Genomic DNA, 144,179 nt, shown 5'->3' with positions numbered 1-144,179 from the left:
TCCTGGATGGCTTCACGAGAAAGGCCCCAGCTTACTAGATCAATGCCTGCCCCCTCATTGCCCAACTACTTAGAAATCTTGGATCCACTCCTGTTCTTGTATTTTGAGTCAAAATGTGCTTAGTTTAAAACAAGGTGAATATGCCAGTGTTAATCTACATACTGAATATATGGCAGGCCATGGAAATATAACTTTTGAGAAATCTGCCAGGACCTTATCCTTCTCCTTTTCTCAACCATCTGTGGTCTCTTCTCCTCTCTAAATATTCTATATCCCTCCAAGTGCTTCTCTTCTCTCTCTGCTATGACACTCCCTAACTAAATATGAGCAAAACTAGGAGAAAAATTTATGCATCAACAAAAATATTGCGAAGGCTAACCACTTTGGGCACTCTGGTCCGCAAAATGAGCAATAACAATTTCAGAAAACTAGAGAGGAAACACACTGCCCGCTCTTTAGTAAAGAAATAACAGACTCAGAGTGTGAACTAGAGTTATTTTTACACGAAAATGTCAGGAATTGGTTTTGCTGATGATAAACGTTTGTCACAGTGGTTCTGTTTTGGAAGCTTCTGGCCTTGGTGGGAAGAGGTGGTTGAGAGGGAGAGAAAGCAGACATAAAAGGAGAGGAAATTTAAAAAAATCAATATCTGCCTTTCTCTTCTCCCTGCCTTTAGCATTCTTGTTTTTCTCTACCTTTTTCTCCTCATCTTTAGCCATGACGTTGTACAAAGGGTCCTTGGTTAGCTTAATATCTCCCTTCCAACTCTTCAATTCTGAGATTGGATGAAAGCACCTCAAGTTTCCTCCAATTCACTTTCCTCAAGTATTTGAATGTGAGCAATAAATATACCCAGGGCTATCATCTCCCTGTAAGAGCTCTGAATTCTACCCCAGGAATAGTACCTGTCTCTGGTATTTTCTAAAATGAGCATGTTTCAAAGTATTCTACTACTCTGTCATAATGGGGTCAGGGAAGCTGGATATAAGGAAAAGATCCGAGCTTCCTATAGGAATATGTTGGGATTCTGTGGATCACATTTTCCCATATGGTAAAGGTTACAGCAGAGCATGGTGACAGTCACATAGCAGACACTTAACAAATGCTTCTTCATTGACAGACTTTGATACCTAATAGGAAGAAAATTAAATACTTGAAAGAAGAAAGGTGAAAAAGTAAATAGCAACTATGAGAATTTCAGAATTCAAATCCTTTGATGATTCTTCAGTCCCATCTTCCCCAGGTAACCATCAATTCTATCACTTTCTCCCGTACACAACATTCTCTGCCTTCTGTTTTCTCAATGTTGTCTTTCAATGTCTATGAGATAGGGTTTTGGTGATAGCCAGGCACATAGCTAGGCATAGATAGGTGGCACCAAGGATAGAACAATTGGGCTTAGAATCTGAAAGATTTGTGTTCAAATCTGATCTAAAACACTTACTACCTGATTGACCCTGGACAAGTCACTTAACCTCTGTTACTCTCACTTTCCTCATATGTAAAATGCAGATGATAATAATAGTGCCTGCCTCCCAGGGAGGTTGAGAGGATCAAGTGAGATAATGCAAAGCACTTAGTATAGTGCCTGGGATGGAGTAAATACTATATAAATGTCACTTGTTTTATTATTATCATCATCATCATATGTGTACCTGGAGCTTTGTGAATTTCACAGTGAAGTATATTTTTCTGTTCATTCTTTTTTACACTGAGTTATTTGTTTAACTGTGAGTCACACGCATATAAAGTTGGGATGTTATAGACTCTGTATAGGTAGGGAGGTTGTTTTCATCACTGAATAATGAAGATCTGTATATGTTTCTGTGTTGATATATGAGCTTGAATATGGGACAAAGAATTCAATATTAACTCAAACAGACTAAATGTAAACATTGCCTAGACATCTCAAATTCTATTTCTCCTGAGGATCATAAGCTAGACTAGAAGAAAGGATTCAAAAATCAACCTCTCAGTTCCAATTTCATGTAATAATTGTGATGGTTAATTCATTCATTTCTATTTTTCTTCTCTTTTTCATTTCCCTCTTACATGCAGAAACATGCACATATATACAAATATAACACTCATCCATTTGTTCATCTATCAAAAAATTACATCTAGTAAGAGTACTATATGTGAGGTATATGAAAAAGGATGCAATGATGAAAGGGAAATGAACACTAGTAAAAAGGTATATATAGGTTAATGTACATACACATACATGTATACATGTATACATACATATGTGTGTGTGTGTATACATACACTGCATGAACAAGCACATATATTTAAGGAAACAGAAGGGTGGGGCTCCTCATTGATTAGCTTAGGCCCTTTCAGAGTCATTATCTATCAATCACTTTGTATTAGAATAAATCAAGGAGAACTGAATGTGAACAGGGCCTGTATACCTTATTTAATTAATCAAAGTCATAGTGTGAGAGAATGTCATGTCCTATGTGATGTGATCATTCCTTAGGAAACTTGTACTATAACTGTGCAAAAGGAGAAAGTTCTCTCAAAACCAGATATTTTAGGGCTCTAGAACTTGAGAAGTAGGAGGGTGTCACACAGAGCTGACCCTAAAGGGAACCGGGAAAAGGAGATGGAGAAGGTAGGACTGAGCTGTGTCAGAGAAGGGTGATTTTGAAAAAAGCTGCTGGATGAGTCTGAATTACAGCTATAGCAGGGTGGAAATTTAAAGGAAGTTCCCTGGTGCATCAATGCTGAACTAGTTTGCCTTTTAAGCTCAGAACAGTCTCTACTCCTATGATTCCTGGGGGCTTGCTTTCATGACCTTCTACAAATTGCAGGGTCATAGCTATCTCCAAACTCCTTCACCTAAAAACTGGGAAAAGGGACAGACCAGAGAAAGAAGTCACAGCAGGACTATTTACTTTCAGTTTCATGCAAAATCAGAGTGATGGAGGCCACAGGAACTCTTCTACCCCTGGGGCCCTCTGCAGCTCATCCTCCTCTGATGCTAAAAACAATCTGGAAGGAGTCTTTACCAAAAGACTGTCTTTGGTAATCTGTGCTTTTCAAAATAGGCACTAGTTCTGATTACTCAGTCATTCAAAAATCTTGCTCTTCACCACACAGTGAGCAGACTGAACCAGTTATGGAATGGCTGCATAAATACCAAATCTCAGCAAGGTACTTACTTCCATAACCCATCATCACGCTTTCCAGTACCAGAATCTCAACCACTTCAATATTGAGCATTACATCCACTCCCACTGATTTGTGTTCTAGAGTCTCAAAAGATGGACCAGACTCTCAAAATCAGTGATAATAAAAAGCCTCAGCCTGTCAGCTGAGAAAGAAGCTAAAGTAAGCTTATCACCTAGCTCCAATTGAAATAAAGAAATGATGGTATGTATGATACTTGAGTTTGTTAAGACCTTCATCAATGATAACATTCTACTACAAAATCTTGGTGTTCTTTGACACACAACAGATTCATTGGAAAACCATCCCATACTTACTTACACCACTTTTCATCTGCAGGTCTGCTTGATTTCAATTCCTTGGAATAAAATGCTTACACACCAGGTACCTTCTGGTGTCACCTTCCCTCCTCCCCTTTCCAACTTCTTTGTGTGTATTAGCTCCTCTCATTAGATTGTAAACTCCTTCAGGACAGGGATTGTCTTTTTTTTCTTATTTGTATACTCAGGCCCTGGCACATAGAAGGTACTTCGTGTTTATTAAATTGAATTGAAGTAGGGAAGAGATTAGTCAACTCATCTAGTTACAAAATTGTCCCAGAGGACGGTGGGAGCTCTGCAAAGATGATCCACTATAAGGATTCCTTGCAAATAGACGAAGTATTTAGGTTCTCTGATAAGAAGTTGAGGTTGATGGACAGTCACTGTGGTAGAGTCTAAGCCAACTAAACAGCCTACTCATCATACACATTTTGCCTGAGACAGCAATTCATAAAAGCCTATTTTAAATGAAGAAGACCTTGCACAATATACCTCAAGAACTGATAACTTGTGAGGTGGCCCAGACCCTAGACAAGTTCAAGTCAAGGAAGAAAGGACTGAAGTTTTGAGGAGGATTAGAATCAACCAGCACTTGTATAGGGGCAAGTGGGTGAGCAGGTCACAGAGGAAAAAGGGATTTCTGACCAAAAACCAGACTGGCTTACAACATCACAAATAGAAGTTGGGAAAACAGTGACACAGGCAGCCCTAAGACAATACACATGCTTACTCACTTCTATTGTCATTGGAGATATGACTCTCACCCTTACCCTGGGGGTGAATCTGAGATAACTGAATGGGACTTAATTCACCAAGACCAGTGTGGAGTCTCAAGTTCATGGCTCAGACAAGGGTTTAGAAAGGAAGCTTCAAACCATGTTGTAGGTTATTTAAGTTGTGGTTGTGAATCTTAATATCTTCCACAGAATGAACCACTATCCCTAGCCAATAATTCAGTCTGTCCATAAACCACAATACCTCTCTATCACCTCCAGGATCCATTATAAATCATCTTTTGTTATTAAAGCTGTTTGAAATCTTCCTCAAAAAGCACATTTCAACCTCTGTTAACCTTCACCCCTCAAATACTCTGTGACTTACTGACACTTGCGTTCTTCCTATTGGTCCCACAAGATCCTCCATCTCCTGCACTTTCACTGGCTGAAATTCTCTCCCTCCTCGTCTCTGGCTTCTGGATTCTCTCAATTCCTTCAAGTTCAAATTAAATCTTTTACTTACCAAGAAGCCTTTCTTCATTCTCTTTTAATCTAGTGCTTCCCTCCTGTCCACTTTTTATAATTTCCATTTGATCTCCCTTCCCCCACCCCAACTTATACACTGTAAGATCTTTGAGGGTAGAGGCTGATTTTCTTTTCTTTGCATCAGCAATGCTTGGCACATTGCCTGGCCCACAGTAGGTGGTTCATAAAGGTTTACTGATTCACTGACATTTAACAAGCAGAGCTCCACCTAGAAAAGGCCATTAGATAAACATCTCTCCCAGGCCACAAGAGGGACACTGATTGCACTGACGTTCCATGTGTCCACATTCTCAGTGGTTCCTTTAGAATATGAGAAGGAAATGCACAGGAATGTCATGAATTCTTTTCATTTCTGTTCAGTTACTTAGGCTCTGAAGGAGACTTATCTTCCAAGACACTAAGAACATGAGTGCACTTGAAATCATACTCGGTATGTCTTCTGCTCTCAGACTGCAGTTGGGATTGTGGGAAATTCCTTCCTAGTGTTTCTTTTCACACTCATGTTCCTTTCCACACGCACAAACAGAGGCCCATAGATACAATATTCATGCAGCTGGCTTGGGCCAACTCCTTACTGCTGCTCCTCAAGGGAACTCCTCAGACAATGGCAGCTTTGGGCCAGAAGAACTTCCTGGATGATGTTGGCTGTAAAATTGTCTTCTACCTTCACAGAGTGGCCCGAGCTCTTTCCCTCAACATGACCTGCCTCCTGAGTGGCTTCCAGGCCATCACTATCAGTCCCAACACAGCCAGGTGGACAAGGCTTAAAACCAGGACCTCAAAGTACATTGTCCACTGCAGTTTTCTCTGCTGGGTATTCCATCTGATAATAAATATCCATGTTCTTGTGAAAACTAAAGGAACAAGGATCTCCAAAAATATCTCAAACCTACTGGATTTTGGGTATTGTCATACTTCAGTGGTTTCTACAATTAAGGCTGCACTGTTTGCAGTTGTGGACTCCTTCCCTGATGCTGCCTGTGTTGGGTTCATCATCTTTGCCAGTGGCTACATGATGTTCTTTCTGAAAAGGCACCAAAAAAGGACCCAGCACATCCATGTGTCTAGGCCTTCTCCAAGAGTCTCCCCAGAGACCAGAGCCACCCAATCCATCCTACTGCTGGTGAATACCTTTGTGGGCTTTTCCTTACTCAATTCCATTTTGGTAATATATATGCATTTTAGCAACCCAAGACCTTGGTTGTTACACACCTCAAACTTCCTGGCTGCCTGTTTCCCAATTATAAGTCCATTTGTGCTGATCACCACTGACTCTCAAGTTCTAAAATACTGCTATGCTGTCTGGGGAACCCTACAACTTTTGCCTTTCTTGCCATCCCCAGTACTTAGCAAAGAACCTAGCCCATCATAAGCACATATTAAATGCTTATTAGTTGCATGAGTAAGAACAGATCTTTATCCCCAGTTCTACCTGGTTCCAATAATTTCCCCTGTATTACTCTGTAATGGCTCCTACTTAAGGATATCATCCCATAACCCATTTCCCCAGAACCAAGGATAACTAGAGATCCCTTGAGATCTTTGTTAAGAAGGGCTTGGCTCAGTCTCACCAGCTGCTGTGCAAGTCTAGAGATAGACATCAGAAGAGGCTTGGCTGAGGGCAGGGAAAACTACCAGCAATAATTTTCAGAATTGAAATTGTATGGAGGCTGCTACCTTCATCTGGTAACTATGACAGGGAAGTTTGTTTCATTTCTTTTTATGTTTAAATGTTCTTCACTTGATTCTAGGATTGATGGGAATCTATTGAATTTTTAACATGTAAACAAAAATTTTGACCCTGCTTAAGAAAGCCAAATGTAGCTTTAGGCCACAGTACAAGGTCCATAGAAAATGATCTTGAGGCTGCACACACTTGATGAGAAGGATGACTGTCCTCAATGGGACCTTTAGACTCCGTTTTGACATCTCTTTCATTGTCCCTCTCCTCCATAGACCACTGACTGCCAGACACCTTATACTAAATCAATCTCATCTGAAGGCATATGCAACCAACCTCTCTGATTTTAGACTGCATTGAGAATGCTTTGGAGGCCAGCACAAGGCAGACAATCATGTGACTGCACTCCCTTCTGCTCAGGCCACATCTGCAGGAGTGTGTTCAGTAACAGGTGCCACATATTAACCAGTACATTGGCAGGCCAGAGGGACTTAACAGGGAACTGGCTAAGACAATGAAGTGCATCTACAGCACAGCCTAAGAGGAAACATTAAGAGAAAAATGCAGGTGGCAGAATCGTTCATTCTCAGAGTTGGGGATGTCCGCAGTGGCCAGCCAGTTCAGCCCAAACCTAAGCATGAATGCCTCCTACAACATTCCAAGAAATTCCTCCTCACTCTAATTTCAAAAGTACCACTGAGTGTCAGGCCCTTTAGGGTAACTCTAATTTTAGGAGGTTGTATCTCATATCATTTTCTCTCTGAAATGACCAAAATAGTCTGAAACCACACCTCAAGATACTTGAAGACACACATCATGTCTTTCTGACTCACCTCTTCTTCAGAATGAACACATGACCGGTTCTTTCATCTAACTGAAAGGACATAGGACAAGACCTTGAGACTCATATGGGCATGGGTCACACTGCACTGGAAACTTTCATCTACAATACTTGTAAGGGTGATTGATCAATTGCTGTCTGAAGCCATTTAAAGTGATTATCTTGGTTAATCAAGAATAGTTCTTCCTTGAATAAAGCAGTCAGAATGATTGTGACTGGGCCTCTGTAACTCTGCCAATCAAACAGAGTCTTCTTAGGAGAGGCTTGCTGCCCCCTACACCCCCAACCCCCAAAGACTGGCATCATAAGGATCTGGGGGCATAGAGTAAGTAGTCATAGAAAGTTGGAAATCCTCAGCAGCCTAGGGTCAACCAGGAGAAGAAGAAAGAGAAAACAAGCCTGGGCTGCAGCAGAGAAGGGAGATATTTATGAGGCCTAATAGCCTCCAGCTGTCTCAGCATGGAACTCTCAAGTTGATACTTCAGGTTGTATTCACCTACTTAAATACTAGGGAGACTACCATGCCTCCTGCCAAAAAAGAAGGACTTTTCTTGCTTCAGTAGGCTTTCTTGCTGCCTGTCTATCCACAGGCCCCATATAATCATCTGAGGCTTCATAACACAAACTCGTCTAGCAACTCAATCTTTCCTCATATAGAAAGACTACTGATAAACTTGTAATTGGCTCAGATCAACAGATGAGGAAATAATGCCCTTAAGTAATTCTATCACTGAAAAAGAAACTGAACCAGCCACAAATGACCTCCCTAAGAAAAAACCCAGGATCAGATGGATTTACAGGTGAATTCTGGCCTACACTGGAAGAACAATGAATTCCAATACTATTTAAACTATTTGAAAACATAGGTAAAGAAGAAGCCCTACAAAATTTGTTCTATGACACAAATATGGTTTTCATACCTAAACCAGGGGGAACAAAAACACAAAAAGAAAATTACAAATGAAATTTCCTAATAAATATCAATGCAAACATTTTATATAAATTAAAGCAATGTACCACAAATGTTATACACTACAACCAGTTGAGATTTATAACAGGAATAGAGGGTTGGTTCAATATTAGGAAAACTATCAGCATAATTGACCATATCAATAACAAAAACAATGAAAAAATCCTACGATTATATCAATAGATGGAAAAATAAAACCTTTTGACAAAACTTAGCTATTCGTATTTTAAAAAACACCAGAAAGCACAGGAAATAAATGGAGACTTGCTCAAAATGATAAATAGTATCTCTTGAGTGAGGGAGGGCTGTACAAAGTCACCAGCCTCACTTTCTCCTCCAGAGCCATCTGGGTCCAGTGGCCAGAGATAGATCAGAATGACTACAGATGGCCCAGAATGTAGTGGGAGACCTTGGCCTTTTAAAGTAAGGTCTTTCCCAAGTTCTCACTTTGAGTGAGGCCACATTCATTCAGTGAATGGGTCCCCTTAAAAAAAAAGGAAAAAATCCAACTAGAAGGGGAAGACCTTCAGCTTGCCATCAAAAAGAGAAACAATTACTATTTACATTCATTCTGAGCCAGGAAGGCCTAAGAAATAACCATGAAGTGGTGCCTGGCCAAGGAGTGTCATCATCTTGCTGATGTCATGGTCCTCTTCAAGAATGGACAAACCACAAGCTGTTAGTAGTCCGAGCTAACCCAGTGGGGACCCAGCTGGCCAGTTCCAGTTGGACAATTCAGCTCATCCTCTCTTCCCTTTTCCTTACCTACCCCCCTTTCCTCTCCTTTACTGTCCTCTCCTCTCTTCTTGCGGCATGTGGTACCATGCCCTTACCTGAGGGTGTTCTGCCCAAAGGAAGGTAAATTTTGATGGCTGAAACCTTCCTACTTATCTTGGGGTTTGCTGGCTAGATTTGTTTCTTAAAGACCATGCCTTAAACCCAATTCAGTCTGGCTCTCATTGATTGAATAACAATAGGTCCCTGCCCAAACACCACTTCATGGTTTTTTGGGCAACCTTTCTGACTCAGAGTGAATGTAAATCAAAAGTACATGTTGGGGAGTAACGTGAGAGGAGAAATCCCATTAAGGGCATAAAAGGCCCAGTCTATGGCTAGCTGGTGTTGGACATTTTAACAGAGTTCCTATTCCCATGTGGGAATCATGTTCCTAATCCAGCATAGCTGGCTGATCTTTTGAATATGGAGTTGAGAGTGTGTCTTACATGTTATCAATTCAACCTTATGAATGTTACCTTCTTTATCTTTTTCACTAGTTAGTTTTGTACTGGCCATTTTCTAAATTAGTATCTACTTACCTATAAGAATTGTATAAATTTTACCTTTTCTCCAGCAAAGTTGATATGATTACATTTTATGATCCTTGAGTGATTCATATTATAACCCTGAGTCAAAATCACTGGATTGGACTGACTCAGAACAACAGAGAAAGTTTACAGAGAAAAAAGTGGAGTTATCGGGAATGAGCCTTGAAATACCCTCATGATTAGCAGTATAAAAATCCACTGAGGAAGACTGAGTAGGGATCTAGGTAGAAAGACAAAAGGAGAGCATTGTCAGGAAGTTCACAGTGCAGAGAATCTCCAAGGAGGAGAATTTGGTTCTTATCTTAAAAAAAAATAAACCCAAAACCTACTAATAGGATGAAGATGGAGAACAGGCCATTAGATTTGGAAATTAAAGAGCAGTTTCAGTTGAATAATGAGGTGGGAAGTTTTGTCAAAATACAAAGAATATAGGGCAGCTAGGTGAAACAGTGGATAGAGCACCAACCCAGGAGTCAACAGCATCTGAGTTCAAATGTGCCCTCAGACACTTACTATCTGCACGACCATGGGCAAGTCACTTAGCCCCAGTTGCCTCTAACAAATTGAAAAAAAAATACAGAGAACAGAATAAATGAAGGCACTGTGTAGAGATGATTTTTCAAGGGTTTAGGAGGAGGCATGTTAAGAGACACAGGATACAAGCTAGAGGGGAAGATATGATCACATGAGAGTTATTTAATGAAGGAGGAGATTTGGGCGTGTTTGGGTAGTAGCAGTATGGAAGGAACTAATAGAAGGTCTATACATCTGAGCTGAAGAAAGGACAATGGGGTTGGATTATGCCAAGCCTTGGAGGCTGGATCCAGGCAGAGTATCAAAATGGAGGACCTGCACTGATGAAGGCAGGAGATCAGAAGGGCCCAGGTCTCCTTGAGACCACTGGCCAAAGTTATACGGGGCTGCATATGTGCCTAAGAATAAGAAGAGATACTTCCCTTTCTCATTTATATTGTATTTGACAGATTACAAAGTTATTTTCACAAACAAATGTCTAGGAGCAGTCCTACAAATATTAACCATTCTTCCACACTGAAGTTCTCACAGTCGCTATGTTGCAAAACTGCAGCTGGAAACAATGTCTCCTAACTCAAAGTATTTTTCCAACATATAGTGTTATCAAAGGAGAGAGTGGAGGAAGAAAACAGAAGAGGACCAGGGCTGAGCTTGGAGGGACATCTACACTTAGGGAGCAGCAGAAGGGAAGGGGGAGATTAGAAAAGGGAAGGAAAGAAGCATTTATTAAGCACTGACTATATACCAAGCCCTGTGCTAAGTACTTTACTGATATTAACTTATTTGATCCTTACAACAACCCTGGGAAGAAGGTCCTATTATGATCTACATTTTATAATTGAGGAAACTGATACAGACAGCAGTAAAGTGACTTGCCCAGGTCACACAGCTAGTAAATGGCTTTGATTACATTTGAACCAGGTCTTCCTAAGTCCAATCCAAGTCACTCTATCCACTGAGCTACTTAGAGGAAGAAAGATGAACCAGCAAAGAAGAATGGAAAGAATTAAAGAGAGTATAAAGAGATCATGCTGGAACAGGATTCCAGATAATAACGAGACTTGATTAGGTTGAAACAGTGCTTTTCAGAAAACAGAGATCCAACTAGGCTTCTGAAATGGGCATGGGAGAGGCCCGAGGGCTGTAAGTGCGAGGATAGGCAACAAGAAGGCTCAGCTTGGATGTCTGTATCCTCAGGGTAGTAGTAGTGTGGTTTCTGATGTAGGCAGGGGTGGGGAGGTGAAGGAAGAAAATTAGAGCTAAATGAGATGGGGATGTCCAGAAGTGTGGAAGGAAGTTTTCCATGCACTAGTGAGGGTTCAGAACCATAAATATATAGGACATGTAATCATCATTATTCTGGGAATTTTGAGACCCTGAGTGGCTTTGTAAGAGGATAACAAGAATCAGATGGTGACAGATGAGAATAGATGATGGGTGAAGAATTAGTGACGTTAATGAACCATTCCGAAAGACATCTGGTCAAGGCTGGCATAAAAGTATGTGAAATCAGTCTGAAGTAAGTGGAATGTGAGATGACCCCTATCATGGGAAAGGAAACAATCATGAGAACATGAAAATGTTAAGGATGAATGAGGGAGTAGAGAGGTAGAAGGATAAGGGACATAGAGAGAGGGGGTAGGAGTTCAGGATCTCTGAGATGTTCATATCACTTCTTGTGTTGTTTTCTGGGTACCTCCATTTGGGAAGGACATGGATAAACTGAAGCAAATCTAGAGCACCACCAAGAAGATGAAATGCCTTGAGCATGCCTTGTGAGTGCTGGCTGAAGGAAGAGAGGATGACTAGTCTGGAGGACAGAATGGCTAGGTGGCATATAGCAGCTATTTTCAAGTACATCAAGAACTGAGATACAGACGCAAGGCTGTACTAGTTCTATTTGGGTTCAGAGGACAGAACCAGGCAGTGAATGGAAGTTGTAAAGAAGTAAACTCAGACTTTATGTCAGGAGGACAAAAAACCAAAAAGCTTCCTTACAGGTTTTTAGAAGGACAACAGGCTGCCATGGGAAGCAGCTGATTCTCCTTCACTGACGCGCTGCACACAGGGGCTGAGAACCACTTGTCCTACATGGTACAGTGGACATTCTTTTGGAGCATGGGTTGGGTATTTGCTCATAGTTCAATATCTCCATGAATAGAGGTCACTAATGGAATAATCTAAATATATTTACATGGACATGTGTCCATTAACATTTTATCATTTACATTTACAGAGCATGTATAAGCTCTGAGGATCATTATCCTAACTTCTACTCTCACTGGCATGCTGGGTTTCCAGAGATTAGCTTACTACATCTCCTTTAGTGTTCTGGGGGACCCTAAAAGTATGGCCACGTCTTTTATCATACTGTTGTTTTAAGGGCCCAATTATGGTGTATTCCTCCAAATATCAATCAACCAGTTATCTCTTCAATGTGATCTACCCAACGAGCAGGGCCACAATATCATTATGACCACTTGATACATTCTTGAAATTCATAAGAAACAAATAAATTAATTTTCATAAAGGAATATTTACTGAAAAGGTAGATCAAGAACCAAAACACCAAACATCCCTCCCCAACCCATACAGGGGGGAGAGGCAAAAACACACACACACACACACACACACACACACACACATGCATATCTCATCCTTGCTTGCACGCTATGGTATCTCAGCAAGCAAGATGATTCTCTGCTGAACTTAGTCAAGAGGGTTTATCTTCAGAACTTCTTCCTCATTGGAATCAGTGGATGGTAAACTCTGCTATGGACTCCAGTTCCTGCACCTTTTATGGGTCCCCATAGCTTTCATTGGTGCCAAAGTCACAGCATTATCTGTTCTGTCTCCTACACTTGTTCACCTAAGAGAAGGAAATAGTGAAAACACAAGAGGAATGGAAAAATAGGAGCACAGTGACATGGGTTTATGGAGGCCAAGTGGGGAAATAAGTGTACTCAAAGAAATACATACTATCTCCCTCCAGCTGAGAAGTTTACAGCAACTCTTCCTCCTTCCAATCAGGGGAGTTAGAACAAATTTGCATATGAGTCTTTTCTTATATGCACACTCAGTTCTGGCTTAGCAGCCAATTCAAAAGCTTTCTATCACCATGAGAAATAGTCCCTGGATCCCTGGGAAGGAGGTAAAGAGAGGACAGAGAAAGCATCAAAACAAGATTCTGGAAGCAGGCTCCTCAGGCTTCCATTCCCACCAAGAGTCACTTCAGAAGCTCCAGGGATTGAAACTCCATGCAACAATCCCATCACATTTACTGACATGCATATGAAATTAAATGACATTTCCAGGCTCTCCAGATTCCTCCACAAACAGACAGAAATCACCATGAAATGCAATGTAGAGCAGCAAAAATAAAATGGTCAAGCAGTAACTTGAGAGCACCTCAGAGAGAACGCTGGCGTCTGAACTTGGTCTGAGTAGACACCTCCAGTCCCACTCCACTGAGCCAGCAAACAGTTGGCCCAGAGGGAAGCAAACTAGGATTCCAGGAATTTTACCTCAGGAACTCTTAACTCACAAACTTTCAGCAAAAGAACAGCAGAGGCAGAGTGAGGAAAGATTGAAGGACCCCTGCTGTTGCCAGGAGCCCACCTAGACATACTGAGCAGATGTGATCTCAAGCTGTGACCGTGGGGGAGGAGGAGGGACCACACGCCTGCTAAGTGTGCAACTGCAGGGAACAAGAACATTTTCAGGACACTGTGCTGGGGCTTAGCAGAGGAAGATGGGAGTCCCCGAGATTGAGCCCCGAGACAGAATTCAGAAAACAACAGTAAGAAGAACCTGAGGGAGGTCTAGGACAGCCTTATCCACAAGCTGGGATTAAGCTAGATTATAATATTAAACTGCTAAAAATTTAAAAAGAAAAAAAAAGGTATCAAATATGTCCAGGGCAGCTCTAACTAGTTAAAAATGTAATTGAAAAATGTTAACAAAATAAATAAAAATACAGTGCAACATAGATTTAAAAAAAATCTTAGCCAGATTAGATGACTTCTATATTCTCTTCCAACCAGCAACCCAGGGAACTATTTCCAGGTTTTTATTTTATTTTTTGTCTTTGTTGTTATTATTGTTATGGCTAAATACAAATTAAAAACAAAACAAATGAAAGTTAAGAATTTAAAAAGACAAATTAAAAATAAAAATGAGTAAGCAAAGCAAAAAGAACCAGACCATAGATAGCTACTTTTGTATAAAAGAAGATCTGGGTTCCTATTCAGAGGAAGATAGTGAAGTTTTAAAAAAAAAAGCCATTCCTGCCCTAAAGAGTAAAGACAAAAGGTCACAAGCCCAAAAAGAAATCTTGGAACAACTTAAAAAGGAATTCAAAAATCAAGTAAGAGAGAGCAAGGAAAAATGAGGGGGAAATAAGCAATTCAAGAAAATTATGAAAAGAAAGTTAGCCAATTAGAAAAGGAGATACAATGTCTTAAGGAAGAAAATTACTCCTTGAAAACTAGAATTGGGCAAGTGGAATTGAATGACACTATAAGACACTAAGAAATAATAAAACTATAAAAAACAGAAGAGAATCTGAAACATCTCATTAGAAATACAAGTGGGGGCAGGGAGGTGGTGCAGTGGATAGAGCACCAGCCCTGAAGTCAGGGGGACCTGAGTTCAAATCCTGCCTCAGACCAAATACTTTTTTTTTGCATATTTTATTAATTTATTTTGATTTATCAACAATCACTTCCATATGCTTTTGAGTTTAAAATTTTTCTCCCCCTTTCTCCCCACCTCCCTCCCCAAAACGGTGCACAATCTCATATAGGCTATACATTTACATTCCTATTAAACATATTTTCACATTAGTGAAGTTGTAAGTAAAAACTAAACCAATAGGAGGAACCATCAGAAAGAGGAAACAAAACTCAACAGAAGATAAAAACAAAATAGTGATTCAACTTTCACAGTTATGATTACTATCTGTGTCTTTTTCTCCATCCTTTTTTCTGCCGTTTAAGCTTTCCTTTCTCCTCTCTTCCTTCCCCCCCTCACTAGTACTTTGCTTTTGACCACCACCTCCTTCAGTCTCTCCTCCCTTCTGTTTTCCCCCTCTCCCCTCTTCCCCTTCACTCCCACTGCTTCTTCTCTCCCTTCCATCCCTCCTCCCTTTTCTTTCCCCTTTTCCCTCCTACTGCCCATAGGGCAAGTTGGATTTCCATACCTGACTATGTTATTCCCTTCTTGAGCCAAATCTGATGAGAGTAAGGTTCAAACAATGCTCACCCCCCTCTCCCTTCTTTCCCTCTGCTGTAATAGGATTTTCTGTCTTTTCCTGTAATGTAATTTACCCTTGTCTGCCTCCTCCTTTCTCAGTACATTTTCTAAGATGACACTAATCCACTTACTTGGATACACTTAACCCACTTGATTAGATTTTTTTTTATCATTACATCAAAGTCAACTAATATCCACCCCTTTAAGTATACTTCTTTAACATGGTGTAATAACAATACAGTTCTCAAGAGTTGCAAGTGTCATCTTCCCTTGTAGGGATGGAAACAGTCCACCCTTATTAACAACATTTTGTATCTTTCTGTCCCATTTACCTTTTTATGTCTTTCTTGAATCTTGTACTTGAAGATCAAATTTTTTGTTGAGCTCTGGTCTTTTTATGAGGAAGGTTTGGAAGTCCCCTATTTTTGAATATCCATCTCCTCCCTTGAAAAATCATGCTCATTTTTGCAGGGTAGTTGATCCTTGGCTGCAATCCAAGCTCCTTTGCCTTAAGATATCATGTTCCATGCCCTTGGTCTTTTAATGTAGAAGCTGTAAGGTCCTGTATAATCCTGACTGTGGTTCCATGATATTTAAATTGTTTCTTTCTGGCTGCTTGCAGCACCTTCTCTTTCATCTGGTAATTTTGGAATTTTGCTATTATATTCCTTGGTGTTGTCAATTTGGGATCTCTTTCAGGTGGTGAGTGGTGTATTCTTTCTATGGTTATTTTACCTTCCGGTTCTAGGACTTCAGGGCAGTTTTCCTTTATGATTTCCTGAAAGATACTGTCCAGGCTCTTTTTTCCATCATGATTTTCAGGTAGTCCAATGAATTTTAAATTGTCTTTCCTGGATCGATTTTCCAGGTCGGTTGTTTTAATGATGAGGTATTTTATTTTCATCTATTTTTTCATTTTTTGTTTTGTTTGACTGATTCTTGCTCTCTCATAGAGTCATTAGTTTCCATTTGTCCAATTCTAGTTTTCAACAGATTGTTTTCTTCTGTTAGTTTTTGCACTTCCTTCTTCAATTGGCCAATTGTATTTTTAAGAGATTTCTTTGTTTTTTAGGGACTTGTTTTCTTCATTGTACTTTTTTTCCAATTGGCCAATTGTATTTTTTAAGGACTCTTCCACCTCTCTTATTAGACTTTTAAAATCCTTCTTGAGCTCTTCTAGGAAGGCTTTTTGGGCTTCAGACCAGTTCATATTCCCTTTTGATGTTGCAGATGTGGGTTTGTTGACAATGCTGTCCTCTTCAGAATTTCTGTCTTGATCTCCACTCTTCTCATAATATGAATTATGGTATGTTTCTTTTTACTCATGGTTTCTTTATTCCCTGGCCTTTAAAGGAATTGAGCTCTCCTGCTGGGGAACAGAGGGCACTGACCCAAGCTTCTTGTGTTGGGAGCCTAAGTCTTGGTCACTGGCTTTGTGTGCTGGGGCCTCTTATGTTGGCAACTGGAGGCTGTAGGGTTTTGGCAGCTTACCTGGTGTTGGGCTGGAATCAGCAAGGCTGGAATTTTCAGGCAATTCTAGGTTGCCTGCTTTTCCTTTCCTTTAGCTTTCTTCAGCTCCTTTTAGATGGGTGATGCAGGGTGTTTATCTGCCTGGGCCCCTTGCAATGCTGCCTCCCTTCTTTCTGCTAATGCACTGGAAGATTCCCTTGCAGTAGAGTGCCGAGATGTTTTCCACTGCTCCTCCCCCTCCCCCCCCCCCCCCGCCTTTACTGAGGCAGATGTTGGTGTTTGCCTGCTCTACCACCTGGGCTTCAGGTTCTATTCCTGGTTGACAGTTGGAGGTTCTGACAGCTTACCTGGTGTTGGGCTGGAATCAGCAAGGCTCAGACTTTAGGAAGGCTTTAGGTTGCTTTCTTCAGCTCTTTTCAGATGAATGCTGTAGGGTACTTATCTGCCTGGGGCCTTTTGTAGCGCTGCTTCCCTTATTTTTGCTGAGGCACTGGGAGACCCGTTTGCTGGGCTGCTGCACTGCTGCTCCCCGTCTTCCTTCTAGTTCAGTTGTTCCAGGGTTTTTTTCCTGGGGTGATGTTTTCTGGGTTTTCAGAGGTTGATCTCAGACCAAATACTTGACACTTACTAGCTGTGTGACCCTGGGCAAGTCACTTAACCCCAATTGCCTAAACGGAGAGAGAGAGAGAGAGAGAGAGAGAGAGAGAGAGAGAGAGAGAGAGAGAGAGAGAGAGAGAGAGAGAGAGAGAGATAAGTGTTCTGGAGAACAGATAGAAGAGACACTATATAAAAATTGTCAGACTACCTGAAAGTGATGATCAAAAAAAGAATCCCTATATATTAGAAGAAATTATTAAGGGAAATTGCCTTGAACTTCTAAAACAAGAAGGTAAAGTAGAAATTAGAAGAATCCACTGATCACCACCTGAAAGAGATTCTAGGAAGAAAACTGTCTGGAATGTCACAGCCAAGTTTCAAAATTCCCAGGTTAAAGAGAAAATTCTGTAAGCAACAAGGAAAAAAAAACAATTTAAATACTTCAGAAAAAGTCAAGATTTTGCAAGATCTAGCAGCTTCTACACTAAAAGACAGCAGCTTTTGAAACATTATATTTTGAAGAGCAAAGGAGCTGAGGTTGCATCCCAGAATAATTTATCCAGCAAAGTGGAATATAATCCTGAATGGAAAAAAACAGACATTTGATAAACTGAAAGACTTTCAGGTATTGTAACAAAAAGACCAGAACTCAATGGAAAATTCGATACAAAAGATCCAGAAGAAATATAAGGAAATCATTAAAAACTAATTTTAAGGCACTGTTAAAGGTTAAACTATCTACTACTATACAGGTATAGTATTCTTAAAGCTGTTATCATTACTAAGGTAGTTTGAAAAAAAGATTGTGGCAGAATTGTGTATGATGGAATGATTCTAAAAAAATTGGGTAGGAAATGGTAAAAAAAAAAGACTAATTATCTCATAAAAACAAGGCAAGAAAGGACGAACTAAAACATAGGAAACAAGTGAGGGTGGGGGGCTGGTAATGTTGGATCCTTATACTCATCTGGGTTGAAGAGGAAATAAAGTGTGCATCTGAAGAGGTTTAGAAGTCTTCTGAGAACCTCTAGAGAGGTGAGAAAACTGGGAGATACAGTGGGGGAGGGACTTTTAAAAGGGTGTATAGAATAAGATTAGGAGGGTGGAGAAGAAGTTGAAAGGTGGTCAAAATAAGGGATAAGAAGATAAGGGGAAAAGATAAGGTAACTGGGGTAGGGTAAAAAGGCTGAGAAGGAAAATAGTGAAGATGGAAGGAAATTCACAAATAGTAATTAGAACTTTGTCAAATCTATAAAATATGAGCCATTCCCCAATTGATAAATGGTCAAAGGATATGAACAGGCCGTTCACCAATGAAGAAATCAAAACAATTCAGTAATATAAAAAAAGTGTCCTAAATCATTATTGATTAGAGAAATGCAGATTAAAATAACCTTGAAATATCATTTCACACCTACCAGATTGGCTAAAGTGATAGAAGGGGAAAGTGACAAATGTTGGAGAAGATGTGGAAAAACTGGGACTCTAATTCATCGTTGGCGGAATTGTAAAATGATCCAAGCCATTCTGGAGAGCAATTTGGAATTACGCCCAAAGAGTTATTAAACTTTCTATACCTTGGACCCAGCAATATCACTACTTGATCTATTTCTGCAGACAATTAAGGGAAACGGAAAAGAGTCTCTATGTTCTAAAATGTTTATAGCAGCTCTCTTTGTGGTGGCAAAGACCTGGAAATTTCAGGGATAAACATCATTGGGGAATGGCTGAACAAGTTGTGGTATATGGTTGTGATGGAATACTACCATGCAATAAAAAATGATGAGCTCAATGGTTTTAGAAAAAACATGGAAAGACTTGCATGAAACAATGAAGAGTCAAATGAGCTGAACCAAGATAACACTGTATACAGTAACAGCAATATCGTTTTAAGAAAGAGTTTGAGCAAATAAGTTATTTTGTCTGTTATAAATACCCAAATTAACCATAAAAGACATATGAAGAAAGCAATATCTGTATCCTGAGAAAGAACTGATAAATAGAAGTATGCATAGAATAATTTTACATATATACCTATTTGTGTCTATTGGTGTCCATCTCTAGGGCAGGGGATGGGGGTGAGGGAAGAAAAAAAAATTCACTATAACTTTGTTGTGTATTCAAAAGGAATAGCAAGTTGTGCATGCTAGATTTGCAGTTTCATGTACGATCCTCTTTTTATTGTATTGTGTTGTGGAAATGCTTGTTTTATTCCATAAAATAAAAATAACATTTAAAAACTAAATAAATGTATAGATACTACTCTCATCAAATTTGTAAATTTGGTCTCCTTGATAAGGAATTTCCTTCTGCTAATTATACACATGCAGAGACAAAATAGATGGAGGAATATAAGCCCATTTTCCCCCAATAACTGGGGATCAAACAATAACACTGGAGAAGGCAGAAAAAGCAAGTTGAGCTAAGATTGTAGGAAAAGCGCCTTTTAAGAAAGAAGAAAGCTCTGAAACACCCTAAAATGTTATTCACCTGTATAATCTCTCCACATTAGAACGTTAGCAGTTTATTTTTGTTTAGTTCTTTATTATTGTTTGTGATAACCTTTTTACTTTTCTTTGAACTCCCATATTTTAAATTCAAAATTGTCACAAAGCTCTGTTCTTTGTATGAGAAATCCTTGGAAGTTCTCTATTTCATAAAAAGCCCATTGTTCCCCCGAAGTACTTTGTTGTTTTTCCTGTGTGAGTCATTCTTGGCTATAAGCCTATAAACTTTACCTTCTGGAATATTATGTTACAAGGTATCCACTCCTTTATAGTGGTGGTTGCTAAATCATGTGTGATCCTGACACTGGCGCCTTGGTATTTGAATAATTTCTTTCTGCCTGCTTACAGAATGTTTTCTTTGACCTGGAAGCTTTGGATTTTGACTATATTATTCCCGGGCATTTTCATTTGGGAGTTTCAAGAGGTAAGCAATAGATTCTTTCTATTTCCACTCTACCCTCTGGTCCTAAGCATCTGGGCAGTGATCTTTTAAGATTTCTTAAAATGACATCATTATGCTCTTTCCAAATTTGTGGTTATGCTTTCCAAGAAGTTCAATGACTTCATTTTTTTCCTCCTCACTCTGTTTTCCAAGTCAGTTGTTGTTGTTTTATACGAGATACCTTACATGTTTTCCTATTGTTTTCAACATTTTGATTTTGTTTTAATATTTCATGTTGTCTCATTGAGTCAAGGGCTTCTATCTGATTCATTCTGATTTTCAAGAAGTTTGTTGCCAGAGCAAGATTTTTTTTGCTTTTTGTGCCAAGCTGTTAATTCCCTTTCCAATTCTTTTTTTACATAGCTTTATTTCCCATTTTTACTTGAATGCTCTCGTATTTATAAAAAGTATTTTTAATATTTAAAAAGTATTGCTTCATGTCTTCAAAGAATTCTAATTGAATTTGTGCCCAAGCTGTTTCATTCTTTGAGGCTTTACTCGTAGATATTTTAGAGTCATTCCCTTCTCAGGGTTTGTGTCCTGAGCACCTACAATTTTTTTTCAATGGTGTAATTTTTTTTTTGTTTGCTAATTTTTCCAGCCTACATTCTTACTTCATACTTAATGTTAGGGCCGTATCTGTACATTTCTATAGGGAAGGTCTAAGCTGGTCCTGCTGCTGCTTTCTTGGCAATACTGAGTGTTGTGTTATTCCAGGATTTCAGGGCAGCTCAGGCTAGAAAATTGGAAGCTTTCCATACTCCCAAAGTGATTTGAGCCAGTTCAAATTTTTGTTACTCTCCACCAACCCCATCTGAGTGTTAGCAGGTCCTGATCTGGGTTTGGATCTGAACAAAAGTAGATTCAGGTGCTATCAGTCAACTGGGAAGCTCTGTTAGTTTAGGATGACAGAACTGCAGACTTCTCTTTGGTCTTGGGTTCTTGCTCTGGTTATTTCTCTTCAGGTTTTAGACTGAGATAGAAGCTGAAACTGAGACCCTGCTCTTCTCCTGGCAAACTACTCCAATATCTTTGCCAAGAAAACCCCAAATGGGGTCATGAAGAGACATGACTTAAATGACCAAACAAAAACAATTGTTAAGACAAAAGAGTGTAAAAATCAGTACATCTGACCAATATAGTGTAAAGACCTGAAAATATGTACAATGTGCATTTGTGGAACTCCCACCTTTGAAAAGGCATGGGGTGGGAGTGTCTCCTCACATCTGTTCTTTCACACCACGCTTATCTTCCATAAATTTGCAATCTTTTCTTTGATTTTTTTTCTGTATGTCATTGTTTTTTGCATTTACATTGTTGTAATTATTGTCAGTATTGTTGTCTTGGCTCTCCTTAACTCACTTTGCATTAGTTCATGTAAGTCTTTCCATGATTTTCTTAAATTTATTACATTGGTCATGTCCTACAGCACAATAATATTCTCCTGCATTCACATACTACAATTTATTTAGCCATTCTTAAATAAATCAGCATCTATTTGTTTCCAATTCTTTCTCATCAAAAAAGTACTTCTATAAATATTTTGGGGTATGTGGGTCTGTCTTCTTATCAATGTCCTTCTTGTAGTATAAGCTCAGTGATGAAATCTCTGGGTGAAAGAATGTGGACATGTTAGTCACTTAATTTGTATAATTCCAAATTGCTTTCTAAGGTATTTGTACTGACTCACAGCTTCACCAACACTACATGGGCATGCCTATTCTTCCAAAATCTCTCAACCACTGACTATTGCCAATCTTTCATCTATAATCTTCGCTGGTTTGTAAGACGAGAGATAGATGAAACCTCAGAGGTGTTTTAATTCCCATTTATTTTACCATTAGTAACTTGTACATTCTTTCACATAGTTGTTAATATTTTGCAATTCTTCTTTTGAAAACCATTTGTTCATGCCTTTTCATCACTTGTCTATTCAGTAGTGGTTATTGGACACACATATATGTACATATACATATATGTATATTATTAATTAGTCACATACCTTGAATACCAAACACATCAGAAAAAATTGATATATTTCCCCATTTAAGCACTTCCTTTCTTATCCTAGGTAAATTAATTACACCCATGCAGAAGTTTTCAGTTATCTATTTTATCTTTTGTAATTGCTTCTCTCCCTTCTTTGGTTAAGAATACATCTCCTATCCATAGCTGTGAGAGGTATACAATCTGCTTCTCTTCTAAATATTTTATCTTTAATATTAAGGCCATGTATCTACATATTGAAAAACTGTGGTAAAAGGTGTTAATGTACATTTGATTCAAGACAGCTTTCCAGTTTTCCTGTTAGTTCATATCAAACATGCAGCTCTTTCCTAAGTAACTAGTGTTTTCCACAGTGTTTATCAAACACTGAGTTACTGAATTCCACTGTTTCTGATTGTCCCTTATGTTGTCTGTTCCATTGATCTGTCTTTATATTTTTAACCAATACCATATGGTTTTCATAAATATTGTTTTTCAATATCACCTGAAACCTAGGAGTATTTTACCTCTTTCATCACTTCCTCTTTTGATCATTTCCCATTATATTCTAGATATTTTGTTTTTTAAATGAATTTTATTATCAAATTCTGTAAATAATCTCTTTGATAATTTGATTGATACAGTACTAAAAGTATAAATTGCACTTCATTAGCCCAGCCATGAACACTAAATATTCCTCCAGCTATTTAACTTGTTCATTATTTCTTTTAGGAGGACTTTGCAATTGAAATTATGCAAGTCTTGGAGGCGGAGCCAAAATGGCAGAGTGAAAGCAGTGACTTGCTTGAGCTCTCCTCCAAACCCCCCCAAATACTCATAAAAAATGGCTCTAAACAAATTCTGAAGCAGCAGAACCCACAAAAAGACAGAGTGAAACAAATTTCCAGCCCAAGACAACCTGGATGATTGATCAGAAAGGTGTATCGCACCGGGCAGGGAGCGCAGCACAGCTCGGCGTGGGCGGGCAGGCCACAGCAAACCTGGAGCAGGCCTCAGAGGACTGAATCTCGGGCAGCTGTGGAGGTTTCCAGACTCCTCAATCCACCAATGCCAAAGACAAATTAGAAGGTCAGTGGGAAAAGTCTGTTTCTGTCGGTGCCTGAGAAAGGAAGGCGGGGTTTCAGCTCCATTCCCCAAGAGCGTGGCCCTGTGGGGGGCAGCTGCTTCCCGAGCTTCCAGCCCACAGACTGAGGGGGAATCCAGTGGCTGATCAGAGAGGGATTGCAGGGATCTCTTTGCCAGTGCTGAGGCAGGAATCTCTTGCTTTGCCTGTGTTTGGATCTGGCTCACAGTTCTGGGCAGCGGTGCTGGGGTGAGGAGGAGCGCTGGCTTGGTGGAGCTTGTAGTGGTTGTGGAGAGGAGCCCCTCCTCACAGTTACAGGACAGAAAGGAGTACTTGTAGTGGCAGGCCAGGAAAGGAGTAAACACCTTGCCCCTTATCATACCACCTTGGAAGAACTGAAAATTTACAGGTCCCTACAAGTATCTCTGAAAACAGCTGTACAAACCCCGAAGCTTGGGACAGTACATTCTCCACATTGGAAGCAGACTCTTATCTTAACAAAGAGTTTAAAACTCAAGTAATTGGCCGGGATCATGAGCAAGCAGGCAAAAAGAGTCAGACTATATTATCTTACTTTGGTGAAAAAGAAGACCAAAATATACAACCAGAAGAAGACAACAAAGTCAAAGCCCTACATCCAAAGCCTCCAAGAAAAATATGAATTGGTCCCAGGCCATGGAAGAGCTCAAAAATGATTTTGAGAAGCAAGTTAGAGAAGTAGAGGAAAAACTGAGAGTGATGCTAAAGGAGACCCAAAAAAATACTGAAGAAAATAACACCTTAAAAAATAGCCTAACCCAAATGGCAAAAGAGGTCCAAAAAGCCAATGAGGAGAAAAATGCCCTAAAAAGCAAAATTGGCCAGATGGAAAAGGAAGTCCAAAAGCTTACTGAAGAAAATACTTCCTTAAAAATTAGAATAGAGCAATTGGAAGATAGTGACTTTATGAGAAATCACGACACAGTAGAACAAATCCAAAAGAATGAAAAATTAGAAAACAATGTGAAATATCTCATTGGAAAAACAACTGACCTGGAAAATAGATCCAGGAGACAGAATTTAAAAATTATTGGACTATCTGAAAGCCATGATCAAAAAAGAGCCTAGACATCATCTTTCAAGAAATTATCAAGGAAAACTGCCCTGATATATTAGAACCAGAGGGCAAAATAGAAATTGAAAGAATCCACAGATCTCCTCCTGAAAGAGATCCCCAAAGGAAAACTCCTAGGAATATTGTAGCCAAATTCCAGAGTTCCCAGGTCAAGGAGAAAATATTACAAGCTGCCAGAAGGAAACATTCAAGTACTGTGGAAACACAATCAGGATAACACAAGATTTAGCAGCTTCTACATTAAAGGACGCAGGGCATGGAATATAATATTCCAGAGGGCAAAGGAGATAGGATTACAACCAAGAATCACCTACCCAGCAAAACTGAGTATAATCCTTCAGGGGAAAAAATGGTCATTCAGTGAAATAGAGGACTTCCAAGCGTTGTTGGTGAAAAGACCAGAGCTGAATAGAAAATTTGACTTTCAAATACAGGACTCAAGTGGAACATGAAGAGGTAAACAGGAAAGAGAAATCATAAGAGACTTATTAAGATTGAACTGTTTACATTCCTGCATGGAAAGATGATATTTATAACTCATGAGACCTTTGTCAGTATCAGGGTAGTTGGAGGAAAAAAATTATATGTATGTATATGTAGATAGATAGATAGAGGGCACAGGGTGAGCTGAAGATTAAGCTGGAGAATAAAATTAAGGGATGAGAGAGGATTATACTCGGAGAAGAAGAAAGGGAGAGGTAGAATGGGGTAAATTATCTCAAAAAAAAACAGAAAAGTCTCTTACAGTGGAAGGGGAAACAGGGGAAGGTGAGAGGGAATGAGTGAATCTTATTCTCATAGGATTTGGCTTAAGGAGGGAATAACATACACATTCAATTGGGTATGGAAATCTGTCTTACCCTACAGGAAAATAGGGAGGAAAGGGGAAAAGAGAGCAGGGGGATGATAGAGAGGAGGGCAGATTGGGAAAGGGGTTAATCAGAAGTAAATACTTCTGAGGAGGAACAGGGTCAAAAGAAAGAATAGAATAAATGGGAGGGCAGGATAGGATTAAGGGAAATAGAGTTAGTTTTTCACAACATGTCTACTATGGACGTGTTTTGCATAACTACACATGTACAACTTATATTGAGTTGCTTGCCTTTTCAATGAGTGTGGGTGGGGAGGGAGGAAGAGAGAAAATTTGAAACCTAAAGTTTTAAAAACATATGTTTAAAAAAATGTTTTCACATGCTACTGGGAAATAAATATAGGAAATGGGGTACAGAAGTCTATCCTGCCCCACAGGAAAATAGAAGGGGAAGGGGATAAGAGAAGGGGAGAGAGATAGAAGAGAGGACAGAGTAGGGGAAGGGATATTCAGAATGCATGACATCTTGAGGTGGGGGAAGGGGGGAGATGGGGTGAAAATTTGGAACTCAAAAACTTGTGGAAGGGAATGTTGAAAACTAAAAATAAATAAATTTATATTCAAAAAAAATTATGCAAGTCTTATGTCAGCTTTGGTAAATTGATCCCCAGATATTTTATACATTTTGTAATTATGTCAAATGAGATTTCCCTTTCTCCTATAGCCTCTTGGATCTTATTATTATTATACAGAAATGCAGTTGATTTTTGAGGGTTTATTTTGTAACCTGCAATTTAGTTGAAATAATTGTCTCAGTATCTTGGGTGATTTTCTGAAATTTTCCAAGTCTGCCATCATATCATCCACAAAGAGGGATAGTTAAACTCCATTTACCTGTCTTTGCTACTTTAAATTCTATCTCTTGCTTTAATACTGTTATTAGCATTTCCAAGAATTAGATCCAGTAACAGTGAGAATGGGCACCCTTGCTTTAATAAAACATTTATTAAAAATGTTTGTGTATCCTTATTGCATATTATTTTTTCTTTTGGTTATTCTCTTTATAATATTTAAAAGGTAATAATATTTCATAATATTAAAAGGTCTGTGATTATACTTGTAGGAATTTTTTTAGCATAAATGAGTTTTATATTTTGTCAAAGATATTTTCTGCCTCTATTGAGATAATCATGTTAATTTTGATGTTTTTGTTTTTAATAGACTTAGTTACATTGATTGTCTTCATAACGTTGAACCATCCTTGCATCACTTGTATAAATAAACCCAGTTTGGTCTAATGAATGATTTCTTGTCTAAGTATCTGCAGTCTGTTGAACAGAATTTCAACTAAACTTTTTTAATAAATATTCATTGAAAATTCATTAATTATATTGGTTTATGACTCTTTTTCCAGATTTCATCCTTCTCCGGTTTTGTACTAGTACTATATTTGTCTCATGAAATGATTCTGTAGGATGCTATCCCCCTTTTAAACAATACCTTATGTATTATGGGTATTAATTCTAGTAGTCTCTGTCTCTCTCTCTCTCTGGTTTTTTTTGTTTGTTTGTTTTTGGTGAGGCAATGGGGTTAAGTGACTTGCCCAAGGTCATACAGCTATTAAGTGTCAAGTATCTGAAGGCAGATTTTAACTCAGGTCCTCCTGACTCCAGGGCCAGTGCTCTATCCACTGCGCCCCTAGTTGTTAAAAGTCTGATAAAATTCTACTGTGAATCCAGTAAGATCAGGGGATATTTTCCATTAGTAGCACCTTTACAGCTAGTTCTAATTCTTTTTCTAAGACTAAATTAATGTATCTAGGAAGAGTTGTCAGTTGGGATATTTTATATATTTGAAGTTATTTCTCTTTTTTTATTCTCAGTTTTGTTAGCACACAATTGTGTTTAATAGATTATGGTTATTTTTATTATTTTGATTGTATTGTGATTTCACTTGGCTCATTTGCTATTTTCTTGACTTGATTTTTTGCCTTCCTTTTTTTAATCAGATTGGATAAAGCTTTATCAATTTTATTAGTCTTTTCAAAAAACCAGGTTTTAATTTTAGTTACATTTATTTTCAATTTTATCTATCTCTTCTTTGATTTTTAATACCTCCTCCTTTGTGCTCATTTTAAGTTTGTTTATTTGTTGGCTTTCTAATTGTTAAATGTATATTCAGTTTACTAAGTCTTTTTTTTTCTTTTTGCAGGAGTGGAAATTCTTTTTTTTTTTATTAAGTATTTTCCCCAGTTACATGTAAAAACAATTCTTAACATTTGTTTTTAAAACTCTGAGTTCCAAATTCTCTCCCTTCCTCCCTCCCCAACCCCCCTCTTAGAGAATTCAAGCAATTCAATATAGGTTATACGTGTAGTCATACAAAAATATATCTATAATAGTCATGTTGTGAAAGAAAACAAAGACCAAATAAAAAACCTCAAGAAAAATAAAGTAAAAAAAAAGTCTGCTTCAATCTGTATTCAGACACCATCAGTTCTTTCTCTGGGGATGGATAGCATTTTTCATTATAAGTCCTTCAGAGCTGTCTTGGATCCTTGTATTACTGAGAAGAGCTAAGTCATTCACAGCTGATCATCTTAAAATATTGCTGTTACTTTATACACAAATACATTTCCATGCAAGTCTTTCTAGGTATTTCTGAGAGCATCCTGCTCATCATTTCTTACAGTACAATAGTATTCCATCATAATCATTTACCACAACTTGTTCAGCCATTCCCCACACATCTTTTTTTTTCTATTTGGCTAATTTATTTTTGTATAGATATGTTTTTCTGCTGAGGACATCTTCAGCTACATGCCAGAAATCTTGGTGAACTGTTTCATTATAATTTTCTTTCACATTATAATTTTTTCTATGATTTGTTCTTTGACCTACTTGTTATTCAGCATTTCATTGTTAAGTCTCCATTTGGTTCTATGTCTTTAGTTTGTTAACCCTACACAATTGATCTTTTTATTTTTCTATGTTTTAAAGGGTGTATTTATTGAGGTTTTTTTTTTACATATTTCTTTGGAATATCTGTTCCCTAAAACATGATACATTTTTTGTCAAAGTTCAATGTGCAGCCAAGACATATGTATATTTTAGCAGTTTCATTTAGATGTCTTAAGTTTTAGATCTAATTTATCTCATAATTATTTCTATTTTATATTTTCTGTTTGTTATACTTAATCTAAATTGAGAAAGGGATACTGAAATCTCCTATCTCTTATCTCATTATCTATAACTACTTGTTGAACAATTAATGTTCCTATTATGAATTTAGGTGTTAAACATTTAGAACATGTGTGTTTAATATCCAGATTAGCTTGTCCATGGTTCTCAGTATAATGTGGTTTTCTTGTTTATCACTTCTTTATGTTTTCTTTGATACCACTATCGATGACTTCTCATTCTTCCTAAATCTCCCCTAAATTGGGGAAGAGGTGAGGAGAAGCTTCTAGTAGGGAAATAAATGTAAGCAAAGGAAATCTATGATGATGTTGGCTTGGTTTATTCCTGAGCAAATGATGTCCTTAATTATTTAGGTCTGCCTTCATCTGTGTAAAGAGTGTCTTGTTCATATCTTGGCATGTAAACTTCCAAGCATTTTCTACCATGCATAGTTATTTTAAATTGAATTTCCATTTCTATCTTTCCCTACTGAATTGTGTTGGTAATATATAGAAATGCTAGCAATTTGTGTGGGTTTATTTTTGAACCAGCTACTTTGCTGCACTTGTTAATTGCAACATTCACTTGTAATTTTGGCATATGTGACTGTTTTTCTCATGTACATCGCTGTAGTCATTTTTTGGGGGGGAAGCTTGACTTATTTCACTCTGCATCAGTTCATGTATTTCTTCTCATGCTTCTTTATATTAATCACATTGCTAATTTCTTACAACATAGTAACATTCTATTCCTGCTCATAACTCTACACATCCCAGTGATTCTGAACTTCTGTAGAGCAGCATCCAAAGCCCATTTTCCTTCCCCCACCACTCAATTTCTTATTGCAACTTCCCTCTTTCCTACAGAAAGCCTCAGCCAAACACCACAAACTCTTCCACTCTGCCTGTTGCATAGGCACTTTCCTTCATACAAAATGTTTCCCTCTTACTCCTTGCATCTTCTAGCAATCACCAAACCTTGACTCCCACAAAGACTCCTTGGGCATTGTTTCCAATACTGGTTGCACCTTTAGTCATTCTGCTTGGTTTACTGGACAAGTTGAGGAGGATGGAGTGCTCCTTGCTCCCTATTGCCACTTCCAGGACTGTATCCTATCCCCACCACTCAATAAGCTCTCTTCCTTGAGCCTTTGGAAAACAGCCTCCCTTAAGTCTGTACCCCCCACCCACCCAAAAAAAAAATAAAAAGCAGCAAGGAACTTTTTAATCATCTGAATCTCTCTAGTTAGAGCTCTGAGGTTCAGCCTTCAAATGTTTTGGGGGAATTCAGTCTTCTTTTTATCAACAGAAGCTCCAGGATACTGAGTGACTTGGAGAAGGATTTTGAAGAAGCCAAGGAACTTTTTTGTCAGGAGGTAAGGACCTAATTCATGTCCCATTAGAAGGAAACCAGGGTGATCTAGTCAGCCCTGCATTGAATCAGGCAATTAATCTCCCCTGAATACTGAAGACCCACTCCTTTCAGGCAATTGTCCAGGCAGGCAGATTCCAGGGCATCCACTTTGTGACCTCCTCAGAAACAAACCTTGGACACACCCAAGACACAGCATAAACCAATGATAATTCAAATATTTTCAAATCAACAATAAGCTCTCTGAGGCAGGCAAGAAAAGACAAAAATACAACTGGATAGAAACAATTAGTCTGCCAAATAGGGAGAGGGATTTACAATATATCTTAATGGAGAGAGAAACCTGCCTGGCAGAAAGGCCATCAGAATTACTAAAGATATCACTGGAAGGGGCCAAGACCCCTGACATCAACCAATCCTTTCATTTAGACTCCAGAGATCAGGACAGAGCATTTCCGTAAGATGGCTGTTATCTTCAGACCCAATTAATGGCAGAGTAGATGTGGAGCTTTTGGCAGGGCAGTTCAGGAAACAGAGGTAGGTTGGGATTTCATGAGGACAGGCTGCTTACTGTTAACTGTCTCACCTGCGTCCCTTTAGAGACCCTTTATTGACTGGAAATGGAGGATTGTGGGAGAATACTGCACAGTGCATTACTTCAGAATTTTGATGTCTGAAAATGTTGGAGAAAAAGCAAAGGCCCAGCACGGACAGAATATCCCAGCATATACCTAACCTCCACATGCCTCAATTTCCTTATCTGTAAAATGAGGATGATACCCAGCAGCAAGAGATATAAAGAGAAAATCCATCTAAAATAACCACAAAAAATATAAAATACTTGGGAATCTACCAGCCAAGACAAACATAGGAACTATATGAACACAATTACAAAACACTTTTCACACAAATAAAGTGAGATCTAAACAACTAGAAAGAAGTCAATTGCTCATGGGTAGGATGAGTTAATATAATAAAAATGACAATTCTACCTAATTTACTTATTCAATGTCATACCAATCAAACTGCTAAAAAATTATTTTACAGAGCTAGAAAAAAATAAAATTCATCTGGAAAAACAAAAGGGCAAGAATATCAAGAGAATTTATTTAGAAAAAATGCAAAGGAAGGTGGCCTAGCTGTACCAAATTTAAACTATATCATAACATGGCAATCATCAAAATTATTTGGTACTGGTTAATACAGTGGTAGATCAGTGGAACAGATTAGGTACACAAGATACAGTAGGCAATGACTATAGTTATCTATTGTTTGATAAACTCAAAGGCTCCAGCTTCTGGGGTAAGAACTCACTATCTGACCAAAACTGTTAAGAAAACTGGAAAAGAGTACGGCAGAAAACTAGGTGTAGACCAACATCTCACACTGTGTACCAAGATAAGGTCAAAATGGGTATATGATTTAGACATAAAAGGTTATACCGTAAGCAAATTAGGAAAGCAAAGAATAGTTTACCTGTCAGATCTATGGAGAAAGGAAGAATTTATAACCGGAGATAGCATTATGAACTGCAAAATGGATACTTTTGATTATATTAAATTTAAAAGGTTTTGCAAGAACATAAACCAATGAGACCAAGATTAAAAGGAAAGCAGAAAGCTGGGAAACTTTTTTCCAGCAAGTGTATCTAATAAAGTTCTCAAATACACAGGGAACTGATTCAAATTTGTAAGAACGAGTCATTCTTCAATTGATAAATTGTCAAAGGATATGAACAGGCATTTTTCAGATGAAGACATCAAAGCTATTTATGAAAAAATACTCTAAATCACTATTTATTAGAGAAATGCAAATTAAAACAACCCTGAGGTACCACCTCACACCTATCAGATTGGCTAATATGACAGAAAAGGAAAAGGATAAATGTTGGAGATGTGGAAAACTGGAACACTAATGCACTGTTGGTGGAGTTGTGAACTGATCCAACCATTCTGGAAAGCAATTTGGAACTATGCCCAAAGGGCAACCAAACTGTGCATACCCTCTGATCTAATACCATTACTAGGTCTGTAGCCCAAAGAGATCATAAAAAAAGGGGAAAGGACCTACAGGTACAAAAATATTCATAGCAGCTCTTTTTGTGGTGGCAAAGAATTGGAAATTGAGGGGATGCTCATCAGTTGGGGAATGGCTGAGCAAGTTGTGGTATATGCACATAATGGAATACTACTGTGCTATAAAAAAAATGATGAGCAGGCAGATTTCAGAAAAAATCTGGACTCACAGGAACTGATGCTGAGTGAAGTGAGAAGAACCAGAGAACACTGTACACACTAACAGCAGCAGTATGTGATGATCAACTATGATTGAGTTAGTTCTTCTCAGCAATACAGTAATCCAAGACAATTCCAAAAGACTCATGACGGAAAATGCTATCCATATCCAAAGTACCAATGGAGTTTGAATGCATATTGAAGCATATTATTTTCACTTTTTTTCATAGTTTTTTTTTCCTTTTGTTCTTTTTACAACATGACTAATGCAGAAATGTTTTACGTGATTGCATATAAATAGCCTATATCAAATTGCTTGCTGTCTTGGGAAGGGGGAGGAGAAAAATTTGGAACTCAAAGTCTTTTAAAAAATGAATGGTGAAAATTGTCTTTACACATAATTGGAAAAAATATATTTTTTTAAAATGAGGATAAAAGCACCCCCTTAGCACCCCTAGGGTTGTTAAGAGAATCAAATGAGATCATGATGATAAAACACCTACCACAGTGCCTGGCATATAGTAAGCACAACATAAAGACTGGCTATTATTGTTACTACTTACTACTACTACTACTACTACTACTACTACTGCCACCACTACAACTACCTTAAACACATGACAAGAATAAGAGCCTAGTCTTCCAGAAATCATTTTTTAAAAATTGCCCAGATCCTCTTCAGAATACAAAATGAAAGTAGAAATGGAAGAAACCCCAAAACGAAAACTCAAAGGACCATATTGCCCAAATACTATAAGCATCTAGAAATAATTTAAACAATGAGGAGCCACAGTCAAGATCACACATGATTTAGCAGCCATCACTACAAAGGACAAGAGAACTTGGAACATTCTAGAAGACAAAGGATATTGGCTTACAACCAAGAATAACTTACCCACCAAAAATAAGTATAATCCCACAAAAGGTAAACGTGCCCCTTTAATAACTAGAGGGCTTCCAACCATTGCTGATGAAAAGACCAGGGCAGCAGAGAAACTTTGAAATTCAAAAATAAGAGTCAAAGCAAACAAAAGAAGGAAAATTTTTTTTAAAAATCATTAAAGACTTAAACATAGATAAATTGCTTCCTTTTCATATGGGGGAATGACACATGTGTCCCCTCTGAAATATCATCGGGGATGGCAAGAATACTTAGAAGGTCTGGGAGTGGGTCCACTGAGGCTTGATGATCTTAAAAGAATGGAAAGTGAAGAGGCAGAGTAGACAGGGGAGGAGAGAGGAAGGTTACAGGTTATCTCCAAAAGTGAGATGTGTAGGTCTATACAACAAAGGAGGATCAGGTAGGAGAAACAAATGACATTTGAATCTCTCACCTAAACTGATCAAAGGAGGAGAGAGCACACACATTCACAGAGAATAAGATTCAGGCATATAATTACACGTCATTAACACAGAAACATAAGGAAAAGGAAGAAGGGGGAATGAGAGGAAGGAATTAATCTTAATTATAATAAATTAAATTATGTTCAAAAACATTTATGTCTCTTTTCACAGAGATGAAGAACTAGAAATTGAGGGGATTTTCATCAATTGAGGAATGGCTAGACAAGTGAAGGTGTATTAATTTGATGGAATATAACTTTTAAGAAAACATTAAGGGAACAGTTTCACTGAAGCTAGGGAAGTGTTAACTGATAAAGTATAGTGAGCAGAACCAGCAGAATGTATATAACAAAAATATTGTTTAAAAAACAAAAAAAGAAAAAAACTCTTGACTTAAGAACCTTGATTAACATAATGGTAACCACAACTCCAGAGGATAAGTGAATATGCTACCCACCACCTGATAAGAGATGACAAACTCAGAGTGCAGAGCAAGATATTTTTGGAACACAGACAATGCAGGAATATTGTCCTTGATTATTCATGTTTGTAATGGGGGTTTTGTTTTGCTTTCTTTTTCAATTTCAGGTGGGTGGGAGGGAGAGGGGGAATTTTTGCTTATTAAATTAAAACAGAAGGAAACACTCAACTAGTTTTCACAGCTGTGGCTAGGAGAACTTTTGGTCTGAGATATCTTAAAAAAATAGATCATTCTAAATAAAATTTAAATGTTTGCATAAAATAAATGAAGATCAAATTACAAGAGAATTTGAAGTGTACAGAATGTATTAAGTATTACGTGAAAAATGACCAAGAAAGATCATTTACATCCAAGATATAGAGAGAACCGACACCAATACGTTGCCAATTGCCATTGCCAACAGATGATTGCTGAAAGGACAGGAAACTTTCCAAAGTTCTAACAATAAAATGGTGCATGAAAACATGCTCCAAAGCACTGATAATAAGAGAAAGTCATATTAAGGTAGCTTCGCCATTTTTTGGCATGCCTTCAAAATTGGTGAAAATGACAAAAATGAAACCATCAATATTTGATCTTTTTAATCTTGAAATTCACAAACATGAAATTAAAATGAACACTTTATAAATAGAGAATTGCACATGAAACAGTTTCTAATATGGATAATTTGATTTGCCAATTGAGTCATTTAAAAATTCAACATGATACTTTCAAAGCTGTCCTCATTCCTTCCGGTCTTCTTTTAGTTCTATTCCATATTATTAACATCCACATCTATTTTCTGCCAGACTACTTTCCAGTGTTTCCAGCACTTTGAAGTGGTTGGTAAGCACTAGCCCACAGTGGAGCTCTTTGATCGAACACAAAGTTACTATACTCATCTTCTTTTGTATATTACACACCTGATAAGTTTCTCAAGATCCTTATTTTTAAGTAAGAAAAAATAGTTTGGATGACTACTGCTCTCTTGGATATTTTCAGATTTGTTCCTGCTAGGCTCCTTTCCTAGATTATAGGAGAGGCTGTGGGAAAGAGACATAGGAATGCATTTTTAATGAGAACACATAGAGTTGGAAGAGCCCATCAAAACCACTGAGCTTAACTTGCTCATTTTAGAGATGAGCAAAGGGACAGAGGGGCAGTTCCTTGCCCAGAGTTCTAAACCCAGTTCTCCATGCATTAAAATTCATGCTTTCCTCTGCTCCATTCTGAATTTCAATTTGCATTAAAGGAAAAGTGACTAAACTGTCCACGTTTTAGCCTACTGACTTTACTATGAGACTTATGACCCAAGTATTACTAATCATTGAAAAGTGGGCATTTGTCTTGCAACACATTTTACAAAAAGCATCTCATTTAATCCTTATGAGGCAGGTGCTCTTGTTATCGTCATTCTACAGATGGGGAAATTCAGGAAGGAATAGCTTGAGTGAGTTGCCCACACAGCTGCTAAGTCCCAGAGAATAAATTTGGAATCAGGACTAGTGGCTCAGTACTCTGTCCACTGTGCCGCCCAGCTGCTTAAAGAAAGCATTACAGAAATAAATGTCCAACTGTCACCCAAATATTTATGAGGACTTTTTGTGCCATCAAACACTAGGAAACATAGTGAGTACCAATTAATATGGAAATGGCTGAAAAAATTAAAAGTATATGAACGCTATGAACTATTAAGAAAACATCAGGATTTCAGAGAAAAATTCATTACATTTATAAGACTTTATTCACATTATGAAATTTGGGATGCTTAATGAGGTCTCAATTTGGGAAGTCTGATGAAGTCTGTGCTGCAGCAAGAAATCTTCTTGTATCAATTAGATACCTAAGTTTTATCTCTAGCATTATTTTTCCAAAGCACAATCAAGTATGAACTCTAGGTGAAGAAAGCCCTTTCCATAATCATTACTTTTATATACCTTCATTCCCGTATGAATATTCTGTTGTCTACTGATATCTGTCCTCCAGAGAAAAGCCTGCCCCCTTTGACAACATCCATAAGTCATCTCTCTGATGTACTCAATTAAGAATCCTCTGATGTAAAGCAAGAGATGATCTCTGGTCTGAGTCCATATAGAGCTATTTCTCTCAGAATGATTTTTCTCATGCTGAACAAGCTCCGTATTTCATTTCAATGCCTTTCCTCATTCATTACAGTGATTTCTATCTAATATGAATTCGCTAATGGGAAATATGGGATGTCTGAAGGCTTTACAACATTGATTATATTCCTAAAATTTCTCTTCAGTGTGGATTCTCTGATGGGCCGAAAGACCAGAGCGATATCTGAAAGCTTTTCCACACTGATTACATTTATAAGGTTTCTCTCCTGTGTGGATTCTCAGATGGGCAGCAAGATTGGAGTTACACTGGAAAGCCTTTCCACACTGATTACATTCATAAGGTTTCTCTCCCGTATGGATTCTCTGATGTATAGTAAGACTGGAACTGCTTTGGAAAGCCTTTCCACAATGATTACATTCATAAGGTTTCTCTCCTGTGTGGGTTCTCTGATGGGCAGCAAGATGGGAGCTGTATTTAAAAGATTTCCCACATTGATTACATTCATAAGGTTTCTCTCCAGTGTGGATTCTCTGATGGACAGCAAGCTTGGAACTCTTTTTGAAAGCCTTGCCACATTGATTACATTCATAAGGTTTTGCTATAGTGTGGATTCTCTGATGTGCAGCAAGACTGGAGCTGCATCTGAAAGCCTTTCCACACTGATTACATTTATAAGGTCTCTCTCCAGTGTGAACTCTCAGGTGTTTAGCAAGACTGGAGCTGCACTGGAAAGCCTTTCCACATTGATTACATTTATAAGGTTTCTCTCCAGTATGCATTCTCTGATGTGTAGCAAGACCAGAGCGGAATCTGAAAGCCTTTCCACACTGATTGCATTCGTAAGGTTTCTCTCCACTGTGGATTCTCTGATGTGTACCAAGATGGGAACTCTGTGTAAAAGCCTTTCCACATTGATGACATTCATAAGGTTTCTCTCCAGTGTGAATTCTCTGATGGGAAACAAGACGGGAGTTGTTCTGGAAAGCTTTTCCACACAGATTACACTCAAAAGGTTTCTCTCCAGTATGGATTCTCTGATGGGAAGCAAGACCAGAGCGGAATCTGAAAGTCTTTCTACACTGAGTACATTCATAAGGTTTCTCTCCAGTGTGGATTCTCTGATGTGCACCAAGATGAGAGCTCTGTGTGAATGCCTTTCCACATTGATTACATTCATATGGTTTCTCTCCAGTGTGGATTCTCTGATGGGAAGAAAGACGGGAACTGCTTTGGAAAGCTTTTCCACAATGAACACATTTATAGGGTCTCTCTCCACTGTGAATTCTCAGATGGCCAATAAGGAGTGATCTGTAGCAGAAGGCCTTCCCACACTGATTACATTCATAAGGTTTCTCTCCAGTATGAACTCTCTGATGGCCAATAAGAAGTGACCTGTAGCAGAAGCTCTTCCCACACACATTACATTTATAAGGCTTCACTTCGGTATGAATTTTCTGATGTCTAACAAGATCTGGGTTCCAATAAAAGGTCTTAGTACACTGATTACAAGCGTATGTTTTCATCCTAGGATGAAATGTAGGATGGTAAGGGAGAGATGAGAAGGTTGCTGCATCTTCATTACATCATAAGGTTTCTTTCGGATATGAATTTTCTGATGGCTAATGATCTTGGAGGTATGGCTGAAGGCCTTTCTTCCTTCATTATTCATATGAAGCTTTTTGCCAGTGTAACTTTTCTGATGTCTAATGACATCTGAACTCAAGCTGAAGGCCTTTTTCAATTGACTACCTTGATATATTTGCATTTCAGGAAGATTCTCATGAGACTGATTAAGCTCTACCTGGTCAGTAAGGCATTCTGTATATAGACTATACTGAAAACAGTCATTTTTGGGGGTCATTGCCTTACAGTGATTTAGGACTGAATATGGTGTCAAGATCTTTCCAACTTCATCAAATTCACTGGGATTCTTGGGATTTTTATCTACCTTGATGTCAGAGTCACAGATTTCTATAAAATCGAAATCACAAGGACCAATACTCAGGAATCTCTGCTGGCAAGACTCTTCCACAGAAATGCTTGGGTTTTCAGGAGTGTCATCCCCTTCAAGGCTGGTCACTGAATCTGAAGAAAAAAGAAGAAAAAAAACAAATAAATATACATACAGACACCCACAAATATAATTATATCTCCTCTCCTCAGACAGCAGAAAGGAAAGTAATTTTTCTTCTTTTTCCCCAGTCAAAAAAAGAAGAGTGTTAAAACTTGCATAAATAGAAATCATTTGAAAACATCATCAGTTCTCAACTGCAGTATGATTTAACTCACAAAGAGCTTCACATACAATAACAACGGATCTCTACAAGAGACCTACCGTTCAGGCAGGACAGAATTCCCATTATACTTCACAACTCAGGCTATGAACTAAGGATGTCTGAGCGACAGGCCAAGATCATTCAAACAAAGGAACAAGAAAGTCCTTACCTTCTTTGCAGCAATCACCAGATCCCCTGGAAAGCCTCTAGTGTCATGACCTGCACATCACAGGCCCTGAGCTGAGAATGGCTGAGTGGCCTGACCCAAATCCTTGCAGCCAAGACTAGAACTCAAACCCTGTGAGTGGGGGTGTTCCTTCCACAGCACTAGATGACCTTTCTCCACTGCACTTCCAACACTTTCTTCAAAAGACTTAAAATTTAGTTTTTATTTTGTCAATCTTAAGTGATCTTTCCGCTTTTTTGTACTGATCAGTTCTGACACGTTATCACAGCCATTCTTTATGAATTTTATACCAACTTTTCTTATACTCTATTAAGACCAATTGATATTTTGCATTTGCTGCATGTATGCTAAATGTTCACCTTACTCCATTATCTATTAAATCATTAAGCATAATAATTTACCTGGTAAACCCTTTCAATCTAATTTTTTCTGTTTCCATGTCTGGTACCACAATATGACTGCCAACCGTTTTTTCCTACTCTCCTGAGGTATATTAGATTCTGTTTTAGCCCGTCACTTCTTTAGGATAGCCATTTTCCTTTTTTTTTTTTCCTTCAAATTCCAAAATGTCATGTTTAGGCATACAATGATTTTGGTGTTCATGCAGTGACATCAAACTCTGTCTACTTCTGACCAAGTACAACAAATCCTTTCCATTTCTCACCCTGACATCAAATTGTTTCCAAACTGCCAGAAAGCTCTGACATACAAGTGCAAACCACTTCTTAATGGATGCTCACAGGCAGGCACATACTTCATTTGCTTTCTGTGAACTGCACTACAGTATGGCCCTGATTCCAAGGTCACCTTGTAATCTCATCTCATTAGCTCTATAATTACCACATCAAGATGTCACCAATGTTTGTGTTCTTCCAGTGATTACGGCAGGATCTTTGAAAAACACGATCACTAAGAAAGCACATTACAAACCATCCTGAAACCACCACGGACCATCACACTCTACAAAAACAGACCATAGTCTGCCACTCAGCGTGATGTTAAGGCTACTTTCTGACTTGAACTTACTTTCTCTTCATGTTGCTATTCTCCTCTCTAGAGGATTTTCAAGGGAACTGCTGGCAACAGGTCAGTCATTCCAGTTTCTGAGAGAGGGAGGCCAGTGTGCCAATGGTAGAAAGAAGAAAGTTAAGACTGAAGAGATCTTTCCTTACAAAGGTTGTTTTATCCATTTAATACTTTGCTTATCATCAGCCAATAGGAAAACGCATCTTTTATACAGGGTCTTCCTTATACACACGTCGTTGGTCTCTGCTTTCTAACACATTCTGTGACCCTCGTCTGCTTTTATAGATGAATTCATCCCATTCACATTTTATTATGAGAAATAATTATGTTTTCTCTGTGATATTTCCATGTGTCTGCCTCCATCCTTAGAAATAAAAACAAGATGGGGGAAGGTAATGGGATCAACACCAGTAATTGATCATTGAAATGGCCTGATCTCCAGTCCTCACACCACCCTGTCTTCCATCCATCCCAGTCCCAGAAGATGGTATCTTAAAAGTTTCTTATCCTTTTATCTCCCCTATCACAAGCTTCCTCTTTGGTGCAAAGTTATTTTCCACCATGAGACAACTAGGCAGCACAATGGTAGCACTATGCCTGGAGTCAAGGGAACTGAGCTCAAACCCAGACTCAGACACTTTCCAACCGTGTGACACTGGGCAAATCCCAGCGTTTGCCTCTGTTTGCCTCCGTCTTCTTATCTCTAAAAGGAGTGTAATAGCCCCTCCCTCCCAGGCTGGATGTCAGAATCAAATGAGATATCTGTAAACTGCTTGGCACTTAGCAGGCCCTATACAAATGGGAGCTATTATCATCATTATCGCGTTTTTGACTATTTCCTCACCAACTCAACTCTCCTTCTTAAACAGCTGTTCTCCACTTGCTTTGTATTCAAGGATTTCCCTCTTGAACTTAATTTATTTCTATAACACCCTCTTTTTTTCTGGTTTAGCTAAGAGTGAGGTTCACAATCTGTTGTTGCTTCTTCTCCAACCATTTCCATGTCTGTATATTGGAGGGTGAGCTCTTGAACTATCTTTTCCCTTTCTATCACCGGGGTTAAAACAGTCCCCAGAACATAGTAGGTACTTCATCAATGTTTACTAACTACGCCCAGGCTGCTACCAGACTCCAAACAGTACCTCATTCCCTGCATTCTGGTTTCTTTCCTAGCCTTCAAATGCAGGTTCTGAACTCAGACCTGTTTCTGTCTGTTTCTTATACCTTATCACCTACAAGCAATTTCATTTGTCCACTTCTAACCTAGACAGAACCTGACCAGACCAAATACTGGAGATCACAACGGCTTCCAGGCTTACAGGGTCTGGTTCTCTGGGATGCCTGGGAGCCTCTACCTCCCAACTCCCTAGCCTGAGAGTGGTCACCTGCAAGAATTGGGCCCTTTACTTTCTGAGAATAGAGACAAAGACTGGAACAGGAAAGGGACCTTAAATTGAAGACTTTTGCAAGCCTTAATCTTTTATTACTACTTCCAAATAAGCCAGTGACCTTCACACCTACCCACATGGTGCTAAACGGAAACAGAAAAAAGTCACGAAACTGGACTGTATGGGTCAACTACAAATTTAGGCTACAAAATCTCAGTTAGGCCTGAAATTCATGTGCCAAGGGAATCCATTTATATGCCACTGACTCCCTATCCCAGAAACCACAGCAGGCTTTCCAGGTCTTTTTACTCCTCCCAAACTCTCTCCTTAAAGGGGCAGCTAGGTGGCGCAGTGGATAGAGCACCGGCCCTTAAGTCAGGAGGACCTGAGTTTAAATTCGGCCTCAGACCAAACACTTGACACTTACTAGCTGTGTGGCCTTGGGGAAGTCACTTAGCCCCAACTGCCTAAGAGGAACAAAAAGGAACAAAACCAAACTCTCTCCTTTGGTCTCATTCCCCCCCACCCACTCAGCTAAACCCTTGGCCTTCTATTTTGTTAAAAAACTGGACACTTACTAAGAGTCCTCTCCCTTCCTCCTCATCTCACAGAAAGCACATGCCTTCTTTTCCTCCATTGCCTGGTCTCACATGAAGGAGGTGGACCTTCTGCCCACGGCAAACACTTTCACATGCATAAATGGTCCCAGTCTGGTCCAGCTTCTCCCCAGCTTATACCTCCTGTATCATCCCCATTTTTTCTCTAATTTTCAATCTCTCTTTGTTTACTGGGTCCTTCCCTACTGCCATAAATAAAACCATGCCTCTTGATTCTCAAAAGGGCTTCACTCAGTCCAGTTGTCTTCACTACATACTTACCTTTATCTTTCCTTTCACTCATGGCTACATGCCTACAGCGGGTCATCTACCAGTGGTGTTTCCAATCCCTTCCTCTTACTCTCTACAAAACTCTCTGCACTCCAGCTTCCAGCTTCATTGATCAACTGAAACTGCTCTCTGCAAAGGTACCAATGATGTCCTAACTTCTTCATCCGATTGTTATATTCTCTACTCTCATCCTTTCTGGGCTCTCGGCAGCTTTGGACACAATCACCCCCTTTTTCTTCACACTCTCCTCTCTAGGTTTTGTTGACCACACACTTTATTCTGGTTCTCCTCTTACAATGTCCAAAGCTAAACTCATTATTTTTCCCCCAACCTTCCCCTTTTCTTGCTTTCCTATTACTATCCAGGGCACCACCCTCCCCATCATCCAGGCTCATAACCTAGACACCATCATCTGTCACACTCACATCCCCCTCCCCCACATTCAACCCCCGGAAAGTACTGCTGGAAGATTCTTACCCTTGTAAGAATCTCCTTCTCTCCCAACATTGCCACTTTCCTCAATCAGTCCCCAGTCACCTCATACCTGAAGCATTACTGCAGCAGCCTTCTGGCTGGCTTCACTGCATCAATTCTCTCCCCCATCCACTCAATCCTCCATGCAGATGTCAAATTCTTCTCTTCACGTCACTGCCTACTCCACACACTCCCTTGGCTCCCTAGCCCCAGGATCCAATATAAAATCCTCTGCTTGGCTCTTAAAGCTCTCCATCATCTGCCTCTCTCCTGCCTCCCCAGTCTTCTTTCACCTCACTCCCCCTCCACTCATGTGATAATCAATGGTACAGGCCTCCTCTTTGTTCCCTGACCAGGAGACTCCCCCTCCTGACTCCCTGTTCTCTCTGGCTGCTCCTCATGCTCACTCTGGCTCCCCTGAAGTCCCACCTACCACCTCGCATCCTATAGTAAGTTTTCTTCAGTCCTCCTTAGCCTTAGTGCCTCTCCTCTCTTGAGTAGCTCCAATTTACCCTGGATGCAGTGGGTTTATACATAACTGTTTGCATGTTGTCTTCCTCGCTAGACTGAACCCCTTTGAGCGCAGCTTGTCCCCTGCCTTTCTTTGTATTCCTGGTGCCTAGCATAAGGTCTGGAATACAGCAGGTGCTTAATAAATGCTTGTTGACTTGAAGAAAATCTCAGAAAGTGTTCCTATTGGACAGGCTCAGCCCTTTTGGGATGATTTCAGAAGAGCTCTCCCCCTCAAAGTTCCAAACAGTGACTCCTTATAGGACCATAGACTTATCACTGGAAGGGAACTGAAGGTCAAGGAGTACAAATGCCTTATTTTACAGATGGAGAAACTGAGGCTCAGAGGTTCGATGAAAGTATCTAGGAAGGAATTGTAAATCAGATCTTCCTGTCCCCAAAGCTAGCACTCCCTTTACCATAACACATAAATGCAACATGATAAAAGACCTCATACATCTGCTTCTGTCTCACTCACCTGAACAAAAGTTCCTTGGGCCTTTTGGCTCCAGAATCCACGGTGCCTCCCCTTTCTGGAAATAGGAGAACAAATCTTCTCTGGCAACTGGAAGCTCTAGGCACGGGGAATAAGGAAAGGATGAGGATGGGAAAAACGTATAATTTGGTCCTCTTTAAGGTAAGGGCACATGCAAGCATGGCCACAGGATGGTTCCCAGGATTCTTCAAGGATGGTGTCCATGGTATTGATGGTTGGGATCTTTGGAGAGGAGATTATGGGATCATGCAGCCAACTAGGAATCAGAAAATTCTGCTTTTGTTCACCCCTTTCATAGAAGGACTGGCACACTCCATAGCTTCCATTACTTAGAAATTAGAGGCAGCTGGTATGCAGCGGTAAGAGCCCTGGGATGAGTCAGGAAGGCTTGATTCTAAATCCAGCCTCAGACGCTTGGTAGCTGTGTGCTCTGTGTGATTCAGTTTCATCAAGAATAAAATAGAAAATAGGGATGATAGTACCAAACTAGATGTTGGAAGGATCAAATGAGAAAACATAAATTACTTAGCACAGTGCCTGACACATAGTAGGTATATATGTAAATGCTTATTCTCTTCTCTTCCTTTCTCACCATCTGGCCTGGAATTTGAGGGAAGAACAAAGATAAACTTGCTATACCAAGCAGGATTAGGAGCAAGGAGTTACCAATTTACACTTGTTAACGAGAAGATCTTTCTTAATACCACACCCCTCCCGAAGAGGAAGTGGTTGCCTTGGCAGGCACAGGGTTCCTTTCACTTCTCACCTTCAAGGAAAAGCTGCATGAATGCTTTTCAGAGATTCTGTAGACAAAACTCATGTCCAGTCAGAGGTAGATAACCTCTGAGATTAACTACAAGCCCAAGAATCTTTAACACTGGTTTGATTTTTGACCTGAAGCTATGTAAAAGAGGAAAGAGACAATTTCAGGGGTAACAAGTACATAACTCAAAGACCTTTCATTGGAAAACCAGCAGCAGGAGGAGCCTGTGGAGAGACCAGCATTTTTGCCTTTGGAGGAATTGAGAAATGCTCAAACCCTGCACTCGAGGGAGGGAATGAAGACATTCCTTGGATGGCAGGTTCAGTGTTACCAGAGGACACGGTCCTTACCCAGGGACAGCAGGTTCTGGGCATTCTCCAGCATGACCTCCTTGTATAGCTCTTTCTGAGAACGGTCCAAGAGGCCCCACTCCTCCTGGGTGAAATCCACAGCCACATCCTTAAATGTCACCAATTCCTAAACCATCAAATGTCACAAAATTTAGAGCTGAAAGAGACTTCAGAATTCATCTAGTCCAACCCTCATCAACTTAGAGGAAACTGAAGCACAGAAGGGATTTGCCCAAAACTCATATCACCTTTATGAGTGTCACAGCCAACACCTGAAACCAGTCATTAAGAGCCCAGTGGAATAGTGAGAAAAGCATTTTATATTTGAAGTGAAAATCATGTTGGAATAATAAAGGTTGGAGAAATAGCTAACTATGAAGGACTCTCCCCTGTGGATTTGGGGATAACGTATACACTCTTATCATTGAGGTAGGACAGTCTGCGGAAGAGAGAGAAGGTGATGTGAAATTCCTCCTCATCATAAGTGCTATGGGACTGTTTGTAGTCAAGTGAAGAAGGGTTATCAACCATTTCACTGAGGGCTCATGGTGACACTAGGTATGCTATATTATAGCCAAAACAACTTCCACCTCTGCATATGATTGCTTTCACTTGTTAATGGCACTTATTCCTTAATTTTCATATGGTGTTATATAGAAATGAAGAAATATGACAGGAAAGGATATTTATGAGAAATAAATTAACTAAACCCCTAGAACTCCAGAACATTGGGGACCAAGAGTCAAAAGAATGAGCTAAGAGGCAGACTGATGGCCACAGGAGAATGGCCACATCTGCAAATCCTGTGATACTTGGGAGGGGTCATCCATTTTTCTAACCTGCTACATGTAGAACACGTGTTTGGCTACTGCACTTGCTTTCTGATGCTCTTCCATTTCATTTTCTTCCCTTTCTAGTAGAATGACAGGGTTCACTTTTTCAGAGGCTCTATTACTTTGGATTGCCTCAAACTTATAACCTAGCTGTCATCCTTGACTCCTATCTCTCAACCTCCCCTTTCCCACCCTACTTTTCAGCTCTATTTTTAGCATTCTCTATTATCATGTGTATAAAATTCTTTTCACTTTTTCATCATTTGGATTTCTTCTTTAAAACATCTGATTTATGTTGTTTGTTGTTCAGTTGTTTCTGTTGCACCTAAGTCTTTGTGACCACATTTGGGGTATTCTTGGCAAAGATAATGGAATGGTTTGTCATTTCCTTCTCCAGCTCATTTTATACAGGAGGAACTAAGGCAAACCAGCGTTAATTGCTTTGCCCAGGGTCACACAGCTAGTTAAGGAAGAATAGATTTAAACTCAGATCTTCCTGACATCAGGGCAAGTGCTCTATCCACCGTGACAATTAGCTGCCCCAGTAAACATTTAAGTACCTACCATGTGCCATATTTAGCCTTTAACTTTCTTTATTACTATTACTGAATTTCTGACAATTGGAGAATTTATTGGTTTTTTCCCCACTTCTTGAGATTCAAGAAGTTATAAACCTTTCCTTTTCTTTAAGATCTCATGAGTCACGATTTTTCATGCATACTATTTATTCTTAGTGTGGGTAATCTCTATAGGAAGACAGTCCTTTTATTGACTGACAATAAATCTCTAATTGAAACTCTAACTTACTCCCAACAGAAGCTATTTCACCCCTCTTTCCTTCTCCATCTGCCCACATCCATCCTTTCCCACCAAGGGGTGATGCTATGAATTCCAAACCTCCATTTAAGCAAAGAGCTCAGCTCACTCATCTCCTCATTTGTCACCTGGCTCCACTATCTTGGAATTTCTCTGTCAGACTTCTCCATCACGCCCCAAGAAGCTCACGATCAGAATGACCTTGTCGTCACCACCATCATCAATGTCTCTTCAGCCTTGGCACTCTACCTCTTCTCCACACTCTATTTCTCTGATGAGATCGCTACTCTGGGACTTCTGACCCAATTCTCCACCAAGCCCCAGGTCTGATGTTTTCTCTCTCCCCACCCTCATACCCACCCCAGCCCCTTGGCAGCTTCTTATTCTGTGCTGTTTCCTTCATTTACAATGTACACTCCTGGAGGGCAGGGACTGTCTTTTTCTATGTTTGAATTCCCGGTTTTGGGAAACTGTCTGGCACACAGTAGGTGTTTAAATGCTTGACCACTGACTACCCATTCTCATCTAAGTGACTTGCGTCTTGTTTTGCCTTAAAAATTGAGGCGCTTCAAATTGAACTACCTCTCCTCCCAACCTCCTATCTAATAGATATCTTAAACTGAATACATCCAAAACAGAACTCATTATCTTTCCCCCAAAGCCTACCCCACTCATCTTCCCCATTTACACCATCCTCCCAGTCCCTTAAACTCTTAACTGAGGTGTCATCCTGGAATCCTATCTCTCCTCCCCCTTTCCCAATTTGTTGCCAATACTGTCCATGTCACTAACACATCCCCTTCTCTGCTGATACTGCAGGCCCTCATCACCTCACTCTTGGACTTTGCCAACAGTCTTCTGGTGGGTCAGTCTGCCGTGAGACACTCCCCACTCCAATGCATCTTCCACTTAGCCAACAGAGCAAAGTATCCAAATTGCTGGGCCTACCATGTTACTACAGTAACTCAAATAAACTGGCTCCCTATCACCTCCAGGATCAGACACAAAATCTTCCTGAATTCAACGGTCATCACGACCCAGACATCACCTGCTTTTTCAGTCTTCTTACCCTTCCTTCCCACCACTGGAGCTCTTTGATCCAATACCACTGACGTCCTCCAACGCCATCTCTAGGTTCCAGACATCTTCTCTGGATTCCCACCTGGGCTGGAATTCTCTCCCTCCTCATTTCTACCTCCTGGATGCCTTCAAGGCCCAACTAAAATCCCATCTTCTACAGGAAGCCTTCCCTACCCCCTCTTAATTCTCCTGTTTTTCTTTAGTTAAGTTTTTCCTATTTATCCTAAACATTCATTGTTTTGTACATATTTGTTTACAATGTGGTCAACGGCATAAGATTGTAAGCTCCAGGAGGGAAGGGATTGTCTTTTGCTCTTTTTTTTCCCACCTCCCCGACTTAGCACAGTGTCTAGATATAGTAGGCCCTTAATGAGTGGTGATTGATTTATCCTCAAAAAAATTTTTTTGAGCGGTGGTTCCATTATCATCACCATTCTTACAGAGAAGGAAACTGAGGCAGAGGCTAACAGTTAACTTTATAAATGTATACAATTTCAATATTTCCCTTTCAAAGATGTTTGTTTGCATATGCATTTTTCTAAAAGTCCTTTTGGTCCCTTCTAGGTATTATAAAAAAAACTTCATCCACTCTCTTTTCTTTTGGGGGCAGTAGGGATCCTCCCTCAAAGGAGGGAGCAAAATCTATACCTAGTTAGAAGAATCCAGTGACTTAGGGGATAGAAACCTGGGCCTGGAATCAGGAAGATCTGAGTTCAAAAATGGCCTCAGACATTTGCTAACTGTGTGATTCTGAGCAAGACACTTAACCACAGTTCGCCTCAGTTTCCTCAACTATGAAATAAAGTGAATAAGAGCACCTACCTCATAGGGTTGTTGGAAGTGTCCATAGTGGATTCTGGGGAAGGCAAAACTGATTCCATTTGGTCTCATGGTATTTCTAGGCCTTAAAGCCTGGTGCCCCTCAGACAGGAACTGTGTTTCCTCCAGAACCTCCCCCAGCCCCATATTGCAAAAAGAAAATTCAGAGGATTAGGAAGCGTTCCAGGCCCTCATGCTTCCTCTTTATCCAAACAAGGCAAGGAGCAGCAGCCTAACAAATGTTAATCAACCCACTGATTAATAAAGAAGATGTTGCAAATGGGTATGCAAAGGCCCTGGAAGAGTGGAAGCCCCTCTTTCCTTTCCCTTTAAAAAAAATGTCCTTTTTCCAACCCTTATCTCCCTTAAGGACCCTATCTAATGTTCCCCAAAACTCTACTGTACTTTTTCTGGGTCCATGAGCTCAGGAAGAAAGAACACACACACACACACGCATATGTGATCTCTAAAACTGCAGGAGCCGTGCCCATCACTGACGACGTGGGTCACACTCCTGAGTGGATAAAGGAGCTGCCGCGTACCTATCTGGCTGCTCCAGCCATCCCTAGCAAGGACCCAGTCCGTTCTGGCAATGGGATCAAATGAGATGATTTTTGTAAAGCCCGTGGCACACAGCAGACCCCACGTAACCAGCCCCAACCCTTTCCAGGCTTCCTACACCTTGGTCTTCTACCCTCTGACCCAGGGACACTGGCCTCCTGGCTGATCCTTGACCTAGACCTTCCATCCCCTGACCCTGTGAATGCCAGATCTCAGCTAAAATCTCACCTCCCGAAAACAAGCTCTTCCTTGTCCCTGAAACTGCCAGAGCCTTCCCTGTCAGGGTGCCTCCCATCCATGCTGCAGAGAGACTGTCTGAACATTTGCTCAGGTACATGTTCTCTCCCTGTTAGACTGTGAGCTCCTTGTGGGCAGGAACTGATTTTTCCCCCTTCCTTTGCATTCCCAGTAGGCTAGCATAGGGCTTAGCACAGACGAGCCCCATTCTATAAGTTTATTGACTTGACCTAAGAAATGAATGGCAAATGAGAGGGATTCAGAGAGACTAGAGAAGACTTGTATGGCCTAAGGCAGGAGGACATGAGCAGAACCAGGGGAACAATTCCTGCTCTGCCGACAGCACTGCAAAGGCCAACCTAGATCTAAGAGGATTAAAACCTCCTTGGCTCTCTTGGCTTCCAGGTTTGCTGAGGCTGGTCAGGTCTGTGGATGGACTGCACTCACCTGGGATGAGGGGCTCTGGGTCCCAGGGGCCATTCCCTCTGGCTCCAGGCTTTGGTCCTCTGCAGACTGAGCTGGGGAGGGACAAGACAGGGATGGCAGAGGGGGGAGACTTTGTCTTTGCCTTCTCTTCTGAGGCTGGAGGCTGACCTACCTGGAATTAGAGGGTGAGGTCTCAGAGGAATTACCTGGCCCTGCCTCAGGGGAGAGACTGCACCACCTGAGGAGGGGTGTGGGGAGGATCAGGCTTGGAAATGAACTTGGTCTGAACAGGAAGACACTCTCTAATTCTTCTCTTCCTCCAGATTTGCTTCCTTCATCCTCCAACAGAAGCCAAGAGGCAGAAGGGGCTTGGGATCCCAGGTGGGATGAGAGCACACTGAGCCTCAGTGAGTCAGAGCTCTGCCTCCTTCTGACACCATGTGTGAAAAACTGAAGCTTAGCCACTTGTGAGCCAAAGGTAAAGGCAGGGGTGGCCCCCCGGGCCTTCTGGGAGGTGATGGAGAGCCTTGAGAAGAAACAGGGGCAGGGAGAAGTCCCAGAAATCAGGCCCAGGAGGGAGACAGGCTCACAGCACACCTGGCCGACACTCACCAAGGCTGAAAGTCGAGGCCCCGTGGAAAAGGCAGCTACCAGAAGGCGGGGACGGGGGAGTTTCTTGCTCAGACCTACCTGGGTTCTGAATGTGCAGAGCTGCCTTCCAGACAGAGGTTTGAGCTCCAAGAGAAGGCAGCGCGATATTACTTCCAGTGGAAGAAGAGAGAGAGAGAGAGATCTCTGCTCCAAAGGAAGAGGGTAGAGAGATTTCAGCTGCAGATAAGGAGGGATCAGAGCTCCGAGGAAAGAAGGCAGAGTGATCTCCAAGAATTCCTGCTAGCAGCCAGCAGTCTGGGAGGGTCCCAGGAGCCCCACCCTCAGCAGCCCTTTGGCCCCCCAGGATGGGCCCTCTCCTCCAATCACACCCAGGGCCAGGACCACAGGATCCTGTCTACCTCTCCTCCCGAAGCCCTGCCCTCCATCACGTGAAGTGCCTTGGCCACTGGAGTGACCCTTCTTCCCCTCTGCCCTCCCCCCCAGGCTTCCAAACTCCACCCCAGGGCTCATATTCCAGCTGGGCCACGGCTCCTCCTCCCCAATCCCTCCACTACTTCTCCCCCTCCTTCCCTTACCCTGCTCTGGGACTCAGACCCTCCTCCTTCTCAGCAGACTCGCCTGGCCTTCTTCCAGCTCTGCCCCTGCTATACTCATCTTCTTCCTCACGAGGACATGCCCACCCTCCAACCCCTGCTGCTCCCAGGCAATCACCTTCCCCACTCAGGTGGATGTCCCTGTCCTCCCTGCAGCCTGGACCCCAGCCTTGCCCGCACCAACCTAACTCTCCTCCAACCTGGAAACATTCGCCAGCTTGGCCTGCCTCCATTCTTGACCTGCCATGTTACTGGTCAGTCGTGTCCCCGTTTGGGATTTCCTTGGCAGAAATGTTGCGGCAGTTCGCCATTTCCTTCTCCAGCTCATTTTGCAGATGAGGAAACTGAGGCAAATATGGGTAAGCGACTTGCCCAAGGTCACACAGCTAGGACCAGATCTGAACTTAGAAAGATGAGTCTTCCTGACTTCACGCCGGGCACTCTATCCAGTGAACCACCTAGCTGCCCTGAACTGCCATACCCCACCCCTAACTAGTACAAAGGGAACCTTCCCCTCTATCTTGTTATACTTCCCTAAGAGAGATTCTCTTACTGGAAGAGAGCTGGATCCTACAGGGGAGCAGAGGCAGGAAGTCAGGACACCTGGGCCCCAGAGCACATATTATAAACGTCCTCTCTCCTCCCCACTCACACAAACCTTCACAGCTCCCTCTATGAGCAGGCTCTTGGCTGCTGCCTGCTGCAGCAATAGAAGTCCCTGCCCTGGGAGGTCCCACTATTTCCTCTCCAAACCTCAAAACCTGGGTCCTAATGGGAAGGGGAGAGGTGCAGAAATCTGCAAGTGTTGGTCAGGGGGCACAAAGATGGCAGGAAGCCAGAATGGGAGCCCAGAGAAGGACTGAACGTGGGATTGCTATGGGGGGTGAAGGGAGCTCAGAACCCCAGGACAGGTTCTTTCATGATCCTTCTGGTATTTTTTTTTTTTACAAAAATAAAGACAGTCCCCACTCTCCTGGACCTTATCTTGCTGTGGGGAGGTAGGCGGGGAGGGACTCAATGGTTGGAAAAAGTTACTGGGGGGGGACCTTGGGGCACTGACTGACCCTCACACATAGGTGCAGAGTGGGATTTCACCCTGGTTCTTGTTACCTCAACTGGACAGGACAGGGAAAGGTTGGGGAAGAAAAATGGAGCCAAAACAAGCAGCACACATATATAACTACATACACACACACATCTATGTAGCTGCACATACATATGTACACACAGGCATACATATGGGTCTACACTATTTCAGTATCTTGGATGCGCCAAACCCTTTTCAGGGAAATCTTGTTCCAAAGCTTTTTTCCCCTTTGACTACTTCTTTTCTTCTTAGCTCCCTCAATGTTTGCTGCTCAGAAGCTTTTCAGTGGGAAGCAATCTTTGATCTTTCGTAACTGTCTCTGTCTTGTTTGGTTAAGATATCATCTCCTTCCCATAGCGGGGAGAACTTCAGGATCTATTTCTCTTCTAACTTTTTTGTGTAATATAATCTTTAATGTTAAGGTTGCATATCCATTTTAAATGCATTGTAGAGTGTGGTGAAAGGTGTTGGTCTCAGCCTACTTTGGAACAGACTGCTTTTCAGCTTTCCCAGCAGATTTTATCAAATCAGGAGTTTTTCCCCAGGAACTTTGTTTTTTTACCAAACACTGAATCTCCCTTCTGAATTTTCCTTGCCTAGTCTTCTCTGTCTCTCTCCCCCTCCCTCTCTGTTTTTTAACCAATTCCAGATGGTTTTGATGCTAATATTAGCAGTTCCCAGGGTTGTGAGGATCACAGGAGATAATAGTTACAAAGGTCTTAGCACTGTCCTTAACATACAGTAAGTCCTATTTAAGTGTTATTATACTATTTAAATTTTTTTTTATCCTTTCATTGCTCTGGCAACTTTTGGTCAATATTAGCCTCACCTGACCAAAACTTGTCCCATGGAATGTGAAATTTTACTGAGAGCCTTCAACATTCCTTAGAGGAGAAATCGGAGGAAGAATCTCAACTGTTCCTGACTCCTAGGCTACAAGTAAATTTTCCTCAATCAGCTTATTTGAGAGCCCTCTAAATGTAGTTTAATCTGTAATCTGACTTAGTTTACCTATAGAGTTTGTTTCCTCAAGGAATGGATGAGCTTATGACTTTGTCTTTAACCTCACCTGACCAAAACCTGTCCCATGGAATGTGAACATTTACTGAGAGCCTTAAACATTAATTAGAAGTCAGAAGAAGAATCTGTGACCCTCAAATTCCAATTTAATGTGCAATAAAAGGCACTCCAAGCAGTTTCAATTTATTATGAAGTCCTGGGAGCCCCTAATTAATTGGGTCCAAGCTCTTCCTTAACATCAGGAACCCCTCCCCTTTTATCTACTTTTATCTACTTGGCAGGACACTAAAAATAGAACAAGGCCCACAATTTCATGACTGGTTAACACTAGAAGCAGAGAAAACTCTGATTGATTGAGGGGCATGTCCACCAATCATAACCACTTTCTCAGCAGGCTTCTGAGTCATTAACTGCAGGTTTTACCCAGTAAAGGCATTCTACCTGCCACCTCATAGAGATTTCCATAGAAAATCCAATATCCAGTGTCTGGGTCAGTGGTCATTCTAGGACATAAGGAAGTTGTGGGCACAAGGAAAACTCACAAGTGAGCAGGAAGCATAAGGGTGAGGGGTACTGATGCTGCTATCAGCAAGATTCATGGTGAAATGTAATGTGCTTTTCTATGATAACAACTATACGATTTTCTCCTATAATCTACAATGATATCATGAATACATAATAGCAATATCACTAATACATAAGAGATTATTTGGTCCTAACATATATAACTACTATCCTAACATCATTAACATATATGATTAACTTTTAAAATCCTATGCTACTTAATCCACTAATATAATCACTGATAACTCATCAAATCACATGAACTGAAAGCCTTGAGGGCTTCATGGATCATTAAGACACCAGAGGACAATCCTCTATGGGTGATGCAATATACCAGAGCTGATGGTCCCCTACTAAGGCACAAAGGTGACAAAAATCCACTGCGGCCAGTTCCCTTCGGGAAGTCTTCAGGTAATACAACAATCGAGTGACTGTAGCTTAGTAGCCCACTCCCACTGGTCATTTAATGTTCAGTCAAGCTTCAGATGTCAGATGTCTCCAGCATTCCTGTGCTCACAGTTTCTCAATTGAGAGCAACTCTGAAGGTAAGTCTTCATAGAAGTACTGGCCACCTGCAGAGGTTCCTCCAGCTTTTTCCGTTATAACCCTTTTGCAAAACAGATCTTAATACAATTATGTATAACTAAGTTCATCTGGCCTTGTTATTTTCTCAACAAATCTTCCCCCCAGGTATTCACTCCAATTTAGTTGTTCACTGTAGTTGCACATACTGCGAGGGACCTAACCTTACTTTAAACACTGTTTGTCAGTAGATGACTTCTTTGCCTAAGTTTCATGGCTACACACATGAATTCCCCTTAGGGATTCTTATCTTATCTCAAACACAACAAAAGAGTCCATAAGTTACTCTCCTCTAAGATAACTGATTGTTCCAAAATTACTTTCCGTAACAAAAATATTTCTGATTTATCCTCACTGAATAATAGATTTCTACCCTGGTCCCCCAAACTGCTGAAACACAGTCTGTTTCCACAACACTCAGATATTTCAAGGACCTTATTGTATATATGACAGGCAGATAACCCCAAATACTCATTTATTTAGTAGTTTAGGATATGGAAATAACTATGATTTCAGGCTGAATAGTTTAGATCTCACATATCTGCATCTTCTCATAGTAACTAAGATGTATTAGCCTATGAAAGATTTAATCTACTGACCACCTGCCACGATTATAGAAATCTGCCATAGAAAGGAAAAGGACATTGTTGTAGTAAGGTAAAAATACTCCCCTAACTTAATGTCAATTCCAGGAAATAGTCATATAGGGAGTCAATGATACTGACAAAATGTCACAGCAGGCTTAGAATTTTAACCAGGTGGGAAAATTTGCCATTCATGAGGAAATACTACACTGAAGCACTCAGGTCAGGAGAGTCCTACCTCAGCCCATACCAAAAGTCGCTCTCCCCACCTTTCTTTGAGACAAAACTCCACCTGAAGTAGTTTGCAGATGTCTTTCCATGGGCTGCTGGCCTCAGATCACTGGCTCAATAATATTTCTCAGTGATCATACCTGGAAACAGGCTCAGTCCTTAAACCCCTTATTAAATAATAAGAATTCTACATTTTAAGGCAAAAGGCACTTCACTGTTACAATTTTTCAAAGACTATCACATTTATTTCAATAACTCAATAAGGATAATTAAGAAAAATTTCACATAGCATTAAACTTCTCAAATTTCATCTATTCACACTTCTTGGTCTGCTACAGACTCAAAAGGGAGAAAACATCAGGCCATTTTAAATGGGTTTCAAAACATAATTTACCAACCATAGTCTTAAGCCAGAACATGGAGGGTAGTATGGACAGGATGTGGAACTTAGGAGTGATACCAAGATTAGAATTCACTTGAGAGAGAACAGAATCAGTGAGATGGGCCCCTCTATCAGAGTCTACGTAGGCAAGTGGGCCACACCTGGGCACAATTTCCTTAGTGAGAGCTTTGATAACAAGGGAATCTGTGGTTTAGAACTAGTGAATGCTTCAACCATGGCCAATAATGACAGGACAATGCTTATAATGACTTGGCCTGGGCGTATTAATGATACTTTTCTGTAAGTGTTCAAAAGGATTGTAGGCCAACAGACACCCATCAGAGGAGGTGGCTCTAAACCCAAGCTGATTAAAAGTTTGGCAAGCTGGACATGCGATTGTTATGTAAATTGCTACTAGGATGGTGGCTAGAGCAACCCATCCTTCTTAATTGAGTCTATTAGTCCTTGTGAGTCACCATGGCACCATGTAATAAGGCATATGTGGTGATGGAAACTCTGGGGGAGGAGTGACTTATCTCCCTCAGTCACCCAGACCTGGTACTGCCATTTCTGCTTCTTCACCTCAACATTATTATAGGGACCAGATGCTATTATCTTAATAAGTATCAGGACTTGTATCCTGATCTACATTTATTTAACTTGTTTAACTTGTACGTTTCTCCACTTTGGCTGGGAGAAGTCCTCATTCCTCAAAGGGTAGTGCTGCAGTTTCACAATACCCTGTCAGGAGGGCTGTTAAAATCTCTTAACTTGGGGCAGCTAGGTGGCACAGTGGACAGAGCACCGGGCCTGGATTCAGAAGACGTGAATTCAAATCTGGCCTCCGATACGTAACACTTACTAGCTGTGTAACCCTGAGCAAGTCACTTAACCCCACTGCCTACCCAAAAAAAAATCATAAAAAAAAATCTCATAACTCACAGAAGATCTTGGAAAGGGACTCTGCCATTCTCTTCTCTAAATGGTGAGTTATTATTATTTTTTAATTTTTAAAACAAAATATACCATATTAGACAAGTAGCAGTTTTCAAACATATAGCGATATTATATAAGACATATTTATAATCTAACTATTCAGTTTTAAAAGAGGCAATAACGTGCCTTAACAGGTTTTCTTAGCCTTCCTAATAAATTTTTGCATTATCAGATACCATGTATTTAAAACTTATCACCAATCAGGTGATACTAATTTAGTCAAATGCATTTAAATTTATCACTTCATAGAAAGTCATTTCTCTTATTAACCCTGGCATTTTCATCCTAGTCACTTCTGTAGTTTATATAGCGCTTACCACATGCCAGGCTTTTCTAAGTCTAAAAATTGTGGTAAGGAATTCCAAAGGTCTATTTTCAGTAGTACTTCAAAATGTTTAGTCTACAATTTTTCAGTTATAATTTGAATTTCTGAGATATACTAACAAATGTGTTAACATTCCATGCCAATTAGGAAAAATATCTTTGAGTGGGAGAGCATTTTTGTCCAATGAATTCCTACAAGGTCTGAACATTAGGGAACTCGTCCTTTACACACGCCAGGCAATGTGTTAAGCACTTCACAGCATGCTTCTCTGAACAACCCTGAGAAGGAGGCACAATATTTATTATCCCCATATACACACAAAGACTGATTAAATTCTCTAACTCACTACAATTACAAAATTTTCTACCCAATCAATTCTTGGCTTATATTTACCAGTGGTAATAACTAAACCTCTTATTTCACAAGGCTCCATTGTTTTTAGTTAGCTTATATTCAAAAAACTCATGGTGACACTCCCAGCCATTACTGCTTCTTTATTTCTCTGAATCACCCAAAAAGCCAAATTCACTCCTTTAAATTTTCTAAATGACTAATTATTTAGCATAACTATTTAAACCAGAACAAAGACATAATCTTTTTTCTATTAATCAGTTAGTTAATATGCATTTGTCAAACTTCAAAGTCCAGCTAGTTTTACTAATGCATTGCTGGCGTAGGTTCCCCAAGATTCTCTCTAGGAGAATGAGATGTTGCTCCAATCCTGAGAGAGATTCTCTAATTTGTAGAAGGGATAGTTCTAAAAGAAGCAGTCCTATTTGCACTAATTTCTCTCCTAGCTGTCTGAGGGACTGCTTTGTATAAGACAAAACATATCTCCCTGTCTTTAGGGACACTCCCATATAAAGATATCAGAGCCATTTTGGAAGCTTTGGCAATCTCTGGGAACTCTCAGTGAAGACTCTCACCTTTCTTCCAATCCCTTCTAGTTTTTCTAAGGGGGAGTTAGGCAGCCCTGTTCAAAAAGTCAAGTGGTTCAACCTCTGGTCTCTGCCCTTAGGTGTAGGCCTGGTAGCCTAACAGGTTACCTTGTGGTCAGTTTCCTGAAACTCTCCAGTAGTCCTGCTAACCTTTATGGGTCACAATTGCTTCATGGCCAAGTCAGTTTCCTCCTACGTTGCAGAGATACTTCTGAAAGTGTAGTCACAGACTCTGGCTCATAAGTCTAAGGAAGACCCCAGGTGTCCTTCACAGGTGTTCCCTACCATGGACAATGATTTGGCTTATGTATAGTCAGGTGGCCCTGGCTTATGGATCTAAAGGAAACCTGTAGTCCTAACAGGTGTTTCCTCCTGATAGCTTGTGGTGTTCCAGTTAGCAGCCCTTGCTTTTGCGTTTGCAAGCACTGCTAGCTGCTCCTAACAACTTTGAAGGGGCTGACAACAACTTTTCACTCCTGAGCATCCGTTTATGGAGCTCGGTAGCCTCCTGGGGAGGACACAGGATTCCCCCGCTGGTAAGTGACACTGGCAAGTTAGGTCCTAGTCCTAGTGCCTCAGGTCTGACTAAAGGCTGAATTACTGTTTTCATATATAGAGGGAACAAAAAAAAATTTTGAATTAAGGAAGATAATACAAGACTAGAAAAAAAAAAGCTTGATATTAGGATCAATTTTTTAGTAAGCCCCTACAGTTAAAACTGTAAGAGGAAAAAAAGGAAGCCCTGCAGAAAGCTGGAGCTGGCAGGCTTCCCAGTTTGGCTGGTTTCCCAGACCTCGCTGTCAGTCAACTGAGATAGATGTTTGATTGGCGGAAAGGGGAAGTGAAGTTATTACTGCAAAACCAGTGCATGGTTTTTCTAGCCCCTCTTTTCCAAAGAGAAAAAAAGGGGAGGGGGAATCCATTAGGTGGACGTTTTAAAACTGATACAAATTCACCTGACTGCTCTAGAACTTTTCTAACTCAAAGACTTTAGCACAGTAATACCAAATTTAAGACAGAAATTATTTCTAGTCACTTTTCTCAGGCCAAATAACAGACTCCTCTCAAAACGACAGTGAAAAGACCACAAATTTAGAAGCAAAAGGTAACTCACCACCTGCAGTTCAGAAAGGCTATTTGTGGCTCAGGGAATTTGGGTAGTGAAGATCAAGGGAGAGTCTAGCCTCCGGGGCCATCCTCCTCAAGGGAGCCAGCGGTGAAAATTCATCTAGGGGAGGGGGGATCCTTCAATGGATCCATTAGGGAGGGTGGCCTAAAGGAGCTGAGGGTCCATACCTTGAGTCCCATCTGAGTTGCCAGAATGGGACCCCAAAATTCCAAACTATGTGCAACAGAAGGGCACTAAGGCATTTGAAGTGCTTCCAATTTATTAGGGAATCCAAGGGTCCCAATTGAGCCCAAGCTGTTCCTCAAGATCAGGGACCCCTCCCCTTGGGTGCTTGCTACTTCTATCTACTTGGGAGAGCACCAAAAATAGAACAAGGCCCATGATTTCATGACTGGTAGAAAACTCTGATTGGTTGAGGTGCACATCCATCAGTCATAACCACTCTCTCGGCAGGCTTTTGACTCATTAACTGCAGGTTTTACCCAGTAAAGGCATTCCACCTGCCACCTCATAGAGGTTTTCATAGGAAATCCAACATCCAGTGTCTGGGTCAGTGGTCATTCTAAGACACAAGGAAGTGGTGGGCATAAGGAAAGGTCACCATGGAGCAGGGAGCATAAGGTTGAGGGGTACTGATGCTGTAATCAGCAAACTTCAGGGTTAAATGTAATGTGCTTTTCTATAACAACAGCTACATGATTTTATCCTATAATCTACAATGATATCATGAATACATAATAGCAATATCACTAAGATAAAAGAAGTTATTTGGTCCTAACGTATATAACTCTTATCCTAACAGCATTAACATACATAACTAACTTGTTTCTTTTTTTCCCCCACTTAAGAGTACTTTATTGTTTCCAATTACACGTAAGGATAGTTTTCAGCATCACTTCTATAAGATTTTGAGTTCCAAATTTTTTCCCTCCCTTCCCTCCCCAAGACAGCAAACAATCTGATATGTTACACATGTACAATCACATTAAACATATTCCCACATTAGTCAATATATGTAACTTAAATTCAATCCTATCCTACTTAAGTCATTAATACCATCACTGATGCCCATCAAATCACAATGAACTGAGTAAATGCTGATTAATTTGAGCAAGGAGTATCAAAACTATCCTCACAAATCTCAACGTCCCTGACATCGTGGCTACATGTAAATCTTCTCAGTCAACTTATTTGGAAGCCTTCTAAATGTAGTTTAATCTGCAACCTGACTTAGTTTACCTGCAGAGTTTGTTTGACAAGGTTTATTTCCTTAGGAGGCATATGAGATTATTAACTTTATACTTTATTTACTTTATAATAAATTACTTTATTTAAATAATACTTTATAATACTTATTACTTAATACCTTAATTTTATTTACTTTATAATAAATTACTTTATCTAAATCATGTTTAATAAATAATACTTGAATAAATTACTTTATTTAACTAAGTTTGTTGTATTTTTATGATGTTGAAAGAACTATGGGATTATGAATCTGTCTTCTCTTGAAATTTTATGGCCTAAGAGAAATGTAAGATTGCCATATTGAAATGAATGATTTCTCTGTCACCATCATGTAATTTTGCTTATAAAAAGCCTGGCTGGCATCCTTGTGATGGTTTGTGTTTTCTCTGAGGCCTCAAACTCTGCTTAAGCACATTCATAAGACCTAGGTGTTTAACCACTATGATGTCTGCATTGTGGTAAATAGATATTTGGCAGCAGTGACTTTCCAACTCCTGGCTCCGTTCCCAGTACAAGACATTCCTCTAAATCTCCTCAAGAAAAGATTACTTGGCATTTCTCTATTTAAGAGTGATTTGGAGCATTTTTTCATATGACTTTAGAAAGCTCTGATTACTTCTTCTGAAAATTGTTCACAACCTTCCACCATTTACCAATTGGGGAATGATTCATATTCTCACAAATTTGACGCAGTTCTCCATATGTTTGAGAAAAGAGGCCTTTATCACAGACATTTGCTGTAAAAAAAATTTCTCTAGTTTCCTGCTTTCCTTCTAATCTTTGCTGCATTGGTTTTCTTTGTACAAAACCTTTTTATTTTAAAGTGGTCAAAATTCTCCGTTTTATAATCCTTCAATGTTCTCTCTCTCATCAGTCATAAATCCTTCCCTTATTCACAGATCTGTCAAGTAGAGTATTCTATGCTCCCCTAATTTGCTTAAGATATTAGCATTTATTTCTAAATCATGCACCCACTTTGACCTTATCTTGGTAGACAATGTGAGAGGTTGGCCTACACCTACTTTCTGCCAAATTGCTTCCAAACGCTTTTAATGGGAATGAGTGTTTTAGCTGGTCAGAAGCACTTTCCTGGTATCAATCTCACTTGGTCACAAAGTCTGGACTGATGTCACATCACTCCCTTTACATTGTTACTTGAAACTGAAAAGCTTCAGCAGATGACATTAAAGGATCGAAGAGAAGGGAAGTAGTCAAATGGGGAAAAGCTATGTAACAAAATTTCTCTGAAAAGGGTTTGGCATATCCAAGATACAGAAATAATTTACATACATACATATATGTATACACACACATGTACATACATACATATATACCTTATATACATAAATATGTTGTCACATGTACTCATTATTCTGGCTTCACTTCTATCCCCAAACTTACCTCTCCAATTCAGCTAACAAGAATCAAGCTGAAATCCCACTCACCTCACCCCAAACTGGAAGGCTGGGGGATGAGGGACAGTCTGTGCCCTGAGGCCCCACTCCCCAGCCCAGTAATCTTTTCAACCAAAGTACCCCTCCCAGCCCACCACTTCCTTTTGCAACACAAGGCATAGGAGGGTGGGTGCTGTCCTTACTCTTGTAAAAAAAAAAAAAAGCAAGTAAGATCATTAATGACCCTGTCCTGGGGTTCTGAGCTCCCTCCACCCCCCCCAGCAATCCCACATTCAGTCCTTCTCTGGCCTCCATCCTAATTTCCTGCCATCCATGTGGCCCAGGAGAAACACTTCCAGCTTTCTGCACCTCTCCACTTCCCATTAGGACCCAGGTTTTGAAGGTTGGAGAGGGAAATAGTGGGACCTCCCAGGGGATGGACTTCAATTGCTCCATCAGGTAGCAGCCAAGACCCTGCTCTTAGAGGGAGATGTGGGGGTCTGTGTAAATAAGTAGAAGAGAGAAGGTTTATAACATGTGTCCTGGGACCCAGGTGTCCTGACTTCCTGCCTCAGCTCCCCTGTAGGATCCAGCTGTCTTCCAGTAAGAGAATGTCCCTTAGGGAAGAATAATGAAAGAGAGGGAAAGGACCCCTTAGTGTGTGGCTGGGGTATGGCAGGTCAAGAATGGACACAGTCCAAGGACGTAAATGTTGTCAGGGTCTAGGAGAGTTAAGTCAGGGTGGGCAAATCTGGGCTCCAAGCTGCAGGGAGAATCTAGAAGCCTGCCTGAAGAAATGAGGGTGGCCACGGGGGAAGTGAGGATTGCCTGGCAGCACTAGGAGGGACGGAGGGTGGATATATCCTCATGAGGAAGAAGATGAGTGTAGCAGGGGCAGAGCTGGAAGGCAATTCTGCTGAGAAGGAGGAGGGTCTGAGTCCCAGAGCAGAGTAAGGGAAGGAGGGAGAGAGGAGGTGGAGGGATGGGGAAGGAGGAGCTGTCAGAGATGACCAGGCTGGTGGGAGTGGCCTAGGTGGAATACAAGCCCTGGGGTGGAGTCTGGAGGCCTGGGAGGGGGGAGAGGGGAAGGAGGCCAAAACATTCCACGTGACAGAGGGCAGGGCTTGGGGAGGAGAAGCAGGCAGGGGCCTGAGCTCCTGGGCCCGGGTGTGATTGGAGGAAAGGGCCCACCCTGGGGGCCTCAGAGGCTGGGCAGGGTGGGGCTTTGGGGACTGCCTGAAAACAGGAATTTGAGACCTGGCTCCCTCTGCCTTCTTCTCCTTTGAACTGCAATCTTTCTGTTTTCTTCCCTCAGAGCTGAGATCTCTCTGCCTTCTTGTGTTGGAACTGAGATCATTCTGACTCCCCTTGGAGCTGAGATCTCTTAGTCTTCTGTAAAACAGCTCTGTACATGTAGGTCCCAGGTAGGTCTGAGTGAGGACCTCTCCCTGCACCCACTTCTGCTGGCTGACCATTCCATTAAGCCTCCTCATCCCCATCTGACCTCGTGGAAAGTGTCCAGCAGCTCTGCCAGGGCAGACCTCCCTCACAAGCATGGCACCCGGAGCTGCTCCATGTCCAAGCTCCCTGCCATACCCTCTAGGTCCCCACCTCCCAATCTTCAAGTCTCACCCATAGTATCAGATGGAGGTAGAACTCTGGGTCAGGAGTCATTGAGGCTCTGACTGGTCTCATCCCACCTGGGATCCCAAGCTACTCCTATCTACTGGGTCTCTGCAGGAGGACAGGCGAGGGTCACGAGGCCAAAGGGAAGGAGTCAGAGAGGGTGGCAAGTCCTCTTCCTGTTCAGGCCAAGTTCATTTCCAAGCCCGACCCTCCCTGCTGCCCTCATCTGTTAGATGGGGTCTCCCCCCTGAGGGCAGGGCCAGGTAACTCCTATGAGACCTCACCTTCTATCATTTGGAGCAGGTCAGCATCCAGCCTAGGAAGAAAAGGCAAAAACAAAGTTTCCCCCTGCCATCCCTGTCTTGTCCCTCCCCAGGCCCCTAGGACCCAGAGCCCCTCATCCCAAGTGAGTGCAGTCCACCCACAGACCTGACCAGCCTCAGCAAACCTGGAAGCCAAGAGAGCCAAGGAGGCTTTATCCTCTCAGACGTAGGCTGGCCTTTGCAGTGCTGTGACCAGAGCAAAAATCGTCCTCCTGGTTCTGCTCATGTCCTCCTGCCTCAGACCACAAGTCTTCCCAGGTCTCTCTGAATCCCTCTCATTTGCCACCTCTTAGGTCAAGTCAAGAAGCATTTAGAAAGTGGCTCCTCTGTGCCACGAGCTGTGCACAGCTAACCTACCGGGAATGCAAAGGAAGATTTTTTTTTTAAAAAAAGGCAGTTTCTGTCCTCAAGGAGTTCACAGTCTAAAGTGGAGGGAATACGTGAGCAACTGTTCGAACAATCTCTCTACAGCATTGATGGAAGGCCCCAGAAATGCAAGGTTGGAGCAGTGTCAGGGACCAGGAAAAGCTTGTTTTCAGGAGGTGAGATTTTAGCTGAGAAGTGAAGGAAGTCAGGAGGCCCAGGTAAGGGGAGGGCATTCCAAGCATGAGAGACAGCCATTGGGAAGGCATAGGGCCAGGGATGGAAGGTCTGGGTCAAGGATCAGCCAGGAGGCCGGTGTCCCCCGGGTCACAGAGGAGGAGGACAGGAGTAAGGTATAAGAAGACCAGAAACAGGGTTGGGGCCATGGTCTACATGCAAAATGGAAGTGAATGTTGAAAACTAAAAATAAATAATTTTTTTTAAAAAATAGATTGACCCCTACCAAGCATCAAAGAATTTGCAGATGTGGCCATCAGTCGGCCACGTAATTTATTCTCCTGAATCTTGATCCCCAACATTCTAGAGGCCTATATAGATTATTTATTCCTCATAAATATTCCATCAATGTCATTCTTGCAAATTACCTCCATCTCCAGCCCCAGTCAATAGAATGATACATTCTATCATATCACACCACAGTTCCTCATTTCTACATAACTAAAGGTGAAAATTAAGGAACAGGTGTCACCGACAAGAGAAAGCAATCACACAGCAAAGACAGAAGCTCTTTTGGCTATGACATATCATACCTAGTGTCACCTCATGCCTTCAGTAAAATGACAGCCCTTCTTCACTTGGCTGTAAGTATCCCACAGCATTCAGCTCAGCCCAGATTGTAAGCACTGTCTCTTAAGAATCCTCTTCATGCTTTCATTTAGGTAAGACTTTATTTCAGCCTTTTAGGAAATTGGCTAGATAACTGCCTTTTCTTTGCCAGCTTCTCACAAACTCTTTATGATTTCTCTTACGACACTTCTGATGAGGAGGAACTTTGTATCACCTTCTCTCTCTCTCCTCCTCAGACTCTCACACCTCAGTGACGGAGCACATACCTTCTCCCTGATTCCACAGGGAGAAACATTCTGTAGTAAGACATTTCTCCAGCTTTTATTAATCCAACATGATTCTCACTTCAAATATAAAATGTTTTTCTTAATGATGATGCTTTCACGTGTTCTGACCCTCAGAAAGGTTTTATTTACCAGTTGTGGGCACATCCCTTCTGTGCTTCAGTTTCTTCCTCTAAATTGATGAAGGGTGGACTAGAAGAATTCTAGTCTCTTTCACTCTGAATCTTGTGACTTTTGATGATTTAGGCATTGGTGACATTCCAGAATGTGGCTGTGGACTTCACTGAGGAGAAGTGGGGCCTCCTGGACCATTCTCAGAAAGAGCTGTACAAGGAGGTCATGCTGGAGGATGCCCAGAACCTGCTGTCCCTGGGTAAGGACCATGTTCTCTGCTAGCTCTGAATCTGCCATCAAAGCCATGTCTTCATTCCCTCCCTTAGTGTGCAGGGTTTGAGCCTTGTCAATGATTCACAAGATAAAAGTGCTGGTCTCTCCACAGGGTCCTCCTGCTGCTGGTTTTCCTATGAAAGGTCTTTGAATTATGTGATGGCAATCTGGTACATTCCCTTGTTGCTCCTGAAGTTGTCTCCCTTTTATTTTATGTAGCTTCAGGTCAAAAGTCAATCCAGTACTAGAGAATCTCAGACTTAGAGCTAATCTAAGAGGTTATATCTAGTCTAACCTCTAACTGGAGCTAGTTTTGCCTGAGAAATCTCTGAAAACCACTCATGCAGCTTTTCCTTGAAGATGGGCAGAAGGAACCCCTAGCTGCAGGGCACCCTTCCTTTTTGGGAAGGGTCTAGGGTTTAGAAAGGTCTTCTTGTTAACAAGCATTATTTGGTAGCTCAGTGCTCCTAATCCTGGCTAGTGTTGGGTGTGAAATTCAACAATAAGGTGAACTGAGGCAATTTTCTGAGCAAGATTTCCTTTCTTAGCAGGGGCACACTGCCTGCTACTAAAAGGGTCCTGGCTCTGTCTCTGGCCAAAGATCCCAAGCAGACAGTCAGCTCCCCTTTTATAGGTTTTGGGAATAGAGGACAAGGAGCAGAACGGGAAGATAGTGTCATGGGAGTGAAACCAACATAACTGGGTTCAAAGCTGGCACAGGGACCAATGGGGTGGGTTGGAAGTTTGGGAGTGAAGGGCTGGCAAAAAGCCACTCCTTCCCCATGACTAAGGAATGTTTCTTGTCTTGAAGCACCTGCAAGATCTTAGAGATAACACAGCAGACATGTTGGACATCCTGGAAGGAGGGCCTCGTGCCCTAAAGAGATTAGGCCCCAAAGCCTGGTGTTCACAGGCGTCCCTCAAGGACAGTTAAATTCCTGGAGGCAAGAATGGATCTGTGATGAGCTGGAGAGCTGGATTTTAAAGTTAAGCCATTACAGACCTGCTGAATTCTGAACTAAGTTCAGAGAGAAAGAACCATGATTTAGCAATGACAGGACAAAATCAATGGATTGTAGATGGAATCAATAAATAAATGATATGGAATCAATTTAATCTTCTCACTAGTACAGCAAGTTTATCCTTATTCTACCTTCACTGTTCCCTCTAATTCCAGCACAGGTGGTGGGAAAAGAAGGGAAGGCAGTAAGCATTTGCATAAACCTACTGTGCATCAGGCACTGTGCTCAGTAATTTATAAGTATTTTCTCATTTGATCCTCACAACATCTCTGTGAGTTTGGTACTATCATCATCCCTATTTTATAGCTGAGGAAACTGAGGCACACAGAAGGCATGTAACTTGCCCGGGGACCCACAGCTACTAAGTGTCTGAAGCTGGATTTGGAATCAAGCCTTCCTGACTCATCCCAGGGCTCTCAACACTGTACTACCACCTGCCTCTAATTTCTAAATAATGGAAGCTATGGAGTGTGCCAATCCTCCTGTGAAAGGGGTGAAAAGAGATGGGACTTTCTATTTCCCACAATACCCCCTCCAAAGATGCCAACCATCAATACCATGGAAACTACCCCTGAAGAATCCTGGGAACCATGCTATGGTCCTTGCTTACCTGTCCCCTTTCCCTAAATTATAAATTTCTCTCCATCCTTCTCCTTTTTGTATTCCCCATGCCTAGGGCCTCCAGTTGCCAGAGAAGATGTGACCTCACATGTTCAGGAAGGGAAAGCACCATGGGTTCTGGAGCCAAAAGCAGATGTAGGAGGGCTGTTACCATGATGCATTTATGTGTTGTGGTAAAGAGAGTGCTAGCCTTGGGGACAGGAAGAACAGACCCACAATTCCTTTTGAGACACTTTTAAGCAACATGATCCTAGGTAGTTCACTGAACCTCTAAGCCTCAGTTTCCCCATCTGTAAAATCAAGTGTTTGGATTCCATGGCCTTCAGTTCCTTCCAGCGATAAGTCTATGATCCTATAAGGAGTCATTCTCTGGAACTTTGGGGCAGAGAACTCTCCTGAAATCATCCCACAAGGGCTGAGGCTGCCCAACAAGAACACTTTCCCAGATTCTGGTCAAGTCAACAAGCATTTATTAAGCACCAGCTACATTCCAGACCATGTGCTGAGCACCAGGGACACAAAGAAAGGCAGGGGACAAGCCCTGCACTCCCTGACTTCACAGTCTAGCGGGGAAGACAACATGCAAACAACGATGTAGCTACCCACTATGTCCAGGATAAATTAGAGCTAATCAAGAGAGAGAAGGCACCAAGGCTAAGGTGGACTGGAGAGGACTTATTGTAGAATGAGGGGTTTTAGGTGGGACTTTTTTTTTCAGGCAATTGGGGTTGAGTGACTTGCACAGGGTCACACAGCTAGTAAGTGCCACGTGTTTGGTCTGAGGCCGGATTGTACTCAGGTCCTCCTGACTTCAGAGCCAGTGCTCTATCCACTGTGCCACCTTGCTGCCCTTTTGAGGTGGGACTTCAGGGAAGCCAGAGCAAGCATGAGGAGCAGCCAGAGAAAACATGGCATCGAGAGGTGGAGCGTCCTGGTCAGGGAACAAAGAGGAGGCCTGTACCATTGATTATCACACAGGCGGAGGGGGAGTGAGGTGAAAGAAGACTGGGGAGGCAGGAGAGAGGCAGATGATGGAAGGCTTTAAGAGCCAAGCAGAGGGTTTTATATTGGGTCCTGATGATGGTCAGCCTACGGAGTTCATCAAGTAGGCAGTGACATGAAGAGAAATACATTTTAGGAAGATGAATTTGACACCTGGGTGGAGGACTGTGTGGACCGGGGAGAATGAGGTCAACCAGAAGACTCTTGCATTAATACCCCAGGTATGAGGTGATTGGGGCCTGATCCAAGAAAGCAGCAAAGTTGGGAGACAAAGAGATGTATGGGAGAGATGTTACAAAGGCAGAATTAATAGGATTTCCCATAAGGTTGAACTGGGGGTGTGGGGTGTGAGATGTGATGAGGAGTAGGTTAGTTCTAGGTTATGAGCCTGGAGAATGGGGAGGCTGGTGCCCTGGATAGTGACAGGAAAGTAAGAATACAAGAAGGCTGGGGAAAAGATAATGAGTTTAGCATTAGACATCTTGGGAAAGGAACCAGAAGACGGTATTGTCACCAAAATCTAGAGAGAAGAGAGGATCAAGAAACAGGGTGTGACTGACTTGTGTCAAAGGCTGCAGAGATGCGGAGAGGAATGAAGACTCAATCTAACAGTCAGGTCATTGGTAACTTTGTAGAAAGCAGTTTCAGCTGAACAATGAAGTTGGAACCTGGAGGGCAGAGAGTTTTGAAGAAAAGAAGAGGAAAGGAGTTAGAAACACCATTTAGAGATGACCCTCTCTAGGTCTTTGGCCATGAATTGAAGGAAAGATAAAGGACAGGGATTAATGGACCACATGAGGCTTTTTTCAGGATTGGGGACACATCATTTTATTTGGGGCGGTAATAAAGGTGCCAGTAAACAAGGAAAGATTGAAAATTAGAGAAAAGTGGGGATGACATAAGAGGAGAAACCTGGGGGAGAAGATGGGATGGCCTGGGAACATTTGTGCACATAAAAGGGTTTGCCCTGGCAACCAGAAAGGCTGCCTCTTCATGAGCGACCAGAGCAAAGGAGGAAAGAAGGCTTCTGATTTATGTGCGATGCGGAGATAAGGGAACTCCTGGTAAATGTCCAATCTCTTTTACTAAAATGTGAGGCTAACTGATCAGCTAATGGGGCAGGAGAAACCAAAGCAAATGAGAGAGTTGGGGAGGAATGAAAAGATCTGGAAAAGTTACTGTGAGTGGGACAGGGGACTAAGGAGATGTCTGAGGACCCAGAAGAGATCGCGTGACCTAAATCTGCAGCAAATGCTGACAGGCCAGCCTCATGATCTTCTCTGTGTCCATTCAGCACTGCAGGGTAGGAATGAAGGCCACCGCCCTCGCTGGAAGGAGGAATCCAAGGCTGAGCCTCACCCCAGTCGTCAGCCCAAGGTCCCTCTCCTGACCCCTCTGGCTCAATCTTTGTCTTCATTCTAAGAAAATCGTTGGCCAGACTCCTGCAGGTGACCACCTTACAGTTAGGCAGTTGGGAGGCAGAGACTCCCAGGCACCCCATAGGACCAGACCCTCTGGAAGCCTAGACACATTTGTGCCCTCCAGTCTTTAGGTGTAAGAAAGAAACATGAACAAAACTGAAGCCAGAACCTGCATCTGAAAACTAGGAGAGAGACCAGAATACAGGGAATGAGGTGGTGTTCGGCACCTGGTATCAGCCTGGGGCCCACGCAGTCAGTTAACAGACATCAACCAAGCACCTCCTATGTTCTAGGCACTGTGCCAAGCTGTGGGATACAAAGGAAGGCAAAAGAGAGCCTCTGCTGTGCAGAGCTCACCACCTGATCTACAAACATGCAGACAGCTCGAGAAGAAGCTACAGGTCCTGAGCTTCACTCTTAGCTGAGCCAGGCAAGTGAGAGTGTTCCACTGTGGAAAATATATCAAGTTCAAGAGGGAAATAAGTGAATGAAAGGAGAGAGGAGAATAGCAGCTTAAGGAGACTAAAGGTGGTGAAGAAATAGTTAAAATCACAATAATAATAGCTACCATTCATGCAGAGCCTATTATGTTCCGAGCAATTCACAAATATCTCATTTGATCCTCACAAAACCCTGAAACGTAGGTGCTATTATTATCCTTATGTTACAGATGAGGAAACTGAGGCAAACAGAGGCACTGTGACTTGCTTAGTGTCCCACAGGTAGAAAGTGTCTGAGTCTGGATTTGAATTCAAGTCTTCCTGACTCCAGGCATAGTGCTCTGACCATTGTGCCACCTAGCTACCTCATGGAGGAAAATAACTCTGCACCACAGAGAGAGTTTCAAATAGAGGAGATAAAAGGATAAGAGACTTTTAAGATAGTGTTACAATCAGTCATCTGGGATGGGGATAGATGGAAGACAAGGTGGGAGAGGAGTGGGGATCCGGACATTTCAATGGTCAATTACTGGTGTTGATCCCATTGCCTTCCCCCACCTCCTTTCCATTTCTAAGAATTGAGGCAGGGGCAAAGAGGAAAGATCAGAGGATATTATAAAGAAAACCACATTAATTTTCACAATAAAATATGCATGGGATAAATTCACCTGTAAAAACAGAGGAGATAGCAGAATGCATTAGAAAGCAGAACCATACAAGATGCATATAAGAAACACTTTTGACACAAAGATTCACACAGCGTTAAAATGAAAGGATGACATTCTGTGATACCTTTTGGAACCATCCCCCTAAACTCCCTCCACTCTCTGCCCTTTGACCCCATGAGAACCACTAGACCTATAAGCTAAAGGAATTACATAAAAAGAAAAAAGACACAAAAATACAGCTGCCATTTTTTGTTGTTGCAAAGATCTGGAAACAAAGATGATGCCCATACACTGGGAACTGCCAGAAGAATGATGGTCTGAGAACATAATGGTCTGTGTGACTTCAATTTGAGAGAAATCTGTGACTCTGATATCAAGGTGGATAAACATCCCAAAAGTCCCAGTGAGCTGGACGAAGTTGGAAAGACCTTGACACAATATTTGATCCTAAATCCCTATGAGGCAAGGACCCCAAGGAAAGACTTGTTTTCACTTCAGTGAATTTACTGAATGGGTAAGGCTTATTCAGTCTCATAAGAAGCCTCCTAAAATGAAAATATATCAGGGCAGTCAGTGGGAAAAGGCCTTCAGTTTGAGTGCAGACTTCATCAGACATCAGAAAAGTTATCCTGGCAAAAAGCTTCTTATGTGTAATAAAGTTAGAAAGCCCTTCAGCCAGAATTCTAAGATCATTAGCCATCAGAAAATTCCCATTTGAAAGAAACCTTATGAATACAATGAATTCAATATTTAGATATGAGAGGTCCCCTCAAATAAATTAAAGAGCCATGAAAAAGAAACATTTGTGAAGAGTGGAAGATTTCATCACCAAACAAGAGCCAGAGAAGATCTCAGAAAAGAAAATGGACAATTTTTAATCCCCAGCCTAGTGCCTAGCACCTATCTCTCATGACCTGCCGCCTCTAGAGTGGATCCCATCCCCAGGCTTCCCTGGACGCACAGCCCCAAACTGAGTGCTAAGGACCAGCTGAGCCCCTTCTGTGCTGGAGCTGGGACCCCTTGCTGGCTTGCTGAACAGCCTCTCCCTGAACTGGAAGGCTCAGCAATGTCCTTCCTGACCACACCCCTTCCCCAGTGTCCACACACTCCCCTCCCCTCCCCTCCTCTCTTCTTCTTCTATCTCCCTCCCTCCCTTCCTCCCTCCCTCCTTCTCTTGTCTTTCTCTATCACCTCTCTCTCTCCCTCCCTCCTTCTCTTGTCTTTCTCTATCACCTCTCTCTCTACCTCCCTCCTTCTCTTGTCTTTCTCTATCACCTCTCTACCTCCCTCCTTCTCTTCTTTCTCTCTTTCTCCATCATCTCTCTCCCTCTCTCCCTCCTTCTCTTCTCCTTCATATCTCTATCTCTCTCTCCCTCCTTCTCTTCTCTTCTTTCTCTAACCTCTCTCTGTCCCTCCCTCTCTTCTCTTCTTTCTCTCTCCCTCTCCTCTTTCTCTCTCTGTTCTCTGTCTCCCAACAATGACCTGGTCTGGAACAATGCCCCACCATGGTTTCTTGGATTTCCTGCTCATGATTCAGGCTGGGCTTATTCTCCACCTGTTTGCAGGAGGTGTGGGAGTGCCAAGCTCACAGTTCTTTTTCCAGCTCCTTTGACATCTTCCTTCTTAAAGGTTTTAATTGATGACTTTTACAGTCAGGTCCGGTCTCCATTTTGAGTTCAATGTGGACTGGAGCTGAAAGACTAAACCTGATTTCTTCCAAACTGCTTTCCCGCTTTCTCCCCAGGGCTTGTCAAAAAGGAGACTCCTTCCCCTGAACATTTATGTTTTTGAGTTTATCAATCGCTGGGCCACTATGTTCAAATGTTCTGGTTTTTCTTATCTAGTTTGTACCTCTTCACCTTGTATGAACTGATGCAGAGAGAAATGAATAGAACCACAAGAACCATATACAATATGTGTCGTACATACACAATGACTACAATAATGTAAGTGGAAAGATGAAAGGAAGGAGACCTCTCAGTAGCTATTAAAAAAAAACCAGTAGAAATCTCTGGGATCAGATAATGAAAAGATATCTCCCTCTTCACCAAGAGTCCCCGGGGACTCACTACCAGATAATTTATATGGGAGAGTATTCCCAACCAGTTTAATGGATTTGGAAAAGATTATAACCCACATGGCCAGTGTTTATTTTGGTTGTCACCATCAGACAAGTGTTATTGCAAAAGAGTCTTGTAAATGGAATCACCGTGAGAAGGCTTTAGACTTGAGCCTATTTCTGAGACTAGAAAGCCCCCACTTTGATTTGCCTTACTTATGGGATGTTGGTAGAAAAGACACCCTATGAAAGTTGGGAGAGTGCTACCGAGCCAGTCTGACGACAGGAATGTCCTGACTATGGGCTGCCTAAATCAGACAAGGTTACTGTGCATGATCTCCAAGTCACACAATCCTGCTGACATGTACTGTGAGGAGTCCTAAACAGAAACAACACCAGTCATTTACGACTGAAGCCTTGTGCATCTTATGACTTTCTCTAACCAAGACTGCCTTCCATTTACCTAAATGAAATGAAATTTCATGGATACACCTTCACAGCAAACACTGGCATTTAACAGACTGTCCTTGTAAGGAGAGGAGACAGATAGGATGTGAGAGTGATGTGTGGTACACAGTGCTGCAATGATCATAGACTTATCCTCTCCAACCTGAACATTTCCATTCCAGAATAGCGGCGGCCGCAAGGCAAGACCACTACCAGAAGACTTAGTGTCAACAGATTAAAGCACTTTTCTGAGGGTGACAGCTCTTTGCTAACTTAGAGGACAAGTTGAGCCAACACATGGTTGCCAACAATGGAGAAGAAAAGGAGTGAGCAGCTTTCAGAGGTTTGGTGTATAACACTGCATTTGCTCATCTGGGCCCAAACAATCACAAACACCAAGACTGGTTTGATAAAAATGATGCAGGAGCTTTGGCTAGGCAGTAGGGTTAAGTGACTTGCGCAGGGTCACACAGCTCGTAAGTGTCAAGTGTCTGAGGCTAGATTTGAACTCAGGTCCTCCTGACTCCAGGGCCGGTGTTCTATCCACCCTATCCTGGATCAATTAAACCATCAAACAGAAGGCCCTTTGCTCAGGGCTGGGGTACATCTGAAATATATTCTTGGCACTCTCCTCTTTTACAATGTCCCCCAACACTCCTTCATTTACAGGGTCTGCATTATTCTATTCACACAGGCCCTGCCAGGCCCCTCTTTCCTCCTGCCCCCCCCTTCCTGGAACAAAGGCTGCTTCCATGACTATCCATCCACCTGACCCTCATCTTTGTGCCTGCTGATTTCATCTCTCTGAACATTTCTCCAGAGGAATTCTCATCCCCCCACTGGGCACCGGGGCTGTGGTCCTTCCATTTCCAAACTTCCCCTGGCAAAAGATGAGCATCCCCTACGTGATGGAATCAATGCTCACCAATCGGACACAAGCTGAAGTAGATCATTCCCAAGCGTTTTGTATTCTCTTGTCCTCGGTGGATCATCTGGTCATGTATTTTCACCACAAATCAATCCATCTCAGCAGTTTAGCCTAAGTCTCCTTCATCAAGAGGGTACTTTGCATAAGAAGCTCACATCCTTCATTGCTGTTCAGTCTTTTCAGTCACGTTCCACTTTCCGTGATGCCCATTGGGGTTTTCTTGGCAAAGATACTAGAGTGGCTTGTCATTTCCTTCTCCAGCTCCTTTGACAGATGAGGTAGTGAGGCAAACAGGGCAAAGTGACTTGTCCAGGGTCACACAGCTAGTGAGTGTCTGGAGCCAGATTTGAACTCAGGAAGACTCATCTTCCTGACTCCAGGACCAGTGTTCTGTCTACTTGTGCCACCTGCCTGCCCGCTCACATCCAAAGATGATTTAATTTCCAAAGCGCTTCAAACACAATAACATTTGATCCTCACAACACACTTGAGACACAGGCAGGTCTGGCATTCTCATACTCAGGCCATGAGCTCAGAATGGCTGAAAGACCTGACCAGCCTCCCTGCAGCTGAGACTAGAACCCAAACCCTGTGCTGAGCACGCTCTGTCCACAGCACCAAACAGTCCTTCTCCACTGCACTTTCAAACCTTTCTTCAAATTCTTTTGTGGCTCTATCCTCTCCATTCTGTCAATCTCAGGTCAGCCTCCCATTGTAAAGATGGATGGCCCGGGAGATGACCCAGCAGAACATAGTCTGCAATACAAAGATGGGATCAGAAAACCTCATGTTCTTGGATCTCGTGCCTTTCAAACAAGGGTTACTTTGAATGCAGGATGGGCAGTCAGGCTGGCTGCTCCTCTCCTGCCAAAGCTGACCTTACACGAACCAAGTCAACCAACAAGCTGAGAAGAAACTATCATCCCACAGGACCCGTAAGATGGAGGATGAGATATCTTCTCTGATCCCCACAACTTTTAACCCTTTCCAAAATATGAATTAGACGAGAGAGACAGAGGAAATTCAGCTGTCTCCATGGGCTAGGATCCCTGGAAACCAAAGAAGATAAAAACTTGAACTAACCATGGAGAAGATTAATTTTTAACCCTTATCTCACTCAACAAGCTGTCTCACAGCTCTTATCACACAAACAAATATGCCTAAGTTGACCCATGCCCTTGTGACAGAATTTAGTTCTACATACCACCCTCAGCCACATCTTCCTAGTGCCCCAGAAATCCAAACAGTAGAAATGTGTTCAGGCTATAAAAGCAGTTAGAAACCCTACAACAGAGAGGAGCAGTAATGGTCTCTGAAGCAATGCATACCAACCAGAAAACTGAGGAACAGAAGGAAGTGGAGCAGGACAAAAGCGTGGGTAGGAAGAAGTAGTAGACTAAGCCTGGGGGAAGGAGCCCAGCGGAAGCCAGTTCTGTACTCCCTGAAGCTACTCTGGGGCCCAGATCTAAGCTGATCAACTGTGAATCACCAGATGGGGAGGAAGGTGAGACCACTTTGAAATCCAGTGCCCAGGCACACTGCCATCACAGGGGAGGGAACCAGAAAGAGAGCAATAGGGGAAAATCAAGTAGAAAGTCTGAGTTAGCAAAGATCTACACAAGAGGAAAACTAAAGATCTGGAGCATAAGAAAATAAAGCAACAGGAAAGGTTTAATAACAAATGAAAATAACTTCTGGAAAAGGAAAAAGAGTTCAAGCATCTCTTAATATTGCAAGACTAAGGGAACTGAATCAACACCTGATTAGTTTCATGAATTCTGAAGAAAGGACAGATTAGCAGCAGGATGTTCTTGAATGGTTTAAAGGTTAATAAGAATCATGAAAGCAAATTTATGGATTACACAGCAGAAATAACTGGCAAAACAGGAAAAAAATCCATTGTGGCAAGTCTCACCAAAAACCAGCGATAACTAACTGGAAATGCAAATGCATGGATGTGAAGACCCATCTGGAGAAGAGAGGCAAGAAATAACAGCAGTAAAAGAATATCCAATCTACATACAAGTAGAACATACTGATCTTGTAGACAGGAAGTCTTGGAGGAAGAGAAAACTAAAATCTAGTCTGCCAAAAGAATACGGTAAGTCACAATCAATAATTTCATTAAAGAGAAAGACAATAGGACAACATACTAGAATTTGCGGAATGCAGCCAAAGCAGTATTTAGGTGAAACTATACATCTCTAAATGCTTATATCAATAAAACAGACAAAAAGCAGATCAATTAATTGGGCATTCAATTAAAAATATTTTTTTCTATTCTACTATGTTATAGAAATGTTTGTTTTATTTCTTAAAGTTCAGAATAAAATAAAATTTTTAAAAAATATTAGCAAGTAGATCACAATAATGAATCAGCTATTCCATACCAGTCAAACTACCAAAAAATTATTTTGTCGAGCTAGAAAAATAACAAAATTCATCTAGAAGAACAAAAAGTCAAGAATATCAAGGGAATCAATGAAAAAATGTGAAGAAAGGTGACTGAGCAATACTAGATTTCAAACTATATTGCAAAGCAGTAATCATCAAAACAATCTGGCACTGGCTAAAAAGAAATAGAGCCGTGATCAGAGGAATTAAGTATACAATACACAGCTGTAAATGGCCACAGTCATCTAGTGTTTGATAAACCCAAAGATCCAAAAAGCTTTTGGGACAAGAACTCATCTGAAAAAAAAATTACTGGAAAAACTGGAAATCAGTTTGGCAGAAACTTGGTATATTTCAAACCATAAACCAAAAGAGGTACGTGATTTAGACATAAATGGAAGTGTCATTAGCAAATCAGAAGAGCATGGAAATTTTTACCTATTAGATCTATGGATAATAGAAGAATTTATGACCAAACAGGAGATACAGGGGATCACAGGAAGTGAAATGGATAATTCTGATTTTGTAAAAACAAAACCAATGCAGCCACGATTGGAAAGAAAGAAAGCAGGAAACTGGGGGGAAAGTTTACATCATGTTTCTCTGATAAAGGCTTCATTTCTCAAATATATAGGGAACTTCTTCAAAATATGAGTCAATTCTTCAATTGATAAATGGTCAGAGGACATGAACAGTCAGTTTTCTGATGAAGAAATCAAAATTATCTATAGTCATATGAAAAAAATTGCTCTAAAAACCACTATTGATTGGAGAAATGCAAATTAAAACAACTCTGAGGTACCACCTCATACCCATCAGATTGGCTATATGACAGAAAAGGAAAACAACAAATGTTGGAGGGGATGTGAAAAAAATGGAACACTAATGCACTGTTGGTGGAATTCTGAACTGATCTCACCATTTTGGAGAGCAATTTGGAAGTATGCCCAAAGGGCTATCAAACTGTGCATACCCTTTTATTCAGCAATAAAATTACTAGGCCTGTATGTACAAATATTTATAGCAGCTGTTTTTGGGGTGGCTAACAATTGGAAATTGAGGGGATGCCAATCAATTGGGGAACGGCTGAAAAAGTTGCAGTTTATGATTGTGATGGAATACTACTGCACTATAAAAAATGATGAGTATGGGGCAGCTAGGTTGCACAGAGCACTGGCTCTGGAATCAGGAGGACCTGAGTTCAAATCTGGCCTCAGACACATGATACTCACTAGCTATGTGACCCTGGGCAAGTCACTTAACCCAACTGCCTCACCAAAAAAAAAAAAAAAGAAAGAAAGAAAACGAGCAGGTCGGTTTCAGAAAAACCTGAGAAGACTGACATGAAGTGAAGCAAAGTAAAGTAAGCAAAACCAGAAGAACATTGTACACAGCAACCACAATAATGAATGATGTTCAACTGCAAAGGACTGAGCAATTTTCATCAATATAATGATCCAAGATAATTCTAAAGAACTTATGATGAAAAATGCTAGCCACCTCCAGAGAGAGAACCGATAGAAGATAAGTACAGATTAAAGTATAATTTTTTCACTTTCTTTCTCTTCCCTGCTTTGGTTTTTTTTTTGCAACATGACTAATATAGAAATATATTTTGCATGATTTCACATTTATAACAGACATCATTTCTTGCCTTATCAATGGGTGGGGGCAAGATGGCAGGGAGGAAGAGAATTCAGATCTCAAAATTCTTAGGGAAAAATGCATAGACTGTAACCTCAAAACACATATTGGTTTAATATAACAATTCCACTGACAAGAAACAAATTCTGCAAGTGACCAGAACAAATATCATTAAATATAAAGGAAAAGAAACTCAAAAAACACAAGCTTATTCTGCACCTAACAGAAACCACAAGAGGGAATAAAATAATGTGTTCTAAAGAGAAAAGAAGCAGTTCAAGGCATTTGTAATGGAAGACCCACTCTCCACTTTCTAGCTAGATGGGATGGCCATTGACCAGGGCTCCATCACCCTATAAATATTTGAGATCTATCCTTTACTAGCTGGATGTGCACAGTGAAAAAAGGTTACTGATCCATCACATATCACACCTGGCACCATATATTCAATGTGAGTCAGACAACGTTTACCTTGACAGGAGGACTGAAGAAATATTTTACTGACCTGGAAGCCTTTCCTATGACTGTGGCTTCCTTTCTGCCATGATACTGATCACAAAGGCACCAAGAATCAGATGCAATAGGCACCTCCCTCACCTTCCCACCGTGGAGTTCAATAACTCTGCTGCATGATGAGAGTTTAAATATTTTCCACCATCTAAATAAGCACCCATTTGAGACTGTTATTTATTTATTTGAAGTGGCAATAATAGCAACTGACCTGGTTTTATATTAAAAAAAACCACATTTCAGAAGATTATTGACGCTTGTAAAAAAAAAAATGGAAACTGAAGAGGAAGTCCTTGAGCGTACGTTCACTGATTCAACCAAAAAAGAGGTTATCACGGCAGGGTACGACCTCTCTGCTATAACTAAGCCTTGAAAAATTCAAAGCCAGGTAGCCTTCATGGCTGCAAATGAATTTTGGGAACAAGAAGACCTAGAGAGATCAGAATTGCAACAACAGCCAGTTTCTATGATGGACAGACAAGGAGATGAATGACCCAAGCTCTGCGTTGGCTTCATCGATTTTGTGTGTACAAGGAATTCTCCTGGTCTCACAAATAAATTACATCAGTGTTGGATGGTTTTCAAAACAACAGGGTGGAGGAGAAATCCCCATCCGATGAATATGATGCAAGGATGAAGCTGATGGAAGAAGCAAAACAAGCAAGAAGGCAACACAGCTCAAAGGGGAAAAGGGTCAAAAATAACCTGTTAACGTGGTGATCCACAGCTTTCAAATCTGAAGGTTTAGGAGGCACTGATAATGGAAAAAGGCCAGAACATGCCATACTTTATAAAATAATCCAATGCAACTAAGTCACAAAGATTGTCTACTGCTGAAGAAAACCTGAAAAGGACTAAAAAGTTTCCATAGAGTTTAACTAACTACAGAATGAAGCAAAAGAATCATCAAAAACAGCAAAAGTATAAAATACAAAGAATGGGTACAATCTCTTGGTCTCAAATTTTAGGTTTTAAACTTAAAACATGCATAATCTATAAAACTTTTAATAAACTTCCCGTTAGAAATCAGTTTTCTTTTAATACCTAAAACCAACTTCCAGAGTCAAAATCCTTCAAGTCAACAAAAGTTTGGGTATGAAAAAGAAGGAATAAAAGATGAAGAGAGCTACTACTCAACATTGTCTCCATCTGGAATAAACATCATCGTTCCTCCATATCTGTCACTTGATATTTTAATTGTCTGGAGTACATCACTTCCAGCCATTCATAACAAGTCTGGCACAAAGACAACAGAGGCTCAAAGCATACCTTTCCTGTTGCCTGAACCTTTATGCCAGTAATTTATTAGGTTTAAAAAAAAATCATTCCTCAAGGAGAATTATAATCTCTTCAGCTTCCCACACACATATGCACATGTGTATGTATGTAAAAATTTTTATAATTCTGGAATTATCTGCCAGGAATTTTAAAAGCATTATTCTGACAAACAAGACTAGGGAAAACATTACTTCGAATATATGGCAAATTTCTGGACTCCATAGTAAGTTAAAAATAAAAATAAAAAAGAAATAATCTACTTCAGACTAAAACAGAAAAAAACACTTAAGAATGTCAAAAGACAGCAATTCAAGATACCTGAAGGACTCTCTTTTATTCTTAGGAATGAACTATATTCTACTCTGCACAGAGACAGCTTCATTTTAAGCAGCAAGATAAAGTTTTATCAACAAATTTCCATCTTGACAATCTTTAATACAGGAATCATTAAGGACATGGATGACTGGATAGGGGTGCAGGCCATGTACACAGTAGGGAATAGACTCAGTTCACTAATATCCATGAACTATTAAAAGATGTCTCCTTCAAACTGGGTAGATTCTCTGTGGAGGATTTTTTTTTCAAAGACTTGAATAAAAAATTCACAGGATGAAAAGAGGTGGCAAAATGCACTGGTAGAATAGGATATACCAATACCAATAAGACCAGGGCTCCTTAAAATACTAAAGTGCAAGTAATTAATACCCTGAAGTAGTTTTTCCCCCCCTTTACTCAATGGCACATCAAAAGAATAAACAAAATCTAAATATTAAAAAAGAGAGAGACAAGAAGATCCCGATGAATCCCAAGATGACCTACCCTATAGACGTCAGCCTAATTACAAATAAAGAAGAGGTACATTCAATAAGAAGGAGGCATTCGGAAACATTTCTAAAAAGAAAACCAGACTGGGAAAAATTATTTGCTTCTCAAACCAGTGAGGCAACAGAGTTACACAACACAAAGCAGCCAAGAACAACAAAAGCAACAAAGTAACAACAAAGTAATGAGCAGAGGGCAACTAGGTGGTGCCATAGTGCATAGAGTGCCAGGCCTGGAGTCAGGAAGACCTGAGTTCAAATCTAGCAGCAGATGCTTAACTAGCTGTGTGACCCTGGGCAAGTCACTCAAATCTGTTTGCCTCCATTTCCTCATCTATAAATGAGCTACAGAAGGAAATGGCAAAAGAGTCCAGTATCTCTGCCAAGAAAACCCCAAATGGGGTCACGAAGAGTTGGACACAATTAAGCATGATGGGACAACTGTACATATGGAGATAAAGGTGAAAGCAAAAGTCAAAAAGGAGTGACAGTGGGAACAACAGACTTGAAAGATCATGGACTAAACCTCACACCATCCTCCAGATGAACTGATGTTTTTTGTGGGACTAAATTACAGAATGAGAGGAGGCTTAAAAAGAAGGGAAAGAAATTCAAGAATGTGTGATGTACCTTAATCAAGTCAAAGGCTAATGATAAAAGGAAATTTACTCCTGCAGTCCCCCAGGAATAAGAGAGCCTACAGGAGAATGACTGAAGAGGAAATGGGCAGAGATTGGAAATGGGAGAAAGAAAAGGGGAAAATCCTGTTCCAGTGTTTGGAGGGAGTTCCAATGATAAATGCACCTATGGGACAGGCAATATCTTCCAGAGGGAGACTGAGAACTTACAATAGCTACTCTCCTCAGGCATTTACTGCTTAGAGAGGTCACTCATCTTATCTAAGGGGAAGGGAAATCAGAGCTTCTGAGAGCAACTGACACCCAGAAGAGAGGAAGGGCATGGACCCAGGGCAGAGATGTCAAGGCAAAAGGGAAAGATGACCACGAGGAGGGAAAGTCAATGATGAACCAAATAATCAAGCCATGGGAAGAGCCTACAACTGGGAAGTGTCTTCTCATCAAGAATTTTTATTTCCAAGGGCAGCTAGGTGGCGCAGTGGATAGAGTACTGTCCCTGGGAGTCAGAAGGACCTGAGTTCAAAACTGGCCTCACACACATAACACTCACTAGCTCAGTGACTCTGGGCAAGTCACTTAACCCCAAATGCCACACACATACATACACACACACACACACACACACACACACACACACACACACACACACACAAGAATTATTATTTCTAAGAGTGAGACATAATTGAAAAAAAGGAGGCCAAAGAAAATATCTCCAAGGCAATAGCAGAATCTCTTTAGAAGAGGAAACCCAAAATAGATACTTCAAAATTATTAGTGCCATAAGGAATAAAAAAAAAAAAAGAAGGGGACCAACTCAGTGTAAGTGTCATGAATCCAAAAACAAAAGGGTAGAAATAGTCAGAAAAATAAGACTGAGGGGGAATCCAGTGGCTGATCAGAGAGGGATTGCAGGATCTCTTTGCCAGTGCTGAGGCAGGAATCTCTTCCTTTGCCCATGTTTGGATCTGGGCCACAGTTCTGGGCAGCGGTGCTGGGGTGAGAAGGAACACTGGCTTGGTGGAGCTTGTAGTGATTGCGGAGAGAAGCCCCTCCTCACAGTTATAGGACAGAAAGGAGTACTTGTAGTCGCAGGCCAGAAAAGGAGTAAACACCTTGCCCCTTATCATACCACCTTGGAAGAACTGAAAATTTACAGGTACCTACAAGTATCTCTGAAAACAGCTGTACAAACCCCCAAAGCTTGGGACAGTACATTCTCCACATTGGAAGCAGACTCTTATCTTAACAAAGAGTTTAAAACTCAAATAATTGGCCAGGATCATGAGCAAGCAGTGCAAAAAGAGTCAGCCTATATTCTCTTACTTTGGTGAAAAAGAAGATCAAAATATACAACCAGAAGAAGACAACGAAGTCAAAGCTCCTACATCCGAAGCCTCCAAGAAAAATATGAATTGGTCCCAGGCCATGGAAGGGCTCACAAATGATTTTGAGAAGCAAGTTAGAGAAGTAGAGGAAAAACTGAGAGTGATGCTAAAGGAGACCCAAAAAAAATACTGAAGAAAAAGCACAGAAAATGAAAATAATTTTTAAAAACAAATAAAATAATTTGAAGGAGAGATTCTACCTGACAATGAACTGAGAACAAAAGGGGAAGAAAGAAATACCTATATAAGAACTGAATCTAAGGAAAGGCTTAACATGTGGGAATGAGAGGGAGATTAAAAACCTAACTCATAGCTTTAAATGTAAGTAAAATGAAAAAACAGTGATAAATCAAATGAGAAGACAAAGCCCTATAGTCTGTTGCTATATGAAACATATTTTTTAAAAGCACACAGAATAAAAATGATGGTCTAGAGAGTGGAAGAGACAGACATGCTACTAGTAAGGTGAATATAAAAAAGCAAGAGTTTCAATCATGCTACCAGACTAAACAGAAACAATCATTAAAAACATCAATGAGATAAGCAAGAAAACAATATCATACTGAAAGTCACCATAGATGGCGACCAATAGCACTACTAAAGTGTCTTTTAACATTTCATTTTATAATGGAAACATTAACTGTGCTATAATAAGACTTAGTAACCAAATGACACTATCTCAATGTCCCTATCTCAATTTTAGAGAAGTGTCACTGAAAGATAAGCAAAAAGAAAACTAGACCTGAACAATATGCCAGCGAGACTAGAGCAAAAGGACTTAGGGCACCTTCTAAACGGGAACTGGTCAAGAATATACACATTTCTCAATACCACACAGAAATTTCACACATATGTATGTGTGTTTGTGTGTGTGTATATATATACACACATATATATATGTGTGTGTGTGTGTGTGTATATACACACACACACGTATATCTGTATATATTTGGGGGGAGAGGAAAATGCAAGAATGTTATTCTTGATTATACATATTTGTAATGGGAGTTGTGGGTGGGAGGGGCACATGGAATTTTTCCTGATGAAAAAAAATTTTCCTTTAAAAGAAAACATTCAAGTACTTTTAACAACTGGCTAGAAGAGTTCCTGATCCAAGATACAGATTTTCTAAAAAATAGATAATTCTAACTATATAAAATTAAATGTTTGAATAAAATTAATGAAGGTCAAATTAGAAAATTATAGAGTGGAGAATACACAAAATATTACATGAAAAAATGATCAATTAGTCATTTATATTCAAGCTACAGAAAAAACTGATACTCAAGTGTACCAGGAGCCACTGGCGATAAATGAGCGCTGGAAGTTTTCCAAAGTCTCGATAACAATAAATGACACATGTTCCAAAGCACTGATTAAAAATAAGCCATATAAAAATAATTTTGCCATTTTGCGTCATGCCTTCAAATATCTGATTTCAAACTATCAATATCTGATTTTTTTAAATTCTAAAATTCACAAACATGAAATAAAACAAACATCTTATATACACCATAAAATAGAAAAAAAAAAGAAGAGGATTGTATGTGAAACAAGTTCTGATAGGCATAGCCTGACTTCATTTTTGAGTGATAAAAAGCTGAACACAGCACTTTCCACTCTGTTCTCATCCCTGCCGGCTTTCCTTCCGTTTTGTTGTGTGCATTCCTTCTTTGTTATTTTGGTGTGTGGAAGGACAATTCTATTCCTAGTCTCCCTCACACTGCTATCCTCCCTTATCCAAAACCAAAAAAAAAAAATTAAAATATTTCTAATGAAATTGCACAGAGAAGGAAAACAAATTCCCACACTGTCTATTTCCCAAAATATTTTATTCTTTAAACTTTTTATTCTCCATCTTGTATCGATCCCCTCTTGGTGAGGAGGCAGGCTGCACACATCCCAACAAATCCCTGGGACAGCATACAATGAGAGGAGTGACATCTTGCCAAGTTGCTGGCCTTCAGAATCGTTTTTATTGTGATCAATCACCCCTGGTAGTCCACCTTAATCCATACCAATCTTCCCAGCTGCCACAGAAACTGCCTGTCTTATGGCATATTATTGCTCCATAACATTTACGTACTAAAATTTGTTCGGCCGTTGCCCTATCATAGGATGTCACGTCTTACTTCCCTGTCCTTTGCCATCACACAAGGAGCTGGTATCAACCTTTTTGAGTCCTTTTCCTTTTTTTAAGGGAATACACCACCTAGTGGTACCAATAAGTCGAAGAGTATACTCAATTTCATAATGAGGGGGTGGATTTCACAGCTTTAGTAAGGGTAAATTAATTAATGTGTTTATTTTCCCACAGCCTTTCAACATTTCTAATTTTTTCCCCCTTGTCATCTTAGTCAGCTGCACATAGGTGAGGTAGAACCTCAGAGCTGATTTAATTTGCATTCATCAAATTACTGATTTGGAGATTTTTCTTACTCTTTTTTTAAAATTACATTTGTTTTCTCTCCCACTGATCTGCCCTCTCCCAGGTGAAAAAGGAAAAAAAAACCTCTTGTACCAAACACATAAATTGAGGGAAACAATCTGAAATTTTTTTCTAGAAGCAATTGGGGTTAAGCGATTTGCCCAGGATTGAGGTGGGAAATCTGCATGTGGTCCTGTAGGGCCTCAAGTGCAGCCCTTTGACTGAATCTAAACTTCACAAAACAAATCCCCTTGATAAAAGGATTGTTCTATTAAACTTGGATTCAATCAAAAGGCCGCACCCAAGGACCTAGAAAGCCACATGTGGCCTCAAGGCCCGCAGGTTCTCTATCCCTGGCCAGGGTCACACAGCTACTAAGTGTCTGAGGCCGCATTTGAACTCAGGTCCTCCTGACTCTAGGGCCAGTGCTCTATCCACTGAATCACCTAGCTGCCCCTAAATCTTTCTACGTATTAGTGATTTGGATGAGTGATTACAGCTCATAATTTTTTTTCTTATAGTGGTTGATAATTTGCATTTCCTCCTTTGAAAAATGTCTGTTTATAGCCTTTGACCATACGTTTACTATGAAGAGCTATGGAATCGGTTGTGTGACATGAGAGACAATGGCACAGGCCAACCCAGCAAAGTGTGCCCACATCAGAGAAGGTGTGCACTCCAGGAATGAAGCAGAACGGAAATAGTCCAAAAGAAGCATGAGATGCACAAATTTAAAGAGATCTCCACCCCAGTGTTCACATGGACTATCTGTGCCTGACTGTGGTGGAGTGTTTCAAGCTCCCACTGCTCTCATCAGCAACAGTCGGACACACTGGGAGTTGACTCTAGCACTATGGTGTCAGTTTGGTCCTTTTTGAGAATAAAGGACAACAACTGACCAATGTTGATCATATCCATTCTTTATATGCCTGTATATAATCAATACCTTGGAAATGAGGCCTTGAAGAGGGAAATTTGCTACAAATCTGTTTCACAGATACTTGCTTCCCTTTAAATTTTTTATGCATTTTTTTTAACGTGATGAAAACTGCCCATCTTATTTTCGGTCATCCTCTCTGTCCCTTGTTGGGAAAGGAACTCTTCTACTATCCATATCTTCTTCACAGTTCCTCTAATTTGTTTGAGGGGACTTTTTATATCTAAGTTGGGCATTCATTAGGAGCTAACCTTGGTCTAGTATGAGATGCTGGCCCATATTTATTTTCTGCCAGATTACTTTCCAGTGTTTTCAGCATTTTGTAGCGGTTAGTAAGCCCTGGCCCCATAGTGGAGGTCTTTGGATTGAATGAACACAAGGTAACTCTACTCATTTTCTTTTGTATATTACACACCTGATCTCTTCAGTTTCTCAAGATCACTAACTGTTAAGGAGGACAAAACACTCTTGATGCTCTGGTATAGTTTCAGATTTGATTCTGCTAGATCTCCTTCCTGGAATATTGGAGGAGGTTGTGGGAAAGGGATACATATTCATGTGTACTTTGACATATTTAGATTTGTAAGGGACCATGGAAGCCACTGGGTCCAACGTCCTCATTTTAGAGATGAGCAAAGTGAAGCAGAGAGGTTCCTTCTTCCTTGCCCACAGTTAGAGAGCTAGGAAGCATGGGAGTCAGGATTTGAAACCATTTTCCCAAGTTCTAAACCAAATGCTCTATCCATTATAATTTACACCTTCTTCTACTCTGTTCTGAATGTCAATTTGAATGAAAAGAAAAGCAACTAAACTGTCCATATGTTTTAGCCAACTAACTTTACTATGAGACTTATAATTTAAGGAATGATAACCATAAAAATAGTATTTCCATAATGATTTAATACTTGCAAAACGTTTAGAAATAGTGTCTCACTTAATTTTCACCTCAACCCTGGGAGGTAGATGCTCTTATTAACCCTATTCTACAGATGGCGAAACTCAGGCAGGAAAAGGTTACTTGACTTGCACAAAGACATACCACTAGTAAGTGCCCGAGACCAAAATGGAATTCAGGTCTTGTGGCTTGAAGCATAGCACTTCATGCACTGGTCCACCTAGTTGCTTAACGAAAGCATGAGAGAAAGAATGCCCAACAGTCACTAAAACATATATACAAGGACTTTTCATGCCAGCAAACAATAGGAAACAAAGTGAGTACCGATTAATTGGGTGATGGCTAAAGAAGTTATAGAATATAAGTGCCAGGAAATATTGAGGAGAGATGACAAATATTAGTATTTCAGAGAAAAATTCATTACGTTTTTAGAGTTTTATGCACAGTACAAAATTTGTTATGTTTAATGTTTCTGCTGAGAAGTCTAATTAAGTCTGTTCCACAGCAAGAGGCCTTTCCTTATTAATTAGATCCATAAGTTTTATGTCTAGCATGACTCATCCAAAGTACACTCAAGTATGACCTCCAGGTGAAGTCCTTCCTGTAACCAATGCTGTTATACACTGTCATTCCACTGTGAATATTGTTGTCTATTTGATCACCCTCTTCCAGAGAAATGTACATTCCCCTGAGCACATTAAGGCTTCTCTCCACAATCCTATGATATAAATAGAGATGTTCTCTAGCTGAAAGTCTTCCCACACAGAATCCACACATAGCTGCTCATCACAATGAATTTAATGTTGAACAAGCTTTGAATACCATTTGAATGCCATTCCTCATTCGTGACAGTGATAAGATTTCTATTCAATATAAATTCTCAAATGGGAAATGAGATGACTGTTGCCTGAAGACATTACCACATTAATTGTATTCCTAAGGTTTCTGTCCAGAGTGGATTTTTTGATGTGCAGCAAGACTGGAGTTCTTTGCAAAAGCCTTTCCACACAGACTGCATCGATAGGGTTTCTCTCCAGTGTGGATTATTTGATGTATAGCAAGACTGGAGCTCTTTGTGAAAGCCTTTCCACACTGATTACATTCATAAGGTTTCTCTCCAGTATGGATTCTCTGATGTTTAGCAAAATTGGCCCTCTGTGTGAAAGCCTTTCCACATTGATCACATTCATAAGGTTTCTCTCCAGTGTGGATTCTCTGATGTTTAGCAAGACTGCAGCTGATTCTGAAAGCCTTTCCACACTGATTACACTCATAAGGTTTTTCTCCAGTGTGGATTCTCTGATGTACAGAAAGATGGTTCCTCTGTGTGAAAGCCTTTCCACACTGATTACATTCATAAGGTTTCTCTCCAGTGTGGATTCTCTGATGTACAGCAAGACTGGAGCTCTTTGTGAAAGGCTTTCCACATTGATTACATTCAAAAAGTTTGTCCCTATTATGGATTTTTTGATGATCAGTAAGACTGGAGTTAGACCTGAAAGCCTTTCCACATAGTTTACATTCATAAGGTTTCTCTCCAGTGTGAATTCTCTGATGTGCAGCAAGATGTGAATTCTGTGTGAAAGCCTTTCTACATTGACTACATTCATAAACTTTCTCTCCAGTATGGATTCTCTGATGCTTAGCAAGACTGGAACCGATTCTGAAAGCCTTTCCACAATGATTACATTCATAAGGTTTCTCTCCAGTGTGGATTCTCTGATGGGTAGCAAGACTGGAGCTGATTCTGAAAGCCTTTCCACACTGATGACATTCATGAGGTTTCTCTCCAGTGTGGATTCCCTGATGTTTAGCAAGACTGGAGCTGTATCTGAAAGCCTTTCCACATTGTTTACATTCAAAAGGTTTCTCTCCAGTGTGGATTCTCTGATGTACAGCAAGATTGGAGCTCTGTGTAAAAGCCTTTCCACACTGATTACATTCATAAGGTTTCTCTCCAGTGTGGGTCTTCTCATGGTCAGTAAGACGGGAGCGGCACCTGAAAGTCTTTGTACATTGTTTACATTCATAAAGTTTCTCTCCAGTGTGGTTTCTTGTATGTAAAGCAAGGTGGGCCCTCGGTGTCAAAATCTTTTCAAGTTGATTACATTCATAACGCTTCTCTCCCATGTGGATTCTCTGATGCAAAGTAAGATGGCCCTTATGTGTAAAAGCATTTCCACACTGATTACATTTAAAAGGTTTCTCTCCAGACTGGGTTCTCTGATGTTTAGCAAAATTGGCCCTCTCTGTTAAAGTCTTTCCAGGCTGATTACATTCAAAAGATTTCTCTCCATTATGGATGATCTCATGTAAAACAAGACTGGAGCTGTATCTGAAAGCCTTTTCACAATGATTACATTTATGGGTTTCCTCTCTAGTGTGGATTTCCTGATGTACAGCTGAATCAGAATCCTTTCCACATTCATTACATTCAAAAGGTTTCTCTGCATGGCCAGTAAGGAGTGATCTGTAGCAGACAGCCTTCCCACATTCTTCACATTTATAAAACCTCTCTCCAGTATGAATCTTCCGGTGTATAAGATCTGAGTTCCAACCAAAGACCTTCCCACACTGAGGACATGCATATCTTTTCATTCCAGGGTGAACTCCAGGATGGTAAGGAAGAGATGAGTGATGGGATGAGGTTGCTTCACATTTATTATTTTCATAAGGCACCTTCATAATATTAACTTTCTGATGATTAATGAGCTCAGAGTTCAGCTTGAAGGCCTTGCCACCTTCATTACTTACAGAAAGCATCTCTCCAGTAAAACTTTTTTGATATCTAATGAGGTCTGAATTCCAGCTAATGGCCATCTCCTTTTGATTACTCTGATCCCCTTGCATTTCAGGAAGCTTCTCCTGGGACTGAAAAGGCTCTACATGCTCAGTAAAGCATCTGCTATACTCCCTATCCTGGAAACAGTCATTCCCTGAGGTCATTTGGTTCCAGTGATTTAGGACTGAGGACTGTCTTAGCTCCTTTCCAGTTTCACCAGCTTCACAGTCACTCTTTGGATTTGTATCTTCCCCAGTATTAGAGTCACAGATTTCTTTCAAGCTGAAGTCCCAGGCACCATCGTCACTCATGAGCCTTTGCTGGCCACATTCTTCCACAAAAATTCTCAGTTGTGTGGTCTTCTCCTTCACTTCAAACCTGGTCTCTACATCTAAAGAAAACAAACAATCATATATACAGAAAGACACACACACACCCATGCATACACACATACACACATAAATCTATGTTCTTTTCTCTGATGGCAGAAAATAAACTGATTTATATCCTATTTTCCTAGTTTAAAAAAAAAACATTTTAAAACTCAACTAGGCAGAATCAATCTGTGGAAATGCCATTTGGTCACAAAGATCTTCACATACAATAACACAGGATCCTCACAACAAACCTGTTTCACACACAGGCCCAGCATTCTCGTGACCTTCCACAACTCAGGCCATGAGCTCGTAATGGCCAAGTGACCTGACCGACAACCTGGCAGCTGGGACTACAACATCCAACCTGTAAAGGAGCATGCCCTGTCCACGGTACCAGAAGGCCCTTCTCCACTGCACTTTCTATGTTTTCTCCTAAGGCCGTTGTTGTTTATGCTTATGATTTTATCAATCTCTGGTCATCTTCCTGCTATTCTGCACTGACCAGTCTGGATGCACTCTCACATGGTCATTCCTGGTAAATTTCATAGGCTAAGTTGAATTTACTCATTTGGACGGTCATATAATAGTTTTCAAGGTTATGTCCAACTTTTCTTCTTTTCTATTCAGATCCAAAGACAGTATGCCATTTATTGCACATGTACTAAATACTCATATTAGTTCATTATCTATCTTATTTTATGTCTCACATCTTGAGTCCATGATCCTTCTGTCTGGAAGTGAACAGTATGATTCGCTATTGGTCCTCTAGAACCATGGCCCATGTAGCGGTTCCTGAAAACTCTGGAGGTTCACGGTGATGTCCAAGGGGTATTAGCTAAAAACTCTTTGATGGCATCTTATGTGGCAAAGAACTGACCAGTGTCGTTACCAATATATTTTTCCCCTGGGACAACAAGCACATGCATGTTTGAGGCATAATAGATGTCTTTGTGCAGTGATTCCAAATCATCGTGACTGGGCATGACAACGAATGTGGGGTTCATGCAGTGATTCCATCAATAACTGACCACTTCTAAGGGCAACATGTTGTTTTGATTTCTTACCCTGTCCTCAGATGGTTTCCACACGGCCACAAAAGTCTGACATACAAGCACAAATCCATTCCCAATGGATGGTCACAGGTGTGCACATGCCCTCGTTTGCTTTCTGTACACTGCACCTGAGGAACTGCCTTGTCATCTCATCTCATGAGCACTGCAATCACCATGAAGGAGTAACAAATGTTTACCTTCTTCCAGTGCAGCTTACGTATGACACGCCATCTTGAAACCATCATGGACCATGACACACATGTGACAGAAACATTCCTTCCATTGCCTCTCATTGCAGTGTTAAGGCTACCTTCCGATTTGAACTTATCTCCTGTTTATCTTGCTGCTCTTCTATCTGGCAGATTTTCAAGGGCACCCAGGTGAGTCATGCCTCAGACTTTCTGTGAGAGTGTAGCCAGTGTACCAGTGGTAGAAAGAAGAAAGTCATGTCTGAACAGTTATTTCCAAACAAAGGGTGTATAGAGAGAGACATAAAAAAACCTGATATATAAAAAAAGAAAGGAAAAAAAAGCGAAGGGGCAGCTAGGTGGTGCAGTAGACAAAGTGCCAGGCCTGGAGTCAGTCTTGAAGATTCATCTTCAAGAGTTCAAATCTGGCCTCAGACACTTAGTAGCCATGTGACCTTAAGCAAGTCACTTAACCTTGTTTGCCTCAGTTTCCTCATCTGTAAAATGAGCTGGAGAAGGAAATGGCAGACCACTCCAGTATCTCTGCCAAGAAAATCCCAAATGGGGTCGGGAACAGTCAGACATGACTGAAACAACCAAACAGGAACAAAAACTAAAGCAGTATGTGCAATTCAACTTCAACTACTATTTACCATTTAGTACAGTCCTTGTCAATGGCCAATTATGGCCAATTATCTTATCTAGGAACTAGCCATTCATTCTGTGGACTCGTCTGGAGGCTCAAAACAAAACAAAACAAAAGGAATTTCCCTCTCTCTCAACAAGAGAGCTTATAAAATTCTCCAACTATTTTCCACCTCATTTATGTGCAAGGGAACATGCTCACTGCAATTAGGTTATCAATCAAAATAAGGCCAGTTCTAACTTAACGTAAGTGGACTGTTCAGCAGACCTTTCCCCGCCCTCAAGGGCTCTGCTGCTCTGGGGGCCCAGCCGCCGGTGTGACTCCAGTGCCTAGGACAGAGTCGCTGCCAAATTGGCCCAGGCCGGACAAGGGGTCCTGCAGCCCCCACGGGAGTCAAATTTATATAATGAGAATTTCTGAAAAATAGGGATTGTCTGTATGTCTGGTAACAAGGTAGATATAGAGTTGGGCCTAAAATTCTGAAAGAGCCAAGTTTAAAGCCCGCCTCAAACATTTACTAGCACTGTGACCCTGGGCAAGTCACTTAATCTCTGTCTGCCTGTCTGTTCAAATGTACAAAGGACATAATAATATCTACCTGCCAACCCAGTTGTGAAGATCAAGTGGGATAATCTCTGTGAAGCACCTGGTGCAAGAGCCAGCAGGCTCTATATAAATGTCAGTTATGATTGTCCTTTTTGTTAGTATTATTATTAATGAACTTGATGCAGAACCAAACTGAAGCTTGAGTGTGTCAGGTGTTGAACCAAACACCACAAATTTTTGGTCACAGAAGAAAGTTCAACTTTGAAATTAATTTCATATATTATGTTACATTCAACAATGCCCAAGTTGCGACATTGGATGAAAAACCTATTCCTATTCAACAAAATCTGTTAAATGAATTTGAATTGAAGTCTTGCAAGTAACAGTAGGCATGAGGTCTTGCAGGATTTTAAAAAAAATTCTTACATAAAGCCCAACAGTAAATTTCTACAATTTACAATAGAATAAAATTTTATATTTTATAATTACAAAGGGGAATAAAAGTATTAATCTGGATCTCTGTGGAGTAAAAGACATCTAAGACGTTACAGTAAGCACCTGATGTATAAATCTGAAATATTATGAGGAGTAGAATAAAGGATTTGAGGGACATCACAACACACTTTATTTGTGTTTTTGAAACAAGACCTAAGACCCAAAGATCTGGGAACTAGTACTCTGCAGTCACAGCCGTGCATTGCATTTAGGATAAACACTTCTCCTGGTTCTGCTCACATGTCCCTACATCAGTTCAGACAACTCTTCCCAGGTGCCCGACACTGTGCCCTTCATCATCTCTTATGGCGCCATAATCTTTCATCATAGTCTTAGACTGCCCTTTGCTCAGTCATTTCCTAGCATAAGGGCATCATCTTTGTTTCTAGATTTTGCAACAACAAAAAACAGTGGCTATAATTTTTGCATTGAGTAAATGGGTCTTTTTCTGTGATTCCTTTATAGGTGTAGTGGTTATCACTGGGTCAAAAGGCAGACAGGGGAGTGAGTGCAGGGACACAGTTCCAAAAGGTATTAAGGAATGCCAACCTTTCATTACAATGCTTTGCGAATCTTCGCGTCAAGGCTCCTTTTTATACACAGAATGCTGCCTGGTTCTGCTTTCTAATACATTCTGCTACCCTTCTGTTTTTATGGATGGATTCATCCCACGTACATTTTGTTATGACAATTAATTATTTTCTCCAAGATATTCTTTTATTTCTTCATCTTTACTTTTGCCTCAATCCTTTAAAAAAAAAAAGTAAGTGTGGGAAGGGAAAAGGATCAATACCAGTAATTGATCATTTAATTGGCCTGATCCCCACTCCTCCCCCCCACCTTGTCTTCCATCCTCTTATCTCCCCTATCTGAAGCTCCCTCTATGGTGCGAAGTTATTTTCCACCATGAGGCAGCCAGGGAGCACAATGGACAGCGCACTACACCCCAAGTCAGGAAGACCTGAGTTCAAATCTTTCTACCTGCCTGACATTCAGCAAGTCACATTACTTCTTTTTGTCTCAGCTTCCTTATCTATAAAAGGAGGATAATAAGAACACCTATTGCCCAGGCTCACTGGGAGGACGAAATGGGATGACATTCATAAATCACTCGGCACTCAGCAGGCCCCACAGAAATGTTAGCTGTTATCATTACCACCACCACTGTTGTACTTTTAACTACTTCCTCACCAACTTTACTCTCCTTCTTAAACCGCTATTCTTCTCTCTCCTAGTCACTTATTTCCCTCTTGAACGTAATTCATTTCCACTCCAAGACACTCTCTTTCACCTGGCTCAGCTAAGAGGGGAGTTAATGATCTGTGGCTTCTTCTCACACCATCTCCACATTTGTACACTAGACAAGGGAGCTCCTGGACATTAGGGACAATCTTCTGCCTTCCTTCCTAGTGCCTAGTACATAGTAGGCGCTTAATCAATTTTTATTGACTGACTGGGCCTAGGGCTGATACCAGGTCACAAATACTACCTCATTCCCTAGATTTGGGGCTCTCTCCTCAACTCCATTTGTGTCTCTTTCTTATCCTTTTCATCTACAAGCGGTTACCTCTGTCTGGCTCTAAACCTGATCGGTCCTGACCAGACCAAATACCAGAGATCACAAATGCTTCTAAGGTTCCAGAGGGTCTGGTTCTACGGGATGTCTGGAAGTCTCTGTCTCCCAACTGCCTAACCTTGGGGTGATCACCCACAGGAAGCTGGCCAACAATTCTCTGAGAACAGAGACAAAGACTGAACTAGAGAGATAAGGAGAGGGACCTCGGGTTGATGACTGGTGCAAGCCTCAATCTTAGCTTACTACTTCCAGTAAGACAGCAGCCTCCATCGCTACCCACAAGATGCTGCAGGGAGACAGAAAAACTTGAGAAACTGGGCTATCTGCATCCACTCCATATTTAGGTTACTGGGCCCCGACTGTGTCAAGGCAGTCTGACATCTCCCTGACTGACTCCCTCTCCCATTGACCACAGGAGCTTTTCCAAATCTTTTCATTCCTACCCAATTTTCTCATTTCCCCCAATATTCTAAGCTGAATCTTTAGCTCAAATTTTATTAAAAAAAAAAAACCATAGACTTAAGCTCTCTACACATAAAAAGCTCATTGCCCTGGTCTCTCATGAACAGATGGCCATTATAGTTGCCAAGGCAAACCCTATTACATGCATAAACCATCCCAAGCTATCCCATCTCCCAACCAGCATATTCCCTCCTGTACCATCCCAATTCTTCCACAAATGTTCAATCTCTCCTTCTACTGATCCCTGCCCTGCTGCCATAAATAAAACAATGTGTCCCCAACCCTGAAAAAAGCCTCACATGGTCCATTCATCCCCATTAGATATTGACCTCCATCCTTTCTCCCTTTCACGGCTAAATACCTAGACATGTGCATCTACAATTAGTGTTTCACCCTCCTTTCATCTTCCTCTCCTCAAAACTCTCTGCACTCCACATTTTAATGTCATTGTTCAACTGAAATTGTTCTCTGTCAAGTTACCAACAATCTCCTAATTGCTAAATCCAATGGATTTTTCTCATTCCTCACCCTTCTTGACCTTTCTGCAGCCTCTGAGATAATCAATCATGCCCTGTCCCTTGACACTCATTTCTCTCTAGGTTTTGGTGACAGTACTTTCTCCTGATTCCATCCCTACACGGCCCAAAGCTAACCTCACTGTCTTTCCCCAAACCCTCCTGTCTCCTTATGTTCTTCTTGCTATCCAGGGCCCCACCCTCCCAATCATCCAGGCTCATCACCTACATGTCACCACTCATCACCTTCCCTCACACTGTCACATCCACCCATACTCAACACCGTGGAAAGACCTGTTGATTCTTCTTTCTTAACATCTCTCCCACACATCCCCTTGTCTCCCAATGTTGCCACTTTCTCGGTTCAGCCCCCAGTCACCTCACACTGGAGGTATTCTAAGAGCCCGCTGGTTGGCCCCAGTCCCAAGTATCTTTCCAGTCCACTCAATCCTCCACCCAGCTGTCAAATTCATCTTCCTAAAGTACACTTCTGATCACGTCACTGCCTACTCCACACACTCCCTTGGCTCCCTAGCCCCAGGGTCAAATACAGAATCCTCTGCTTGGCTCTTAAAGCCCTCCATCATCTGCCTCTCTCCTGCCTCCCCAGTCTTCTTTCACCTCACTCCCCCTCCACACAAGTGATAATCAATGGTACAGGCCTCTTCTTTGTTCCCTGACCAGGACACTCTCCCTCCCAACTCCACATTTTCTCTGGCTGCTCCTCATGCTCACTCTGGCTTCCCTAAAACCCCTCATTCCACAATAAGTCCTCTCCACCCTCCTCAGCCTTGGTGCCTTCCCCTCTTCATTAGCTCCAACTTATCCTGGATGTACGAGATCTGTATACGGTTGTTCGCATGTTCTCTTGCCACTAGACTTGGAAGTCCTCAGGAGCGGGGCTTGTCCCTTCCTTTGTATCCCCGATAGTCAGAACAGGATCTGACACATAGTACGTGCTTACGACTTATTCACTTGAATAAAGCCTAGGACAGAGTTCATATTGGACAGCCTCAGCCCCTCTTACATGCTTTCTGGAGAGTCTCATGCCCCAAATGACTTCTCAGAGGATCACAGACTTATCACTGGAAGGGAACTGAAAGGCCAAGGAGTCCCAGCCCCTCTGCCACATTATAGAAGAGGAAACTGGGGCTCAGAGGTTCAGTTACTTGGCCAGGATCCCACTGCTGAAATGTGTCCAAAAACAAATTCCAAGTCAGGTCTGCCTGCCCCCAAGTCCTTAGCATTTCCTTCCCTACAACACACTGATGCTTCTTGTGATAACAGCCCTCACACACCTGCTTCCTCTCACTCACCTGGCCAGGAGTTCCTTGGGCCTTTTTGCTCCAGCATCCCAGGTGCTTCTCCTTGATGAAAAGGGGGATCAGATCTTCTCTAAGAACTGGAAGCCCTGGGAATACAGAATAAGGAAGGGATGAGGATAGACAGAAATATACCACTGAGTCCTCTTTACAGAAAGGGGACATGCAAGCAAGGACCACAAGATGGTTCCCAGCACACCTCCAGGATGCTGGGATCTTTGGAGGGGCCAGAGATCATGCAGCTCCTTTGATATCAGAAAGTTCCACCTTTATTCACCTCTTGGGCACATTCCATAGCTTCCATTCATTACCTAGAAATTAGCGGCAGCTCTTACTGCTGTGTGAACCTGGAGTCCAATCAGTCCAAACCAGCCTCAAACACATGGTAGCTGTGGGCCCCTGGAAGGTGATGTAACCTCTGTTTGCCTCAGTTCCATCCACTAAGAAATGGGATCATAATAATAGTACCAAACCCACAGGGATGTTGTGAGGATCAAATGATGCTAATTCTAAAGCACTTTGCCCACTCTGGGACACAGAAGAGGCGTGCGGTGATGCTTAGCCCCTCCCCTTCCTTTCCCACCACTTGGGCTGGAATTTGAGGGAACGACTAAGGAAGAACAAGGAGACACCTGCTACACCCGGCAGGATTAGGAGCAAGGAGCTCGAGACTGATGCCTGCTAACAAGAAGACCTTTCTGAAGTCTACACCCATCCCAAGGAGGAAGGGGTTGCCTTGGAAGGCAGAGGGTTCCCTTCACTGCCCACCTTCAAGGAAAAGCTGCATGAGCAGTTTTCCGAGATTTTGCAGACAAAATTCATGTCCAGTAAAGGACAGACCAGATATAACCTCTAAGATTAGCTCCACGTTGAGATTCTGTAACACTGGTTTCAGTTTTGACTACATAAAATAGAGAAGAGACAATTTCAGGAGCAACATAAGAAAGTCCCAGCTTCCAATAATGTAATTCAAAGACCTTTCATAGGAAAACCAGCAGCAGGAAGACCCTGTGAAGAGATCAGCACTTCTGCCTTTTGAATAATTAATAAAGGTCATGCCCTGCACAATAGGTAAAAAATGAAGACATTCCTTTGATGGCAGATTCAGTTACCAGAGGAAATGGTCCTTACCCAGGGAAAGCAGGTTCTGGGAGGTTTCCAGCATGACCTCCTTGTACAGCTCTTTCTGAGAATGGTCCAAGAGGCCCCACTCCTCCAGGGTGAAGTCCACAGCCACATCCTGGAATGTCACCGATTCCTAAACCATTAAAAATCACATGATTTAGAGCTGAAAGAGACCAGAATTCATTTTGTCTCAATCCTCATCAACTTACAGGAGGAAACACAAGCCCAGATGAGATTTGCCCAAAACTCATAAGCCAACATGTAAAACCATAGTCATTAAGAGCCCAATGGAATGTTGAGAAAAGCATTTTATATTTGAAATGAGAATCATGTTGGAATAATAAAAGCTGAGAAATGTCTTACTATGATATGCTTCTCCCTATGGAATCAAGGAGAAGGTATGTGCTCTCTTAGTGAGGTATGAGAGTCTGTGGAGAAGGAGAGGTGATGTGAAATTCCTCCTCATCAGAAGTGCCATAAGTGATAATATTAAGAAAATTCTATGGAGAGTTTGTGAGAAGCACGCAAGCGCTGTGTATTCTGGGGAAACAACATTAGCAGTGGTCACTGAAGAGAGGGCAAAGACAAAGAAATAATCTGATTAATTTCTTAAAAGGCTGAAATACAGTCTTAGCTAGATGAAAGCATGAAAAGAATTCTCAAGGGATATTACTCACCATCCGGCCTGAACTGAATGGTAGGGTTCTGTTTCCAGCCAAGTGAAGAAGCATTATCTATTGCTATACTGAGGGCCTAGGGATGATTCTGGGTCTGATGTGTCATAGCCAAAACATGTTATATTTTGGCTTTATGATTGTATTCACTTGTTAATGGAATATATTCATTAATTTTAATATTGATATAGAAATAAGAGTAACTATGATGGGGAAAAGGGAGTTCCTTCACTTATGATAAAAGCAATTTTGTATTAACTAGGGTTAAAGACTTAGTTAATTCATAAGACAGACACTGACATTTTATTTGCGAAAAATAAAATATCTACACATACCTTTAAAGCCCTAGGGCACTGGGGACCAAGAGAATGGTGGAAATAAGACATCAATAAAAATAAACTTTTTTAAAGGAAAAAAAAAGTCAAGAGAATGAGTTAAGAGGCAGACTGATGGATAACACACAAGAGAGAGGCCTAATCTGCAAATACCCTGCTACTTGGGAGGGGGCATCGATTTTGCCAGCCAGCTACATGGAAAACTCATTTGGCCAATGCACTTGATATTTTAGGCTCTTCATTTCTAGGAGAATGATATGACTCACTTTTTCAGACGTTCTATTGTTTTGGAGTAATTCCCTTTCATGTGGATAAACACCTTCATGTTTTTATCATTTTGATTTTCTCCTTAAATCATTTGATTTATGTTCTATTTGTAATCCAAATTTTACTCTTGGCTTCCTTCACTCCTATTACTGACCTTCTGAACAATTAAAGAATTCATTACTATTTTCCTACTTTTTGAGATTCCCAAGGATTTAAGGGGCAGGTAGGTGGCGCAGTGGATAGAGCACCGGACCTGAAGTCAGTAGGACCTGAGTTCAAATCCGGCCTCAGACCAAGCACTTGACACTTACTAGCTGTGTGAGCCTGGGCAAGTCACTTAACCCCAATTGCCAAAAAAAAAAGGGAGAGATTCCCAAGGATTTGGGCTTTTCCTTTTCGGGCTATAAAAACGTGCATACCCTTTGACCCAGCAATAGCACTTCTAGGGTTATATCCCAAAGAGATCATACAAATGGGAAAAGGATCCACGTGTACAAAAATATTCATAGCAGCTCTTTTTGTGGTGGCAAAGAATTGGAAATTGAGAGGATGCCCATCAATTGGGGAATGGCTGAGCAAGTTGTGGTATATGAATGTAATGGAATACTATTGTGCTGTAAGACATGATGAACAGGCTGACTTCAGAAAAACCTGGAAAGACTTGTATGGTCTGATGCTGAGTGAAGTGAGCAGAACCAAGAGAACTTTGTAGACAATAACAGCCACATTGTGCGATGACTAATATTGTTAAACTGAACCCTTCCCAGCCATACGAGAATCTAAGACAACTCCAGAGGCCTCCTGATAGAAAATGCTGTCCACATCCAAAGAAAGAACTAGGGAAGTTGAACTGCTATCTTTTTTTTCTCTTCTGTTTAGTTTTGTTTCCTCTTTCTGATGGTTCTTCCTATTGGTTTTAATTTTTACTTACAACATCACTAATGTGAAAATATGTTTAATAGGAATGTAAATGTATAGCCTATATCAGATTGCACATCATCTTGGGGAGGGTGGTGGGGAGGAAGGGGGAGAAAAATGTTAAACTCAAAAGCATATGGAAGTGATTGTTGAGAAATCAAAATAAATTAATAAAAAAAAAAAGAACTTTCCCTTCCACCAGGGTCCCCTGAGAACTTTCCCTTCCACCAGGGTCCCCCGAGTCACGATTCTGCATTGCATGATACTTGCTCAGGGTGGGCAATGGCTATAGGAAGGCCGATAGTTTATTGATCATTCATCGATAACTGAATCCCCATCTTGTTCAGAAGAGAAGCCTCTCTTCTGAAAAGCTGTCTCAAACCTCTTTCCTCCTCCATCATCCCACATACTTCATTCAGCAAGAGGGTGAGGTCACATATTCCAAACCTCCATTTAAGGCGAGAGCTCAGCTCAAACAGCTTCTATTTGTCACTTGGGACTTCTCTGTCACTCTTCTCTACCACGCCAAAGTAAGCTTATTACTGGAATAATCTCAAAGACATGTAACATCTCATCAGCCTTGGTAATCCAAAATCACTATCCTCTGCAGAAGCCCTGATTAGACAGTGGGCTAAGTACTGCAAATCTCCACATAGGCCTTAGCACAGTGCCTGGCACACAGTAGGAGCTTAATAAATGCCTACTAACCACCAACTACCCAAACACTCTTATCTGAGTATCTTCCTTCTAATTTTACTTTAAAAGCCCACCATGACCTAGACATCACTTAGTTTTTCAGTCTTCTTACACCTTACTTCCTCCACCTTTTCTGTGACCCAATGGCACTGGCCTCTGTATTATGCCAGGAAGAAGATGCTCCATCTCTAGGCTCTGAAATTCTCTGCCTCCTCACAGAGGCCTCCTCGGGTCCTTCAACTCTCAGCTAAAATCCCACCTGCTCCAGGAAGCCTTTCCCCACTCCTCTTCATAGTGGTGCCTGCCTTCTATTAGTCACATCCCACTGACCTGTCCATAGCTTGCTTGTACATATCTGTGTGCTCAGTGTCTCCCCCTCAGCCTGTGAGCTCCCTGAGGGCAGGCACTGCTCGGGGCCTCTTTTTGTATGACCCCTACTAAGCATAGTGCCCGGCACACAATAGGCACTTCATAAGTGTACAGTGAATAACTGCCTGCATTCTCTCCTTCTCAGAACCTCGTTATGTAATCTTACATTGGCTTCCTTCCTCCATTTTCTAAGAAAGTGGGAGCCCTTGTCTTTACAAAGGCCGACCATCTACAAGGGCATTTGATATTCCCATCCCTTGCTGTCTTCTCCAAAGGTCTGCACCCTCAATCATTCCTACCTCTGCTCCCCTTTTCTCAAATTCTCGACCTTCCTCTATCAGCTGGTCCCTTTCCTACCGATGTCAAACACACCCATCTCCCCCATTCTTAGGGAAACCTTCCCTAAACACTCACCACCCCTCCAGCTGTCATCCTATCTCACTTTCTTTTCTTAGCCAAATTCCTTGACAAATCTGTCTGAACTCTCTGCTTTCCTCTCGCACTCACTCCTGAAGCCTTCACAAACTGGCTTTCCTCCTCACTCTCCTGAAAGTGCTCTCTCTATTTTAGGGGTACCTGTAGTCTCCTCTATTAGAATGTAAGCAGGGGTTATTCCATTATCTGCAGCTTTTTCCCTCACCACTGACTCCAATGCCTGGCACAAAGCAGACCCATCAGAAACACTGGATGACATACTGGGCCATTTTACCAGATCTTCTCCTCATTTTTCATTCTTAATTATTCTCCAAAGTTGACCTTGGGCTCGGGGCCTAGATCTGGATGCGGCCATTCTCTCTCACATCCCTGCCATCTGCCCCTTTCCCATTTTGTCTCTACTTGTGGGCTATCGGTACCCCTTCTCTCCCCTTCCTCCATGCACTGCCGCCCATTCCCTCTTGTCCAGACCAGGGATTAGCGGCTTTCCTGATGCCCTCACACCAAGGGAGGAAGGGGGTCTGCTGGGATGCCTAGAGCACACACACATAAGGCGGGTTCCTCTAAAGTAGGAGGGAGCCAAGCTGTGGTGTGACAGTAAAGGCTGAACACCCAGCTTTCTGAGAAGAAACAACTGTAAGCACAACACACATCTAAGGTTTGTGTTCATCATGGTCACCACCTTCTTGTGTCTGGAAAACCAACAAACCCCTCAAGCCTTGACTTGCAGCACCGGCCGATTCTCGAGACCCAGAACAGTGGGGGGCACAGAGGAGCCACTCTCTAATGCTTACTGACTTGATCTAAGAATTGGTAAATGAGAGGGACTCAGAGAGACCTGGGAAGGTGTGTGTGAGCTGAGGCAGAGTCAGTGAGCAGAACCAGGAGGACAATCTCTGCTCTGCAGGCAACAGGCAAGCACAAGAGCTGGGGGAGCCTTCAGGCCTCTGCTCCAGGCCTGTGCAGACAAGACTCAGGAAGGAAGGGGTGTTCCTTGACCTACAGTGGCTACAGGGGAGAGCCTGGCCACAAGAAACAGAGGAGGGGGGAGAACTTGTGTGTATGGGGAGGGGGGCTAGGCAGGCAAGAAGAGAGCAAAGCCAGGAGGCCTAGGGATAGGGACTAGCGAGTGAGGTGGTCACCCTTGTCAGTCACTCCTAACGAGGGGGAACCTAAAAAACAGAGAGGGCAGCAATTGGGGGTGGGGTGGGGTGGGGTGAGTGATTAGTTCTCAGGATAAAAAAGTGCCACTGGTACACTTCAAAACAGAGAAGAAGAGAGCAGGGCAGTGTGGTTACTACTGAATTCAGTTTTATATCAATTTTCGTAAAGAAATGACCAACAGGTAAGAGAAATGCCAGCCTCAGAGACGATCCTCTGTGTTGATGGAAATGGCCACATGGGCTGATGCTGGTCAAGTCGGAGGACAAGAGTGCACTCACCTGGGCTGGGGGTCTCTGGGCTCCAGGGGCCATTTCCTCTGCCTCCAGGCTCCCTGCTTGAGTCAGGCCTTGATCCTCTGCAGGCTGGGCTGAGGAAGGACAAAGATTACCGTGGGGGAGACGTCTTTTTCTTCTCTTCCTAGGCCGGAGGCTGATCTACAGGGATTCAGAGAGTGAGGTCTCAGAGGAGTCACCAAGCCCAACCTCACCCTCAGGGGTGAGACTCCAACCAAAAGGAGGGCAGCAGCAGGTAGGGTCAGGCCAGGACAGACTTGCACAACGTACGGCCCATGGGCCGCTGCCACCCCCCAAAGGATTTCTGGCGGCCCTCGCACTCTCCTGTTTGTTACACAACCTGCGGCACCCAACTGTCAGGGGTCTGTCTCTACTCTTAACCTATCTGCAGCCCAAAAAAGTGCAGCCTGTTTTCATTTTGGCCCCTACCTCCTCCAAAGTTATGCAGGTCTGGGCTAGGAGAAGGTCTCAAAACAAAGACCACTGTGTACCCTCTCTAACTCCTCCTCTGCCCCACTCCCCTCCCCCATCCTCCCACAGAGAGGCCAGGAGGCAGAAGGGGCTTGGGCTCCCAGAGGGGATGAGAGCGGTCAGAGCCTCAATGACTCCTGATCCAGAGCTCTCCCTCCGTCTGATGTTATGGCTGAGACATGAAAGTCCTTTAATGGCCACCCAAAGGTAAAGGTGGGGATAGTACCCCAGGACCTCTGGGATGTGACCAGCGGCCTGGACAACTAGAAGGGGCAGGGAGCTGGGACAGAGGTCCTCACCAAGAGGTCTAACAAGAAAATGAAGCCCACTGGAAAGGACAGCCAGCAGGGGCCGGGGGCAGGGAGGGCTCCTTGCTAAGATCTACCTGGGAGTAGAGCTGGCTTCCAGAAGGCAAAGAGATTTTGGCCCCAAGGAAAAGAAGAAATCTCAGCTCCTAAAGAAGAAGGCAGAGAGACAGAGACAAAGACAGAGAGACAGAGAGAGAGATCAATGTCATTTCCAAGGGGAGGCAGAGTAGTCCCCACTCCAAAGCTAAGGGAGCTCAGCTCCAAGGACTCCAGCTAGCCAGCTCTGGGCAGGTCCTCTTAGTTCCAAGAGCCACACTCTGCCCTGCCCTGCCTCTAAGCTCCCCTTTCCTCCAATGGCACCCGGGTCCAAGATCTCAGGAGTCTTCCTGCCTCTCTCTCCCAAGCCCTGCCCGCCATCATCTGGAATGACATTCCTACTGGAATGAACCCTCTTCTGTCCTCGAATCATCCCAGGCTTCCAAATCTACCCCAAGACCATCCCCAAATCTGGCCCCCCCTGAACACTCCCCCTCCCCCCCATCCCCCTCCACGTTCTCAGGATCCAGTGACACTGACCTCCTGGCTGCTCTTCCTAAGTGACTCTCCAGCCCATAACTCTGCATTTTCCCTGGCTCCTCCCCCATGCCATGAATGCTGCCTCTCCCCCCCCCCCCCCCCTTGTCTCTGCCTCTGGGTTTAGTCTTGACTAAAATCCCTTCTTCTACAAGAAGCCTTTCTTGGTCCTCCTCCTTCTCTGTCTGATTTTCTGAGACTGACCACACGATACTGTGTATGTAGGAAACAAGGACACAAACGTTTACTGAGGGCCTATCACGTGCCATGCAGAAGCACTTTACAAACATTAACTCATCTGGCCCTAACAACGACTCTGTCATGTAGGTCCTACTGATACCAACTCTCTAGGAAGTGTCTGAGGCCACATCTGAACGACTCCAGGCCCAGAACGCCACCTCCCAGTGGGCATGTTTGTGTGCAGTTATTTGCAAATTGTCTCCTGTTTTCTTTTTCCATTCTTGCTATCCCAAGAGCCAATGAGTTGCTTGGCCCATAGCAGATGCTCAATAAAAGCATTTTATCGACTTGTTGACTGGACTGAACCAATTGGAATGTGAGCTCCTTGAGGGCAGGGACTGCTCACCTTGCTTTGTACACCCAGCACCCAGCAGAGCGCCTGGCACGTAATCAGTGCTTCTTGAATTACCACACAAAAAAGTTTAGCCTGTTTTCATTTTGGCCCCCACCTCCCCCCAAGTTATGCAGGTCTGGGCTAGGAGAAGGTCTCAAAACAAAGACCACTTTGCACCCTCTCTCCCTCCCCAGATCATGAGGACTGGAGCCATTCTCTTATTCTCTGCGTTCCAAGATCTGATAATGATGGGGTGCTTGGGTGCTTGTGCTTGGACCCCAATTTCTCCCTAGCCTCAGAAACACTGTCCCTGGCAGTTTGTCCCCAGCCCAAGGACACTGTGCCTAGCAATTACTCACGAGTGGGCCCCAGAAAGACTCTTGTCTCTCTCCCTGGTACAGTTACAAACAGCACCTGAAGGAATTATTAGTTCGAACCGGCTTTGCACTGGGCCATAAAGACATTCTTACCCACTGGACTATCTATACTCCCTCCCTACCTCATTATCTACATCCTGGACTCCTCATTATCTGTATTCTAGATCATCTTTTCTTTTATTATACTAGGTTATGGAAGTGCTTGTTTTATTCCATAAATTAAAAAATAAAATAAATAAAAATATAAAAAATTATTTTAAATTCTAAGCTCTTTTAAGACATATGGATACTCCCTACATCTATCTTGTCAAACAAGACATTGACTGGTGGCAGACAGGACAACTCTCAGCTACCCCAGACCGCTAGTTAACTTAGTGACAGAGCAGGCCTAAAACCACACCTCCATGTGGCCCCCCTTGTGGGCTTTTCCCAGTGAACTCTGGGTAAGAAGCCTGCTCAGTAGGCCCAAGAAGTGCATGTTCCTTTAAGAACCGACCGCTCATTAATCACTCCCCAAACCCACCCTGAATCCCCTAGTTAGCATATTTGGTACATGTTCTATTATACTTTATCCTATATAAACTTTAACTGTGCCCCTCTAAGATCACAGGTTCCTTAAGAATCCTTGCCCACTGAAAAGCATAAGGATAAGCTTTTTGCCAACTTGACTTAAAGATTGCTTGAGTCTGTGAATTCATTCCAGACGACCCTGTCCCATACTCCAGTCTTCGAGGGGTCTCAACCTGTCAGACTGCAACAATACTATCAGTTGTATTCAAGGAAGGAGTCCCATTCTGAATCAAGGTGGGGTCTGTTGAAACTGAGTTGGCTCAAATAAATAACTGCAATACATGATATTCTAAGTGGGATTTTAGAATTTTCCTAAACCACTTCATTACTTTTTTTCAGCAACTTCTTTTCCAGACTGACAAGATTTTAGGACTTTGCCCAAGGAAAAGGTCTAAAGGCACCTGGTAAGTCTCCAAAGAACTTCGCACCTAAATAGAGTTTAAAAGGTCTCTTATATTTTTCCCAAACAGAAGTTTCTTATTATTATTATTCTTTTTAAAGCAAAAGAGACCTAACTGCATACATAACAGTCTTCCACTGTTGGTACCACATTTTCTAACAACTTAATTCATCATTTCAAAACATTTAGGGCAAAAGAAGAGTTAATTTCTTAAGCAAACAATTGGATCAGCCTCTAGGAATAATTTTTCAAATTAAAAGCATTTCTTACATAATAGTTTCTCAAAAATCACAATAAAAGAAAAATTAGAAGCATATTGTTTATGATATGCTTTTACATTTATAATTATAAACAATGTCATAGATTTAAAACAAATCTTAATTCTCTGATAAAATAGGTTTGAAACAAAACTTACTGCCAGTCAAGTAACACCAATTCAGCCTAATGCATTTCTGAATTATCTTACGTAGAAAATCACTTATCCACTTATCAATTTGACACTCTAGACTGATTGTATTCAGATACCAGGATAAATTCATTTTGATCCAATGGTGCCCTTCATTCTTATCCTTATAATTACTATACATATTGCCTTAATGCCAAGTTTTAAGTGTATTTTGCATTACATTGTGAGGGTAAAACATCACAATTACCCTAAGAAGAGAATTCATGAGATTTTAAATGAGACTGCATTAGAATTTAGCTTAAAACAAACTCAGTTCCATCAGAACTGGATTTAGGGTTCAAACGGTATCACACAGAATCTCAATTTTCCCAAGGGCCATGTGCTGGCGGCAGTCTTTCTACTCAGAAGGAGGGACAGTGGGAGGTGATGGACAGGTGAAGGAGCTCTAACGGATAACCAGCCTGCTGGGTAATGGCTCAGAATTCAAGCCTTGTGGTGGACTAAGAGAAGGCCAAAGCAGAAGAGGGGTCATTCCCCCGGTCATGGCATTGCAGCTAATGGAGACCAGGAATAGGGGCAGAGAGGAGGGCAGGGGCCTGAGTCCCTGGCCCTGACTGTGAATGAAGGAAAAGCATATGATCCTGGGGCCTCAGGCCACAGGCAGAGAGGGCTTCTTGGACCCTCCTGGAAAAGACGTGGCCCACTGAGGCTCCTACAGCCTCTTCTGCTTCCCACAGGGCCCACCTTTCTAGACAAGCTCTGCCTTGAACTCCTCCTTCTGGCAGGCCCCCAATTGATAGCGGCAGTCCTTTTAGTTCAGATAACTATCTCTTCAAAACCTACGCTTGCAGGGCTCACGTAGGTCTGAGCCAGGAAGTCAGAGAGGTCAGATGGCCTCCATGTTCTCTGACTAGCCTTGTTAAGAACAGGATGTCATTTTTGATGCCACCTTCATGCCATGCTTCCTGCTTTATTCAGCTCTCACAGAGAAGCCCTGTTCTTCTGACTGGAGAGCGTTCTCAACCAGCCCAACCCTTATCCCCTGCCTGCCGCTTTCTGACCATCTTTATGCTACTGCCTCCTAATCTCTTTCCTCCTTTCATTCTGGGAAACACAATCACATCTTTTGCACTCATATTCCTCCACTGAGGCTTTCATAAAGCAAGTGGATGATGGCTGTCAAAAGTGAATTTTTGAGAAAACATAACCGACTCCATTTGATGCTCTACTGGCTGTTTTTATATCAACGTGCTGAATGTCCCCTTCAGAACCTCCCTTCCCCCAATCACTTTAAAACTCACAGACTCACTCACTGTGCTGTTATTCCATCTTAGAAGGCACAAAGGGCTTAGCAAATGTTGGTTAACTAGCTGACTAATCAAGCAGAGACTGTTTTCTTTGGACTGGCGTAACTGTCCTTCGTACCAGACCTTTCTAACCCTAACCCTAAATTCACGTCCTTTTTCTTTTGCTCTCTCTGTGCCCTAACCTGATCTCACCCAAACTTCTTTAGAAGACTACCTACAAGGCCTAAGCAATCATACGGAAACTATAGGTCATGTAGCTCAGGAGGAGAGACTGTCTCTTTGTGATCTGTGGAAGTGTGAAATACATATGGCCCACCACCTACTGATGGACTGTTACACTGTTGAGAGGATAAATAAAGCACTGGAGACCGCTCTTTAACCGGAACTACTCATGCAGTGGCTACCAAGACCTGGAAAATTCGTGTCATGTGGCGTTTGTGGTATCAGACAGAGTTAACCTGCCATTAGTAGCATTCAATAGAGTCCTTAAAAGCTTAGTGAAAAGAGAAGTCACTGCTAACTCTGGTGGGAAGACTTTCAGCCAAGCAGAGGGGCCTGAAGTCACAGGGAAAGGGGCTGCAAAAGGAGTTTGGGGCTCTGCACTCCACCTAGCATTGAAGGCCTGAGCCTCCAAGTATCACTTCACTTTCCACTAAGATTTCTTCCACCCAACCTGACCTGACCACTCTTATGTTTGAAAATTGAGGTAAAATGAGAGACAATTGTCTTAGCATGATCAATTTATTAATTAAACAGTAACCAACAAATTGGGTCAATGGTCTCTCTCAATGACCAAAGACCCCCAAGGAGGGCTCACCATCCTTAATATAGCTTTGAGGAATACAAAGCTGCATAGTTGGGAAGATAATACAATTGGTTAGAGGGCAGCAGGGATAACAACTGGTTATTTCAAAGAAATCGGGCACATGAAGCTAGGGAGAACCCCTGTCTGACAATTAAGGAACATGTACTGTTTTGTGGACCCATCAGCGTCTTGCAGACTTGGCTGAGTTAACCGATCCCCCAGTGCCTAGAAAAGATTTAAGGAGATAAGACCCAAGGCCGTGCAAGGAAGGTCAATATGCCTTTTGGAGATGATAACAAGTTATCTTGTAACTTTAACTCACAGGAAAAGCTGAGGCAACTATAAAATTAACAAAGCACAAAATCAGTTACACTTACTCAGAAGAAACTTGAAGTAATATTAATTGTGATACTTTTACCTCTCATTGTTGCAGCTTCATTTGTCACCCCAAACCCCGCTTCCCTCTCCAATTCAGCTTACAATAACCAAGAGCAAGTCAGCTTTGTTCCTGTTCCAGCATGATGTGTGTCAATCTATTCCCTGAGGAATCTATTCCCCAGCCTAGTAACTGTTCTGGCCCAAGGCCCCTACCAGCCCAACGTTCTCCTTCGGAAGGTGAGGTTCAGGAGCACTGGGAATATCTTTACTTCTGTATTTGTGTCTCCTGGGTATTTATCTTCCTTTGCACCAGCCTCCAGCACAAGAAAACAAGTCATAAATTATCGCCATTCAAAAAGAGGAGAGATGCACACCCCATTCCACAATCCCTACCACCTGATTCCTCATTCCGGTCCTACCCCCCCCCCCAAAGTTTCATCCTAACTTCACCCAGCTCTTCCACCTGGAGCTGAGGTGCAGAGAAAGACTTGGGCCAGGCACTGAAACAGTTGAGAAAGAAAGGAGAATAACACTGAGGTTAGCAGGTAACAGCTACCAGAAATGGGGTTAGTCGAAAAATGTGGATTGAATGAAACTCCCAGGAGGAAAGGCTACTTGGTAACAGCAGGAGAATCTAGAGGTAGAAACAGGCATCAAGCTGGTGTTGGGGAAAATGTGATGACGTTTCTTTTGTGCCCAAGATCAGAGCTAGTGACAAGGTGTGTGTTCACACATGTCCCAGGCTGCCTTCTGACTATGCTAATGGTGGCTGCTTCTCCCACTGGTGGCTTCTGACCCGAGCATCCACTCTGGGGAAGGGCCCAGCATTCCCCACAGGCCACCAGGGCCTTGTCTTCCCCTTTTCACCTGTCCTTCCAGGTGTTCCCACCCCCTCTCCCCCTTCCCCCTCCCACACTTCAGAAGGTATATTCCTGATCAGCTACGTGGCACAGTGGATAGAGCACCGGCCCTGGATTCAGGAGGACCTGAGTTCAAATCTGGCTTCAGACACCTAACACTTACTAGCTGTGTGACCCTAGCAAGTCACTTAACCCCATTGCCTAGCCAAAAAAAAAAAAGAAAGAAAGAAAAAGAAAAAAGAAAAAAAGGTATATTCCTTTAGGACAGAAGGGACAGCTAGGTAACAAAGCAGATAAAATGCCAGGCCTGGAGTGAGGAAGGTTCATCTTCCTGAGTTCAACTCTGACTTCAGATCCTTACTAGTGATGTGACCCTGGGTAAGTCACTTCACCCAGCTTGCCTCAGTTTCCTCATCTGTAAAAGAGCAAATCACTCCAGCACCTTTGCCAAGAAAAAAAAGGAGTCACAAAGAGTTGGATGTGGCTGAAAAACAACTGAAAAGCCAAAGTGAGGAGATACTATACTTCTTGCTGCTGGCATATGCAGCACCAGTGCTTAGCACAGTGAGTGGCACCCAGTAAGCACTTAATAAATGCTCACTGACTGAGGTCAAAGTCAGTCCCCACGTTCTGCTGGTTCATTTGGAAAGTGACAGCAATGTAAAAAGTCCCAGTATTTCTCCACAAGGACAAAGCCTCTCCCCCAGGGTCACGAGGAAGGGGGGGGCCCTCATGACGTCATCCTGAGCGCTCCCTCCTGCGCCCAGCCTGCAGTGGGGGTTCTGGGGGGCTCCTCCCCGGGCTCTTGATCCCCATGGGCCACACTGGACAAGGCTGAGGCCCAGGGCCCAAGCTCTCCCTGCCTCCAGCAGGCCTTCAGGGCCCTGAGGCACCCACGACAACACCCCCACGAAGGGCTTCACCCCTCCTCCTCTTACAGTAAAGGACGCTGGGGCTGGGGGGGGGGGTTTGGTGTGGTTTTTTTGGCTGGGGAGGGGGTCCCCAAGGAGTGCTGCCCCCCCAAAGGCTGGCCCTGCCCCTCCTCCCAAGCGCACGGGACAGCCTGGGGAGCAGGTGAGAAGCCCACGCAAAACTGGGGGCTCCCCCGGCCACGCCGGCACCCCAGCAGCCCCCCGTCCAACACGGCTGCACAAGCAGCAGCCCCTCCCCCACCGAAGCACGCGCGCACGTGCCATCACACACAATTAGTAGCACACGTTCACCAGCCCGCAGCCCCTCACCCGTCACCCACATTTCCAGCAGCGCACCTCCCCAGCGGCTCGGCCCCTCCCTCTCCTGCACACGCACGAACACACCCATGCACACGCAGTCCCCCACTCCAAGCCGTGCACTGCCTTGCAAGGGCGCTCCCACGCTCACTAACCCGAGCCGGGTCCGCGGGTGTCTTCGGGTACCCGGGGAGTGAGGAGGAGGAGGGGCTCCCCTGCGGCGCCGGGAGCCGGGGCCGCGCCTGCGCACTGACTCCCTCCGCACCTCCCACCCCCCCCACACACCCCTCACTCACCCAGCCGCGGCCCAAGAACAAAGAGCAGAACCGCCACCGAACCAACAACCGGGACGTTCTGGAGAAGCTGCGCCTGCGCACCCCGAGACTCCCAGCATGCCCTGGGGTTCTGCGGGGGCCACAGGAGGAGGGGCGAGGCTGGGGCGGGGCGGGGGAGGGTGACGTTATTCTCCGCCAGGGCCAGGTCGGGGTCCTTCCCCCCCCACCCACTTTTCTGCTTCCAGTTCTGGGCGGTCCTTATTTAGAGTGGAAGCTCCTGGAGGGCAGGGCCCGTCTGGGTTAGATTCCCTAGGCCTGGCACATAGTGGGCGCCTAATAAGTACTTATTGCTCCATTTATCCTCCAGACAACCTAGAGAGGTGGTGCTGTTATCATCCCATTCCTACAGAGAAGGAAACTGAGGCACGGGCTAGCAGCTGACTGGTTGAAGGCATAGGATCAGTTCTTCTGAAAGTCCTTCTGGGCCCTTTGGAAAACACTCCAGCGACTTTTTTGGGGGGTGCATGGGGCCTGCTCCCAGGGAGGGGAAAACCTTTCCCTAATTAGAGGAGTCTGGTGACTCAGGGGACAGAGCCCTAGGCCTGGAACCCAGAAGATCTGAGTTCAAATGGGGCCTCAATGCTCCCTTATTCTGGCTGTCCTGGGCAAGGATACCGACAAGTCTCACAACAGGATCAAAGGAGATGATACATGGCTCCTGGCACACAGCAGACCCCATGTGACCAGCCCCAAGCCCCTTCCAGTCTTCCCACACCTTCCTCCCCTCCACCCCGTCTCTGACCCAGGGACAGTGGCCTCCTCCTTGACCGACCCTCCATCCCCTGACCCTGTGAATACCCTCCTCCCTCACCTGGGCCTCCTGGCTTCCATCGTCTCAGCTAAAATCTCAGCTTCTGAAAAGAAGCTTTTCCTGGTCCCAGAAACTGCCGGAGCCTTCCCTCTCAGAGGCCTCCCATCCACACTGTAAAGGGCTTGTTGGACACAGCTGGCTGCATGTTGTCTTCCACATTAGACTGAGCTCCTTGAGCTTGGGGACTGGTTTTTGTTTCCTTTTGTCAAAGAGTTAAGTTTGTTTTATTTCTCAGGTGGAGACTTTGTATCCACAGAGGAACAGTGCCTGCCACAGAGTAGCCCCTTTCTAAAGGCCTGTTGCAGGCCTGCACAGCCTGCCCCCCTACTGCCCCAGCCCCAAAGGATTTCTGATGGCCTGCAAAAAATGTACAGGAAAACATCTTTTGTGTGCAGAGGAAATCCTTTGGCAGGCCGCCCGTTTTGGAGGCCTGGCTTATTGACTTAACGTAAGAAATAGTAAATGAGAGGGATTCAGAGAGACCTGGGAAGGCTTATGTGGCCTGAGGCAGGAGGACATGAGCAGAACCAGGAGACAATTTCTGCTCTGCTAACAGCAGGCAAAGAACCACCTAACAGGATAAAGCCTCCTTGGCTCTCCTGGCTTCCAGGTTTGCTGAGGCTGGTCAGGTCTGTGGATGGACTGCACTTACGTGGGCTGAGGGGCTCTGGGTCCCAGGGGCCATTCCCTCTGGCTCCAGGCTTTGGTCCTCTGCAGACTGAGCTGGAGAGGGACAAGACAGGGATGGCAGAGGGGGGTGACTTCGTCTTTGCCTTCTCTTCCTAAACTGGATGCTGATCTGGCCAGAATTAAAGAAGGTGAGCTCTCAGAGGAGAAACAAAACCCCTGGCCCTGCTCTCAGGGGGAGAGACTCCAGTCAACGGATGGGGGCAGTAGGGAGGGTCAGGTTTGGAAGTGAGCTTGCTCTGAGCAGGAAGAGGACTTGCCACTCTCCCTAACTCCTTCCTTTTGGACTCATGCCCCTCCCCCATCCTCATACAGAGAGGGGGGGGGCAGAAGGGGCTTGGGATCCCAGATGGGATGAGACCAGTGAGACCCCAAAGACCCCTCACCCAGAACTCTCCCTCCATCTGATACTGTGGGTGACATATGAAGGTGGGGTGGCTGTTGGGAGAAAGGCCTGCTCCTGCATACCTAGAGGACACTCACCAAAAGTTTAGCCAGGAAAGATGAGGCTCAATGAAAAGGGCAGTTATCACAAGGGAGTAGTCCCCCGCCCACCGGGCACAGAGCTGGGAGGGGGTGGAATATCAAGGGGTCCTCCCTCAGACCTACCTGGGACCTGAACATGCAAAGCTAGCTTCCTGAAGAGAAGGCAGAGAGCTCTCAGCTCCAAGGGAAGAAGGCAGAGTGACCTCAGGTCCAAAAATTCCTGCTTCCAGTCCCCACATTCTGGGAGGGTCCTTCTAGTCCCAAAAGCCCCACCCTCCAAATCACACCCAAGACCTCAGGACTCTGTCTGTTTCTCCTCCCCAAGCCCTGTTCTCCATCACGAGGAATGTCTCGGTCACTTGAATGGCCCCATTCTTCCCCTCTGGCCTCTTCCAAGGCCTCCAAACTCCATTCCAGGGATAGAATTGCATCTGGACCACCGCCCATCAGACTGATCATCTCTGAGATCTCCTCTTCCCTATCCCTCTACCACCTCTTTTGCTCTCTCTCTCACCCTGCTCTGAGACTCAGTCCCTCCTTCTCAGCAGGATCACCTGGCCTTCTTCCAGCTGTGCCCCTGCTACACTCATCTTCTTCCTCACAAGGATATACCCACCCTACATGCTCCTGGTTCTCCCAACCAACCACCTCCCTTGCCACCCTCAACCCCTCAGGTAGATGTCTACGTCTTCCCTGCAGCCCAGACCCCAGCCTTGCCCACCCCAACCTAACTGTCCTCCAGGCTGGCAACATTTACCACCTTGGCCTGTCTATATTCCAGACTTGCCATATCCCACCCCTAACACCAAGGCGACATTTTCCCATATCTTGTTAAAGAGATTCCCCTGCCCTCCTGGACCTTATCTTGCAATGGGGAGTGGTGGGTAAGCAGGGACACTTTGGTTGGAAAAGTTGCTGGACTGAGGAGTGGGGCCTTCGGGCACTGGCTGACACTCATCATCTGAGTACTGGAGCAGAGCAGGACTTGATCTTGGCTCTTGGCTGAATTGGAGGAGAGGGAAAGTTTGGAGATGAAAATGAAGCCACATATATGTTTCTACACATATGTGTGTACATGTATGCACATATGTACACACAAATATGTGTGTATACATGTATATTTATATTCAGATCCCCAACCCTTTTCAAAAAATTTGATACAAAGATTTTTCTCCTGTTTGACCGCTTACCCTTTTCTCTTAGATCCCTTAATGTCCTCTGTTCAGAAGTTTTTCAGTTTCAAGTAATCAACATTTTCCCTTTTTTATCTTTTGTAATTGACTCTGTCTTTTGTTTCAGTAAAATCCCATCTCCTTCCCACAGCTGGGAGAGGCTTACGATCTGTTTCTCTTCTCATTTTTTAATAGTATGATCCATCTTTAGTATTAAGGTTGCATATCCATTTTGAATGTACTGTGGAGTGCGGTGAATGGTGATAATCTAAGCCTTATTTCAAACAGATTGCTTTCCATTTTTATCAAATCAGGAGTTTTTCCTTAGAAAATTTATGTTTTCTACCTTATCAAACACTGAATCTCCCTTTCGAATCTGTCTAGTAAGCTCCAGGAGCACAGGGAACATCTTCACTCATGTATTTGTGTCCCGTGGATGTTTGTAGCTAGAAACAAAGAAGTTCTTCATAACTGATTTCCCTTCAAAAAAGAAAAAAGAAAGAAAAGCCCATGTTCAGACTCATGCTGGGTTGGAGGTGTTCAAGGTTTTAGAACCAGCTGAATCCCAGGGCTGGAAGGGATGCCTGCCTCCCCCTTCTGATTGCTAAGGTTGGTGGTGGGTTGGGCGGCGGCTGAAGAACCTCATTAAGTGGAGGGCTTGCAGTCCCAAAGCTCTCTTCTCCTTTGCTTCTCTTTTTGTTGGAGCTCCCACCCCTGTGCACTCACTTACTCACATGGTTATTGTTATTTGTCCTTCGTTCTGGAAGAGGACCATGACATCAGGGAGGTGATGATGCCATGACAGGCAAGTGAATTGGATTTAAGTGAGGCAGGGCTGTGCAAAGTCACTAGCTGCACTTTCTCCCCTGGAGCCATCTGGGTCCAGTGGCCGGATATTTGTCAGGATGACTGGGGACGGCCCCATATGCGATGGAAGACCTTGGCCTTTTAAAGCTAAGGTCTTTAGTAGGTCTCAGTAGAGGCAAACCTATTCACCGATTCATAAGAAATAAGGCAGAGAATGGCCTCTTTAACTTAGTCTAGAAAAAAAAAATCACACTGGGAAGGGAAGACCCTCAGGGTTCTTAATCACCCACTTCTCTGAAAAGGTGACTGATGCTTCCTTCAGTCTCTTCACATTCTTGGACTTTTCCCTTCCTTCTGTGGTTGTGGGACCCAATTCTCCAAATTAAAGTCAAATGCCTTAGGAGAACATCAGCCTCTCTCTGGAGCTTCTTTTCTTCAGCAACTGAGATGAAAAGACTTCAGTTCCACTCAAGGAAATGTTTCTGATCAGAACGATCCCCCCTTTTAAAGAAAGTAGCCCCACCCCTTCATGGCCTCCCAGGTAAGGTTTGCCTTCCCCTTGCCTGGAATCTTCGAGTTGAACAATTTACCACTTGCTAGTTACAGCAGCCCTGAGGCCCCCAGGGTTTACCCTTCAGGTTGACCCCTATGGGTCGCCATGTTTCCCAGTGCTGAGCCCCTCTGGGGGTTCAGGCTTTTCAGTAGGAGGCCCAGCCTTGCCTCAAATAACACATCCTTCCTTCCATGTTTCTTTCCAAAGGGCCGATGACATATTCAAGAGAGAACTGGGCTTGGAGTACAGACCTAGGGACTTCTGCCTTGAAGCTTCCTCACTGGGTGAATCTCCTGCTCAGTCCTTACCTGGCTGTCCCAAATGAGGACTTCTCCACCCTGCCCTCTCTTTAGGGTTTTGGGACATGGTGTCTCCTAGTTCTCCTCCTACTTCTCTGAGTGCTCCTTCTCTGACTCCTTTGCTGGATCTTCCTCGAGATCCTCTAGCCCAGTGCTTCTTAAACTGCAGGTCACAACCCCATGGGGTCATGACCCACAGTTTAAGAAACACTGAGGAGTGGCAGGTGGAAAAAGTTTAAGAAGTCCTGCTCTAGCCATCAAGTCCCTCAGGTTTCTGTCCCCAGCTCTTCTTTTCTCTCTGTTTCACTTGGGGATTTCATCAGTTCCCATACATTTAATGACCATCTCTAGGCTGATGATTCTCAACTCTACTTCTCTTGTCCGAATGTCTCTGCTGACTTCCCATCTCACATTTCCAGCTGCCTTTTAGACTTCACAAACTAGATATCCATTATCATAACTAAGTACATGGAAAGCAGAACTCATTATCTTTCTGCCTAAACCCACCATGCTCCTGTAGCAGGCAACGCTATCATCACAGTCCCTCAGACTCCCAACCTAGAAGTCGCCCTGTGTTCTCCACTATCTCTCACCCCACCCCTTATCCGTGTTTTGCCTGATATTTCTGATCAGTGGGTCTTTGAACAGGCTTGTATCTGATGCTATACATTTCAAGGAAGCTTAAATAATTGTGATGCATGAATGGGAGACATCTTGACTGAATCACAGAATTTGAGAGAATTAGAAGAAACATGAACAACCATCTACTCTATGATACAAAAGGGGAGTACTCACTGCACTGTTGCTGCTTATCCTTCCTTCTGGAAGAGGACCGATGACCTCAGGAGGCTGATGTCTTGACTTGCAAGTACAGTGGATTTAAGTGAGGCAGAGCTGGGCAAAACCATCAGCCTCACTCTGTCCTCCAAAGTTATCAGTCCAGTGGCAAGACCCAGGACTGGGAATGGCCCCGATGCAGTGGAAGACCTTGGCCTTCTCTACATTGTGTCAAACGAGTGGCTCTCCAGGCCCTGCTGGAAGACCCCAAGGACAGAAAACCCACCACCTCCCCAAGGAGCGGCTTCCATTATATGACTATTCTTCCCAACATCCATCCTGAATTTGCCCCTTTGAGACTTCCATTCATTGCTCCTGCTTCCACTGTCTGTGGCCAAGCAAAACAAGTGAGGCCATGGCCAGTCATCCTGAGGACTATCTGGCCCCTGGACCCAGATGGCTGCAGGGGAGACAGTGAGGCTGGTGACTTTGCACAGCCCTGCCTCACTTAAATCCAATTCACTTGCATGTTCTCCTGCTCTCTGGAGTCTCCTCTTATCCGGCATAAATATGTGGAGCTCCTTCAACTGATCCCCTGGAGAAATGCAGTCAAGACACTTCATCTTCCCATTTATCCGGTTATTTGGGTGAGTCTCATTGCGAATGTCCTTCTTAAGCCATGGTACCCAGGAATTGAACACGACACACCAGATGAGTTGTGATGGCCCAAGGACAGAAAACATATCATTTCCCTGTTCCCTGTAGTTGTAATCCCTTCATGCTGTGGAAGATCTGGAGAGCCCGGGCACCGACAAGCTGCTAAGAAATCAGAGGGTTAGGTCCGAGTCAGTGTGGCTCTTATAGCCCAATGAGAGTGGCCGGGCCAGGGAGCTCCAGTTCTATGTGAGCCAGCACCTGACTGATCTAGAGACTTCTGCTTACTCCTTTTCGGCTAGTCGAGTCTGCAAGCCTGTTTGTTCCTTCTCTGTTGTTTTTGACTGAAATTTTGTTTACCTTCTATAAATCCTGATTAGCCAGCAGAAACGGTAAGCTATATGTGTGCATGCAGTTCAGGTCTGCTATGACAAGACATGTGAATTCTTAGACATCACCGTGTTATGCAAAATCAAACAATAAAAACCCAAGGGCTGATAGGGGGAAATTGGGTTTGGGGCACAACACGCAAAAACTTTGTTAGGAATAAATTTTTTTAAAGATAGGAACTTAATAAAAATGGTTTCATATGTGTTAATGGCTAAGAAAGCCATAAATTCTACAATAAGGATGGTGGTATTCCCACTGCTCAGCTTGGGCCTCAGTTCCCAAAGCACTTGCTGGTTTGGAAAACTGTCCAGGGTGAGAGGGTGGTCTTGGTGGCAGGTTGATGGGGGTGTGGGTGGAGTGTATAGGAATGTGTCCCTACCTCCTTCTCCCCACTGCAGCCCCACCCCCCAGCTCCTTCTGTACCGGAAGACACCCAATGAAGATGGCGCTTTTCCTTGACAAAGACCTGAACTGTGCTTGTGGTAGTGGGCACCGGAAGGGCAAAGGCATCAGGTCTGGCAACATATTTTAAGAGAGATAGAGTAAATATTTAGGCTGATGCCTATTCTATACCTTACAACCTAAGTTTGAAAAAAAGAAGAAAAATATTCCAAACAAAGAACATACCAATGGTGTCTGGCAGCATAAGCAATATCCCACAGCCAGAGTCCTCCGTGTGTGCAGAGGTAGATTTTCTCAACTATTTTGATGATATATATTTCAAGGAAGCTTTGGTCATTATAGATACACAGCACTCAACTTCATGGGTTTTTTTCCTTTCCATTTATAGTGTGGTAGTCATTATTTTTGTTCAGTTGTGTCTAACTCTTCAGAACCCCATTTTGGGATTTTCTTGGCCAAGATACTGGAGTGATTTGCTACTGCTTTCTCCAGCTCATTGTACAGATGAGGAAACTGAGGCAAACAGGGTTAAGTGACTTGCCCAGGATCACACACCTAGTAAGTGTCATGGGTCTGAGGCTGTTTTGAACTCGGGTCCTCCTGAGTCCAGGGCCGGTGCTTTAACCATTGTAACACCCAGCTATTCATCCACAACATCCCAGGCACATTTGCTGATTTAACACTCTTTTGACAGAGGAGGGAACTGAGGCACAGAGAGGCCAGTGGCAGTCTGGATACAAACCCAGGCCTCTCCCTCCCTTCCTGGCACCCTTCCCCTGGACTGTTCCGGGGCATGAGGCCTGCAGAAAGCCTGTACTAGCGACTGCTGGATGGGGATAAGCACAATGCAGACACTTCCTGTGGAAAGGGTGGCAGGAGAAGAAATTTTCCCAGATCAAAGGTCTAGTCCTCATCAGTTCTTAATAATTCTGTGACTCCATGTAGTAGAGTACTGATGGGTTAGAGCCATGCCATCACCCTAGTGGAGAGGCTGCCACGTTAGCTAAACATGACTTTTGTCCCAACCTCTCAAGAGCCTCCTTTTCACTGAGCTCCCAGGGACAAGCCCATTAAGGCTAAAATCCAAAAACAATCAGAAAATCACCTTTATGGTTCCTGCCTCTGTCTTCCTAACACCCAGCACAGGTGCTGGCATCCTAGAGCATCCTGAATGAGTCAATGAAGATGGAATTCATCACCCCTGATCCCCCCACCCCCACCCCTGCCATGGCCCGATGAAGATGCTCTGAGCAGCTCCTGAGCTATGTTCCCAGAGGTTGGTGCCTACAGAGCTGGACAGCACTGGGCTTTGTCAACCACAGCCATTCACTAAATAGTCTGAGAGACCTGAGCCATGGCACTCGTGATGCTAGCAGAGAACCACCAGGAACTGAGGCGCAGCTGCTTCAGCTTAGAAAGAGCATGTCCAGGCCTGGGACAGCCTGGACCCTCCCTTGGGCTATTTCACCCTCTCTAGGAGTGTTTCTCTTTGAAGGCCCTTCAGCAGCCAAAGGTTCAGCTTGGCCTGACATAGGTTTCCCAGGAAGGAAGCCTGGACAAAGCAGTGGCATCTGGCTGTGTCCTCTGTCAGTCTTTCTCTCTGAATTTCATCCTTCCAGTCATAGCTTCCCAAGCCAGAAGTCAGCCTCGGCTCTACACTCTCCTTCACTCCTCTCCAGGCTCTCCTCCTCACTCCACAGACTTCTCTCTCTCCACTACCCGCATCAGCCTTCTCAGCCTGGGAGGTCTCTGTTCCCCTGTGGCCATGCTCGGATGGGTCAGATCCTCCCAGCCCTTCCATGTTTAAGAAAGGGCTCAGGCCAGCCACGTCCACTATCCTTCCTCACTCTTTGGCCTGCTTTCTCCATCGTGCTCCAGCATGGATACTTCCTCTCCACTCCATCCTCCCCCACACCTAAAGTCTAAGCTCCTTTCTGTTTTGTACATAAACTCCTTCACTGTTGGACTCCAGCCCGGCCTTCCAGACTGGTTACACATTATCTCCCCTGCTGCACTCTACACCCTAGCCAAACTGGGCTATTGCCCCTACAGAAGACATGCCATTCTCCTGTGTGCCCTGTCTTTGCATGAGCTGTCAGTCCTGAGTAAATGCATTCCTTCCTCACCTCCCCTGCTTAGAACCCCAAGGTCCATCAAAGCCCAAATCAACTGTCACTTCCTGATTTTTCCCAATTGTTAGTGTTACCACCAGGACTGTAATTACTGAGCTTCAGGGAGAAGGACCTCTGGCAGCAGAGAAGAGAGCCAACCATGGACTTAACAGAGGACAATCCCCAGCAACTCGGCATCATGCCGTGGCAAGGTGAGGACTCTGGGAGTCCGGCTGAGACATTGTACCCTGAGTGGACAGCGGTGTGGGAGGGGAGGGAGCATCCCCATCATGTTGCCAGGATGGATCGGATGGAGTCTGGATGGGACTAGGGGAGAGACTGGAGGCAGGGAGAACCCAAAGGAGGCTGCTGCCATAGTGCCCGGGAGGGTTGAGGAGAGCCTGCCCAGGGGCTGCCAGGCCGTTAGGGAGGAGAGAAGAGCTGTGTGCCACCAGTGACAGTGAAAGCTGGCATTCCTGCACCCAGCTCCCCAGGCCCTCCTTGCATCCCTTGGTGCTCTTCTAAAGGAAAGAGCTAAAAGAACCCGACGCCTTCAGGGACCTCGCGGTTTAGCACGTGGCCGCCAGCTCCAGCAGGGAGCGCCCCAAGCATGGACTCCATTTCCCAGAATGCCTGCACCGTGACGTCACTCATGCCTCCGCATCTCCACCCCCCCGTGGCCGCTGCAGAGCCCCAGGGTATGCTGGGAATCTAGAAGTGCGCAGGCGCAACTTCCCAAGGGACTGCACGGTGTGTTCAGCCCTTTGTTCTTGGGCCCCCCTGGGTGAGTGCGGGCGGGGGAGTGAAGTGCGGAGGGAGTCAGTGCGCAGGCGCGGCCCAGGCTCCCAGAGGGCCGGGGGAGCCCCTCCTCCTCCTTACCCCCCCAGGGGCGCTGGAAGACACACGGACCCTGCTTGGGTTAGTGAGTGTGGGAGTGTCCGTGCCAGCCTTTGCGCGTGTGCCAGAGGGAGGGGGTGGGACGAGTGTGTGTGTGCATGGGTGCAAAGGTGTGTGATGGGGAAGGGGCTGGGTGGGCGGGGGTTGTCTGAGTTTGCGTACATATGTTCGTCCAAAAGTGTGATTGCTTGTTCTAGTGCTTGTGAAGGGAGGAATTGGGGACTGGTGTGTGCATGTGTACAAATGTGTGCGACGGTGGAAGGGGCTGGAGGTGACAGTGTGTGCATCTGGTTGTCAGTATGATTGCGTGTGGAAGTGTGTGTGACAGTGGAGGGACTGGGGGCTGATGAGTGTGCAAGTGTGCAAATGCGTGAGAGGGTAAGGGATGGGGGTGGTGTCTGAGTGTCCGCGTGTGTTTGTCCAACAGTGTGATTGCACAGGCAACTGTGTGACAGAGGGAAGGGGCTGGGGCTGCTGAGTGTTCATGTGTGTGCAGGAATGGCTGCTGTGTCCCTAAGTGTGTTTGCAGGTGTGTGTGCATGGAGGGGGGGAGTGTCTTGAGTGTGTGTGCTTATGTTGTGTTTATCCAAGAGTATGATTGCACAGGCAAGTGTGTGACAGAGGGAAGGGGCTGGGGGCTGGTTCGCATGTGCATGGAATTGTATGTCTGAATTGTGTGTGATTGCACGTGCGTGCATGCGTGTGCTTCGGGGGAGGGGCTGGTGCTTGTGCATCCGTGTTTGATGGGGGGGGCTACTGGGGTCCCGGTGTCTGGGGGAGCCCCCAGTTTTGCGTGGGCTTTTCACCTGCTCCACAGGCTGCCCCCTGAGCTTGGGGGGAGGGACGAGGAGTCCTTGGGACACCTTCCTTGGAGCAGCTGCTTCTCTGGGGGACCCCAAGAGCTGGGCCGGGCCCCCAAAGGGGGCAGAGGGAGGGACAGGGCTGGCCTTTGGGGTGATATCACTCCTTGGGGACCCCCTCCCTAGCCAAAGAAACCACACCAACAACCCCCCCAGCCCTTTACTGTAAGAGGAGAGGGGAAGCCCCACGCCTGGTGGGGGGGGGTGTTGTCATGGGTGTCTCAGGGCCCTGGAAGTCCTGCCGAAGGCAGGGAAAGCATGGGCCCTGGGTCTCAGACTTGTCCAGTGTGGCCCATGGGGATCAAGAGCCCAGTCAGGGAGGAGTTCTCCAGCACCCCCACTGCAGGCTGGGAGCAGGAGGGAGTGCTCAGGATGACATCATTAGGACTCCCCTTCTTCGTGACCTTGGGGGAGAGGCTTTTGTCCTTGCGGAGAAATACTGTGACTTTTAACATTGCTGCCACTTTCCAAATGAACCAGTATGACATGGGGAGGGCCAAAGGGAGTGACTTTGACCTCAGTGAGCATTTATTAAGTGCTTACTGTGTGCCACTCACTCTGCTAGGGATGCATGTGTCAGCAAAAGAAATAAAGTCTCTGTCCTTGAGGATCATGCATTCTGAGGTGGGGGTAGAACACCTGGAAGGACAGGTGAAAAGGGGAAGACAAGGAAGAGCCCTTGTAAGGCCCTGGTGGCCTGTGGGGAATGAGGGGCGGCTGGGCTGGGCCCTTCCCTCAATGACAAAATGGGCCAGCAGGGCTGAGGCGTGAAGATGTAGTTCAGAGAGTGGAGGACGGCTGGGCTGGGCCCTTCCCCAGAGTGGATGCTCAGGTCAGAAGCCACCAGTGGCAGAAGCAGCCGCCATTAGCATAGTCAGGAGGCAGCCTGGGATGCGTGTGAACACACACCTTGTCACTAGCTCTGATCTTGGGCACAAAAGAAACGTCATCACATTTCCCCAACACCAGCTTGTCGCCCGTTTCCAGATTCTCCTGCCACCACCATTACCTAGTAGCCTCTCCTCCTGGAAGTTTCGTTCAGGCCCCGTTTTTCCCCCAGTCCCATTTGAGGTAGCGGTCATCTGCTAACCTCGGTGGTATTCTCCTTTCTTTCTCGGTTACTTCAGTGCCAGGCCCAGGGTCTGTCTCTGCACCTCAGCGTACATAGAGATGCTCCCTCCAGCAGGCTACCTTGTCAGGTCCACATTCCCCTCCCTTCCCATGACCTTTTCCTCCGCTTCACCAAAGCTGCTCAGACACAAGTTCATGCCCTTGATCTTGCCACCACCCACAAGTGTTCCACTTCAATCCTCATGGACTCCTATGTTTCTTTATCTGATTACACTCTCTTATCATTTCTTCTTTCCCTCTGCCTTATGAGTGTTCACCATATTCTCTGTCCTCAGTGTGACCTCCAAACCCTGGGCCTTTCACTGCATTCCCTTGCCATACTTCTCTGTCTTGACCTCTTGGCCAATCATTTCAAGTTTATATGAGCATCTTATCTCTTGTTCAGTTATCTAACACCCATCATGCCTTGCCAACCCCCGACTTGGATTACTCTCACCATCTACCATCTGGACTCCTGTTTACATGTAGCAGAAGGGTGCTGGAGAATGTCACAAAAGTGTAATGACTGGGTCACCTATAAATTTAGGTTACCCAATCTCTACTGGGCTGTCACTGAAACAGTGCAAGTAATTATTCTTCCACTATGCCACATTCCACAGTATCTACTCCAAAATTTTCCTTCCCCCTTAGAACTTCATAGCAACATTCCCCACAGCTTCTTAATTGAACAACTTCTGTCTTCCTTTGAAAAAAAAAAGGTGAAATGCTTCACCAAGGCCTCCCTCTTCTCTCTTCATCCTCATCTCACATTGCTGAGAAGTCTTCTGCAGATATTACCTCCATTAGCCCCATCCCAAACGAAGAAGTAGCTTTCCCCTTGCTAAGGGCAAACCTCTAGATGCACAAACGATCCTATTCCATCCCCTCTCCCCCAACAGATGACCCCATCTTTTATCCCTTTTGTCTCTCCCTGTGTACTGGCTCCTTCCCAGTAGATAACTTTGTACTGCACACATTTTGCTTCCTCAAAAAATGCCCAGTTGATCTGTGTCCTAGCTAGGGATCACTGTTTTATCTCTCCTCCCTTTTAGAGCTAAAGTCTTTGAGAGGGACATCTATAATTTGTAACTCCAGTTCTTTTCCCCTCACTCTCTTCTTAACTACCAGCTGGCTTCAGCCCTCATGATTCAGCTGCTTTCTGCAAACACCAGGGATCTTGTAATTGCCAAATCTAATGGTGTTTGCCCTGTCCTCATCATTCACGGCTGCCCTGTAGCCTTTGATGATGTCAGTCACCTTCTGCTTGTATCCTCTTCTCTCTAGTATTTTGTGGTAGTTCCCTCTTCTGGTTCTCCTCCTTCCCACCTGACCATGCTTATTCTCCTTTGCTGGATCTTCACTAGATCAGCCTGATCACCATGGCTCAGCCAAGGCTCTGTCCTGGGCTGTCTTCTGAAATCCTAAGGAGGGATGAAAGAACAAGGCCCAGGACAGAGCCCTATGAGATCCTCAGAGTTAATGGCATTGACCTGGATGAAGATCCAGCAAAGGAAACTGTGAAGTGTCCTTCAGATGTAGAGGAAGAGAACCAAGAAGGAATAGTGTCCCAGAGAAACTGGAGAGAAGGCAGTGTCAGGGAGAAGAGAATGATGGACAGAAAGTTCAGGAAGGAAGATGATTGAGAAAAGCCTTTGGATGGAGCAGATGATGGATCATTGATCTCTATGGAGAGAGCAGTTTGTTGAATGAGGTCTGAGGTCAGATTGTGGAGAGCGAACAGGAGGGTGAGGGAAGAGCAAGTTGGAGGCACCTGTCTGAGTCTTCTCAAGGTGTTTAGCCCACAAAAGGCAGGAGGGATGGGATGACCCTCAGTCCGGATGCATGTATCAAATGAGGGCTTTTGAGGATGAGGGTAACTGGCAGCTGAGACTGGAACTCAAACCCTGTGCTGAGGACACTCTGCCCTCAGCACTAGAAGGTCTTTCTACATTGCATTTTCAGTCTTTTTCTTCAGATTCTTCTGTGATTTTAGCCTTTTTATTTTGCTGATCTCAGGCCAACTTTCTGCTGTTCTATACCGACCAGTTTACACGCACTGTCTCATGGTCATTCTCCGCAACTGTCATTTGCTAAGCTGAGAAATAGCTTTGCTCCCTTCAGTTGGTCCCACGTCATTTTCAGTGTTTTGCCTGACTTATCTTCTTTTCCATTCAGATCCAAAGATATCATGCCATTTCCTGTACACATATGAAAGATTCGTGTTATCATTGAGTGTTTTAGGAAAAGAGAGGACCTGCAAGTGTCCGCAGGAAGCAAGGAGTTGTCTGACTCCCCTGCCTTGACAGTAAGCCAAGGAGAATGAGTGGAAGCGAATCCAGAACTGGGGATGGTGGCCAGGGAGGCTTTGTCAGCAGGGGAAAGCCAGGTTTCAGGGAGAGCTTCTTGATATATGGAGTGGGAAAGGAATAGAATTTAGATAAAGGGAAGCTTGTGGCCTAGACATTCTAGGAGGCACAGTGGAAGGTCTGGAAGTAATTAGGTTGAAACTTTGGGAGAGGAGGCATGAGAAGGAGAGGAATGAGGAATCAGGTGGTAGGGAGTGTAAATGGGGTTTGGAGCTCTTGTTTTAAATGGAAATCCATGAAGCGCTTCATTGTTTCTAGGTCTGTGCTGGGGAAGATACAAATACCTAGGGAGTATGAAACAAAATTAAAATATTCCTCGTGCTCCTGGAGCTTACCTTGCAAAGGAGAATACTGGATTTATGTTTGAAACTGAGGGAAACTTAGGGAAATAATCAAAGCAAAATCAGTTTACTTGCAGTGACTTGTATAAGTGTTAACAAAGTAAGTCGAACTGGCAACCTCAGTAAAGCCAAAAACCCCAGTGAGAAGGAGAGGACCCTCTTTATTGACAAATGAAATAGAAAGGGTCTTGCCAGTCCTGGAACATTACAGTTGGTTTACTGGAAAAATGTGAGTTGGCATTCAGGTGAGACGAATCACATCCCTCTCTGATAATTAAAAGAATGTTCATTGTTTTAATGTTGTCTCCATTGTTTTAAGGGACCCATCTGCACCTGAGGCTATTGATGGCAGACTCCCCGGCACATAAGACCCTACTTAATTATACAAGGACAAGCAGGGATGGACCACATATCTTATGGAAATATGCCACGTCACCTTGTAGGTCTTCAAAAACAGCAAACCAATGTCCTGGAATTTTTCCAGGAGCTAACAGTATGATAGATAGCAGTTTTTCTCTTCAATTATAACTGTAAACTAACTCAGAGGGAAGGCTAAATTCCTGAGCTCAACTCAAGAACATAGAAAAGTGGTTTAGTCAAATGGAGACCCAATTATAAAGATCAATGCAGCCTACAATAAATTATAATATCAATATGGTAGGAACTTAAGGGAATATTAATTTTGATCTTTTTAGTGGGCAAGAAGGGGTTCTTTAGTTGAAAAACTACTGGCCTGGGGAGTGGGGCCCCAGGGCATAGATTGACACACTTCATCCAAGAACTGGAGCCGAATTAGATATGCTCTTGATTGTTGTAAGCTGAATTGGAGAAGGTTTTTTGAAAGGTTTGAGGTGACAAGTGAAGCTAAAACAATGAATGGTCAGGTCAGGTTGGGTGTAAGAAACCTCCTGAGAGTGGAAATTGAAGTGATCCTTGAGGGCTGAGGCTTTCCTGAGCAAACGGTCCATAAGAAGTCAACACCAGGAGGACTGCAGTCCCTGGGAGCCAAGGGCATGGGTGGGGCTTTACTCTCTACCCCTATTGGCTGACCCCAAACTCTTTTTGCAGCATCTTCCTATGTGACTTCTTGACCCTCTGCTTGGTTGAAATTCCTCCCACCACAGTTACTAGTGACCCCTCTTTTCACAAAACCTTTAAGGGCTACATAAATGCTATTAATAGTAAGTTACAAGTCAATACCATCTGATACTACATACACCACGTTACATGAATTTTCCAGGTCCTTGGCAGCCATAGCACTAATTAGCCCATGTAATGTGTTGGGGGGTGGGAGTAGATTCCTCAGCTAAAATGTACCGGGAGGCCTTTTGAACTGAGAAGGGAATATTACAAATTAATAATTAAATGACATAGCATTAAAAGCAGTTTTCCTCAAACAGGTTCCCAGTCACACAACAGTGTGACACACTCCATCAGTAGATGATAGACATGTGTGTCTCCCAGTTCCACAGATGACAGAGATAATCTCTTTTTCCTGAGCTACGTGAAACAGAGTTTGGATAAGATCCCTGAGGTCCTGTAGACAGGCTGACAAATGAGTTTGGGTGAGATCAGGTTAGGGCACAGAGAGAGCAAAAGAAAAAGGACGTGAATTTAGGGTTAGGGTTAGAAAGGTCTGGTACGAAGGACAGTTACGCCAGTCCAAAGAAAACAGTCTCTGCTTGATTAGTCAGCTAGTTAACCAACATTTGCTAAGCCCTTTGTGCCTTCTAAGATGGAATAACAGCACAGTGAGTGAGTCTGTGAGTTTTAAAGTGATTGGGGGAAGGGAGGTTCTGAAGGGGACATTCAGCACATTGATATAAAAACAGCCAGTAGAGCATCAAATGGAGTCGGTTATGTTTTCTCAAAAATTCACTTTTGACAGCCATTATCCACCCGCTTTATGCAAGCCTCAGTGGAGGAATATGAGTGCAAAAGATGTGATTGTGTTTCCCAGAGTGAAAGGAGGAAAGAGATTAGGAGGCAGTAGCATAAAGATGGTCAGAAAGCGGCAGGCAGGGGATAAGGGTTGGGCTGGTTGAGAACGCTCTCCAGTCAGAAGAACAGGGCTTCTGGGTGAGACCTGGATAAAGCAAGAAGCATGGCATGAAGGAGGCATCAAAGACTACATCCTGTTGTTATAAGGCTAGTCAGAGAACAGGGAAGCCATCTGACCTCTCTGACTTCCTGGTTCAGACCCACCTGAGACCTGAAAGCACAGAATTTCTAAGAGATAGTTATGTCAACTAAAAAGACTGCTGCTTTCAGTTAGGGGGTCTGCTAGGAAGGGGAGTCCAAGGCAGAGCTTGTCTAGAAAGGTGGGCCCTGTGGGAAGCAGAAGAGGCTGTAGGAGCCTCAGTGGGCCAAGCCTTTTCCAGGAGGGTCCAAAAGGCCCTCTCTGCCTGTGGCCGGAGGCCCCAGGATCATGCTTTTCCTCTATTCACAGTCAGGGCCAGGGACTCAGGCCCCTGCCCTCCTTTCTGCCCCTATTCCTGGTCTCCATCAGCTGCAATGCCATGGCCATGGGAATGACCCTTCTTCTGCTTTAGCCTTCTCTTAGTTCACCACAGGGCTTGAATTCTAAGCCATCACCCACCAGGCTGGTTATCCCTTAGAGCTCCTTCTCCTTCACCTGTTCATCACCTCCCACTGTCCCTCCTTCTTCCTGTCCTGAGATTCTTCCCCCTTCTGAGTAGAAGGACTGCCCCAATAAAACTTTGGCAATAGACTAACCCAAAGTAGTGGGCCCTATAATTTGATCTTCTGCCAGCACATGGCCCTTGGGAAAATTGAGATTCTGTATGATATCATTTATAAATGTAAATCTAGTTCTGATGGGGCTGAGTTTGCCCTAAAACAAATTCTAATGCAGTCTCATTTAAAATCATATATGTGCTCCTCTTAGGATAATTGTGATGTTTGACCCTCTACAGGTGGATCATACCTTCATACAAAATACACTTAAAATTTGACATTAAGGCAATATGTTTAGAAATGATAAGGATAAGAATTAAGAGCATGATTGGATCAAAATGACTCTGCTGGGATCTGAATACAATCAGTCTAGAGTGTCAAATTGATAAATGGATAAAGTGATTTTTTATGTAAGATAATGCAGAAACCACTCAACTGAATTGTTGTTATTTGATTGGCAATAAACTTTGTTTCAAATCTGTTTTATCAAAGCATTAAGATTTGTTTTAAATCTGTAACATTATTTATAATATTATACTTCTAATTTTCTTTTATTGTGATTTTTGAGAAACCATTGTATAAGAAATACTGTCAATTTGAAAAATTGTTCCTAGAGGCTGATCCAATTGTTTCCTTAAGACATTAAGTCTTCTTTTGCCCTAAATGTTTTGAAATGACGAATTAAGTTGTTAGAGACTGTGCTGCCAGTGTTTAAAGACTGTTTATGTAGGCAGTTAGGTCTATTTTGCTTTAAAAAGAATAATAAGAAGAACTTTCTGTTTGGGAAAGTACAAAAGACTATAAATTCTACTAAAGTGAGAAGTTCTTTGGAGACTTACCAGATGCCTTTAGACCTTTTCTTTGGGCAAGGTCATAAAATCTTGTTGGCCCGGGAAAGAAGTTGATGAAAAAAAGTAATGAAATGGTTTAGGAAAATCATAAAATTTTACTTAGAATATCACGCATTGCAGTTACACATCTGAGCCAACTCATTCTCCGAAGACCCCAGCCGTGCTTCAAAATGAGATTCATTTCTTGAATACATTTGATATTACAGATCTTGGAATGCAGAAAATAAGAGAATGGCTGAAATCTCCATGATCTGGGGACTCATGGTAATTCAACAAGTATTGATTGTGTGCCAAGCACTGTGCTAAGTGCTGGGGTGCAAAGCTGAGGTGAAACAACCCCTGCCCTCAAGGAGCTCACATTCTCATGGATTTAGTCACTTAAAGAAGTCAACAAGCTTTTATTAAGAATTGGTATGAACTAAGCAACTCATAGGTTCTTGGGATTCCAAGAATGGAAAAAGAAAACAGGAGACAATTTGCAAATAACTGTACACACACACACACACACACACACACACACATACATACTTCCATGGTCAGAAGCCAGGAGATACAGTGGATAGAGCTCTGGGCCTGGATTCAGGAAAACCTGAGCTCAAATCTGGCCTCATTCCCTTCCTGGAGAGCTGGTCTCCATTTTCCATACTGTAAAATGGTGGTAGTAGGACCTACATGACAGAGTTTTTGTTAGGATCAGATGAGATAATATTTGTAAAGCCGTTGTGCCTGGCACATAATAGACACTTAATAAATGTTTGTTTCCTTGTTTCCTGCATACGAAATATACCTAAGGTAAACTGCAGGAAATCAGAGAAGGTCGATCAAGACATGCTTCTTGTAGATGGTGGGATCTTAGTAAAGACTTAAAGGCCCCCCAGAGCAGGCTGGCTCAAAACAGGAACGCTTGGAGCTGAGATCTCTCTGCTTTCTTCCCTTGGAGCTGAGATCTCTCTGCTTTCTTCCTTTGGAGCAGAGATTTCTTTGCCCTCCCTCACAGCCAGGATCTGTCTGCCTTTTGGAGGCCAGCTCTGAACATGCCAGTCCCAGGTAGGTCTGAGCAAGGACCCCTCACTGTCTCAGGCCTGCTGGCTGTCTTTCCCTTTGGCCTTATCTTTCCCATCGGACCTCTTGGTGAGTGTCCTCCAGTTATGCGGGGAGCAGGCTTCCCAACCAGGCTTGGTTCTCTGGGATACTCCCTGCCCCCTGCTATTTGTCAAGGCTCTCCATGACATCTCAAAGGCCTGGGGTGCCATCCCCACCTCTACCATTGGGTCACAGTTGCCCAACCTTCATGTCTCACTCATAGCATCGGATGGAGGTAGAGCTCTGGGTCAGGAGCCATTGAGGCCCTGACTGGTCTCATCCCATCTGGGATCCCAAGCCCCTTCTGCCTTTTGAGTATCTCTAGAAGGATGGGGGAAGGGAGGGGTAACAGAAGGGAAGGAATTTGTGAGGATGGAACATAGTCTTCATTTTCAAACCTTTTCCTAGCCTGACCCTACCTGCTGACCCCTGACTTGGACTCTATTCCCTGAGGGCAGGGCCAGGGGCTTAGTAACTCCTGTAGGACCTCACCCTCTATAAATCCCTGTGGGCCAGTCTGCTGCCTAGGAAGAGAAGGGAAAGACTTCTGTCCCTCAGTGAGCCTTCTTCCTTCCCAGCTCAGCCTTCAGAGGACCAAGGCCTGGCCCAAGCAGGGAGCCTGGAGACAGAGGGAATGGCCCCCGGGACCCAGAGACCTCCACCCCAGGTGAGTGCAGTCCTCCCCCAGACCTGACCAGCATCAGCCAGTGTGGCCACTCAGCTCAGTCCAGATTGTGATTATTATTTTTTAAGAATCCTCTTCATGCTTTCATCTAGATAAGTCTAGTACAACCTTTTAGGAAATCAGCTAGATAATCTCTTTTTCTCTGTTCTTTTCTCGGTGATGACGGGTAATTTCCCCCACCCCCACCCCCACCCCCCACGAATACACAGCACTTGCCAGCTTCTGACAAACTCTTCACAGAATTTTCTTAGCATATCACTTACAATACTTCTGATGAGAAGGAATTTCACATCACCTCTCCTTCTCCTTCACAGACTCTTACACCTCACTGAAAGAACACATACCTTCTCCCTGATTCCATAGGGAAAAGTATTTCATAGTAAGACATTTCTCCAGCTTTTATTATTCCAACATGATTCAAACTTCAGATATAAAATGCTTTTCTCAACATTCCATTGGGCTCTTAATGACTATGGTTTCAAGGGTTGGCTCTGACATCCTTAAAGGTGATAGGAGTTGTGGGCCCATCCCTTCTCTGCTTCAGTTTCCTCCTTGAAGTTGATGAGGGTTGGGCTAGATGAATTTGGGGCTCTTTCAGTTCTAAATGATGTGACTTTTGATGGTTTAGGAGTTGGTGACATTCAAGGATGTGGTTGTGGATTTCACTGAGGAGGAGTGGGGCCTCCTGGACCATTCTCAGAAAGAGCTGTACAAGGAGGTCATGGAGGAGAATGCCCAGAACCTGCTGACCCTGGGTAAGGACCATGTCCTCTGGTAGCCCTGAATCTGCCATCCAAGGAATGTCTTCATTCCCTCCCTAGTGTGCAGGGTTTGAGCCTTTATCAGATGCACAAAGCAAAAGTGCTGGTCTCTCCACAGGGTCCTCCTGCTCCCTGGTTTTTCTGTGAAAGGTCTTTGTCAAATTCTGAAAATAAATGACCAGTGTCACAGAGGTTATAGGCAAAAAGCCTTCTTTATTCTATTGGAAGAGGGAAACTACACACATGGGCTGGGGTCTCCTTAGGAGGAGACCCAAGGCAGTGAGGCTAAACCTTGATATATATATATGTAGTCATGGCTACACAAAGAGTTGAATAGTAAGGCATGACAGCAACAGTGAGGCAAGGTTGCCTAGTGACAAAAAGTCTATTCATAGCAGGGCTTCATGTTCGGGCCTGCTGGTGCTTACCTGAGCTCAGAGACTTAGTGAGTTAGCTGCAGCGTTCATCTGGGGGTGAGCGCAAAGGATTGTTGCTATACTAAGCTCAGGGCACAGCCTGCTTGCTGGGCCTTAGCTCTGGAAGACAGGGCGTCTCCTGATAGTAAAAAGAGAGGAGTAAAAAGAGGAGTGGTGTTGGGAGGGGCTCCTGACATCTTTGAATTATGTGACAGGAAGCTGGGACTTTACTTGGTCTCTTTCCTATTTTAGGTAGCTTGAGGTCAAAATGCAAACCAATGTAATAGAATCTCAGCTGTAGAGCTAATCTCAGACGTTATTTAGTCTAACCTCTAACGGGACATGAATTTTATCTGCAAAATCTTGGAAAATTGTTCGCATAGCTTTTCCTTGAAGGTGGACAGTGAAGGGAACCCTCTGCCTTCCAAGGCAGCCCCTTCCTCCTTGGGATGGGTGTAGACTTCAGAAAGGTCTTCTTGTTAACAGGCATCAGTCTCGAGCTCCTTGCTCCTAATCCTGACGGGTATAGCAGGTGTCTCCTTGTTCTTCCTTAGTCATTCCCTCAAATTCCAGCCCAGATGGTGGGAAAGGAAGGGAAGGGACCAAGCATCGCCACGCACCTCTTCTGTGTCCCAGACTGGGCAAAGCGCTTTAGAATTCATATCATTTGATCCTCACAACATCCCTGGTACTATTATTATCCCATTTCTTAGTGGATGGAACTGAGGCAAACAGAAGTTACATCACCTTCTGGTTATGTGAGGCAATGCCCATTCGGTGATTAGAGCTGTTGAAGAAGTGAATCAAGGGATGGCCCTTCAAATAAAAAAAAAAAAGAGCGAATGTAACTAGTAACTGTTTCTCTTTGGCCAACAATCATGAGGATCTTCCCCTCCCAGTTTGATTTTTTTTTTTTTGGCTAGGCAATGGGGTTAAGTGACTTGCCCAGGGTCACACAGCTAGTAAGTGTTATGCATCTGAGGCCGGATTTGAACTCAGGTCCTCCTGAATCCAGGACCCGTGCTCTATCCACTGTGCCACCTAGCTGCCCCCAGATTTTTTTTTTAAATGAACTGAATGGATGTGGCCTCACTCAAAGTGAGAACTCTGGAAAGACATCAGCTTAGAAAGGCTGAGGTCTCCCACTGCATCCTGGGCCACCTGCAGTTGTCCTGATCTCTATCTGGCCACTGGACAAGACAGCTCTAGAGGAGAAAGTGAGGCTGGTGCACCGCCCTCCCGCATTCAAATCCAATTCAGTGCAAGTCATGTCATCATCTCCCTGATGTCGTGGTCCTCTTCAAGAATGAAGGGCAAACCACAACCTGTGAGTAATCTGGGCTGCCTGAATGGGGATCCAGCTGGCTAGTTCCAGTGGGGCAACTCAGCTCATCCTCTCCTCTCCTGAGATGGGTTATCATGTCCTTACCTGACAGTGTCTGCCCAAAACAATGTAAATTTTGATGGCTAAAACCTACCTAGTTAATAGGGAGTTTACTGGCTAGATTTCTTTCCCAAAGACCATGCCTTAAACCCAATTCACTCTGGATCAAATTGATTAGACAACAATAGATCCCTGCTCAAGCACCACTCAGACTTCTTACCACTACAGTAAGAGTGGCCTCTAATTTCTAGTGGAAGCTATGCAATGTATCCATCCTTCTGTGAAAGGCGAAAAAGAATGGAATTTTCTGATTCCAAATGGACTGCATGATCTCTGCCCCTCTCCCAAGATCCTAACAATCAATACCATAGAAAACATCTCTGAGGCATTCTGGGAGCCATCCTGTGCTTACATCCTTGCCTGTATGTCCTCTTTCTCTAACTAGGACTAAATTGTATATTTCTCTCTATCCTCATCCCTTCCTTATTCTATACTCCCAGGGCTTCCAGTGCCTAGAGAAGATCTGATCTCCCCTTTTCATCAAGGAGAAGCACCAGGGACACTAGGGCAAAAAGGCCCAAGGAACTCCTGGCCAGGTGAGTGAGAGGAAAGCAGGTGTGTGAGGGCTGTTATCACAAGAGGCATCAATGTGTCATAGGGAAAGAAATGCTAAGGACTTGGGGGCAGACAGACCTGACTTGGAATTTGATTTTAGACACATTTCAGCAGTGGGATCCTGGCCAAGTAACTGAACCTCTGAGCCCCAGTTTTGTCTTCTATAATATAGTAGAGGGGCTGAGACTCTAGCTTTTCAGTTCCCTTCCAGTGATAAGTCTGTGATCCTCTGAGAAGTTATTGTTTGGAGCTTTGGGGCATGGGACTTTCCTGAAAGCATCCAAGAGGGGCTGAGGCTGTCCAATATGAACTCTTTCCTAGGCTTTATTCAAGTCAGTAGGGATTTATTAAGCACCTACCATGTTCCAGACCCTGTCTTGAGCACCAAGAATACAAAGAAAAACAGAGGACAAGCCCTGTTCTCAAGGACTTCCAAGTCTAATGGCAAGAGAACATGCAAACAACTTTGTACAGACCCAGTACATCCAGGATAAATTGGAGCTAATCAAAAGATGGAAGGCACCAAGGCTGAGGAGGACTGGAGAGGACTTATGAGGAGTTTTAGGTGGGACTTCAGGGAAGCCAGAGTGAGCATGAGGAGCAGCCAGAGAAAACATGGAGTTGGGAGGGGGAGTGTCCTGGTCAGGGAACAAAGAGGAGGCCTGTACCATTGATTATCACTTGTGGGAGGGGGAGTGAGGTGAAAGAAGACTGGGGAGGCAGGAGAGAGGCACATGATGGAGAACTTTAAGAGCCAAGCATAGGATTCTGTATTTGATCCTCAGCATGGGAACCAAGGGAGTGTATGAAGTAGGCAGTGACGTGATCAGAAGTGCACTTTAGGAAGATGAATTTGACAGCTGGGTGGAGGATTGAGTGGACAAAAAGATACTTGAGACAGTGAGGCCAACCAGTGGGCTCTTAGAATACCTCAGGTGTGAGGTGTTTGGGGGCTGAACCGAGAAAGTGGCAACATTGGGAGACAAGGGGATGTGTGGGAGAGATGTTAAGAAAGAAGAATCAATAGGTCTTTCCACGGTGTTGAGTATGGGTGGATGTGACAGTGTGAGGGAAGGTGATGAGTGGTGACACATAGGTGATGAGCCTGGATGATTGGGGAGGGTGATGCCCTGGATAGCAGAAGAAAATAAGGAGACAGGAGGGTTTGGGGAAAGACAGTGAGGTTAGTTTTGAGCCGTGTAGGGATGGAACCAGGAGAAAGTATTGTCACCAAAACCTAGAGAGAAATGAGTGTCAAGGGACAGGGCATGATTGATTATCTCAAAGGCTGCAGAGAGGTCAAAAAGGATGAGGATTAAGGAAAATCCATTGGATTTAGCAATTAGGAGATTGTTGGTAACTTGACAGAGAACAATTTCAGTTGAGCAATGACATTAAAATGTGGAGTGCAGAGAGTTTTGAGGAGAGGAAGATGAAAGGAGGGTGAAACACTAATTGTAGATGAGCCTGTCTAGGTATTTAGCCATGAAAGGAAGAAAGGATGCAGGTCAATATCTAATGGGGATGAATGGACCATGTGAGGCTTTTTTCAGGGTTGGGGACACATTGTTTTATTTATGGCAGCAGGGCAGGGATCAGTAGAAGGAGAGATTGAACATTTGTGGAAGAATTGGGATGGTACAGGAGGGAATATGCTGGCTGGGAGATGGGATAGCTTGGGATGGTTTATGCATGTAATAGGGTTTGCCTTGGCAACTATAATGGCCATCTGTTCATGAGAGACCAAGGCAATGGAGGAAAAAGAAGACATCTGATTTATTTGAGATGAGGAGGAGATAAGAAAGGTCTTGGTAAGTGTCTAATTATTTTTTACTATAGGTACAAGGCCAAGCATTCAGGTCAGAGTACTGGGGGAAGTAAACCAAATGAGGGGGTTGGGGAGGAATAGAAAGATTTGGAAAAGTTCCTCCTTATAGTAGAAAAAGGAGACAGAGAGATGTCAAAGGACTGCCTCAGCACAGTGAGGGCCCAGCTGAGATCATGTAACCTAAATTTGTAGTGGATCCAGACAGCCCAGTTTCACGATTTTCTCTTGTCTCTGTGCAGCGTCTTATAGGTAGCAATGGAAACTGCTGCCTTACTATAAGTAGTAATAAATGGCTGAGGCTTGTACAATTCACCAACTCAAGATTCCCTTCCTGATCTCTATGGCCCAGTCTTTGTCTCTGTTCTCAGAAATTAAATAGCAAGATATGGAGGTGATGCTTCAAGATATAATAGATAATGAAATAATATGAATATTTAGTATATGTACAGCAAATAGCATAATACCTTTGGATCTAATAGAAAAGAAGAAAAGTTGGATGTAACACTGAAAATTACTACAAGACAGTTAAGAAGAATAAGCCTATTTCTCATCTTAGCCTATGAAATTTACCAGGAATGACCATGTGAGAGTGCATCCAAACTGATCAGTACAGAATAGCAGGAAGGTGACCTGAGACCGGCAAAATCATAAGTATAATCAATAAAGGCATTAGGAGGAAAGATAGAAAGTGCAGTGGAGAAGGGCCTTCTAGTACCGTGGACAGGGTATGCTCAGTCACAGGATGGGAGTTCCAGTCTCAGCTGCCAGGTTGTTGGTCAGGTCACTCGGCCATTACGAGCTCATGGCCTGAGTTGTGGAGGGTAATGAGAATGCTGGGCCTGCATGTGAAATAGGTTTGTTGTGAGGATCCCTTGTTTTATTAAAGCTTTTTCTAAAAAAAAACCATCTGGTAGACGTGACCAAATGGTGTTTCCAAAGATTGATTCTGCCTGTTTAAGTTTGAAAATTTTTCTTTTTGACTGAGGAGATAAAATATAAATCTGTTTACTTTCTTCCATTAGAGGAAAGAACATATTTATGTATGTGTGTGTCTTTCTGTGTACATACGATTGTTTTCTTCAGGTGCAGAGACCAGGTTTGAAGTGAATGAGGTGACTACACAGCTGAGCATTTTTGTGGAAGAATGTGGCCGGCAAACATTCATGAGTGATGATCCCTGTGATTTCAATTGGAAAGAAATGGAAGAGAAGTTTTATAAATGTGATGAATGTGGGAAGGCTTTCTGCTACAGATCACTCCTCATTTGCCATCAGAGTATCCACACCGGAGAGAAACCTTATGAATGTAAACTGTGTGGAAAGGCTTCAGATAGAGCTTCAGATATAGCTTTACATCAGAGAACCCACACCAGGGAGAAGATCTATAAATGTAATCAATGTGGAAAGGCTTTCAGATACAGCTCCAGTCTTGCTAAACATCAGAGATTCCACAATACAGAGAAACCTCATGAATGTGATCAGTGTGGAAAGACTTTTGGAAAGAAGTCCCGTCTTGGTGCCCATCAGAGAATCCCTGCTGGAAAGAAACCTTTTGAATGTAATCAGTGTGGAAAGGCTTCGGGTAAAGCTTTACGTCAGAGAGTCCACACTAGGGAGAAAACCTATGAATGTAATCAATGTGGAAAGGCTTTCACACAGAGAGCCAATCTTGCTTTGCATCAGAGAATTCACACTGGAGAGAAACCTTATGAATGTAATCAATGTGGAAAGGCTTTCACAAAGAGCTCGAATCTTGGTGTACATCAGAGAATGCACACTGGAGAGAAACCTTATGAATGTAATCAGTGTGGGAAAGCTTTCAGATATAGCTCCAGTCTTACTGAGCATGAGAAAATCCACACTGGAGAGAAACCTTATGAATGTAATCAGTGTGGAAAGGCTTTCACACGGAACTCCCGTCTTGTTTTACATCAGAGAATCCACACTGGGGAGAAGCTTTTTGAATGTAATCAATGTGGAAAGGCTTTCACACAGAGCTCTAGTCTTACAGTACATCGGAGAATCCACACTGGAGAGAAACCTTTTGAATGTAGTCAGTGTGGAAAGGCTTTCAGAGAGAGCTCTCATCTTGGTGCCCATCAGAGAATCCATACTGGAGAGAAACCTTATGAATGTAATCAGTGTGGAAAGGCTTTCACAGAGAGCTCTCATCTTAGTGCCCATCAACGAATCCACACTGGAGCGAAACCTTATGAATGTAATCAGTGTGGAAAGGCTTTCACAAAGAGCTCTAGTCTTACCGTACATCAGAGAATGCACACTGGAAAAAAACCTTTTGAATGTAATCAGTGTGGAAAGGCTTTCACACGGAAATCCCGTCTTGCTGCACATCAGAGAATCCACAGTGAGGAGAAACTTTTTGAATGTAATCAGTGTGGAAAGGCTTTTACACAGAGCTCCAGTCTTGCTGTACATCAGACAATCCACACTGGAGAGAAACCTTATCAGTGTAACCAATGTGGAAAAGCTTTTACACGACGGGGTAATCTTGCTGCACATCAGAAAATCCACACTGGAGAGAAACCTTTTGAATGTATGCAATGTGGAAAGACTTTCAGAATTCGCTCTAGTCTTGCTAAACATCAGAGGATCCACACTGGAGAAAAACCTCGTGAATGTAATTAATGTGGAAAGGTTTTCACAAAGATCTCCAGGCTTGCTACACATCAGAGCATCCACATTGGAGTGTCCACAATGGCAAGAAATCTTATAAATGTAATCAATGTGGAAAGGCTTTCACAAGAAGCTCCCATCTTGATGCCCATCAGAGAATCCACATTGGAGAGACATTTTATGAATGTAATCAGTGTGGAAAGACTTTCAGAATCATCTGCAGTCTTGATGTACATGGGCATGTCCATACTGAGGAGAAAACTTATGAATGTAATCAGTGTGGCAAAGCAAAAGAGCTCTGGTCTTAGTGCCCATCGGAGAATCCACACTGGATGGAAATCAGTGTGGAAAGGCTGTCACATGGAAGGGCAATCTTGTTGCCCATCAGAAAATCCACACTTGCAAGAAACCTTTTGAATGCAGTTAGTGTGGAAAGACTTTCAGAATTAGATCCAGTCTTCCTACAAATCCACACTCAGGAGAAATTTTATTAATATGACCAACATGGAAAGGGCTTAACAAAGAGTCCTGCTTGACATCAGAGAATCCACACTGGAGAGAAACCTCTTGAATATAAACAGTGTAGTGTGGTGTGTGAAAGATGCAATTACTGAAGAAGCAAAAGTTCGAACTTCTGAGCATTTTGACTTATTGAGCAATGCATGCCAATTGCCTAACAAATCAGGACCAGATCTCTTCACCATAGGCCTGGACCCCAAATAATGTGGGAAATAGACTTTTATACATTAAAAACAATTAATCAAATACAGCCAATTAATTAAAAGGAAACAGTACAATATTAGGTGGTCTGATTCTAATTGAATGAGAGATTAGGGACTTTTCAAGTTGGGAAGGGGAAAATTCCTTGAAATCAGAAATCCACTCCCTCCACCCCCAATTGTCTGTGAACAATCAAAGGAACATGTAAATAATAAAATGTTTGATCAGTATAAGGCCAGTTTTCAGATATGACATAAGGGTTGCCTGAGATGTATAATTGTGAGAAAACTCCTTGCATCAATTTTTGTGTCTAGCCAGGTTTCTGGTCAGCATAATCTACGTCTTTAGTTAAGGGTCACTAAGCAATAGGTAGGGGTGCTTCAGCTTCCCAGCCATGAAGGGTTAGTTCAAACAAGATAATAAAGTTTTCTCACAATTCCTACAATTGAATGAAGTTTTCTCATAGGACAGAAATTGGACTAAACCCATAATTGAACAGAAGGGGAACCGAGTTAGCTCCAGAATGGAATCATGAGATGGAGTCAGTGTGTTTCACTCAATTATCACTACCCCCTTTCGATTTAATTCATGAGTCACTTATTTATAAGCCAACTCTATAAGGTTTTTCATATGTTGATAATCAGGAGTATAAGTTATATTATATATCAAGCTACTAAGAAGTTTACAGTTGACATTTTTGAGGAGATTCACATATCTCCAAGGTAACCAAAAAAACTTAAAACATAAACACTATGAAACAAAAGACCAAAGCAATACAATAATTATCTTCAATGTCAACTAACACAAAGTTGTCTTATATCTTAGTAACCTACTACCAATATCCATTTAATCAGCACATTTTGAGTCCCAGATATCTCCTGGAGTCATCTGGTCCCTGAATTTCTTCTTTTGGGCATTCTCAGGGTTCATTATCTGGGCAACTGAAGTGGGCTCTGCTTTTCTGTTTCCAAATTGCTTGTAGAGATCCCTAGATAATTCTACTAAAATCTGCCTGTACTAAGACGCAATACAATTTAATGCAATCTATTAAATTTGGTTCTCCAATCTTTAAACTTCAGAGAATTCCAGTTTTTTAATATACTATTTACTGTTTCTACCTTTACTTAAATCCTGTACCTGATATAAGATTCTAAAAAACATTCATAAAGGTCTAACTGTAAAATGAATTCTTCTCTCTTAGAGTTATCAGATAGATACTTCAAAATGGGGGGAAATTTCACTTTCTTTACAATTATCAATACAATTTTATATGTAAAATCCTTAATCCAATTTTGAGAACTTATTACTAAAACATACTCAAAGCCTAAATTTCCATGCTAGATAAACTTTAAAGCCAATCATATACATAGGTATAATTCTTAAAGAAAACAATATAATCCCGTTGCTTTCTCAAAATATACCACACCATTTAATTAGGAAACTTTTACATTACATTTTTGTCTTAATACTTTAATTCTCTCCTTTTGAAGAATATCATTCCTACATTATAACTTGATCACAAAATCAGATTAAAATTGTGAAATTTTTCATACTTGCATCCTATTATAGTAATTCAGAGATGTTTCAGTATCAATATATTGACAGATTTAGTATTGTACTTACAAAACATCTGTTGCTCACCTGCCATGATTGTGGGCTTGAATATTATTAACTTCTTCATGTTTCCCTAATAGTTATTCATTCTTTCTTTCTTTATTTATTTGTACTAAACTATTATCATCCTCATTATTATGGTTACCTGTTTTACAACAAAATAATAGGAAAAATTACATCAATTAAAGAAATATAGTGCTTACCATATGCCAGTCACTGTGTTAAGCAATTCACAATCATATTATTTGATCCTTACAGCAATCCTGAGAGGTGGGTACCATCATTATTCCCCTATTTAGAGATCAGGAAACTGAGGCAAACACATAAGATAACTTGCTTAAGATCACAAAGCTAATGGATTTTCAAAACTAGAATGTAACTTGTTTCCTTGCATTTTTCTAGCATTTTTTCACCCCCCTCTTTTGGAAACCTGATCTGAGATGAGAGGGGTTAATAGGGTCAGAGAGAGGGGAGAGTCTCTGAGCTGGGAGAATCACAGGGGTTTCTGAGCTGAGGTAGGAGTCAGAGGGGAATCTGAGTTGGGATGAGGGCTCAGGAGTTTACTGATCTGGGATGGAGGTCAGAAGGGGCATCTCTAAACAATTTTTTCTCTTTTCATGGCCAAGGAAAGATTAACAAGAGGCAGCTATAAAGAGGAAACCACATACTTTGTTTTTCTTCTTCACTCTGGCATTTCTTTCAAATCAGCAGCCTTCCTTCACTACATTAAGACAATAGGGCTATCTTCGGGGGGGGGGAGGAAATTACTCCTGAAACTTTCACAGAATATCATTCTGATTTTCCTTAAATTCTACAGAGTGGTGCCCCAAAACCCACAAAGATATTTCAGAAGGGGATGAGTTCTTGGAATTACCCAGTCTCAGGAGTTCTCCTTTGTAATCTTAAATGATTAATCTCCAAACCTCCAAAATCTATTAGGATGTTTTAGCAGTATTTTTTTTAACTTAATCTCCCATTGAAAGCCTAAAGTGGGTCTGAGCCCGATTTACTGGGATGACTTCAAGTATGAAACTTCATTAATCTTTCCCAGTGTACTAAACTCCTTGGATGCAGCTTTTCAGCAGCTTTTTGGTGACTGCATTTTCCCTCTAGAAGTCTTTCAAGGTAACAGAATCAACAAACAACACGAAACACGAGACAAAGATTTTCCAACATTTTACAAAGAAACAAAAACACAGACAAAACAATAAGACAAACGCACACTGATTAGCCTTAATTTTTTTTCAATTTGCAATAATAGGAGCCAATTTAGCCAAAACAAATTACCATTTGAGTTTCCTGCAGATTTCTGTCAGATGTCACATAACTCAATAGAGAGCTTCTTAGTCATTCTCTTAGCTATGATGGGCAGCCCCTGGTCTCATGCCACCAAAAGCCTATTCAAGGGGGAATCCACAGGTATCTTACCGTGACTGGAACCCATATTCCTTCACAATCCCTAAGAGAAAATTTAAAAAGAAACCTAAAACTTAATCCTAATCCTAAACCATCCCAATCCCTGGGGCAAATTTAATCCAAACTTAAACCACCCCAATCCCTGGGGCAAACAATCTCAAACTAAATCTTACCCTAGCTCAGAAGAAATAGGAATTGAGAACAGGAGTCTAACACCTGTGGAGGCAATCTTTCATGAAAAAGTCCCTTAGTGAAAAGGGAGGTTTTCTGGAAAGCTGTCAGCCCTGGGGTTTAAGATCTAACTAGACCTGGCTGGCTTCTCCCCAAAAAATGTGGTGAGTATATAAAGAGTGGACACAACAGACTGGTCAAAAACTATGAACAAGCAATTTTAAAGGAAAGAAATGCAAATTCTCTACCACTATATGGGAAAAAATACTCTACATCTATAATCACTAATCCAAATCACTAATAATTAGATTTTCAGATTGGTAAAGGTGATAAGAAAATAAGCATTACAAATATTATAGGAAATTTTTTTCTTCAGTTGTGTATTTGTTACACAATTGTTTTTTCTTCCTTTTTCATCTGACAGAGGGCAGATCAGCAGGGGAGAAACATATCATTAAATATCATTTTTTAAAAGTTTGAGCAAAAATGACCCAAATCAATAATTAGACTAATGCAAATTAAATCAACTCTGAGTCTCTACCACACTCCCACGCATTTGACAAAAATGAGAAAAAAAATAAGTGTAGAAGGGCTGTGGGAAAATAGACACATTAATTTACTGTTGGTGAAGCGGTGAGGTCCCCACTAATTTAGAAATTGGGTAAATTCTTTGACCCAATAATACCACTAGAGGGCATATTCCCTTAAAGGAGAAGGACCCAACTGTACAAAAATATTGGTACCAGCTTCTTTTGGGGGAAGAAAGTTCCTCTTTCCCAAAGAGCTGGAAAGTAAGATATAATGTCCTACAATAAGGCAACAGGTGAACAAATTTTGGTATGTGAATGTTATACAGTAATAATATGCCACAAAACAGGCAATTTCAGTGAAAACCAGGAAGAGTAATATAGACTAATGCAGACTACAAGGAGTAATTGATAACAATAACAACATTATGAAGGCCAACAACTTGGCAAGATGTTATACTTTTTATTGTAATAATCAACCACTATATCAGGAACTTATCAGGATTACTGCAACCTACCTACTAACTGGGAAGTGATGGAAACAAGATGTAGAACAAAAAAATACATTTTGGAAATGGACAGTGTGGCAATTTCTATTCCTTAACTGTGCTTTCATTACAAATATTTTGCAGTTTTTTAATTTTTATTTATTTTTACATTTTTAAAAGATTCACTAATTTATTTATTTTTAGTTTTCAACATTCACTTCCACAAGATTTTGAGTTCCAAATTTTCTCCCCGTCTCATCCCTCCCCCAACCCCAAAACAGCCTGCATTCTGAATACCCTTTCCCCTAATCTGCCCTCCCTTCTATCTCCCCACCCCCTTCTCTTATCCCCTTCCTCTTCTGTTTTTCTGTAAGGCAGGATAGATTTCTATATCCCATTGCCTGCATATCTTATTTTCCAGTCACCACAAATATTTTGTTTGTTGATTTTTTTTGAATTTGGGGTAGGAGAGGATAGCAGTGGAAGGTGGATAGGAATAGGATCTCCTTCCCCTCACCCTCCAAACCCCAAAATAATTAAGAAGGAAACTGATG

At 42.7% G+C, this 144,179-nt stretch overlaps 2 protein-coding genes and 1 pseudogene across 2 annotated transcripts; 2 read left to right on the top strand and 1 right to left on the bottom strand.

The window, feature by feature from the left end:
* The first annotated feature begins 5,161 nt into the window (after positions 1-5,161).
* On the top strand, positions 5,162-6,128 carry LOC110197806 (vomeronasal type-1 receptor 1-like; annotated as a pseudogene).
* A 29,552-nt stretch (positions 6,129-35,680) lies between these two features.
* On the bottom strand, positions 35,681-111,080 carry LOC110197805 (uncharacterized). Its single transcript, XM_078146282.1, is given in 14 exon segments — positions 35,681-36,228; positions 36,230-37,623; positions 37,626-38,126; positions 43,268-43,363; positions 44,399-44,525; positions 49,192-49,262; positions 49,861-50,176; positions 87,056-87,083; positions 87,085-89,356; positions 96,139-96,201; positions 96,204-96,233; positions 97,276-97,402; positions 102,406-102,561; positions 110,975-111,080. Coding segments are annotated over 13 exon segments (5,142 nt in total). The 5' UTR covers positions 102,439-102,561; positions 110,975-111,080; the 3' UTR covers positions 35,681-36,144.
* A 17,935-nt stretch (positions 111,081-129,015) lies between these two features.
* On the top strand, positions 129,016-140,482 carry LOC110197895 (uncharacterized). The gene is made up of 5 exons (XM_020971945.2): positions 129,016-130,331; positions 130,946-131,034; positions 131,681-131,807; positions 134,114-134,209; positions 137,140-140,482. Exons 1-5 carry the CDS (start codon positions 130,319-130,321, stop codon positions 138,699-138,701), a joined length of 1,887 nt encoding a protein of 628 aa, XP_020827604.1. The 5' UTR covers positions 129,016-130,318; the 3' UTR covers positions 138,702-140,482.
* Positions 140,483-144,179: the final 3,697 nt, after the last annotated feature.

The sequence above is a fragment of the Phascolarctos cinereus genome, unplaced genomic scaffold (assembly GCF_003287225.1).
Source record: "Phascolarctos cinereus isolate Bilbo 61053 unplaced genomic scaffold, phaCin_HiC Scaffold_726;HRSCAF=1367, whole genome shotgun sequence".
Classification (NCBI taxonomy): Eukaryota; Metazoa; Chordata; class Mammalia; order Diprotodontia; family Phascolarctidae; genus Phascolarctos; species Phascolarctos cinereus.
Note: the sequence above shows the minus strand (reverse complement) of the source record. Positions and strands in the feature narration are given on the sequence as shown.

What these genes read in the sequence shown, in the direction of transcription:
- LOC110197895 (XM_020971945.2), top strand. An exon ending in CCCAGAGACCTCCACCCCAG is followed by an intron (nt 131,035 to 131,680) that starts GTGAGTGCAGTC and finishes TTGATGGTTTAG; the next exon opens with GAGTTGGTGACATTCAAGGA. An exon ending in CCAGAACCTGCTGACCCTGG is followed by an intron (nt 131,808 to 134,113) that starts GTAAGGACCATG and finishes CTATACTCCCAG; the next exon opens with GGCTTCCAGTGCCTAGAGAA.